The sequence below is a fragment of the Clarias gariepinus genome, chromosome 15, assembly GCF_024256425.1.
Source record: "Clarias gariepinus isolate MV-2021 ecotype Netherlands chromosome 15, CGAR_prim_01v2, whole genome shotgun sequence".
Lineage (NCBI taxonomy): Eukaryota > Metazoa > Chordata > Actinopteri > Siluriformes > Clariidae > Clarias > Clarias gariepinus.
In genome coordinates this window covers 14,036,922-14,181,100 of record NC_071114.1, presented here as the reverse complement: position 1 = coordinate 14,181,100, position 144,179 = coordinate 14,036,922, and the positions used below count along the sequence as shown (strand labels likewise).

General features: G+C 37.9%; 4 protein-coding genes across 4 annotated transcripts in view; 3 read left to right on the top strand and 1 right to left on the bottom strand.

Moving 5' to 3' along the window:
• Positions 1-1,704, top strand: part of bsg (basigin) — an 8,569-nt gene extending 6,865 nt beyond the window's left edge. The window contains exons 7-9 of the mRNA XM_053513110.1: positions 116-140; positions 233-304; positions 443-1,704. Coding sequence (XP_053369085.1) covers positions 116-140; positions 233-293 — 86 coding nt within the window. The 3' untranslated portion in view covers positions 294-304; positions 443-1,704. The remainder of the gene's footprint in view (positions 1-115; positions 141-232; positions 305-442) is intronic.
• Positions 1,705-3,919: 2,215 nt separating this feature from the next.
• On the top strand, positions 3,920-43,325 carry hcn2b (hyperpolarization activated cyclic nucleotide-gated potassium channel 2b). The gene is made up of 8 exons (XM_053512472.1): positions 3,920-4,783; positions 7,306-7,729; positions 11,457-11,618; positions 21,900-22,118; positions 31,094-31,240; positions 31,342-31,582; positions 36,741-36,905; positions 40,468-43,325. The coding sequence occupies exons 1-8, from the start codon at positions 3,993-3,995 to the stop codon at positions 41,355-41,357; spliced, it is 3,039 nt and encodes a 1,012-aa protein (XP_053368447.1). The 5' UTR covers positions 3,920-3,992; the 3' UTR covers positions 41,358-43,325.
• A 3,056-nt stretch (positions 43,326-46,381) lies between these two features.
• On the bottom strand, positions 46,382-97,958 carry polrmt (polymerase (RNA) mitochondrial (DNA directed)). Its single transcript, XM_053513478.1, has 21 exons — positions 97,775-97,958; positions 95,945-96,043; positions 91,822-92,579; positions 91,504-91,637; positions 84,372-84,558; positions 81,061-81,210; positions 79,817-79,984; positions 78,754-78,924; positions 77,459-77,698; positions 71,869-72,660; positions 71,281-71,403; positions 70,186-70,308; positions 69,108-69,287; positions 66,717-66,803; positions 62,949-63,062; positions 54,950-55,002; positions 50,970-51,068; positions 50,283-50,355; positions 49,270-49,361; positions 48,970-49,043; positions 46,382-47,071 (listed from the first exon to the last, which is right to left on the bottom strand). The coding sequence occupies exons 1-21, from the start codon at positions 97,914-97,916 to the stop codon at positions 47,022-47,024; spliced, it is 3,909 nt and encodes a 1,302-aa protein (XP_053369453.1). The 5' UTR covers positions 97,917-97,958; the 3' UTR covers positions 46,382-47,021.
• A 10,243-nt stretch (positions 97,959-108,201) lies between these two features.
• Positions 108,202-133,725, top strand: fgf22 (fibroblast growth factor 22). The gene is made up of 3 exons (XM_053513462.1): positions 108,202-109,320; positions 131,275-131,378; positions 133,126-133,725. The coding sequence occupies exons 1-3, from the start codon at positions 108,960-108,962 to the stop codon at positions 133,318-133,320; spliced, it is 660 nt and encodes a 219-aa protein (XP_053369437.1). The 5' UTR covers positions 108,202-108,959; the 3' UTR covers positions 133,321-133,725.
• Positions 133,726-144,179: the final 10,454 nt, after the last annotated feature.

The window sequence follows — 144,179 nt, the reverse complement described above, 5'->3', positions numbered from 1 at the left end:
ACAAGTGCAGTCGTATGATAACTTGACAGTTTTAAATTCTGATTATATATTTCATGTTACTTGTTGAAATCTAATCTGTGTTATGTCCATTCATGTTCTTTCTTGCTGACTCTAGATGATGACTCTGGTTCAGCCCCTCTGTAAGTCTCTTTATTTCCCACCTTGTTTGCATCCTTGGTTTTTGAGTGATTAATAAAGGGAAATTAAGGAAATATAATGTTCTATGTTTCAGGAAGAGCAACTCTGCTACAAACCACAAGGACAAAAATGTGCGTCAAAGGAACTCCAACTAGGAGGATTTGATGTAAGTCAAAATATACTCAAAATAGCACTCCCCCCCTTCCCCCCCCCCCCCCCCCTTTCTCCCCTTTGGATCAAGGAAGCATATTTCAAAGCATGTCACATACAAAGACTTCTTGTTTTCTTTTCACTCCACTTGTAGGTATCCTGATGACTACTAATCAAGATGAAAAGCATGTGTGGCTCCAAGATCGTGCTCTGCAATATCTGAATAATCGTTTTTGCCTGAGTGTAAATGTCTTGGGATATTGATCTTTTCATTTTTCATTCTTTTTTCAGTATTCCTCTCTGTATTGTACTGCCAGCGAACTTGTTCTTAAAAAGTGTGCTTTAGGGGGGGGGGGCTGTTGGTCCATGCATGATTTGTATTCTTGCTGTAGAAGTGTGTTTTAGTGAACCCCTTTTCATGTGGAAATGAACAATAGATGGTTTTTCCTGTTGACTTTCTCTACTGTGCCGCACAATTTAGCTTAGATACCAAATTGTTTTCAGTTACAGCTCCAACCTGCCTGTACAATCAGCTAGCATTTTCGGGGGAGGGGGGGTGTTTAAATGCAAATGGCTGATTTTTATACAATCTCCTGCAGGTAATTTAAACCATGATTAAAAATTTGGTATCCAGGTTATAGTTCTGCATCTATTCTAAAAGCGTATTTATAAGCTCCATTTGGCATTTTTGAATTTACAGAGGCTTTGTGTGTTGAGCTTTATTACTACTGCAATGAGATGGTTTATTAAGTGATTCTCCTACTTGCTTCTCTTTTATGGCAGTTTTTTTTCCCCTGTAAGCCTTAATGTTTTTCATTGTACATGCTTAATTTTAGTCATAGACATATTGACATTGCAGCACACAACCAACCACATGCTGTTATTGCCGTATATTGAATTGCACTGTTATAATTAACTACAAAATGCCACTTTTTTCTTTAGATCTTGTCCCAGATTAATGTTTTAGTCTACAACACAAGATTTTTTTTGTGATGCTTTTTAATTAAGGGCAGTGTTGGTGTTTTTGTAATAGTAACAGTAAACATGATTTGAAAAGGACCAAGCATACAATTTGTGCCATTAACTACTTTGATGATGCAGAATACACAGTCCAGTACTACAACTACACATTCAAGTACTAATCCATAATAAAGCTATTATAGATGTATAATTAAAGGAAATGTGCTGTTTAGTTGAAGTATTTACCTGAGTATTCATTCTCCCTGTGTGCAATTCGGAAGCCATCCTATTTACAAAATGATGGCTGAATTTGTGCCATGTCGTTAAACAGGTATGTTGAATACTAAACTTTATTGAGCTAGTGTAAATTATTTTGCCTTAGAGAAATAGGAAATCTTAAATTGTCACCTTTACTGACTTGCACAGTCTGAATAAAGTTATTTGGTTTGATTTTAACATTATGCTGGTCTGTTTGATCCGGATATGAGTTAAGCCTATGAAATATTTTAACCTTTACACCCTTGCTTCTAGCACCTGTTGAGACCAAGTATCTTAATTAAAACTTTAACATAATTAGGAATAACACATTTAAGGATGTGCTGTTATTGAATCACAAGTGACTTCACCTAGGGTCAGGCCTCATAACCACCCACTTGGTGAAACTTTTTTTTTAAATAGCAGCATGCCCTGTCCTGTTTAACCCTGTGTTCACAGATATACATATGCATGGATTTCCTGGTACTTAAACGTTGTACAAAATTTACAGTGTTTCAGGAGAAAATCATGCACAATAAAATTAGTCTTACCTGCACAAGTAAAAAAAAAAAAAAAAAGTACTTCTAAAACTTGGCATGCAGGCAAATAGTCTTTGAATTTACAGACACACCCACCTGCGAAGACTTTTTTTTTTTTTTCTTGTAATTGAAATAAACAAATTTAAAAACTAAAATAATTAAAAATGACCCTCATTCCAAAGGATTTAAAAAAAATGTAATCTGATAAACATCTAGCAAGTTTCTGTAACTTACTGTTCCACTGATAAGAATAGTGAAACAAGTTAATCTTTCAAAACAAAATGTACTTTGTTAGGAACATATGCCTGTGATAATACTATTGGCAAGCAGTACGATCATGGCATGGTTGTTGGTGCCAGGTGGAATTTTTCACGCACAACAGAAGTTTATGCACAAAATGGTGCACAAAAAAAACAAAACAGTTTTGCAGGCAGTAACCTGCAGTTGTTGATAGTTGAGAGGAAAATGAGTGGACTGGTTGATGGTTAGCAGAAGCCTCCATATAGATTTTACTTCAATCTGCCATGAACAGCATCTAAGGCTGGTGGTCATTTTCCAATCTTTAACTAACCAATTTTGTTTTTGCTTATGACTTAAGTAAGTGTTACTTAAGTGTGTTTCTGAACAATGGATTCTTATACCACCAACAGTATATCTGGAAATAAAGACTGAGAATCTTCACAAACCTACATTTGGAAAGTAGTGGCTAAATGCCATCCGTTTAACACTGATCTTTTGGCACAACAATGATGTTTACCACAGTGTGTACTAAGATAAGATAAAACTTTATTTCCCGGAGGAAATTCTTGTGCTAGAGACTGCTCCAAGAGCAAAGAGTCAAACCTATACAAAAAAGAAGTGAAATAATAATGTATAATTTTATTTATTTATTATGATTATTTATTTATTTTTTTTTTTTTTAGAAAATCCGCAAACTAGCCATGAGATAAACTAGGAGAAGACAGCAACCGGTAGCACCAGAGGAGCAAAAAGCAGATTTTGGTGCAGAATTTACATAGCAACAATAACGAGTAATATTGCACATGATATTGATAACTAATTTTTACATTTGATATTGCTAAGAGATATTGCACATGATATTGACGTACACAGGCACACAAATTGCAGAAGTAAAAAGCGCAACTTTTGTTACTATACTAATAAAGATAGCATTCGCCTGCTCAAAACAAGAAAATGATTTGTAATAAAATAAGGCGAATGTTTAACTGTGATACACACAGTACTTAACTGCATATATACAGTAACTAGGTCATGTTTTCAGTAGGACGCAATAAGAACAATTAGGCCATATCGTGCGCCACAGAAAAAGTTACAGCGCTAATTAAACATGCAGTGATGTTACCCACCACCAGGTGGCGGCATCGATTCACAAACGAGCCCCTACTGCCTGTATGAATAAATGAGTGAGTATGCCTTAGCGTATCAGATCATCACCTTCAAAACCAAACAAAATAACGATCACGTGAAATGCTGCAGCCACACCTGATCAATACAGCATTAACTTCATTTGGATACAGTATTTGATTTTATTATTTCAAGTATTGGCTAAACAGCAGATACTCTCAATTTTATATAAATAAAAAAAATAACTAGATGTAAGTTCTATAGGCCTATATTATTAGACCTATGAATATATCCATTGATGATAAAGATGGTTATTATTATTATTATTATTGTCACCAGTTGCTCTTACTTTTCAACCTTTATTCCTACTGTAAAATAAATATATTTAGATGGGCATCACGGTTTCGGTTTAAAGGCGCTCCAGGCTGTGCAAGGAGCGCACGGATGCCCCTGTAGCCATAGCAACGCGCCGCGCGCGCGTTCTCTCCGCCACAGTCCGTGTCGTCGGGAAGAAGTAAATCCGCGCCGCCGCGTCTCCGCCTTCACACTCTGATACCCGCCTGGTGAAAAAGCCGTTTCACCGCCATGGACGAAGCGGAGGATGGCGACGAGGACCGCGGCCGCGAGCGGCGTTCGAGGCTCGACAGCGGGGGCTTATCTGACCCTTCCAGGACCAGGTATTTCACTCCAGGAGGGGGAGCAGCACCGAGCCAGACCCCCAACAGCAGCGCCAGCGGACCAAACGAGCTCCGTGCGTCGCGCGACACAGACCGTGCGCCTGTCTCTCTGTGCCAGGGCGATGCGTGCGGCTTCGGGTTTGGATTCAGTTTCACGAGCAACGACGATGACACGAGGACCTCGGCCACTAGTGTTGATGTGGAGCAAGTAGACGAAGGCGAGGAAGAGGAGGAGGAGGAGGACGTCGGCATGAGACGCGCTGTGAACGGAGACTGCAGGAAAGACACGAGCTCGCCTTCACTCCTCTCCAAACAGGAGAAGCAGACAGGTGGCTCGGTCACACCTGAGGAAAGAAGTGCGGGTAGCGCATGCCCTTCCGCCACCATGGATGGTTCGAACACGCCCGTTGGTACCGGAGCCCCTGAGACGGAGAAGAAGGACTCTCGGGTGGCTTTTTCTGACCCGAATCCCGCGCAACCAGCCGCGCTTTCCAAGGCCGAGGACGGACAGATGACAGCGGAGGATGGAGAGGCCAGGGACAGTCAGACCTACATGCAACGGCAGTTCAGCTCCATGCTGCAGCCCGGAGTCAACAAATTCTCCCTGCGCATGTTTGGCAGCCAGAAAGCAGTCGAGAAAGAACAGGAGCGAGTAAAATCTGCCGGCAACTGGATCATCCACCCGTACAGTGATTTCAGGTATTGTGAGCATACAGATCTTGAATGCATGCATGTTTATTTACAAAAGAAAAATTTAGTTACATTGGTTATGTGCATCTGTTCCCTCTAAAAATTACTTTAAAATTACTTTGCAAATAATTTATTGGTAAACTATTTATTGTCAGGTTTTATTATTGTTAATTAACTATTTATTGTTAACTCAGGCAAAACATGTTTATATGGACTTGTTTACATGGGCTAAACTTTCTAGTCTGGTACTAATCAAGTTGGAAAAAGAATAAAGGATGCAAGTAAGTAAATGACACCGTGGGGGGAAAAAAACTCACGATTGCAAGCAGTAAAATGTGCTCATGTACGTTTATCATTTGGATATGTGTCCATTAAAGCGTTTAATTTTTAGCTGGCTTTGTTTGAACTACAAATGCCTCCATGCTCTCTTTCTGCACAAATAATATAAAAAAGAATCCGACAGGGGTGTCACTGGTATTCACTCGCATACTAAATAGCCTCTCAAAAATAGTACGCCACCTACGGTAACTATGGAAACGTGGTGTGGTGGTGTATTTTGACATAGTATTTAGTATGCGGTTTGAGATGCAGCCCATGCCGTTAATTAAAACGCGATCACGATGCGTGTAAAGGTAGAATTTCAGCACCCGGGACAGCACCACCTCACCACTGCTCATCAATATAAAAAACTCCAACTGAAAAAGGATGACCCTGGGTTGCTGTCTTCATCTCCTCACCTTTGCTGTGGATGTCCTTGTGATGACCTTGCTCAGGGAGAAGATTTGTAAAGATCATATGCAACATATATGCAGGCGAAATAACGTTAAAATGGGATACCTCATTCAACATGTGTATGTTTATTTGTACTATGTGGCGATAAGATTTCTATTGTAATATATATTAGTGAAATATTGCAGAATAATAGTAAAGCTTTAGTTTGATTGTTTGTAACATGGTAAGCTTAATTTCAGAGCTACTTCAGACAAATTATTTATTCACCATGCAATTCTCATGGTTTATTTACATTTTCTGGGACCTGAAATTACCTCAACAACCAGCTGAACAGTATTTACATCTGACTCTTTTCTTTTACTCCTTGAAATCTTCTTACTAGCATTGTAGCACGTAAAAACCATCTTAACTCTTTTGCATTATTCAGTACCTTCATTAAAAATATAATAAAAGGTAAATATATGTGTGTATGTCTGAAACCAATGAGAGGTTTTACAGGGATGAAAGCAATTCATAAGTCATAGAGTCATATAGTCTGAAAAAAGGTGTATATGGTTGGATGGGAGAAGGGGGGAGTCTTAACAGTGTTTCTGTGAAACCACAAACCACTGCTTTAGGTAGCAGTCTGGATATGAAAACTTTGACTCCTACAAACTCACAAATCTAAAGTGTTTAATACTGGCTGGGATACTCACAGCATCCAGTAAAGCAATAAGAGTTTGATTGGAGGGTTACTATGAATTTTGAAAAACCTCTTGACACAGTACCAGTCAAAGGTTTAGACACACCTTCTAATTACATGGTCTTTCTTGATTTGTTTTACTTTCTACATTATAAAACAATGCTGCAGGCATCCAAAATATGCAGTAATCTCCTTTGAACGGTTAATATTGAGATGTGTCTGCTACGTGCGCACTGTACAGTATTCATATTGACTCTAATCTGAGGTGCTGTTAAATAATAATTTTTTAGGATGGTAACTCTAAAAGAAGTTACCACCCTGTGATGGTATAATGTTCAGCTTTAAGCATGCTCTCTGCATAAAAAAAGAATGAAGCAGGTTATGGCTTTTAACAGTTTGTCTCATTTTACGGAGTGTAAATCATAATTCCCTTCTGTGGACATTAGACCAGAAATGTAACTGACATTTAATGTTAAGTATGTGGCGATTGCTAACATTTGATTGCAAATCATTTAAATGCAAAGTATGCAACCATTATGCCTTCAGTGTCCTAGTGGTGCTATTAATAGAAGAAGGGTTTCTATATATATGCACTCGTTGCAGCCATTCAATTCACATATTTAAGTTTCACATGCCCTTATCATGTGTCATGTACACAGTGAACAGGGATTCAGCCAAATCATTGACACAGGATGTAGAACATGGATGCACTGTATGAGTAATAAGGATGTATTAAATAACTGATAAGGTCTGTGTCCTAAGCATCAGTGTGGACCTTCCTGGAATACTGTTATAAATAAACCTGTAATTTAAGCTACTTATTGAGTCATCATTTCATTGAGTCTGTTCAGTGAAATTGGCCTTTGCGGCATCTTTCTGAGTCAGCGTTTTTCATATTTGAATCATTTTGTCATAATTTGTTTTACTTGACATGTTTTTTGCTGTTTCTATTATTTAGCACACCTGTGAGTTCTGAATGCAAAATCCATTTTTATTCAATGCACAGCCACCTTTTAAGCACATATTGTATTTGATTTCTCCCGGTAGTTTTTAGATAATTACAAAACGACTTGTTTCTGTTCCACATAAGTCTGTGTTTGTTCTCTCTGCCCCATAGGTTCTACTGGGACTTCACAATGCTGATGTTTATGGTGGGCAACCTAATCATCATTCCAGTTGGCATCACCTTCTTCAAAGATGAGACCACCACACCCTGGATTATCTTCAATGTGGTCTCAGACACTTTCTTCCTCATGGACCTGGTGCTCAACTTCCGCACAGGCATCGTCTTTGAGGACAACACAGAGATCATTCTAGACCCTAAAAAGATCAAGCAAAAGTATTTACGGACTTGGTTTGTAGTGGACTTTATCTCATCTATCCCTGTGGATTATATTTTTCTCATTGTGGAGAAAGGCATTGACTCTGAGGTTTATAAGACAGCAAGGGCATTGCGGATCGTGCGCTTCACCAAAATCCTTAGCCTGTTGAGGCTTCTGAGACTTTCCAGACTTATTCGCTACATCCATCAGTGGGAGGAGGTAAGAGAAATTGTAATAGAACTGAAACTGTCTAAAGCAGCAATAAGATTAAAAATGAGATTTTAACATTTCATTTGTCACGAGTGTGGACCCATTTCAATCTTGATCTTGGATAACTGCCCATCTGGAATTTTGTATGTACATTACTTGTCTTTGTGGCTCCTTCAGTTTCCTCTCTTTTCTCAAAAACATGCCAGTAGCATCCGGTTCTGAAAAAACAGAACTTTTAAACCTTTCTTAAAATTACATTAAGGAATACAATTATTAGGGGTCAATCAGGTATGCACAACTATAGCCAATCAGCTAACTGAAAATGTAGTTTAACTTACTACAATAAATGTAGAGTATGGATGAAAAGAGTTCAATTAAATGCAAAACAACATTAAAATATAGATTAATTCACCTTACTGTTTTAGTTAAACTAAACCTAAGCTAGCTAGATTGGTTCCGCCCCTTTGCCCGTTTATGGATTAACAAAGGTTTAGGCGGCGTCAGCTCCTACAAAGATGGCGATGACCAAAGCTCCCACAGTTGAGCTTCAAATACACTCCTGAGAACACCTATGGGTGATGTCACAGAGGGTTTGCTTGTTTTGACACACTTGAACGGCTTGGCTGCTCTACATTGATCCTGTGTGTGAATAAACTAAAATCCAAAATATGCAGTATTAAATTATTATTGCTTTTTTAAGGGGTTTAATTTTATGCAGATAGAAAGAAATAAGTTCAATACAAAGTGCAGAAAATAAGGATATCCCCATAATTTTAGTAGTTATTATAATGCTTGATAAAAGTGCATAGTACTTGTATAAAATGTATCAATACCAATGGTAGTGTCTGTATTCTTTACATTAGGCATATATTTATATAGAGAACATTAGTGCCAAATTAAATTCACTTCTGTAGTGTCCTTTCTGGGACAGAGAATGTCCTGCTGTTTCTGTCCTTGAACTGCACAGATTTAGGCTACCCCACTTAAATACAGTTCATCCACTTTACAGTAATATTCATCCAAAGTGACCAGAGTGAACAAAACGGCTGAATGACCAGCTCGATAGCCCTTTCTTTAGCTATAAAATAAATCTAAATGTGTCAATCATTCAGGTGCTAACATCAAGAGGGGAGAGAAAGGGATTTATCGCATTCATGAGCTTCCGCCTCCTGCTGCCGCATAACCTTCCACAGAGCTGTTGTAATGGAAAATTTTGCCTATTGTACCACCTTTGCTTTACATATGAAGAGAAACCCCGATGCTCGTCTTAAATGAGCAGAAAAGGTCTTCAGTTAATGCTTCCAGAGGCTTTTGTGATAGGCTGTCCAGGCATGTCAGCTTTAGAAGCAGACTTTCACATTTCTTGCTGTTATGACAGAAACTTTAATAAGCTCTAAAATAGAAGGTGCTTTGGGGAAAAATGCATATGGAATGCATATCTTTGCAAAAGAAATAGTTTAACCCATTATGCCTAATTATTTTGATACCTAGGATTTATAAGTCTATACGATTTTTTTTCCAAAATAGATATTAGGTGTTTGTATTTGTTTGTGATGCACACAAACCTGTTGTTGAATTACTTTTTTAAAGTTGTTGTTTGAAACCTGTTTTATGTCACAGCAGAAACAGTGTTGTATAGACCTAAAACTGTAAAAGTTAGTGTTCATTTTATTTCTTTAACCTTCGAAATCCTTAAAAGTTAAAGAAATAAAAATAAAACAGAAGATAATAAAACTGAACTGTTTCCCCCATGATGACCATCTCAGCCTCCAGCCTGAAACTGCTCAATTATGATTTGAAGCTCTGTACGGCTGCAGTAACACAAATTGCCTGGCAACATATTTCCTGGGGCTTTTCTGGTCAAATAATAATAGCATTCTGCTACCTACCTAGACTTTCCTCTTAGGAAAGGACATTTAATCAGCAATGCTATTTAGCAGTTTCACATCTGCACTATTTGTAGTATTGGAAATTCAAGCAGGTTTTCAGGCTTTATGGATCAGTTAACAAAATGATAACTCAGCAATTAAAACATAATTCCGCAAAATGTCTCAAAATAATTGTATGTGTGTTATTTTGTTTTAATGCCGTGAAGCACCATGGTTCAACTTAGGTGCTATACAAATAAATGTTGATTGGTTAATTGACAAACCCATAACTAGATTTGGTAGAAGTGGATAACTAAATAATAATAATATAGTTCTGAAGAGGATCTGTTTTTGCTGACTCAGCTGTGAGTGTTTTATTAGGGCCCAAGCACTATGACATCAGCCCTATGTCATCATAGAGTGTTAACGGCCCTATTGTTAGAAAAACAATAGGGCCCTTCACACTCTATGACGACATAGGGCAGATGTCATAGTGCCGATTAAAAGGATTTTTTCGTCAACATTTTGGTCTTTTTGGAGGTCTTAACATGCTCAAAAACTCATGAAAATAGGAAGACAGGTTGCTGCCATTAGGATGCCTGAGAGTCTGGGCCCCGGGCGGGGTTTTGCTGCACAGCTCATACACACATTCCCATACGCACACGAAACCCAGTACCAATTGAAGCTCATTGAGCTGAAAAACTTTCACATTGCATGTCATGGGACCAACTCAACAGAAAGTCAGTTATTGTGTGTTGTTTGCCCAAACGCACCCCAATGATTTTGATACACGCTTCCTCTGGAAATACTTTTCTGTGGAACATCATATTGAGTGTCATCACTTTCAGTGACGTCACATTGAGTGACGTCACATTGAGTGACATCATAGTGTGATGCGTTTTTTCCAGCATCTGTGGCTTTTTGGAGGTCTAACCAATTAATTTTTTCCCCTTTTCTAAATTAATGTCCTAATGGTATTGGGATATCATAATGGTATTGGAATACAAGCCTGACATGTGCGTGGCAGGTTGCTAGGATTTTGGCCAGACAGAGATTTACTTCCAATCCAGAATCAATATGCAGGGATTGTGGTCTGCAGGTATCATGTTTGACACCGAGCTTAAATTCTCAATCAGTGTTACTATGGCTCATTAGTCCTAAGGGCAGTTTAGATTGCTATTCAGAGGGTCAGAAAGGTTTTACAGAGTTGTCCGAGTGACAACCTCTTAGGGCATCTTGGCAGAAATTAGACCACTTATATCATGTAACACACATCCCTTATAAAAGCCACTAATTATGGGTAGTAAATGTTCTGTAGGAGGAGTGTCCTTATAAGAACAGAGAATATATCTTCACTACACTATCCTACTGAGAAAATACAATACTAAAGGCTATTTGTTAGCTGGAGTCATAAAAAGGATCTGCTTACCTTTTAACATCAGATTTTTATTATTTTTGACTCCTTGTCTGGTATAAAAGGCAAATGTGGGAAATCTATGAATGTTTGAGGCAAAACTGTGTCCACATTTATATAGACAATATATCTTTAATTGAAATTACTCTGATCATATATATATATATATATTATGATTTGATGCTATATATTACCGCTCTAGCATTTTCCTGTTTAATAGATAATCAAATGTTTACACCAACCCTCTCATCCCAAATTAAAACTCATTCCGACTGGTCTGAATCTGGTCAGTCTTCTCTTGGGCGATTTTAAATAAAACACATTGTCTTCACACATCTTCTACTGACTACTTCAGAACTTAAACTGTAATAGGGGAATTATTCACAAAGTATATAATATAATATAATGCATGATTTATATATCATTGATGTCGCTCACTCCTGGTTCCCATCAGATCTTTCACATGACCTATGACCTGGCGAGTGCTGTCATGCGGATCTTTAACCTGATTGGGATGATGCTGCTGCTGTGCCACTGGGATGGCTGCCTGCAGTTTCTCGTGCCCATGCTGCAGGACTTTCCCTCTGACTGCTGGGTTTCCCTTAACAAGATGGTGGTAAGTCTGGTTTCTAAATTGGTTCTTCCATGTGCGTAATTTGTGTCCTATTTGCTTGGAGGAGATGACCTGAGAATAAGGTGTGAATAACATATGATGATGGGTTTTCCCACTGGCTCTATAAAAGTATTTGCACTTAAAGCGTGTGTAAAAACAGCTATTTCAATTCAGTTTGACTGTCATTGTAGAAATACGGACTGTCATTTTATGAAATTTGTACTTTTGATTTGGACTATGTTTAGCTACTTTGCAAAACACCGTTTTGTGAAAAGAAGTGTTCTAGATTAACAGTTGCTGTGATTCAATTCATCATTTCTCATGTCCCCTGGAATTAATTCCTGCCTCTGTCTTTGGTCCAACTGGAGATCAAATTTAGGGGAGATTGACTCTGATAAGCTGCATGAATCAAGTCTAGCCTTGAAAAAAAATAAGCCCCTGCTTCATGTGTTCATCCCATTCTATGTATTCTTTATGGGTTTTGGTGGCACTAATGCACTTGTTTTAACAGAAGTTCAAAATAATACATTTTAAATCCCAGTAAATTCAAGCAGGTACAAAAAAAGCCACATCTTAGAACACCTTTTGACCCGAGGATCTAGTTGAATAAGCAGTGTTTTTATTGATAAGCAATATCTAATATAGATATTCATTTCCGGAAAATCGCTTCTCTTTTGATACTGCACTTTCATTACTTGTCCATCATCTCTCACTGTCACACATGATGAGCTTTACCATTTCAGAAATAGCAACTATCGACACTGATACAGTTGAATGAGCAGTGGAGTTCCACTTAAGTTCTGTTAATGGATCATTTCTCCCCTTTACTCTAGTTATTGTTGATAGAAAATGCACACACTTCTGTTTGAGTAGCATCACAGACACTCAAGGATACGTAGTGTACGATTGATCTCCACACCTACGCTTAGATTAGTCACTATCTTCTGATGGATGAAAATAAGTTAAGACTCAGTTAGAGAAAACTCAGAGTAAAATTTATCTCAAAGCCACTGTCACCATGTGAGACGTTGACAGGAAGAGGTGTATGCGTATGCTTTTTAAGCTTTCCCGTGTGTATTCGGTTTGTTTGGCTTCCGTGCTAAATTTTACAACAGCTGCTGATACCCACCTGCTGATGTGAGGATGCTAGAGGATAGGTTTTATGGAGCGCATCAAATAAAAAAAGAATCATGTCATTTCCATAATAACTGGAAAAAACATGTCTATCCATCTCAATTTGAAAAACAGCCTATTTTAAGAGGAGCTCAGAATCTGTGTATGTGTAATAGAGTTGTGATAGTATCCTGTATCAGGGGTTGTCAGTTGACAAGCATGAGTCTCAAAATAGACTGTAGGGGAACCAATCAGTGTGTAAAATAAACTGGATGTACCATTGTGTAGTGATTCCAGTTTTCTAAATATGATCCATAGTGACTTCTGCAGCGGATCTTCTCTGTTGCCTCTTCATGGACTCTTTTTAACCTCTATGGACTCATTAGTGAAGTGACAACAGAGGTTGTTGTTTAAAAAAAATTAAAGATGAAGGTGAAATCATCTACCCCATGTTACATAACAGAGTAATGTAAGACACTCAAAAGAAAGCACTATTTCACATTAGGTTTTTAAGAAGGCCTGACTTGCCTCAATCCATCTGTGAAAAGTGTATCATGACTTCTAGTTATAATGCATGTTGAAGTTACTGTGACCAGCCATACGGATAGCATGTTTGAACTAGCAGACTAACAGGGGCTGATAGGTAGCCAGCACCTTTTTCTTCTTCAGTGATTTTGTTGCCCAGAAGTTAACTCAACTCTCAACTCAACTCAACTCATCTTTATTTGTATAGTACTTTTAACAACAAGAATGCCCCAAAGTGCTTCACATAAATAATAAAATAATATCGTAATCTACAAAAATAAATAAAATTAAATAAAAAAAAATAATTATAATAAAAAAAATTATAAAATAATATAAAAAGGAACATAATTAAAATCTCAGCACACACATATTTAATCAAAACAATATGTAAAATCAACATTTCATGTGGGTTTATCCACCAGAGAAAACATGTGAGTTTTAAGATTGGACTTAAACGTCCAAATGGACTTCAATGCGAGTGGTGATGAAGGCGTGGATGGCTATTTCGAAAAGCCTAAAGGACAAAACAGGTTTAAGTTTAGCCAATTGCCTCAACTGAAAGAAAGTGGACCGAACCACAGCACTAATCTGTTTATCAAATTAAAGGCCATGGTCAAAAATAAGCCCTAAATTCGACGCTGTGGGTTTAACATACTGCTCCAAATCTCCTAAATCCAGAGGTGGAACTCTGCCCCTGGCATCAGGACCAAATACCAACACCTCTGTCTTTTTATCATTAAAATTCATAAAAAAAGCCTTTATGTCATGTTAACAGCGCCTTTACAGAGTAGCCTTCCTTCTGTTTTAACGGGAGATAAATTTGACTGTGATCTGCATAGCAGTGAAAGGAGATGCCATGATTTCTCAGGATATAACCGAGCGGCAACAAATACAACAAGAAAAGAAGGGGTCCAAGGATAGACCCATGTGGGACCCCATATGTAAGATGAGCTGATGATGACTCAAGATCCCCAAGGCTAACAGAAAAAGTTCTCTCAGTAAGATAGGACCTAAACCAATCTAGAGCTGTTCCTCTAATTCCCACCCAGTGTTCTAAGCGTGAAAGAAGGATGTCATGGTCTACTGTACTGAGCTGAATGATCTGTTTGATGAACCTTGTCTCCATGCATCTTAACTTTAAATGCTTGATTGCTTTTAGAATTGCACATGTTCATTCACAATAACATAAGAAATCGTTATGGACATGTGGCCTGGGTGGTGTTCTGGCTTAAGATGTTAGAAGCTAGAGATGTACAGTACCTGTCCCTATATACTGTATTCCCAACAAATTGGTTCAACCTTGACTTATGACTTTCAAAACATTTAATAGCTTTTATAAATGTATTGGACCAAACGCTTCAGAATCACAAACATTCTCCCTGGCTAGTCACACTTCCAGGTGTAAAAACTACTTCCACTATGGTTTTCATTAGGGAAACGTTTAATACTGCCACGCAGCATCTTTCATAGCAAAATTAAAAGTTAATTGTCTGGAAAATCGGTGGGTTGGCATGGTTAACCTTTGCAATGAGTTTCTTAGCCATGTTTACTGATGTAATAAAAATAATGAATCAATTTCAAATTAGAAGATATCTTTTTAGCCTTATCTGCTGCCTATCATGGTAAACAACAAAAGAAGACACAACTTAGCAGAAAAACACAGTTATATGCACAAAGGTCCATACTTACCTCTTTTTCTCCCCTGATTGTCGTCCATACAATATGTTCCTGATGATAAACATGGAAAGCAGATGTTTTGCTCATTAATTAAGTACAAGTATGTGTGATTACCTTGTTAATATTGGCAAAAATCCTTATTAGGTGACACTATAGCTGTATATAGCTATATAATATATATATACAGGCACAATAAATACATCTTAAAACAAAAATCGGATATTAAAACAGATATTCAACATTTCCAAACTTACAGAAAGACGAGAATGAAAGATGAGAATGTTCATCTCGAGGTTAATACTGCAATAAGAACTGTTGTTGTACAGTAATCGTCTTTTCCCATCTAATGGAGTGACCATGAAAAACAATCAGGAAACATGGAGGAATTTGACATTGGACAAATAACAAAGGTCAGAGCCCTACTACCCAGCCAATCATATTAGGATTTCATTTAGTCAGATATAAATAATTTCCAGATGGTTTGGATGTAATTCCCACAGGACCTTATTTACAGCCTGATGGGTCAATGCGACCATTTCATCATCTTTGTTCCATCTGTACTATTTGATCTGTGACCCGGCTTTCTCTAATCCCTGCACAGAACCCACGCTAAAGCATCTTGTACCAGGAAGAGCCCTGTGATTTAAATGTATCATGACATATTGATTAAATCCTTACCACACAAGAACAAAATCTACCATTCATTTATTCATTCATTGTCAAGGTTTCTCTGTTTGAGTTCGCAGGGGACCTAAAGTCTACCCCAGGAAACACAGGGCACAAGGCAGGCCACACCCTGGATTCCAGCCAATCATATGGCTCAAGCAAACATTCCCACACCCAATCACACAATCTAGCAAACTGTAAATGGCAATCAACCTAAAGCAAATGTCATTATACCGTAGGAGGAAACCAGAGAACCAAGAGAAAGCCCACCAAGCACAAGGAGAAAATAAAATATTCTGGAGGTTGAGGCGACCTTGATAACAGCTAAGCCTCCATGCTGTTGAAATCTCACTTGAACCATGAAAAAAAAATACATATAAAAAAGATTTTGGCCACCATATTTTAAACTTTAATATGCCTTGGCAAGGTGTCTCTGGAACTGTACTTGATAGCAGAAGCAGATTTAAAAAAGGGCGACGTGGACAGCTGCCCAATAAAGGGTCTAACATGTTATTTTATTTAGGTTGACATCTGGTGATTATGAAGGCCATAAGATATTATTTACATACTTTTCAAACCTTTTAGTCTGTACTTTGGACAGCCTTTTGAATGGGGAGAGAATCATCGTGGAGGAGACTACACCTATCAGATCAAAATCTTTTATTCAATTCAATTCAATTTTATTTGTATAGCGCTTTTAGCAATTTTCATTGCCGCAAAGCAGCTTTACACAATCAAAAGAATTATTTAAGTTTGTATGAAATGTGAATTTGTATGAATCAAAATGGTCAGTTTGTCCCTGGTGAGCAAGCCTAGGGCGACAGTAGCAAGGAAAAACTCCCTGAGATGGTAATAGGAAGAAACCTTGATCATTGGATAAAGACGATTAGTCAGAAGTACTATGCACGGTAGGCTAATATAAATAGGACATAATATGTGCAGATATGACAAGGATGTGACAGACACATACCCTAAAAATTTCACAGAGCTTCTAGTTAAGACTAGCAGCAGGTATGGGATCATGGACGCACATGGGACGCACCAAAAATCATGTGAGTGAAAGGTGTTACTTCATCCTCAAGATGAAGTTTTGAAGCCAGTGTAGCAATAATAAGGCCCAATTTTTTTACATGAACATACAGTTTTTTATTCATTCATCCTTAGTAAGTGCTTGGTTTGGGTCGCAATTAAATTAGGTTAATCCTCCTTAAAGTTTAGGGCACACTTAGTTCATATCCAAGTTTAAACTCAAATTTAAATCCAGATATAGATATAAATATGTGGAGCATTAAACAGATAAACATAGCCAAACTCTATTATACAACTAATGTACAGTGTATTAATTAATATTTTGCTACCCTATACTCACTCACTCACCATCCATACCACTTTATCCTGTATTCAGGGTCACTTGGGGCCAGGAGACTTAGGGCACAAAGTGGGGTACACCGTAGACAAGGTGCCAATCCATCGCAGGGAACATACACACTCTATGGGCAAATTTGGGAACGCCAATTAGCCTTATCTGCAGGTGCAGGATTTTAAGTACTTGGGGTCAACGGTCCAGAGCAACGGGGAGTGTGGAAAGGAGGTGAAGAGGCGGGTACAGGCAGGTTGGAATGGGTGGAGAAAAGTGTCAGGTGTGTTGTGCGATAAAAGAGTATCAGCGAGAATGAAAGGAAAGGTGTACAGGATGGTGATGAGACCAGCGATGCTCTACGGCTTAGAGACAGTGGCGCTGAAGAAAAGACAGGAGGCAGAGTTAGAGGTAGCAGAGCTAAAGATGTTGAGGTTCTCTTTGGGAGTGACAAGGATGGATAGGATTAAGAATGAGTTTATCAGAGGGACAACCCACGTTAGATGTTTTGGAGATAAAGTCAGAGAGGCCAGATTGAGGTGGTTTGGGCATGTTCAGAGGAGAGATTGTGAATATATTGGTAGAAGGATGCTGAGGTTGGAACTGCCAGGCAGGAGGTCTAGAGGAAGACCAAAGAGGAGATTTATGGATGCAGTGAGAGAGGACATGAAGTTAGTTGGTGTGAGAGAAGAGGATGCAGAGGATAGGGTTAGATGGAGGCAGATGATTCGCTGTGGCGACCCCTGAAAGGGAACAGCCGAAAGACAAAGAAGAAGAATTAGCCTTATCTGCAGGTCTTTGGACTGTGGGAGAAAACCCACCCAGCAAAGAGAGAACATGCAAAATACACACAGAGATGGGAATCAAACCTGGGCCCTGAAGGTGCAAATCAACAGTGGTAATCACTATACCCCCGTGCCACCTACATTATGCTCATAAATTCCAAAAAACAGTTCTTTCCTCGGCTCCCACCCTAACAGTCCAGTAGGAAAAAAACAAGAAGAATCCTCGTCCATTACACCTAATTAGGCCTCTTTATTTATTCAATTACTACTGCAGTGTCTCACTGAGCTGCTGAAACATGGACATTGCTTGTTTTTTTCAGTATTTTAGTCCTGTGCAGAGGCTTTCAATTTTGACAGACCTATATGGATGCATATTATTCTATTGCTGATCCTAGCTAACAGCTACATCAGTAATGAGGGATGATGCATTAGTTGTGTAAATGACATATTAAGTTTTTGGCATAAGTTCATACAGCCTGATAGCTGTTCTAGGAAGCATCTAGAAAGCATCTTTTTAAATCAGTTATGTGGTTATTATTCTGTTTATATATAAGCATTATATTATATACTTATAAATGTATCAATCAAATTCATCTGGTCTAAAAGTGATATGAATGGATCTCAACTGTGTGTGCTTGATCGGTTACAGAACATGAACAAACAAAGGCCTAATGTCAGTTAGTTCGGGTTTGTTTGCACATGCCTGGTGGACCTCACAGAAACTTCACTGCTCAGTATTTAGCTTTCGATGTTCTGTTTATTCTTCCATCTCCAGTGGGAAAAAAAATGCATTGGGAAAGATAGCAGCAGTTCTCTCCAGCGCTGTGAATTGTCATAAACATGCTAGCACTTGAAAGGAGATATCGAGCGCTACACATGCATTGCTGACACTGTTTGTCTTTTTCACACATATCAGTCGATCTGCTCAGTCTCACTTTGAATGAAATTAGATTTCTTTCGGGTTTTACACTCAAGCAAAAACATATAAACAGACAAAAAACTGGCTGAGGGGAGTATAGGGCTAAGAAGCAGGCTATTTAAGTACATTCATTAATTGGTGCTGGAAGATGGTGATGAAAACATTACTAAGTGTAGAATTTATAGGGAGAAAAAAGGGTATTGATAACATGGAGCCACACAGTAAAATCCCCAGTGTCCGTTTAACACTTTTAGAGTTCATTTGAGACCAGCTGGACATATATAAACACTATTGATGGGACGATCATTGATTATAGATGATGATCAGTCGATTTCCTGTGCATTTCAAGTGGTCTTTTACGAAAAAAGGCATTTCTGCACATCCAGGCAACTGCTGTGTAACGGTAACATGAAAAAAGTGTAAAATTTTGTGTAAAGAAAGTTGTGTAAAATAGCAGAGGATAAACTTCTGCTTTGACAGCTGCATGATGTAACATTATTATATTTGTTAATAAGTATAATCCTAGTTGATATGCACATGTGTAATCTACTCTGAGTGTAGCAATAGTAAATGGTGGGATTGACTTTCAGGAAAATGCAGGAAGCATTGTACTGCAATGTGGACTATTAATTGATCATTGATTCTTTTATTCAAACTGATGATCGAGTATGGAATGGCTAATAAATACTATAAAGAGTTAATCCAACATCATGGGTGTTAATTTAGCATTGGGAATTTTGCTGTGCAGCATGAAATAAATTATTATATTATGAAATTTTAAACTAATTTAAAAACATTTTGTGCGTCGCTTCAAGGTTTTCTCTCCTTCTGTCAAAAAAACAGAATGTATCACATTTCTATAGCACTACAGCTCTGTCATTTGGCTCAAATACAGTAGCAATTTGTGGCTCGATTAAATCTACAGGAAAATGCTGCATCTTGCGTATTTAACGTGTCATGTATGGTTCATTCATTGTAGTTGTGCCAATTGAGAGTCAGTTCAATTTCTTGCTGTAGTTGAATTTCACTAGTGTTTGATTACTAGCAGAATGGTAATACCATGGGTAATTGTTTATACCGATGATATTGCTAGGTTCTGACCTGCCTAAGGAAGTGCATTGAGTCAGAAAACATATTAGAAATCAATTCAAAAGGAAAAAATGCTGCAAATGTGAAATCACCTTCCATCCAGACTACATGGATAGGACTGGATTCTCTGTCTTTGATGGCTTCATGTGCCCAGTCCACGTGCCCAGTAGGCTTTCTACAATTATGACAATGGACATCTTTCCTTGGATGGAGATTTGTTAGACTCACATTGTCAACCCTGGTTCTTATTCCATTGTAAGTGTTTTGGTGAATGAACTGGAACAAATTAATGAAAGTCTGGACTGCTCAGCATTTTTCATAGCAGTAAGAGGATCGTAGCTATTTCCCGGCTGCCCATCAAACAAGAGGATGGAATAGTAAACAAACAGTGGAGTGCAAACCGTAGCCCCACATTTCAGATGTCACCTCATTTAAGGACGATTTATTAGTTACAGCTTTTCAATAGTGTGAGGACAAGACGGGATGCAGCTCAGGTTAGCCAACAAAGCCGCTAGGCCAACGACGAGAATATACATACCTGCATAACTTTACATATTAAAAATATACATCTTCTAAGAGAATGCAATATTTATTCATGCTACACTACTACTCAGAAAAATACTTTTATCTCAGTTATGATGTTATTAGCTGAATAGTGTATCTAGTGTTTTTGGACATTGACAGCTTTATTTGCAATCTGTTCATCCTGCAAATCCATGTGATTTTATGCTGTTGTTTAGCCAAAAGAAAATCTTACTTTGTCCTTTACTGGGTTCGATTCTTACCTCAGGCCTGTGTGCATGTTCTACCCATGCTTGCTGGGTTTCCTCCCATGGTCCAAAGATATGTAGATTAGGCTAATTGGTCTTCCCCAATTGCCCATAGTATGTAAACGTGAGTATGTGTGCATGTGATCCATTGTAATGGTCCAGGGTGTACCTTGCCTCATGCTCTAAGTCTCCTGAGATGTTCTGTATGCAGAATAAAGCGATACAGATGATGAGTAAGTGAGTGTTTTATAAGCGAGTGTTTTATCTAACTTTTACACAAAGAAGTCTCTGGTGTCAGGGCTTTGTACTGTAACAGTCAGCCTTGGGTCCACCACGGCGAAGTCTTCAGGACAGTAGACAATGATTTTCAGTCTCTTGGAAACATTGGTCTAATGAGGCAACAACATTCTGGCTTAATTTGTCTTATAGACTTTTCATAACATTAAATACAAAGGGGTTCAAGACAAAACGGGACTTGTCGCAGAGCAGACAATAAATGAGCAAAAAAAAAATCTGATTGCACCCTGTTGGTTGTGCTGGTGAGTGAAAGGTGTGGTACTACCATGTCAGGCTACATGAATCGCAACAGAGTCTGACAGTGTTATTGCAGTTAATGAAATGAAATTTCTTGTGAATGAAGGCATAAAACTGATTGACATTTACAGAAGACTTTAAGCACAGTGCAATGATTATTTGCTTTGTGACTGCTTTCCTCATTTTTTGTTATTTCTTATTTATCTGGTCAATCATTTTGATGATGTTTAGTTCTTTTGATTAAGTTTCCCAGGCCCACCTAAACCTTTTTCAAATGATTATTTGAAATATATAATTTATCAGAATTCTAAATATCTCATCACCATCAACCCAGCTCCTCTGAGTGTCTGCCCTCTCCCTCCAACTCAGTATCTCTTCTTATTTAAAGTCAATTCTATTCACTACTGTGTTCTCGTCCCCTCGACTAATGCTGCACTCAGGTAAATTAAATACAAATGGTGAAGTGTGTAGAATGCATCAGGTCAGTCGACAGAAATTACAGACGGATTAGGATGGGGTGGGGGATACGGGGGCACAACGGATACAAGAAGCAGAAAGTCATATGCAAATAAAAGATAAAGAGAGTTGGAGGAAGGTGTAGGCCAGAACATAAGTCTGGTTGAAGAGATAAACACTGCTATGCTGCTTGGCTGCCTTTTGGCTGAAACAGAGAATAGGGATAATGAATCTATCACAGTGGAGCTGCACAAAGATAACAGACTTTAAGACTTCTAGTCACAGGAGCTGTTTTAAAGCAAACAAGCTGCTCAGAGGTACAGGATCAGTGATAAATGTCTAATGAGAACTAACAGCCACTTGTGCTTTTATTCATTTTTTCCCTCTGTGCAGAATGACTCATGGAGCGAGCTGTATTCCTTTGCCCTGTTCAAGGCCATGAGCCATATGCTGTGTATCGGGTACGGACGCCAGGCCCCAGAGAGCATGTCTGATATCTGGCTCACCATGCTGAGCATGATTGTGGGAGCCACCTGTTACGCCATGTTTATTGGCCATGCTACCGCTCTCATCCAGTCGCTGGACTCGTCACGCCGCCAGTACCAGGAAAAGGTAGGTAACGTAACTGTTTTTCTTGTGCAACACACACCTGCGCGGGACTGTTTTATGTGCCTTTTATTGTTTGATCTCGCAGATGAAAGTCAGCAGCTATCACCTGTTTAGCGAGAATGGGTCCACTCTGATTGACCATTGATGCAGCACAGGACTCTGGGTATTCTCGATCTGGCAATCCTCCTGTCTGAACCACCCGCCGCACTAATGGGTAGCGCTTTGATTCTTATAGTGGCATCTGGTGGTTTGTTTACTGCAGTGTCCCCGCTTTGCAGCTCATCTCCTCATGTCACCAACCATTTGGCATCCTATCAGATCTCAGTGTGGTTTGTTTTGATCCTGCTCTTTTCCAGCCCTTTTTCTGCTCTTCTTGCCTAAACAGAGAATCAATGCTTTCTGGATCACAGTGTGATCTATAGAGAAACAAGTATTAGCACACTGTGTTTTCCAGTGAGTCAAAAAACTGGAGTGTTTTGATATTAATGGAAAGTTATTAATACCAGCAATCAATTTATATCGTGAATAGTGACCGTGATGAACACAAGCTATGCATACTGTATATGTCGAAAAGTAGACATAGATTATCCTATTGCATCACTACATAAGGAAATAGGGCACTACATTCCAAAAATTATTCCGAGAACGTTGGGGTAGTTCCATTAGTCTCTGCATTACTTTGAACCCAGAATTTAACCTAGAAAAATACAGAAGATTAGCTCTGTGGTTAGTGATGACCTGCCAGGTTGTGCAGCTGCTTGAGGGATTAATCTGGATGTGCTGTTTACACAGATTATACCGATTAAGTAGTATTGACTTATTTAAAATGAAAGGGATAATACAAGCCTTCAATATGTCTCTGAAGTAGAAAAGTATAGTGTTCTTTTGGAGAAAGCCCAAGGGTAACAGACCAGGTTGCCAATGAGGAAAAGTCTGATCGAGTTCAGATATGAAAAGAGCTATTCAGACAGTAAGAGGTTTTTGGACATACAGTATGTATGTTATGTAATATTACTGGAAGAATTCGGTAATGTTAATTTATATATACGATTTACATAGAAAAAGTGATGTGTGTTTAACATGAGTAGAGGCTCTGCTTAGGGTGCCTAAGACTTTTGCACAGGCACTAACCTGAGTTCAGAATAATTGAAGCTGCCTCTGTAATTGACATCCATTTTTATTATTAGATTGAGCTTTATCTGCATTATCAGATCTTTTCTAAACATAATATTATGAGAGTACGTTTCTCCGAAATACCACTCGACTGTGTTCAGATAACATCGGAAATAACAATGTGACATAGAACAGTAAAGGGGCCATCATGAGCGCTCATCAGATCTCCCCGCAGGCGGCAGACTTTCCTCTGTATTAATCATCATTCTGCAAGGCTGATGATCAGCAAACAGCAAAAGAGCTGTCTAATGCATGAACAGTTATGGCAAAAGTGCCATGGAACACATTTAAGGACCTGAGAAATGCTTTTCTATGAACAAGATAACGTGTGTTACTGCGTATTAGCATGTAAACATGTAAGTTATTAACTTGTACACCCTTATACGTGCTTAATATGACTGCAAATCAATCTCGGCTACAGTATTTGATATCACCCAAAAGAGGATGTGTTCGCTGTTTAGTCTGGTTCCTCTCAACGTTAATTCCACATTATATCTCAGGGAGTTTTTCCTTGCCACCATCACCCACGACTTGTTGATATTTCCTTATACTTCTGACTCGATTCTGTAAAGCCTATTTGCAATAATAACCACTGTTAAAAATGGTATATGAATAAAAAAAAAAAATTTGAATTGTATGTAGGAGAAAGTTAGTGCTTTTGTGACACAGAACAAACAGACATTGAGGACTTGTGTGTTTGGCTCGACGGCCATTGGTGCTGGAATTATTTTCAGATTTGATGGTTATGAAAGCTATGGCATAAACTAGGATCAATAATAACCATGCTCCTGGATATCAATGAAGCACAAATAGGAAATAAGTTATTATACAGTGTAATGAGTTATTATACAGTGTAATGAGTTATTATACAATTCAAAATTATTGAGCCAAATGTGAAATTCAGTGTTTTAAGGGCATTCTCAGAATTTTAAAATAACGACACTAAAGATAATAAGATTAATTTGTGATTTTGGTAATGAAATCGTTTTACAACAACCAATATTTAGTATGAAGCCCTTTATATTTCAAAACCCGCCGGATCCGACTGGACATAGGTTAGAAAAGATGTCTGCAGTACTCTGGGGTCAGTTGCTCAATCCATGCATGCTTGATTGCTTTCTGAAAGTCATGTTCACTTGAGAATTCCCTAGCTTTAGCCGCATATTTATTCCATTCATTAACTAAGCCAGCTGATTCTAATTAGCACAACTCTTCAGGCTAGAACTAATTAGTGACATCACCTAGTTTGTGCACAGGGAGGACAATAATACATGACATATGTTGTATTAATACTTTTGGCCATCACTAGATATGGCAAATCGATAGACCCAATAACAAAAAAAGCATGACATCTTACTTGACATCACATGTTTGTTTCTGGTTACTGTATGTGGTGATAAACAGTCAGGCTTGGTGAGTGCACGTCAAAGCTGGGTTTGTGAGAATATCAGTACGTTCTACACACTTTTACACTCTTGCATGTATGCATGTCTTTATATCTACTCACATATACAAACAGACATAAATAGCTACGGCCTCCTATCTATAACCTGGAATGGCCTGAAGGTGCAAGTTTCCACTTCACTTACATGTGTGTGTGGGGGTGGGGGTTGATTATGAGAGTTCCTGTGTGGTCCCAGTTTTCACACTTGTGATCAGAATGTCCCTCGTTGCTTAATCAGTCCTCCACTGTTTTGTACAGTGCTTTCCTGATTCCCCGGTACAGATATAGCACACAACGTTATGTAACAGCATTACTCTCTCCTCAGACTGCTCCTTAATAATTATTCTGTTCATAATGCTCCCAGAAAATGTGTCTAGAAGGTATACCACCCTGAAAAAAACAACTCTTGGTTTTCATGCTTTGAAATGCATGCTCTATATGCATGCATGCTTTAAAATGCATGCTTTGAAATGCATGCTCTATATCTTTAACAGAAGTCTATAGATCTGCAATATGATACTATAGAACTGCCGCTATGACACGCATGTTAACCAGAATTATGATTAAGTTCTATAGAATGTCATAGACATGCATGTTTTATACATCTTTTACTTGGTTTATAAAATGTTTTTTCTTTTAAAGTAGAACCGGTTCCACTAAATTTGCATTAATTTACTGAACTTTGCGGACTTTATCAGTTCTACTGAAACATGCTATACTTGCTAAATATTTTGTGTTTATATACTGCTTGCTATATAATTTGGCGACTAAAATAGGATTTCTATTCAATTCGTGTACAACATCTATGGAATATTCTTCTTTAAGAATTATATAAAAATTTTTAGCAGGGTAGTCCACCTTGATATACCTTCTGATATACTCCACCTTTATCAGAAATAAAGTAGGTCAAAAAATTACATACACAAATTTGACTGGAAGAAATAGGCAGTGAAATAGCCTATGGTGAGAGAGTGTGTCTTTGTGCTTTATAACTGCCAAGTCTTTTTTGGGGGGATGATTAATCGTCAGACTGTACAAGATGAGTAAAATATAAATAAGATCTTGGCAGACTTGTATAAAGTAAAGCGAGCCAGCTCATGTTTCTAGTTCAAATGCAAAGCATGAAATACTTTCACATTGACAATGGCAGTAAATACACAATAAAAAAGAGCTAATTAGCCAGTTATACACCTAAAATCTGTAATTCATCCTCTATTTCTTTTCACACTGCATTCACTTGGTCCTGCATAAAAGACTTGTGATGAAACATTATAAAGACATTGTCTCTCCTGCCACAATTTAATGTGTAACTTTAAATCTTGCATGTGTTATATACATTTTGCTGTTGCCTACTGTACTTGTAGTTACCTTATAAGTTTATTTCTCCAATTAGTGGCTTTAAGACATGAGTTGTAACAGATTTAAATTTTCAAGCACTGCCAGACTCTTGTCTTTCACTGTCCTTGATCATGGTGGCACAGATTGCACTGAAGCCAAGTACTCCAAGTACTCTGAAGAGCAACATCCCATTTGTGAAGCATGGTGCAGGTAGCATTATATTGTTGGGTTATTTGGCTGATAAAGGGACTTTACACTTTGGGTAATAGATAACATGATGGGAATTGAATTAGAAATACCAAAGTAAAAACTCATGACATAATGCAGAAAATTAAATTGGTTTGCAACTGGGACTTCCAGCAGAACAGTGATCAACAGAGTGTCGGAGTCTTATTAACTTAAGGAAAAAAGAACTGAATGTTTATAGCTGCTGCAGTGTAAACAGTAACAGGAAATAACCTACACATTCTACAATGTTAAATTCATCAATAAACTAATGAATATTTATACATTAATAAATTAATAAATTGCCATATTAAAATAATAATAATAATAAAACTCTTTGGGTTTGGGTTTACTGTTTCAGCACTGCTGAAGTGTTTCATTCGTTTCATTATAACAGTTTAACATCTAGGACTTAATAAAACAATGCTCTCAGATGTTAATAGTACTCCGAGTGTAAACCAGTTACATCTATAGACCAGGAGGTCAAAAGTGTTGTGTGCTATGATATGTTTAATTGAAGGATCATGGGCAGTATTTTTTAATGGATTTAGATAATTTCCAATAAAAATAAAGAAAAACTTCCTTAAAAAAAAAAGCGTGCTTCAAATGGGTCCAGTGTTAAAGGTTAAAACAACTGGTAACTGTACATTTTCTTTCCTGCATGGCTGTAACAGTCAATGTGTCTACAGTTCAACTGATCTTCCAGGCAAGATATTCATTGAAATGTAAGTTGAAATTAGGCATCATTATATTAACACCAATGGCGTAAAAGGACATCGAAGACATAGAATCAAGTGCACCCTGTTACACCTGCAGAATAATGAAGACAGCACCAGCTGGCCCTGAGCACCAGGTGTGAAAGACTTTTTTTTTTTTTTTTAATTTAGCCAGGTATTTCATATAAGTGACATAAAATGATGAGATACATGTCTCATCATTTTATGAGATCTCATTGATTGCATGTCATTTCTTGAGACAGATGGTTTTGACATCCATCAGGCCATCAATCATGCCAAAGGTCAGCTGTACATCTCATAAACAAGAGATGTAAAATTCATTTGGATCATAATACCATAGGTTCTGATATGTGGGCAGTTCCACTGCTATGATATGGATGTTGCCAGGAGTGGGTTGCCAGATGGGTTTCATGTAAATATGTAATACTGGGAGGATAAAGAAGGTAATCATAATTGCAGCAAGTAAGCTTAACCTATTGTATAAGAAGTGTTAGATGGTGACAGCGCAGCACTGTCAGGCTGGTCTGAAAACATTCATATCCTCAGTAAGTGTGGTCAGGGCTAAAAAGCAAATTACATGGTACACAACACAAGCTGATATTTGCTACGGACAAGAAAAATACTCCTTTCTGAGTCACTGGCAGGTGTGTATTAATTCTTTACATTTCTAAATAAAATCTGACGCTACATTATGGAAACCTGTTGGATTGTAACCATGGCAACAAGCATAAGTAATGTTATTATTAAGCCTAAATTCAGTAGTGATGTATCACGCAGTTAACTGGCATTAAAAATAACTAAATAACTGTGACAAACAGAAAAGAAATATTTAAGTTCGTAAAATTAATAGGAATTTGAAATCGAAATGCAGATCATAATCAAATAGGCAAAAAGTTTAGAGAATGTGTAATAAACTAAAACAGGATTCAGGTTTCTTTCTTTCTTTCTTTCTTTCTTTCTTTCCTTGTTTGTTTGTTCTTTCAGCAATTATTTGGCAATAATATTAAAACCCAGATAAAAGTGTGGTAAGAATTCACTATATCGCTAAAGAGAGAGAGAGAGAGAGAAGAAAAAAGAGGAGAAGAAAGGATGAGATGTAATTGCATTAAGGCCTGATTGAATCTATCACACAAGAGGGAAACATATGTTGATCTGATTACGAGCGACAAACAGTAAATTACAGAGACTTTGTCCAGCTTGATGAAAAACTCAGCTGTGCTTGAATAAAGATGCCTGTTAGTGCAGCAGTGTGTCTCCTTTCATTAGCTACTGATTATTTTAGACACTTCTCTCTCATCGGACACATTTGTTTGTTGTAAAAAAAAAAACGAACTTCTAACTTTTTGTGTTTTCTGAGCTCGGCGGAGGGATTAGCAGGCGTACAGAGCTAAAGGGCAAGTGGATAAAGAGGAAGGGCGTTTGGAAGCCTCTTAGCTTATTTCAGTCTTATCCCACTGTAATGAATTGAGATTTAATTAGATTAGGATTGGATGTGGATTACAGAAACAAAAGGCTTTGTGAAATTGTTTTGTAAAATTGTTTAGGAGATTTCCCGCATTTCACCTCCTGACATCAGCTCTCCCTGATCTAGAGGAGATGATAAGAAATGTGTGTGTGTGTGTGTGTGTGTGTTATGCACCCTTTGTGAGCCCACATATATTTGTTTAATGCAAATGAGTATTTAAACCAAGAATGTGTCATTAGCTTTCCTAGAAATGTGCTCCTTAGGAAACAAGCTATTAGGAAACATTAAGTATCCTCATCTATAACATGCAGTTATGTCGTGAAGAAGCCGGTTAAAAAACATAAAATACAACAAATGAAAAGTTTCATCAATACATGTTCTCTGTTGAGTTGTACTGCATGCCACTTTGGTCACTTGTGCCACACTGAAATGCAAACACTCAGGTCTATCCTGTAAGTGGAGGTGAAGTAGCACTTCAAGTTTGACATATTTTAAGTTAAATTAATGGTTTGGTTTCTCTTTTTAACTGTGTACTGATTTTTTTTTTTTTTGGTTTTGTGTTTCTGTTTATTTTTTCGTTTTTTTTCTTCCTTTCCCTGCATTCAAAACTTATTTTTTTCTCGTTTTTTGTTCCTTTCTCCTACTTTTTTTCTATTCTAAATATGCCTGGTGTCCAGCATTGTACATATAAATAGATGCACACCTACTTTTCATTAGTTGAAGACCATTTCTTATAGACGTAAGGCCGGCTTGTAGTTGGGGAAAGGTTGTCATTTGGTCTGTGAGCGGTTAGCAAATTATTAAAAGATTGTACAAGCATGCCGCTTCTTCACTGATATGTCATGTGAATCTGATAGACAGTGGTACCTCGCCATACAAATTTATTCCATTCTAGAGGCGAGTTCTTAAGGCTAAGTTTTGTATTGTAAAACACATCTTCCCATAGGTAATAATGTAAACACATAAAATACTACCAATATTACCAATTTGCAACACTATAATCATACTTTTGCTTGTAAAAAACAATCAAAACATTAAGAAAAGACATGTAAATGGAATAAAATACTAAATAAATAGACAGTAAACATCACTTAACCTTAATTTATGATTCCCCTTGGCTTCAAAAACAAAGGGGAAAGTGGCTTTGCTTTATTCCTGCCATTCTTGCTTTATTCGTCCTTGTGAACATTCTGGGACACATTGTGCTATGTTTTCACTAAATCTTGCACAAAATAAAATAAACACAAAAAGCTTTTGGCTACCGGAGGTAAGCGCTACCCGAAGTATGCATGACCGCCTGGGTCGCTCATACGCCGTAAATGCTTCTCATGCAGGGGTAGATTTCAGTTCTCAAGGTCGAATATTCACAAGGTGGGGCTTCCATATGCCAAGGTAACACTGTTGTTGAAGCATTTTGCATTCATGTGCATTTTGTATGTTATGTTTCTGATTAAAAAACAATAAAAATATTGTGGAAAAGAAGTGAAATATCACCTAAAACCATACCTTGCCAGTATGCAGAGCCTTTTCTTACTTAAATTCTTTGTTACATAATTTCATTAATTTTTTTACCTCTCTCCTTTTGGCCTTCTTTCCTATGCCCCCTTTCTTTGCTTCCTTTTTTTCCTTCCATTCTTTACTTTTTCCCTCTTTGGTCTTTGGTTTTTCCATTTTCTTCTTCTTTCCTTCCCTGCTTCCTTCCTTTTTAATTTCTCCTTTAATTTTCCCTTTGTTCCTTCCTTCCTTTCGTCTCCCCTTCCTTTCTTCCATCTTTCTTACTACTTTTGCTCCATCACTCTGTTCACACCTTCTTCCTTCCAATCAATAATTGGTTTTCATATTTACTTATTTTCAGCCATTAAAAACAGTCGTGTTTCTGTTTTGCTTAAAAAAGAAGTTACACCTCACGAAAGGAAACAGATTAGGGCTCGAGGGCCTGACCTTTCACCTCTGTGTGTGTGATTGCCGCAGTTTTGCGTGACAGAACAAAGCTTAGTAATGTTCTTACTCACACCATAACGCCAGCTGTAGAAAGAGGGGATTTACTGAGTCAAGTAGTATACCTGTTCACTAAATCAGACGTCAAGTGCAGATTTTTGGAAAATTTGTAAGGATGTTTAATTTGAAATGTTAAATGCTTTGCCAACTCAGGGTTCACACACTGAGATTGTTCATGACCTTCTCTAATTGTAAACTGATTACTATAAATGCAATTTTAATTTAATATTTTCCTGTGTACAACATTAAGATTTATTGCATCTTAAAATATTCCAGCAGTTTTATCAGGCTAGCAACAGGAGAATGCTGTTTCACTTGTGCCTCACTACCATCACAATCTCACATGCTCCTCGGTCTATCACATCTACCATAAATAACCCAGTCTGATGTCTCCTAACATAGTAACAAAGCCCAAGCAGGAAAGCCATGTTGTCCTTCTAATTTTTCAGCCTTATCTGTATGTAAGGATCTTCACCAGGATGGTTCTCGCTCAAGTAAATAAAAGAGATGGATGGAAATTGGAAAATGAAAATGAACAAGCTGCTGCTCTGACACACATAACCAAATATGTCTGTCTTTATTGTTCTCTTCTCTCCAGTACAAACAAGTGGAGCAATACATGTCCTTCCACAAACTTCCCGCTGATTTCCGACAGAAGATCCACGATTACTATGAACACAGATACCAAGGCAAGATGTTTGACGAGGAGAGTATTTTAGAGGAGTTAAATGAGCCACTGAGAGAGGTAAGTCCTGCATGAATCAAAATAAACTGACAATTTACATTTTAATCTAATGCGTTCCTCAAAACAAAAAGATTTTGCTCAGCAATAACTTTCATTACCAGGAAATTGTCAACTTTAACTGCCGCAAGCTGGTTGCCTCTATGCCACTTTTCGCAAATGCTGATCCCAACTTTGTGACGGCCATGCTGACCAAACTACGATTCGAGGTCTTCCAACCAGGAGATTACATCATCCGTGAGGGGACCATTGGAAAGAAGATGTATTTCATCCAGCACGGAGTTGTGAGCGTCCTTACGAAAGGCAACATAGGCATGAAGCTTTCTGATGGCTCTTATTTTGGAGGTAAACAACATACACTGTAGGCCAAAACACCACTTTCTATGATGTTTATAAGTAATGATCTTTCCCATAAAGTGAAATTAAAACTAAAATACAGTTTGGGTGTCAAATTAAAGAAAATCTTTTCCCTGCCTTGGTGCGGGTCCACATCACCTCTTGACTGATCATCTTTATCACATGGTGAAACATTTACATCCTTTACATTTACACTTAAAAATGCATGCAATTTATAATTTTTTTTAAATATGCCTGGGATTTTGCAGTTAGTCAGCTGTATTTGTTGTGGTCTAGAAAAAGGAAAAATACCCAAATGCCTCACTTTAGCTGTTTTAACAGCTTTTCCTAGCACTGCTATCAAATCCCCATGCTGCCAGTATTGACTGATGTCAGCACCCTATGCCTGCACAGACGCAAAAAGCCACATGAATTCCTATCCTCATTCAAGTCACATGACCATGTATCAGCTATACAGTATATTCATTCTATGACCGTATACGAAAGTGACTCAGATCTAATCTGAGCAACATAAGGTTTGTGCGTTCAAACAGGCTTTAAAAATCAGGAAGGATCGTATTTGAGTCACTTCAGGCTGGTAATGTGAACGTAGCATCAGTTGAAATAATGTAATATTTTAAGTTAATCATGTAAATTATATACTATGTAATTGTAATAATGTAATTTTTGTGAATTTCCTTCTGTCTATAGCCAGTCTATATTATTCATTCTAACAAAATAATTTAGCTAAATGATTTTGCTGTCACATTTAGATACTTCTTAATTATAACATAATATAACATAAACATTTACAAAAAGGATTTTCATGGTATCTTGTATCCATGAGCAATTTTGACGAAAACATAGGTTTGTACAGGATTTGGTTTTCTAAGCAATTTTGCTGTCAAAGGCAAAACAAATTGCATATAATAATAAAATAATTCTGTATTTTCTTAGAATGCATGTGCTTACTGGCAGGTAATTTATTGTCACTGTCAAGCTGGTTGTGGATAGCTCTGTAGGTTAAGGCTCTGGATTACTGATCAGAAGGATGGCAGGTCAAGTCCCACCAAGCCCCTCCCTGGCTCCACCAAGCTGTCACTGTTGGGCCATTGAGCAACCCTGTCTGGGCTCTTTTCATATTGTGTGTAGAAAATAATTCTTAAAGGCTGCTATACCCACACAGTGTAGTCTTTAAAACTGTTGCTTTAGGTTCCAAATGACTGCACATATTTCAGTGTTAATTATCTGCTTGGTAGCCATCTACATTTTTTTTTATAACGCTCAAATCAGTATACTCAGATACTATCAGTATCATTATATGAGATATATGTACGTATGGCCATTAATGCTGACATTTGCATACAATCACTTTGACCCAATTTAAATAACCAGTCAGGTCAACTGGATGATACTTAAATTGTTAATCCATTAAATAATGCATCCTCTTTACCACATCTTTGGCTCATAGCCCTAGAAGTTCAGTTTAACTGGGAATGTGCCCAGAAACAGTTAGTATAAAAGGAAGGCCAAGGTTTCAAAACACACAGCCAATTAATTACACCTAATTATCAGATCCAGACAATAACGACAGTCATTTGTAATGTCAATTTTATAGATTCCTTAAAAAAAGTCATTAGGTAGTAAAGATAAGGAAACTGATTTTTTTTTTTTTTTTTTTTTTTTTTTTTACAATATGCTCATTCTGTTATAATACTGCACTGTTGTGTGTGCAACCTGTTTTATTGAAATAACCCATTAGTTCATTTTTAAGGCTAAAACAGTAAGAAAATTACTTTGCAGTGGGTAAACCATGAATTTAAAAAGCACTGTTCCTTCTCAAGTGAAACATGTCTTATTTTTTTCCATAAGTTTAGCACTTTTTAATGTTTGCATTATTTAAAGGGAAATTTGAGGCAATCTTGAGTTGGGATGCTTAATAATAGTCAGTCATACACACTGGGTCTCATTTCCTGTGCAACAAAGACCATTAATCTCCTCTGAGCTGTGGATATCACGTCTGACAGACTGACACACACACACACACACACACACACACACACACACACACACACACACACACACACACACACTCTTACGTACTCATGTATGCATGTCTCATGCAGATGGTCAAGGTCATATGCTAATGTTCCCCTTTCACTTCCTAAAGAATGAAAGAATCATGAAGCAATATAAAGCACTTTCTCTGCCTCTCCGCTTATCTATGCATGAACAATACACTATGTACTTCGATGTAACCTGTGTAACAAGTTAGTTTTAACTCTGTTTGATATACTACCAGGAAAATGTTTTTATTAACATTCTCTAGCATCTTGGTTTGTATTAGGCCTATAATCAATATTATACAACAGTTAGATTGGACCGAGTAATTTGATTGAACTTATATGTGTCACTATACATCACAGGTGTCATTTGCCAGCATGGGTGAAAGTAGGTTGGTACGGCCTGCAATACTGAGGATTGAAAAGCAGCTGCATGACAAAACCTACATCCAAAATCCGTAAATGAACATAGCTGATATTCTTAAGCAGAATAAGTAAAAATATAAAGTGAAACTATTGAAAATTTACTGTTCACCACCACCAGCTCCTTTCGATCGCCAGCTCTGTCAGTCACAGTTAGTTCGTTTTGGCAGTTGTGAAAGGATATTCAGCAATTTTGCAGAGCAAAATACCTCGTTAAATAAATAAATACGTAAATCATAATCTGTTGTTAATAAAAAGTGTTGTGGAACTGTTTTATAAAAGCAGTGTCACACTCAAAGTCGTGCTACCGTGCTGGATATTAGCACAACTGTGATGCCTTTCCACACTTAGTCTGCAATTTCGTGCTTACAACCGCACCACGGCTGTGCCGATATCCCGCACGACACTATTATGTGATATTGCTTAATTATTATTTATTTGCAAAAATCTCCAGATGATCACTCGGATGAGTGATGCATATTATCTTTTACAAAAAACAAACTGTAAAGTCAGTGTTTTAGATTTAACAAACAAATGTGTCTGCATGTTTATTAATCTAAAGCTAATACAGTACTTATATTTATAAGGTGTATAAATATACATGTTAAGTAAAGTTTTACTTTTACTTTGTTTATTTCTAATGCTGTGAGCAGCCACGTTGATTTGACGTCACCCAGCAAGCGGGGAAAAAGCTTTGACTTTTGTTGCTGCTGCATTTTATGGAATGAAAAACACATTCCCCATTTACTCTGTTGAGAAAGAAGCGTTCACTTAGTTGTGCAGGAATAGTAACACCAACACCATCAGCACCATCAGCTGTAGCAAAACAAACTAACAAAAATGGTTTCATTCACGTTTTACTAATCTAGTTATTATTAGTCTTATTGATCATGCACTGTGGCCATCATTCAAGCCTTTGTGAATGAACTGTTACTATAGAAACAAAAGTGTATTATTATTATTAGCCTGAGTGCATTAAAATAAACCCTTTAATTGATTTTTACAGGCAGAACTACTGTCGAAGCTTTGCTGTTACAGAAAATTAATATATGAGGTATAAGCAGCTCTAATTAAGAATTCATTGAGAATCATGCATAATATAAGCTGCAGTGAAAGTGTGCGCTGCTTTCACTCACTCTGAAGCAAGGCCACTCCAGCTGTATTATTCCCACTTATAAAGTGTCTTGACTGAGTGATAATTGGGCTGGTGCCTTCCAGCCCTGCAGTGTTGGCTCTTTGACCTTGAGAAAGAACAGCATGCCCAGAAGCACAAGGGCTCCAGTTTTTAACCCCTTCAGAGACCAGCTAATGTGGTGCTAAATAAAATTATATGTATTAATTAATGTGCAGGCTGTTAAATGCCAATCGGGGGACATTTTCAGAATGCTCTGGAGCCTATTTCTGAACAAGAGCATAACATTAAGAACATCATAATTACCAGAGACATACCAGAATTGGCTGCCTGGTTTACAACATGCAGGAAACATTATATATTATTTCCAAACCCATGTGCGTATGTGCAATTTTTTTAAATATATATTGCTAATTAATATATATTGTTATTGATATAACTGTGATGAAGACCAAATTGTGATGTCTAGATGACTGGGTTAGAACTCAAAAACTGCAGTTCTTGTGGGATGTTCCTGGTCTGCAGTCATCAGCACGTACCAAAAGTGGTCCAAGAAAGGAAAAACTGTGAACTAGTGACCGGGTTATGGGCAGCCAAGGCTTACTGATGCACGTGAGGAGCGAAGACTTGCCTGTGTAGTCTGATCCAATAGAAAAGCTACTGTAGCTTAGATCGATGAAGATACTGGATTTGAAAGATGGCAGACAGGTCTCAGACAGGTCATTATTGTTTTGGAGGCAAAAGAGATGAGGTGGTTGATCGGTGTGTGAGCTATATTTTTCAATTAGTTTATGTTTGTTTCATCAGACCAGAGAATTTTGTTTCTCATGGTCTGAGAGTCCTTCAGGGGCTTTTTGGCAAACTCCCAGCTGGCTGTCATGTGACCTTTAGTGAGAAATGGCTTCTGTCTGGCCACTCTCTTATAGAAGCCTGATTGGTGGAGTGCTGCAGTCATGGTTATGCTTCTGTAAGTCTCCCATCTTTACAAGGGAACTCAGGATCTCATTTATAGTGACCCTTGGGTTCTTGGTTACCTGTCTGTCAAGGCACTTTCACCTCCGATTACTTCAAATCTCTTCAATTTGAGAATGATGGAGGCTGTTGTGTTCTCATGCACTTTCAATGCTGAAAATATTTTCTCATATCCTTATAATCCTTTCTTACAGGTCTATGACCTCATAGCTTGGTTTTTACTCTGACATACAGTACACCACTTACAGTAAAATCTTATATAGATAGGTATGTGCCATTCCTAATATTTGAAATTCATTAATTTAGGCGCAGATGGACACCAGTCAAGTTGTAGAAGCATCCTAATGGCCAGTAATAGGAGTAGGATGCACCAGAGGGCTTAGCATAAGGAACAAATTATTATGTACAGTACATTAGATATTTCCCATGAGTTTTTTTTTATTATTATTTTATTTATTTATTTATTTTTATAAAGTAACAAAACACTACAATTTGTCCAGCCTAATGTCAACATATGTACAGTAGCTATGACAAAGGTTCTATAATATGATGCTGACTCAGTGTCTTTGAATCTCAGAGATTTGCCTGCTGACTCGGGGAAGACGCACAGCCAGCGTTCGAGCTGACACCTATTGCCGTCTGTACTCACTTTCTGTGGACAACTTTAATGAAGTTTTAGAGGAATATCCAATGATGAGGAGAGCCTTTGAGACCGTGGCCATTGACAGATTAAATCGGATAGGTAAGCATGTGTTTATTTGGTGATCTAATCATCCATCTATCAATACATGGGTTGTTTATTTTACTTAGCAATTTACTGTAAAAGCATTTTATTGCCATACATGTAGTCTTATTGCACCATTTAAAAAACCACTGGAAAATAAAAAATAATAATTATAATTTCATGTTTGTCAAAAAAATGCTAATCTTTTTTAAAGTATTTATTATAGTTATGGTTCGATAGCACTTTCACACTGTCTGGTTTAATATTGAATTCATTATTTAAATGCAGTCTAACTCAAGTGCACTCAAGTTCTTTCACTTCAACCCTGTCAAATTGGTCTTATTGACCTCACTTTGTGCACAGGGACATTGAAATGCAGGAACAGGTTTGAGCCTTGGACCTGAACAGAAATCTCAATGCTACAAGATATGATGGACAATGATGTGTTTCCCTCAAGTCTAGGAGAAGACTTATATATAGCTGTGATGTTTAGGTGTCCACAAAATTTTGCCCACATAGGTGTACATGACCTCAAAACTACTTATAAGGCTGATTAATATTAAAATAGGAATTGCAAAAACAGTAGAACCACCACCACCAACAATATTCAATCTAAATTGCAACCTGTTCAATTGCACTGCTGTCTAGTTAGCTATTTTAAACAGTTTAGCTAATGAACAACAGAACAATCGCACATGAATAATTAGTACATTTAAATACATAGTATGTATTTAAATACCTGTTTGTTTTTGAAAGCCTGCTTTCTGTCATTTCCTTCCATTGGACAGATATACTTAATAGTTAGCATTCATATTAAATTGTTTACCCAAAGCACTATTCAGTATTGTAGAAGAATTTTTATTCCGATAAAAAACAAAACAAAACAAGTCTTTCTAGAGTTCCAGTATCCATTATCCAACTATGAGTACTTTATCTGTGTGTATTTGCCTTGTGGCAATTGCACAATGTTGAGTTGAGCTTATTTTGCCTTCTTTTAAAAAAAATGGAAATCTAGCAACAGTATGCAAATATGAAATCTGTTAAGTGTCACCCCTCCTCCCTACATCTCATGCTTGTCTCCCAAGGTTGGTTTTGCTGATGTCACTGTGTCACATGACCACCTCAGCTGTTTACAAAGCATCTACATGGCTGCTTCCCGCCCTGCTGTTGCCATGGCATCCACATTCCATGCAAAATCTGTTCTGCTAGCAGATGAGTTCTGGACTCTCCTGTGTTTGAACATTTGGCCATTTGGCATTAGGGATGCTGGGTTAAAATTAGCCAAATTAATAGTTATGTGGTTTTGGGAAATGTTTGGTTTAAAATAAAAGATTGGTGCCATTTGTGCTTCAGAGATAGCTTTATTTCAGATATAAAAATAATATTTCTCCAAAATATGTTCATTACACAACCATTTAAAACGCTCTAGAATGTATCTGCTCACACATATGAGAACATGCCCCTGGCTGTTACGATGTTTAGGGTAGAAAGGTGGATATGGAGGGAGTAGACACCCTGGGGAGTCAGCACTGCAGGTTATAGTGAAATGGAAGCGGGATGGGGACTGAGCATAAATAGGAAGTGATGGTTAGGCTCTTGTCTGGGGAGGGTGGGGGGGGGGGTCTTTTAGGTCATTCCACCTGGAGGATTGCTTTCTCTCAGCAGTAGGGGTGATGGGATAGAGCTAGGGCAAAATGCTCCATCTTATGTTAGTACAAGTGGCACAGTGACTCAGCGGAAATCCAGGAAAAAGATCCTGACTGTCCCTAGTGCACTGGGTGGAGCCACCACTGTTACGAAGCTTCCTGTATCGTATTGGATAAAAGCTGAAGAGAGGTTCTTATTTGCATCAGTAAAACAAATGCTACCATTCCTATAGTTACTGGACATGTTACCCATGAAAATCACTGAATTTCAGTGTAATTATTGTTCAGACTGCACTACAGTTTTATATTATATTTTATTTTTTTACTTAAGGTGCTGTGTGCTGTGTTGTGGATTAAAAACAATCTGTTCTAAGCACTGCAATGGAACAGTCCTTATAAAATGTAATAATGGTGGTGTAAAAAAAATGAAATAAAAAAAAAATTTAATAGGGCGCTTCACACACTATGACGACATAGTGCTGATGTTATAGTGCTTTGGCCCTAACAAGATACATATGTATATGAAAAGTTTTTTTTTTATTGGATCCAACTGTTTGTGGCAGCCAGATCAAAGCAACATGGGATGGTGCGGACAGTCCATTTCCTTGTGCGGCTTGACATTGAATAGATGCTGATCACGTGGTCCACTCCACACAAGTTTTTATTAAACTCTGTTAGAACAACTGGTATAGATGCAGTAACATGACGCTTGTCTTTTGTTGACCATCTTGGGTAGATATCCTGAGGCTTTATTCCATGGATGGAAGATGCTAAAGGACTTTTCTTGTTGTCCAGCCATTTTGTTATAGCAATCTCTGAGGATTTCCTGACTATCATCTCTGATGCGCCTCTCTCTTCTGTTGCTGAAGCTCATTGTAACTGGACATTTAAGACTTACAGATCTAAAAAAGATAAAGATTTGATTCTGCATAATAGTCCCTGTTGCCAGGAGAGCATTTTCCTTTAAGCAATTGAGCACTTTGACAGAGGTGAAATACCGGTGTAGGTATAGGTGGAACCCTCCTGGTAGTGACCCTGCCATGTAAACAACAGCATTTCTTCCAATCCTCACCTGCTTGTCTGAAATGTGTTTTGACCCCTGTAGACTTTAAAATTAAGCACCAAACCACTGGTACTGGCAAACACAAAGGACCTGCGACCTGTGAGATTTGGTTTCCCAGGCTCTGTAAAAGGAATCATTTGCTCATCTTTGCCAGCTTTGAGGGATCTTGATCAATTGAGGGAGCCTTGTTTACTGTTGGTCTCTGTTTAAAAGAGATCTGACCCTCCACTGAGCATCCTCTTTTTTTCTGGTCATCCAGGATGGCAAGGTCATTTGATGGACTGGCAAAGTTTTAAAAAATCTGTCCCTGGTTATCGCATTGGCAGTAATGGGCACCATTGTCTTTCCTGCCCAATACATACAGTATAAAGCTTGGGATATTTAAGACAGGGTCAGCAACCCACTGCAACCCACTGTCCCCTACAAAGCACATAAAGTAAAATGTGTATTTTAAAATTAACACGCCCTTATAAAATTGTAATATAATGTAGTTAAAACCTCCAGAAATAAAAAAACAATATCATAAGAAAAAATAACCACATGCTGTATTTAAAGATTTGATCACTTAAACCCTTTACTTCCATAAAATTTGCTTGCTGCAATCGCTGCCGGACAGAACATGTGATCTGTTGGCCACAGCCCCACTTGTGTGACATCAACACAAAGCCCAGTATGTACTCTTTCCAGTACATTAGGACACAAACACACTGCATGTATGGGGTTTGAAATAAAGACCACAGTATCATGTCTCTCACAGAGGACAAAAATGAATTGCTGGGTCTCAGGAGGATATGTAGTTGTATATTTACCACATAACCTGATATATTGCAACTGAGAATGTTAATTAAAAATTGTTTCTCTTTATTTCCAGGCAAAAAGAACTCCATCCTGATGCACAAAGTTCAACATGACCTGAACTCTGGAGTTTTCAACAATCGTGAGAATGAGCTAATTCAGGAGATTGTGAAGTATGACCGGGAAATGGTGAAATTAGTGGACCTGCAAAGACCCAGAGCCATGTCGGCCACTCAATCTACTCATAGCACCATGTTTCCTTCTTCCAATCAACCTCCAACAGGCTCTGCCATTGCCACCCTGCAGCAGGCTGTAGCCATGAGTTTCTGTCCACAGATGGCCAACCCACTGGCAGCCCATGGAGCTCTTCAGTCTCCCCGCATGGTGCGCCGTTTCCAGGTAGTCCAAAGCCTCTCCAGCCCTGGGACCCAGCAGACCCCTCCAGGCTCACAGTTCTCCATCACTGCTCTGCCCTCTGCGTTTTGCAGCACACCGGTTCAGAGCCCATTGGCTACTGGAGGCCGAACATGTCAATACAGTTCCAGCCCTATGGGTGCTCCAACAGGCTCCCAGCTCTCTCTGGCACAGCAGCATATCTCCAGCCCCACACACCGTGCAACTGTTCCTAGGAGTGCGATGACCCAGGATGCTAGGGCCCTCTCTGCCTCCCAACCATCTTTGCCCCACGATGCCATGCAACCGGCTGCCCCAAGTCCACCCCAGTCAACGAGAGTTTCCTCCAGCTCTATTGGACCACCTCACAACCTCCCGGGACCTACAGGCTTAAGAGCTGCCATTCCTCCCAGGATGACACTTCAGCACCAGATGTCTGTGGGAGCTTTCCCACCTGCCTCATTACCACAAATGAGACCAAGCCAGGACTCGGGACTGCCCAAGAAAGATTCTGTAGTCAGCCTTCCAGACACGGACCATCACGTTAGATCTAGATTATCTTCCAATTTGTGACCTAGATGGAGCTGGGTGTATAGGTATCTTTTCCTTCTGCAAGGACATTTCTCAACTCTGTGTCATGCCCTGGACCTTACTTTAAGAATGTACATGGTTCAAATTGTGACAAGGGGTGGGATAGGGAGGTGACTAGAACTGCCAGACTTGACAGCATACTATTAACCATACAAAGTCTGTAAAGCTGAAGATTTTAATATCACTGAGAGGTTTCTGTTTTACCCACCAACATAAATATCAATGTAGCTTCTTTCCACACAGTTTGCCTCTTCATAATTGCTTACTTTTATTGTGGTTGTATTCAAACATTGCGAGAATCAGTTCCCTATTGTGCACGGTAGTTAATAATACAGTGTAGAGTGGAATGCAACATGGGAAAAGGTGACGTGTCTAATTACGACGTCTGATCTCCTCCTCCCAACTTTGAGTGGGTAGTTAATAGTGTTTTTACTTACGACTGAGCAATATTAAAACTGCTACAGAAAATGCAAGAACGGTTTCTTTGACCAAGAGCGTAATTAGTACAGAAATGGATTCGATTTCTTCCCCTTTTGACTGAAGTTTGCCAGAAAAAAAGAGCTGCAGATTTAAACAACTAAAATGAAAAAAGGGAAACATTTTCATTGCCTTGATTTTCACTTAGAAGCCATATTTTTGTGCAAGCCTGTGTGTGTCTGTGAGTGTGTTTTAAATATAAAAACAGTTATTTGTTCATATTTATAGCCCATGAAAAATTTCTACATTAAATTATTATTATTAACTATAAAAAGAAAGAAAACAAAAAAAAATTGATGGGTGTTATTTCCAGAGGAAACAAGAAATGTAGGTAGAAGGTTACACTGCAGATTTGAAACCAACAATGCTGTAAATACTTTTTCCCCCATATTGATGGCTTTTGCACTTCTGGCTCCAGATGAGTTTGCAGATGTTACATCACATGTGGATATCAGAGGGAACTAATATGCTAAGCCAGAAAATATTAGACTGGGTTTTATATTTAAAATTAACGTATAAAGGATGTAGCAGCATACCACATGTGCACTCACTCTGTATTAACTCTAAAGAAAAGTCATATGGGCTACTATTTGCAAAATGCTCCTTAGTATTGCAAGGGGAGAGGCAAGGTTATGTGAATCGATTGGGAGATATCTGCTGCTAATGATTTAGTAATTATATCCAGTGAAACATGTAAGCACGTATTATGCAACAATGAGTCTTTCTATGCTCATGCGATACCTTCTATCTTTGTGGCTTCATGGAATAACCAACTCTCTGTACTCCTTAAGTTGACTTCCACTCTGTTCGAATGTGTTTCTTTTCATCACTGCACTGTTTAAAAATGGCTGGCTGTAATCGCCCTTGTAGATCTCCCCTTCCTCTTGCTTTAGTACTGTCGCTGGTCAAGGCCTGTTACATGTAATACTCACAATGTGTCGTGTAGAGGCTTCCTTTGTGAGGGTAATAAAAGCCAGCATTGTCTTGTTCATGACCTTTGGGAGCAGCTAATGTCTGGATACATGGATAAATTTTTTTTAAATCCCGTAAATCTATTTTTACAGCTTGATTTTTTTTTATTTTATATTTTAGCCCTGTAAGACAGGTCTGTTAAAACATCCCCATTTTACCCTTATGTATGATGTTTAAAGTGTAAAACTGTTAAATCTGCTGGTTGGTTTGTTACCACCTAAAAATACATATGACCCAATAACACTGCAAGATAACTTTTTTTTTCTCCAGATATTCGACAATCTCCCTAGTCTTGTATCCTGTTTGCCAAATTGAAGCAAATCTTCAAAGCAATAAAAATCTTCCACATTTTCTCCAATAGAAGCAATCCTACTCAACTACTCAATGGTCAACTGAATTGCTGTTCAATATTGTAAAGAAAACAGGCCACAGGTTTTGCTATGCATTCAGGCTGAGGATGACTTCTGTTCTGTGGTTCATCTTTCAATAAAGCGAGGAAGAGTTTGGTTGGACCCTAATGTTTCTTTCATTTGTTTCAATCAGCAACATTAAATACAAGAATTAAATAAAAAGTATGTTATTGAGGAATGCAGAGCATTTACATCTCAGAGAGAAGTATTTTTATTTTTTTTTGGTGGCCATCAGGTTCAAGTCTTGACTCAATATAGTTGTTTAACATCACTTTTTCTAATTCCACATATATACCCCTGTTCGGCACTTATCCTAACCTAGGAAGAATTGTAACCATATTTTGCCTCTGTACAAAGGTTAAGGTACTTTGGGTCACCTGGCACTAAAATTAATAACAAAATGTCAGCGCACAGAATTGTGACCGCAACAATTAGCAAGACTGCAGCTTTTATAATTCTGGCATGTCTGAGTGAAGGTCAGGCTCATATTCCAATCCTTATTGCAGTAAATTATTCAGTTTCAAAAACAACCTCTGAATTCTTAATCCCAGAACATTATAGTAGAGAACATGACCAGCATTACAAAGCTACATTGCTGCTTACAACCCATGAGTGATCACTCTGAATAGATTTTTTAAAAACCTTCTCGTCGTCTGTTTTGGTGAACTTGTGACCTGTTGAGTCTAGTCAGGGGACAGACATAGAGGAGTGACTGAGATTCGGATCATTCTGGTGCAGTAGGTGGAGAGCAGTGCATTCATAAGTATCATTTTATTATGGCTCTCTAAAGGACCCAAAGTGCATACATAAACAGGGTTGAGCAGACTGCCGCCCTTCTGTGTTAGTTAAGAAGGGCGTTGGTGGCTCAGTGGTAGGTTTCTTGGCCACCATGCGGAAGGCCCGGGTTCAATTCACAAATACCCAAACCCCAGCCACTGGATGCAGTGCTGGTTCCAAGCCCGGATACAGGTGTCAGGAAGGGCAGCTGGCATAAAACCTGTGCCAAGTTATGTGTGGGTTGGATGGTCCGCTGTGGTGACCCTTTGATGGGAGCAGCTGAAAGATGACCACCTTCCTATTCTATAAAAAATGCCTTCTGTACAAGCAATTAATAAAATGTGCCATTAGGCCCAATGTTTGCTGGGTTACTGTACAGTACAACTCTGTATACATGAGTACTCCAGTTTCTACAGTTTTGAAAACATCTGCACTAATTTTCTGCTTTCATATTCTAAATATAATAATAATTAAAATCATTCATAATGTTATATCTAGCACTACATTATAGACCAATTCTTAAGCACTTCTCTCTCTCTCTTATCTTCCATACCGCTTTATCCTGTATTCAGGGTCGTGGGGACCTGGAGCCTATCCCAGGAGGCTTAGGGCACAAGGCAGGGTACACCCTGGGCAGGGTGCCAATCTGTCGCAGGGCACACACACACACACACACACTACGGGCAATTTGGGAACGCCAATTAGCCTAATCTACATGTCTTTGGACTGTGGGAGAAAACCGAAGTACCCGGAGGAAACCCACCAAACACAGGGAGAACATGCAAACTCCATGCACACAGAGCCAGGAATAGAGCCTGGCCGGGAATCGAACTCGGACCCTGGAGGTGCAAGGCGACAGTGCTAACCACTACACCACCGTGCCGCCTTAAGCACTTCTCATTTTCCTTAATTTTTGGGCCAAAAAATTCTGATGACATGCCTAATACGTTTTGTTCGTAAGAACAGTTTGTTCTGAGATAGTAATCTGATTCATAATCTGTTGACGATAAATGATGTTTGTGGAACTGTTGTACGAAAACAATATCACACTCAGGATCATGCTGTTGTACTGGATATCAGCAGATAGCTTTGGTACAGGGGCTGCACCCTTTTGTCTACAACCACATGAAAAACATGCTGACAGTCAGCAAAGCAGCACACCTTCCATGTGATATTCCTTAATTACTCTTAAATCTAAAAAAAGGGGTAGGGAGTTTTCATATTAGCTCCAAAGCTTTGGAATAGCCGTCCAGACAATGTTCAGGGCTCAGACCCATTTTTCCCAGTTTAAAAGTAGACTCAAGACACATCTCTTTAATCTGGCATACACATAGAGTAATTTATCCCATAACCTCATACTCCGGTACATCTATCCTGAATGGCAACTACGCTAATTCTTTTCACCTGCTCTTTATTTTTTTACCCATCCCGAGGCATCTGGAGATTGTGCCAGCTTCAGTAGACAAAGGCCAACCCTGCGAGGATCCTGAGGCATCCAGAGAAGGACCAGCTCCAGCTGGATTCTGCTTCATGATGGTTTGGAGCTACACATGCTGCTCCTGAACTCTTAGTGATCCAGACTCTATCTGCCCTCTTCTGACTTATCCCTATGCTGAACTGGACTTTGTTATTTTAAATAACTTCTATTATATTAAACTTTCAGCTGCAGAACACACATGATTATATATTTTATATAATTTCCATCCATCATCACCCAAATGAGGATGGGTTCCCTGTTGAGTCTGGTTCCCCTCAAGGTTTCTTCCTATTGCCATTTAAGGGAGTTTTTCCTTGCCACTGTCGCCTTTACCCTTGGCTTGCTTATCAGACACAATCTCCTTATTTAGAAACATTTTTTTCACACAAGCACACTTCCATAAATTTTATTTTTATTTTTGTGAAGCTGCTTTAAGATAATGACCATTGTTAAAATCGCTATATAAATATATAAATGAATATTATAATTGAAAATGAAATGTTGACTATCTACTTGTCTAATGTTAGCCAATTGAACACAATTGATTTCGCTTGTTTGACATAAACCGTCTCAAAACATTCTTAACTTCTTGGACAGCAAAGATGCATCTTTCAGAAAGGGGTTAAGATGAGGGATTGTTAAGGTGAGGCTGGGAAGATGACGGGGCTTGTAGATTTGTCTGGTAATACTGATGAGTTCATAACACCTATGCAAGCTACCATTTTTTACTGGTGGGGGGGGGTGTTCTTGCATATGTTTAAGTAATAACTCATGGCAATGTATGTTAACATGCAGATGTCCTACATAAAATGCATAAAGTTTAGATACTGTAGGTTTTCAAACTTAGAAAAAAAAAAAATTTAAAAGCAGTGCTGCAATATAATTAAAGTTTACAAAAACATATCATAAAAATATATATATTTTTATTAGACACTGGTCAATAAGTATACATTACAGCTTTTACATAAACTATTTTACACCACTCCAAAATGAAAAGATTTATAAAATTCCTTTAACAGCCTGTTTAATCTGGAACCGTGTTCACAGTATTTGAAAGGAGACATCCATCCTCCATTTTTGCTCTTCATGACATTGAGTCGAGCAGCTTGATGGGAAATGAAACAGTGTGGAAATGGCACAGTGGTCTGTTAACTGTATGAGCTCTGATATCGATGACAGCTTGGGCTGTGTCTTTAATCAGCGTAGAGGAGTGGAGGAAAGTGATCAGCCCTGCTGAGGCCAGAAAAACACCATATCTCCATACATGACGTTTACCAGAACAGAGCATGGCTGTGTTGTCTTTCTAAACAGAAGACACACACTAACCACCTGCACTTACACACATGGACACTAAAAGACAAAATCTCTGGCATTCCAACTTCTTAAAATTATCACAGCGTGTGTAGATGTTGTGATAGCAGCAGCAGTTTGCAGCAGCCGATTAAGTACGTTAGTCGCCGTGCACAGCACGGAGACACTAAGATAAGCCATCATTTCCTCTCTGGTTCAACCTGTGAGGGTTCTGCATCGACATCAACTGAAGAAATAAGTGGATTCCTTCACTCTCTGAAGATCAAAATCACCTGGCAGAAAAGTACACAAATATTCTAAGGGACTAATAAAACATACACAGGACATGTTGTGTTCATATAAACATACACTGCAAGGCAAAAAAAAAAAAAGTCACCACTTTAGGAAAATCTAATTATTGGCCTGCATCAAATACCGAAAACAGTTAGCGAGATTTTTAACTTACTGGAACTGGGCCATCAGGGTAAAAGGGAAGGCAGATGGTGTGATGCACCCACCATGCATAGTGCCCACTGTACAAGCCTCTGGAAGCAGTGTTATGATCCAAAGTTGTTTTAGTTGGTCAAGTTTTGGCTCAGCAACATTATGTGGCAACAAAAAGAAGTCAGCTGATGATCTGAATGTACTGAATGGCCAGGTTATAACATTTATGGACTTTTTAACTAGAACAGGCATATTCCAGGATTCGAACTATGAAAGCGTGGTTCTGGAAGCATGAAGAATCATTTTCACACAGGAATTCACTACCACACTGTGCACCATCATCAAAGCTAAAGGCGGTCAATGAAATATTGGGGTGGGTGACTTTTTTTTTTTTTTTGGCAAGGCAGTGTAAACACACACATTAGCAGCAACATCTGCCCCCATTTACACTTTATTTCATCTTGATTTAGTAGACTACATCTGGGTTGAAATCATCAATTTAATTAAATTAAATGCACTGGTTTCACTAAGCCACATCTAAAAACCTAAATCCCCCTTGACGAGTGACATACATGCCACTGAAAGATGAAAGATGTAAGATAATAATGATTATGATGATTACGGTCAATGATGTTTAAGTATCGTGCAGACCGAAATGAAGCTAAATGACAGAGAACAAGAAAAACATATCTATATAAATATAATAATATATTACAATATAATACGCAATATATTATGTATAATAATAAAAGAGAATAAGACCAGACTGTTATAACAAATAATCCAAGTTCGGATGTACTTCTATTACAGCAATCTGTCAACAATTTTCAATAAAAAATAGATTGTTATTGAATCAGTTATCATTCTAATCATTTCTAAACGATTTATACTGTAGTTACATTAATGCTACAGAATTTCAATGAGACAATGTAGTCCTTATAATTTTTTACATTATAGCAGGATTACACTATAGCTTTTAAACCAAGTCAAACCAGGACACAAGAAAGTAAAAACTAATCTTTATTAATCTATATACACTAATCCCCTGCTACAATAATGCACTTTTCCCAGTGCTTGGATACCATCAACAAAAAAAAAAAAAAAAGATTTCTCAGAAGCCATAATCAGCCTGCTTGCTTCACGACTGAAACAGAACTGAAACTGTCCACCCAGGAAATCCTTTAACTTATTAAACATGTGGAAATAGCTTGGAGTGGAGCCAGGATTTCTACGGGGATGTGACTCCCGACCAAGTTCTTGCTATGTGTGAGTAGTGTTCGTGAATGATTGTGCGTACAGTTTCCACAGACAGATACTGTGGGATCTGTTGGCGACATGTTGTCTGTCAATTTTTAAGGAACAGGCGTTCCACTCACTAAATGTTGATTGGAACGACTGCGGTGCGCCGAGGTTCATCAATTCATGTATGGCTTACTTTAAAACATTTTCACCATTTGAATGTTTTACATCAGCTTTGGTGCTGTGGTTAAAGCATTCTGTAAATGTCAATCACCTTTATGTTGACATTCATCACAAGTCTAAGTTTCATTTAAATTTAACTTGGCCAAACAGTTACCAATATAGAAAAGAGGATGTTGGCAATTAAATGCACCAAAGTTAACAATAAACATTACCCAATTAACACAATTCAACACAATCTGCCTCTCTGTTAAAATCAACATCCTCCGACAGATCTCATCATGACATTGTGGTTTGACTGCACGACTGTCAATCAAAGCGCACTCACCTGTTTCTGGAACTTTTCCCAGCAATTGCGACATTTTCCAGTATTCCAGGAATTTCTTGCTCTTGGTGTTGCCCCTGGAAGTAATCATAGGGAATTGTGCAGTTGTTCAGGTGAAGAGAAAAATTTGTCAATAAACTTAAATATAACAGGATAAATGAAACATTGCATGTCTGTGCAGGTATGTGCTTCTCTACCTTTGTTTATGTGTCTATGTCAATGTCTGTAGGCCTACATATGTCAATGTGTTTATCTGCATACATGGGATTTTTCGTGTGTATGCACGTGTATTTTATAACGTACGGTGGTCCTGAGCAATATTTTTGCAGCAGGAATGTGGAGAGGTCCTGAAGAATAGGCTGACTGTGCAAAGCCACAAACTGCTCTCGACACACCTGAGAAAAAAAACAGCAAATCATTTCTTACTGACTACACCCACATCTGGCCATATAACTAACAGTTTTTGCAAATTTTGATTTTAATCTGTCTCCTTCATGTAATCATGAAGGAAGTCAGCTACATTTGGAGGCAAAGGAGAAAAGCTGCGACAGGGTGAAAGTGTTAACTCAGGCTGCACACACACGCGCACACACCGAGCATCTCTCTTCCGCTGAACCAATTTTATGCCTGCCTGGGGACATATAAATAACTCTGCAAAGTGTGTCCATGTGTTCGACTAAACAAACAATCTTTCTGTTACATTCAGGTCAACCACCTGATTAATGAGGAATGAACACATAGGGTCTGCTTTAAATCACACAATGGAATGTAATGCATATTGGGAAATAATACTTTTTTTTATAATGCTGTTGAATTTTTCATTCTTTCATTCAGTTGTAAAAAGGGGTTGACTTACTTTTTACAGCAGCTCAACAAATTGTCATTGTGTTTTGTACAAAATATAATCAGATTTGTTTGCAGTACTACAAGAACTTTTCATTTTAGGTAAAATTCCATATTCAGATTTAACAGAACTAAAACTCCAGGCTAGATGATATTAATGATTCAACCCAAGGTCCTGTGGAGAGACATTTCCAAAGGATGTTTTATTGAATAAGCCATTTTTAATGGTTTATACATCAATGTCTCAACTGGTGTAAAGGGTGTAATACTCAAGGCCAGCGGAAGCCTATTACAAGTGTGTTGAGCTGCTGCACAGCAGATGGTGCAGTCAGCAATTTAACAGATGCTAAGTAAGACTAAAGCGGCAGACTGAGGTGGAAGGTTTACATTAGGGTCAGGAGAAGCTCAGGATCCTAACAAATACAGGTTTCACATAGAGTGACCAGAAATGAGAAGACTTGTTTGGAACATACCTTGTTCATGATGTCTACTGTAAGAGCGTGAGTCCAGTAGCAGTCATGCACCGATACAAAGGTCAAACCAGCACTAAAAATGCAGAACATCAGAAACTTTAATATACACATACAATGCTGTCCAAAAGTCTTGAGTTAGTCCTTATTTGTTGCATGCAAATTAAATTAAACAAATAGGAACAAATATTTAACTGTAGCAGGACGCAAAGTGCCAAAACATACAATTAAAAAATTGGTTGTTTATATATCAACCTAAGCAGCAACCTCTTTTCCCCTCTCGTCTGTTCCAACCACTCAGCATCATAATAATGTGTCATAATCTGCATCTGTTTCTCACTGGTTTATGCCTTTAGTAAAGATTTTTTATGCTTAAATGATTCATAGATCAACAAACAAAACACATTCTTCTGAAACTGATCAGGTAAAAAGATTTGACTGAAAATGAGAGCCAAAAACTTGCTAAAACAAAAGCCAAAACAGTACTTCAAGAAGCATGGAGAACTATTTTGAAGGCTACATTAAATAATATACAAAAAAGTCTGGCTCTTTGAAAGCAAAATATGAAGAAATGACAGGTGGTTCAGGACTGTATACTGCATGTTTAAATAAATTAGACACGTGAACAACATTTCAAGAAGAGCTACAAAGTTTTAAAAAGAATACAAACGAATCTGATCAGTATAATACCTGTAACAGTTGAGTGCAGTTAGCATCATATGTGTGGAGTCCAGAGAATGGATAAAGTTTGGGGGGAATGCATTCTTTTGCTTTACTGTGTCCGGCCTCCTAGAATGGGTTAATTAGAACAACAGTGACACATGTAAGGGCCAGATGCAACAGTTGTTCAACATGTTTAGACTGTTGGTTTCATGCTTCACCACATTCACTGGCTTAAAAATATGGGATACAAATGAATATAATAGCTGACAGAAATAGTACTCTTTAAATAATTGAGTGTGTTCATTATCACTGGATATATGCTCACTGGATGGCTTGCACTGTAAATAAATGGTCAATCAGAGCAAATATTATTTCCACATTTATTTAAATTATGTATCCATTTCATATTTAACTACAAGTTCATGAACAATGTTTGTGCTGGATGAATCTCTAAAGCCCTTCAATTAAGCAAACAGTGCACTCTGTAGGTTAAAAAAAGCCATTATGTTAAACGCTATATTGCGAGCATACACAGTAAAAAAAATAAAATAATAAAAGATTGGAACTGGGTGCTGGCTTGGATAAAATTACTTTACTTGTTTAAAGATAAGCTGAGGACAGGTTTTACCGAGCTTTGCATAACTACTGTAACAAACTAGAATAGAAGTGGAGCATGGTGGTGGTAGCATACTGTAGAAAATTACCCTTGGTCTCAAGATTTAGAGACATATAATGCCAATGAGGAAAAGTTTAAAAATGTTTTAATAATCATATTTGGCTGCATAAGGAATCTCTGGTAGCAAAAACTCTGCAGGTTCTGAATCAAAAGGTGAGACTTTAGGTCAGTTTTCTTGACATGGATTATTTTCACAAAACAAATCTTTAAATGTAACATAACTATGTAAATAACTGTTTTTAAGTTTGTAATTTTTAGTAAAATGTAGTACTAGCATACTGCATTGTCACTCCAGAGTCCTAGTACATTGTTGTTGTACAATTCTAAATAATATTCTGTAGCTACAAATATATCGTTGTATAGCAGGGCTACCTGAGACGTTAACTAAAATATAAAAAGATCACTTTCATTTATAGGCTGCCATTAATGTGGCAAATTTTACTCATGTCGATGCACACTGGTAATATGTACAGAGCCATGGAAAAAGGCCTCTTTCTATGCTCACAATGTATTTCCTCTGACAGAGTAGTGTATCCACTTTGGGTCCTCAGTCACCAGAGATCTGCTGCCTACCAGCTTTCTAAACCCATCATTAATTCAGGTCGTAGCACTAATGAAGCTCTTTTCAGACCATAATCGTCACACTTAAGAGATCATTGAGTCTTTCAAACATCTATTCATGGTTTTAGTGTTGTCAGATCAGGTATGCAAGATGTTTTTTTTTTCTTGTTGAAGATACATCACTATTACAATTAGCATTAGAAGTGGAATTAGAAGTGGAAAAGCTCATTAAGTACTTTCGGGGCACTTTCACACTTAAATAATAAAAGGTAATACAAATGATGAAATAATGCGACCAATAAAAATTTATTAAAGATAGTTATAGACCATAATATTAGGTACTAATGGGTACAAATGAAATATTTGGAAAAAATGCATTTGAATTCAATATACAGTATACAATATATATTACAATATACAAAACTTGTTTACTTTCATTTTACTTAGATTTTAGGATTTGAATAACTGCTTATAGAAAAATTTAAGACAAGACAACTGTAGAGCAAACCAACTTAAATTATATTCACAAGGCTGTCCTGAAATGTCTAAATGAGTTGCTCATTCATGTAGTACATGGTTGTGTAAAGACTGAACTGCTAATCTAGGGCAGTGAACACACTGATAGTGACACTAATAGTGGCAAGATGATGCACTCCGTGAACTGTTTAATAGTGGAATGTGAGATGAACTGCTATTACAGTAGCAGTTCATCTTACATAGCGTACAGTATGCTATAGCGTTATAGATAATGTGATAGCAGCCTGAGCTGCCTCAGCAAAAGCAGCTGTCTATTAAAGGTGGGGTAGATGGCGATCAGTGAACGCAGAGCCCCTCTGAGACACAAAATTTTTTTAATCAAAGCAGGTGATCAGGTCACAGAGCTTGGCATGTCACTTGAGCAACAACATGGTAATAAATAACAGCAGGGTTTGAATTGGATGTCAACTGTAAAACTGTCTTAAAACAGTTTCAAATCAGTTTCAGACATTAGCACTATGGATGCATTATTACCAACATTAGTGTTGGCTCAATACAATGCTTATTTATTTATATTCACAAGGAAAGAAAGACAGAATTCCCCACCAGCAGCTGATGATACACAGCTGATTAAAAATTTCCATGACACCCCTGATTACTTAAAAAAAAGTGGTTTTTAATCTAACTTTAATCTTGTAATCTCCTCAAACACTGGCATGAAGGAGTGAAACTTCACCTAAGATATTCAATGGCAAGACACATGGCCACTTCTAAGTAGGTTCTGTTAACTTTGATAAACTACTTTTTAATGGACACGGCAGCATAATTTTCCACACTGACATGTTTAACAGTTCTTATTGAAATCAAAAGCAAGAGATTGAGACACAAGCCGGTTGCATTAGAATGAGTCTATATTAAGCATTGATATTTTAGTGAGTAGCTTTGGTATTGATTCCTCTGTCATTTTATCTCATGCTTCATCTCATCTTGCATCCTTTCCTTCTATCTCTGTCTGTCCCAGATGCACAGAAAGAAAACAATGTAGGCAATGAAGCACCTAGAGAAATTATTAGTACCCTAGATTCATTATGCTGAATGAAAAGTCTTTATGTACACACATTTCCATCTCAGCTGAACTACTTGATTTCTCACAGTGAGGGAAGGTTTGACTTTGTTTCAGAGTACTCTATTTACACTTCCCGTCATGACAAAGCAGAGAGTACTGTCACCAAGATTGTAGTGGCTGTCAGTTGAGGTTGTTTCTGAGACGTGCCTCTCTGTCTCCACTCCATTAGTTCTATACAATGCTTATTTATTCATACTCAAAGAAAGTAAGACAGAATTCCCCACCTGCAGCTGATGATACACAGCTGATTAAAATTTTCCATGACACCCCTGATCACTTAACAAAACAAGGTTATTAATTCCAGTATCACTAGACATAATAATCAAACGTGCACTTGAAAAAAAGCATTACTGCATTCCTAATAGGAACAACTGCTAAACCTCACAAGAAGAATGGTGTACACGATCATATCACACTTAATGAGTTAGCAAGGTATTGCCCATTCGGGGTGATGCTGCATTGGGTAAATGGTATGCATGATATTCAGCAGTGACATTTCAGGATAAAATGCTATTCTCCTTCTCTAAGGGGCCTTGTGCTTCTTTTACTTCCACTGCTGTGCTAACAAGCTGCAATTCTCCCTTAGTGTTCACTAATTTCTTTCCCTCCAGTTAATTTGTTCACATTCCAACACAATGCATTATAAGTACACATTAGTATTTTATACAATTTAACAACATCATGTATATATTTACTGTAAGGATTTATGGACTGGAGTGGGAGTGTGGGAAGTTTTAATCATTTTAAATGTCACAAATCGCTCTGTTACAATTAAGTTACGTGTTACTTTTATGTACCCACCACTGTGGCTGGTAGGTTGTGCTTACAAACTGATTTTGGATTAGAGCAGCAGCAGCCTCTCCCAGGTCCTGGTGCCCCACCTCCCAGATAGCATTTTGAGTTTGGAAACAGTATGGGACAATTTGATCGATTTCATTTAACAAAATAAAAATAATAATAATAAAAAAATGATTACTGCTTTATTTTAAGGTGGCTAAAGGACATTTTAATGAAGGCTCAAGTTACCCTAAAATAGGCCTAACAATGCCCATTGTCAACTTTTAAGGTATTGAAATAAGAACTTCAATTGCAGGCCAGTGAAAAGAAAAAAATAGTATGCAACAAAAGCTGAAAAGGTGTAGGTCGAATCTGTGGTACAGTACTTACTCATAGACGTCATGGCTTATCTGGAGACTCAGAAACTGGATGTTGCTCTTGAGCTGTAGAACAAAATAGGAAACAGAATAAAAAATGAGTCAATTTGCTCACATGCACAAAGTCATGTTTCTAAATGCACCCAATTATTCATTAATGAGCTTTATTCTGGTTAGGGTTGAGGAAGATCTGGAGCCTGTCCCAGAATCACATAGCGCTGAGCAGGAATAAACCCTGGGTGCTACACCAGGTTTTAAATAACTGAATAAGCGCTGACTGTTGCATGGTATTTTGCAAAATTCCACTGGAGAAAATGAACATGAGCAGAAATCTGCCTGAGGATACAGTATGTTTTTGACTCATGTCCCATGTGAGCCTTAGAATTTCATAACAAGTCATATATGTTAGAAAATCTCATAATCTTATGCAGCACTCAGGTGAGGAAAAGCAATGTTCTCATCATCTTCTTACTTAACCTTGTCTTCTTTTAAGCTGTCAATAACATGCTTAGCCTTAATGGCTCAGACTGCACTTAAAGTGCTTCAATATTGATCTCCGAACTCCTCAAAGACATAGCAGTAGACTTCAGAAGCACATGTTTATACCATGTTTCACCGGCGATATGAGATATGTTAATATCTGATGTGTGTAAAATGTAACCAGCAAAACCAGGATAATGTTCTCTAAATAAATTCCCTCTGAACAGCTTCCATGGTAATCTTTATAATTAACATGTGATCTCCAGTTGGTATCCATAATATATTTTGCAATGAAAGTTGACTACTTCTTTATTTTATTTTTTTACTTTAACACGCTGATATATATTCTCTTTGGTTAATGTTTTATAGAATACCAGAAAACCATTCAACTGCCTGCCCATAGTGGTTCTAGTGAGATTTAGATCTTGCTCTATCTCTATTTAATACAGCAGTGCTTTAGTCCTTTAGCATATCATGGTTCCTCACCTTCTCATTCACCATGTAAACTTTAACTCTTAAAAAAAAAAATTAAAAGACCTTGAAAATGTATGCTTAAAGTGTTTTAGCTTGTAATTTAATTTCATTTAACAAGGGCCCAATGAAAACACTATTCAACCTAGCAGTTTTAGAAAAACTGAAATTTTGCATGTGGCTTACCATATTTAAGGAAAACAATATGTAAAGATGGCTCTCTCAAACTGAATACAAGTGCAGAGGGTTTTGAGTGTATGGGAGAGTAACTCCATAGGTGGAGTAGTGGTAATCAATCACCATGATGCATGACTCTCTTAACCATGTTAATTGGGGAACAATTTAATGCATGGAAGAGTGTTAAATAGCAAATGGGAGACGACTTGACTGCTGGACAGCTAGGTTTTCCACCTCTAAAACCACCCTCTCTTGTATCCTGTTTTATCCTTTCCATAATACAAAAAAATTAAATGAATAAAAATAAATAAATGTCAATTTTGAGACATTGGGTTCAATGTCACGTATTTGTCCTACATCCTGTATTTAAAAAATAATAATAAACCAGATTTAAATGAAACATGAGCAGTCACATTAGAGTAACAAGATCTTTCAGGATGTAATGGTGGCATAATGCCTGCTCAGTGAATAGAGCTCAACTCATAAAAGTTGATAAGCTATGGATTGGACAGCAGCTTCACTTTCTGCTGCTTATTATCAGACAGATATAACCTGAGCACTGCAGCAGTTTTACTACCTGGCTCTGCAGATCTTGTTTTATTTACTAAAATATGGATTAAGAAGCCAGTTTCTATTGTTTAGATAAAAAACTGTATCATTATTTGGTATGATACATGAATTACAATCCTACTAAAATGGTAGTTTCTCTGGGTGTAACTAAAAATCTCTGGTCATAAGGCTAACATCAATTTGCACTTTCCTTCTCAGAAATTTGTGTCATGCATGTGCGTCGCAGCAAGACAATCAAATTAGAGGCCATAAATTGATTCCCACATAAATAAATTAATTCCCCATGAATTGATTCTATGTTTCTCATGGCATCATTAACCTCATAAACTCTCAAGATTTGTCAAGACTTACTTCACCAAGGTAACAATACAGTATGTAATTCGCTATTAGTGTTATTGTAGCTGTTAAGTAATTCTCAAGAACCAAAGAATATGCTTCTATGTAGTTAAATGTCCTTCAACTGCTAAAGGTTCTCAACATGAGAGGGAAAAGGTGACAGCTTCTTTAGGATCATTACATATTTTTAAGTTCAAAACACCTTAAAAACACCTTAACAATCAGATCATCCTGATATTTTTACTGGGTGCATTTTTGCCATATTTTGGAGAGATAACTTTTGGCAGAAGGATATTGTAGATATGGGAGTAGACAATGCATCACTCTGATGAAAATGTGTAGAAATTAACAAATATAGCCTAAATACATTCTTAAATAAAAGCTTTCCCAAAGGGTTCTGTACCAGTCCGAACTTTCTTCATGAAAAGTTATCTAAAGGCTTTACAGCCGAAAAGTTGACAAATCAAAAGTTCATTTAGAGTCAATAAAAAATATATATATAACCTTTTCCCCCCTCTAATAATTTCTGAAAAACAATGCAAGTATAATTAGCACAGAATATAACACATTTTCTGCTTCAAGAAATGTCTATGACAGGACCTTTTTAAAAATGTGCTGTCTCAGGAAAAACAGAAAAGCTGTAATTAGTGTCATGGTGATGTGGGTATCGAAGGCGCACTACTGTGAATGTGTCATGCTGAAGGTCACAATAATTGTTATAGAAAATCACAAAAGAGGCTTAAAATAGAAACATAAAACTATAAATCCCAAGCTGCTGCCACATACACAATACACACAAGTAGATCAATCAACATGGCGTATGACTGCAGTAGCTCATCTAGGACATAAAGACAAAAAGCAAAGCTCTAAGGCCAATAGTGGACAAACGCACAGTCAGGTGAAATCCATATCTATGATAATACATCACACTGTAAATTGATATAGCAGCTAACCATTACACAATATAAGTTTTCTGGTTTTCCTGAGTAGTCGTTTTCTCCACTTGATTTGTCTGTGTCCTGATTTTACAGATACCTAATTCAATAGCACATTTCCGATAGATGAAAATAGTCATAATTAATGGTCTTTGGCTAATGTGATTCATAAACTTGGAAACGCTTTTTTTTATTGGAGAAATATCTGTCTATGGAAATCAAATACTGAGAACGACAGCCTTCATTACAAATGCAAACATTACAGTAAAAGTTCTTTTTCTTCGTCCCATTTTGCATTTCATTATATGAATTTGGGATCAGAACATATGGTCAGCCATGATACGTTACACCCCCCCCCCACCACACACACACATACACTCTACTCGAAGAGAGTGGGTTAAATTTGGATCCCAACATTATGATGGTGCTGGGGCTTGAATCTATGGCTTGCAGTATCCCAGAGCTTTAACATAAGAGCCATCAAAAGTGATGCATTCCTTTATAACTCTACAATCAGCTCGCCACCTGATTGGTCACTTGACATATTAAAACAATGACTATTGGTGCCACATCCTCAAGGGATTAGGCGCAATGTTGCTTAATGAGTCAGCACCCCAAAAGGAGACAAATACTGACTTCTTCTGTGGATTATTCCCAGTTCTTTGAAAATCACTCTACTCTTAATCAAGTCAGCTGTTTAAAAATTGACTCGGAGACAAAGCAATATTGGCACTAGCATGAACGCTGACAAGACAGCACAAATCAGCCAGTTAATTTGGCTGTAGAAGCCAAAGAACAGCCTGGCTCTTAAAAACATTGGTAAGTTGTTCATTCTTGCTTTGTGGCCTGAAGATGCAACATGGCCTTCTGGTGTAATCATTTACTTTTGCCAAGGATATGTTTGGGGGCACAAAAACAAAAGGGCAAATTAATTTTGTAACACCTTCTTGCAAGTAGGCCAGCTTTGCAGTGTAATTATCCAAAAATAAATAAATCCACATAAAACCATGATAAAAAGTGACCTGCAAACTGATTACCGATGCATAATTACATCAGTTAGCTCTATTGATGTATAGCCATTGGGTGGAACATCCCCTGAGCAGTTTCCTCTCCCTTACCAGCAGGGACATGAAAACCCGGACGCGATTAAGCGTTGTTGAATTCATCCCAGCTTAATTTGTTTACAAACAATAGTGACATTAAGTTTTTATCATCCCATCCTTCCCATCATCTAATTAATGCTGCATTTCCTATGGAAAGAACAGTCAAGGATAAATGGGATAAGAGAGGAGAAATTAAACTGAGGTGACCTTGTTTCTAGTGTAGCATGTTGTTGCTATATGGTGATCCATTTTAATAATTACATTTAAATTCTCCCTACTGTTTACCCTGCCATCATTTTGTACATTACTATAATAATGCACATTTTGCGGTTCACATCAGGGTTTGATGTTTTGCAATTTTCTTTTTGGAGAAATTAGAGCTGTATCCTGGTGTGTAACATCCATCCATGTGGCAGAGAGTTCAGAGGCCACCACTGTGCATCTGCTACTACAAAGCACTGTAGACATAACATCATTTAACACAAACACTGTTACTGCTAATGTTTCTATAATTTTGCATCTTATTTGTTGTGAGATGCTTTAACACTCTGGGATTGTGGGGGCACACTGATAGAGGCAGAGAGGGAGGCAGACAAGGAATTGGGATCCTGTGGTGATTAATGAGAGTCCCAGAGTTGCTACATTAATCTAGTTAGTGTGACACTCCGCAGAACCCCAATGAGCCCAGGAAAGGACCCTCCACCACCATGGAATTAAAAACAAGGTGACGGGTAGAGCAAAGCTGACACCTGAAATTAAGGAGAGATGTTTTACAATGTCAGCCTTCACCTTTAACCCCACAGACTACCTTCAGAGAATAAACGGGTAAGAATGATGGTGCTCTGTATGGTTAACTGGATGGCATGTAATCCAATATATGGCAACCGTTACTGGGCAGCATATATTGACAATGGGTTACAATCTTTCATAACAGAGACCTGACTCGGACTTAATTAATCTTCCCAAAAAGGAAGCAGCAGGTTGGATTAAAGATGTTTTGCAGTTAAAAGCTAACCAGGTTTTCATTTTAGGTTATAATCTCAAAGACACATTTTCAGACCCAAATGTGACTGAGGGCCTGCTATTTAAATACACAATTCCAAATGTCACAGTACCATAAAACTGACCCACACTAGCATTTTAAGTAAAACCTAAGGTCTGGTGGCTGCTCTGTGGTTCAGTGCTGGTTTTAACTGGCTGAGTGCATAATTAAAGCCAATTAGATGGTGAATAATTTGTGAAGGCGCTCTGCTCAATGGTTAATCATGGTCTTCATCAGAAATTCCATAAAAGTCCAATAAAAAGTAATGATCTGAAATCACGGAGCCAAGTTATGATGTCTGGCCAGGGGCAGAATATTGTGTGAAACGAGGCCTGCAATTGCCTTTGCCATCACTCTTAGACTATTTGATAAAAGTCAGTACTCAGAAAAAAGGCACAGGTGCTCCTCACATAAACAGATACAGTACTGTAAGTTGCTAGACAAGGATGACATCCAGACATATTGCCTGTTTTTACACAAGAGGCAAGTCTCACCTCCTTTCACACTGCCAAAGAGCTTAACAGGGGCCATTAGGGAGCAGTTCCACATCACATTCACTGCTAGCCTAAGAAAAGCTGAAAGGTAGGAAGCTGTGAAAATGCTTGTGGCACAGCAATAAATGAAATTCGGGGAGCAGGTGTAAGAAATGACAGGAAGAATCACATTGCAGACTCGCACAATATGACAAGATGCGCTAGAATGATCTCTACACATGTCGGTGCTTTTAAATTATCAGAAAGTCTCTGCTGACCTTATCTGCAGTTCACCTCAGATAAGTCACATAAAAGTCCAATCCACACTGTTCAGCTGTGTTCTTTATGCAATAGAAAAAGATCACATAGCTTATATCAAACAGTTTAAATGCCCATAAAATTACTTAATGAAGCATACGCTGGAGGACAATCTGATTGGTAAGCTAAGCATACAACACTTTAAAAATGTTAGACAACACAGTTGGAGAGGGAACAAACTGCATTTTTATGTGGCATAATGCACACCAGTGCAATACTAGGCAACTACATACTAGAAATATAAATCACAACTAAGATCCCGTGGAACCTAACTAAAGAGAAGAAGAAATGTCAACTCCTATGGATGTTAAACAATCCATCCCCAGTATCTCCATCTCGCCCTCTCTCTGCATCCATCCATCCATAGCAGATGTGTCAAATAGGTTGAGGTGTGTGCAGCCAAGAACAATTAATTTAACAGGTGGAATCAGGTGTGGCTTTTGTTTGGAATGAAATCCCTGTGGTGTACAATATGTATGTATCTATCCATCTATAGTATCTGTTTCTCCTGTTTATTTGTTTTGACTGGTTTATTATGCAATCAAAGTTTAACCAGAATCCAAAGCCTATCCCAAAAACACTTGGTGAATAGCGGGAATTTACAGATGATTTTTCATCGTACAGTAGCATGCTTGGTCCCTCTCCCTCACAAACTCCCTCACACAAACACAGTAAGAAACAGAATCGCTTCCACTTGGCTAATTTTAAGAATTCAGGCATCAGCCCTGCTTCTGCATTATTAACAAATTTAAACACACATCCACACTTTTATTCCACACTGAAAATACAAAGAAAAATCATCCAGCAGCAAACCAACTCTAAACATTATTTTCCATTATGACTTCCAGTGACTGTAAAATGCTCACGCTTTTTTACTCACTCCACTGAAACAGGGCAGAAAAACAAAATCAATTAGCTAAAGGGTTAGATTTAATTCAACAAATTTTTAAAACCCAAAACCAAAGGCTTTGCTGGCATCCTTCCTTCCAGCACTGGCTGTTACAGCAACCAGCACACTAGTGAGGCTCAAACAGTGAGGTAACAAGATGCTCTTTGCATGAGAGGAAGTTGGTGTATTGGATCTGCCCCACGCTCTACAAACCACTGCTGTGCTGCTGTTGCCAGTCTGATAGCATTGCTAACACTCTTTGACAGAACTGCAGGGAAGGTCTTGTGCAAAACTGGCAAATCCACAGCTTCTTCTTTACTTCCAGCTGTGAAAAGGCCTTTAAGAGGCATTAGATAAGCTGGGTGGGTTACAGAAAGCTGTGTAGGCCTGTTCTCTGTTGTTATGAGTAACAAGATATAGCCATTGAAGGCATCAGTTTGACTTGCATGACCTGAACCTGTACTCTTATTAGAGGCTCTCATTAACATCATGGAAATCAACATCTTCAAATTCCTTAAAGAAGTTTAAAACCTATTTAGTTCTTCAGTTATTATAAGCATTTTACAGATTTTATAGAAAAAATTAAAATCAGTAACATACAGGACAAGAAGATTTTGTATATGGGATTTTTTTAGTCATAGTCTTGAAACAAAGAACAAAGAAGGGGGCAACTTTAGAAAGTAGTGTTACAGTACATATTGGTAACACGGTCAGGTGCCACATACTTCTGGTCATATATTGTCTATACTTCAGTGCCACTGCACTTCAAATGCATCTTCATAAAACATCTTTAAGGAGCATTCTTATTTCTAACTATTTCTTTAATTATCTTTTGTGTTTTGGTTTTGTTTTCTTCTTAATTTTTGTTGTATTCTGTAATGTCTTGATATATGAATATCAAAAAAAAAAAAAAAAAATCAAATACTTGAAGTAAATAATGTTGGATTAGAAACTCCATTTCCCCAGACTCTTTTACCCAGAACTGCAAATATCTATAGTGTCATAACAAAAACAAGCAATATCTTTTAGCAGTACTTTAAGACTTTTGGAGAAACAGACAAATCACTTAAATTTATTAGTCTCTGGGGAAATGGGGGATGGGGTTGGTATCAGACCCTTTGACCTTTAGCCTTAAAAGGTGCAGAAGGTTACATTTAAACAAAAAGGGACAAATCAATAATCAATGGGACTGTGGTGAGGAACATGTTTTTCACTTACCACGTGGTTCCTGGTCCGGTGGTAGGGCTGGACAATGGGCAGTCCCAACGGAGTCACCCATTCCACTGTGCTGCCGGACTTAGCGATTAGCCTTGCACTCTCAGTTAGCCAGTCCTGTTAACAGACACATGAACAGATGTCACCTTAGACACAGTCAGAATACCAGACACAGTCAGAATACCAGACACAGTCAGAATACACACTCAAAAGAAGCAGAGTAAATAGCATTAGCAAAATAAAAAAAATATGCCAAATCAAAAGAATTACATGACCACCACCATCACTTTCACAGCTGTTAAATCATCCAAGCATAATTTGTGATAATTAAAATTATAAGTGATGATAAAAATTATTTTATTTAAAAACATTAGAATATTTTATTTTAAAATGGAAATATTTCTAATTTATTGGAAATTTAAGCAATTTTCCTTTGGGATTAATAAAGTTCTTTGAATCTGGAATCTTTGAATAATAAGAACATTTTGCGACTGCAGTAGTTCATAAGGTGTTTTGGTTGATGAAAATAACTGAAATTTTGTTCAGAACAATAGGCACCCCAAGTTTTTTAAATAATATTAAATGAATAAATAAACATTTCAGCAGTATGTATAAAAAAAATCTTTCCAGCACCGCAAATTATCTTTAAGGCAGTCCCCAAATATACTCAGCAAAAAAAGAAACGTCCTCTGACTTTCAACTGTTGTTACTTTCAGTATACTTAATGTGTAAATATTTGTATAAACACTAAAAGAGTCAACACCATAAGACATAAACTAAAAATGTTTCACAATGTGTCCCTGAATGAAGGGAGGCACAAAATCAAAAGTACCAGTCAGTATCTGGTGTGGCCACCAGCTGCTTGAAGTACTGCAGTGCATCTCCTCCTCATGGACTGCCTATTGCGGACAGTCTGAGCACTGATGGAGGGATTGTGTGTTCCTGGTGTGACTCGGGCAGTTGTTGTGGCCATCCTGTACCTGTCACGCAGGTGTGATATTCGGATGTACCGATCCTGTGCAGGTGTTGTTACACATGGTCTTCCACTGCGAGGATGATCAGCTGTCCTTCCTGTCTCCCTGTAGCGCCGTCTTAGGCGTCTCACAGTGCGGACATGGCAATTTATTGCCCTAGCCACATCAGCAGTCCTCATGCCTCCCTGCAGCATGCCTAATGCACGTTCACGCAGATAAGCAGGGACCCTGGGCATCTTTCTTTGGGTGTTTTTCACAGTCGGTAGACAAGTCTCTTTGGTGTCCTGCGTTTTTAGAACTGTGACCTTAAATGCCTACCTTCTGTAAGCTGTTAAGGTCTTAATGACCATTCCACAGGTGCATGGTAATTAATTAATTATGGTTAATTGAACATGCATGGAAAACATTGTTTAAACCCTTTACAATGAAGATCTGTAAAGTTATTTGGATTTTTACAACATTATTGTTGAAATTCACAATCCAGAAAAAGGGACGTTTCTTTTTTTGCTGAGTATAGAAAACAGACAACTTCTATGGCCTTGGATTACCACCCCTAACTAAAGGTCTTCTCTTTGTACAACTGTGTTTCTAACTAGGGCCAGGAAATAGTGATAAAACAGGTGGCCAGCTGTTGCTGAGCCCCATTTAACAAACCTGCTGATTCAGAGCATGAGTGCTTCCCTGCATGTCTGACAAGCTGTATGGCTCCCAAAAGGCTTTTCTCCAGAGTACTCGGAAGATATAAATTCCTCCTTTCTCCATGCAAAAAAAGCAGTTCAGGCCCATCCATCAGACGCCTCCCCACCTTCCTGCCCCAGTTATATTCCCTCCTTTCCCCAACCTAACCAGGTGTGGGATATTAGTGGGAAGATGAACTACCTTCCCCATCCCCACTACTGCATCTTTTCCCCCTCACTTTTTTCAGGGCCTGACCCACTTAGAGAAGACAGAAGCGTCTGAACGTGAGATGCAGTCTTTTTCTGAGCGTCTGGGCCTGTCTGGGTTTCTCCCACAGGTTTTCCCAAAGAATCCATTCCCCTCGTCACTTATCCCTGAACAGCATGCAGGTGCACAACCTGAACAGTGCTTTTGCATTACCAGGCTAAACATATGAATAAATCTAGCTTATCCTTACGAAATAAAGAAGTTAATCGTGACTTAATGTTCTAGATTATTTTGCAGCCAAAAGGTAGAGCTAAGAGTTTAATTCTGTTTTCACACCACCATGAGACAACATGAGAGCAGAACGTTCATAAAATATGCACTCATAATTTCAGTAGAAAAGTGACAAGTAAGGGTGCTTTGATCGATCGGCTGCTGATTGAAATTGGCCGATAATCACTTGATTTTTACAGATCAGTTCATCAGGCCCAACACATAAACCGATACTATTGTGTTGACGCAATACAATACCGAATACATCAGTCGACATCCACATCAGCATCTGGGAATATTACCAAGTCTCTTTAAAAAATGTCGAATTTGCAATTTGCTATTTTTTTTCCCTAAAGCAAAACTATGTGGGGGAACATTTGCCAAATCTTTAACACAACAAACCTTATTTGCTGGTTAAGAACACAACGTGAAGAATTCGAGCATGAAAAGGTATCCGCAAAGGCGGATCTTAAAAGTCGGCCCTCACTCAACCACTTCTAGCAGAAGTCCTCATAAAGCTTGAACAAAAAAATTAATAATTAAGAGAGTAATAAAGAGCGGTTCCCAGCTCTGACCAAGAAATCCCGGGTTTACCGCTCCATGGATGTGGGCTGACAGTGAGCGACTATTCAGCACAGCTGAACACATCCTGCATGATAAGAGGAACAGACTGACTCTTAAAAATGCAAAAATTCTAATATTTATGATGAAATGTCTGCCCTCGCTGCTTACTAATGAGTAGCCATGACTGGCCTCAGCAAATACAAAGTGACTACTGTGTGTGTTTATTTAAAAACTTTCAGTGCACAGTTCTGATTTGTTATTTGTTGACACAGCATTGTTTCATGTGGCACACGTTATAAAAAGTCCGTATAGTAGAGCAGTTGCATTTCAGATAAGCATTTCGAATTTGTGAGAGCCCCTTGATGGTAGTTAGGAAATGGAAAATGTTTGTTTTTAAGTCGAGCATAGGCTGTCCTATTAGTTTCAGTTTCTTTATAATCTGCATGAAATAATAAAAGGACGGAATATGTCGCCATCTAATTTAATAAAAGTTTTATAATCCCTTTTCAGATCTTAACTGTATTTGTGCACTGCTGTTTAGAATAGTTATAAACAAACAAACAAAACTACACAATAAATAGAACACTTTAAATGGCAGACCAGCAATCAGTATCGGTTGATTCTGATTTCTGTGATCGGCCCCAAAAACCGTGATCGGAGCACCCCTAACAAAAATTGACATGGGAATTGATATTTTCCTAAATAATTTGAAAAATCTTTTATAAACCAGACCTTTTTGATATAACCTCTGTCGCTCAATTTCCCTTTCCAGTGGCTACCAACAATTTACCAAAAATTATTGTGATGTCTAACTATCTAATAACTTAGTTTTCATATTATCCTATTATACACAACCGCTCACTTAATGTCTATACAGATGTTACAAATAAAAAATATTGATGTTTTGAGAATATGTAGCTAATGGAGTTAGCTTGCTTTGTAAATTTGATAATCCACTAAACAGTTTACCACCACAAGTAATAGTCAGTGGCTTCATGTCTCATACATGACGAGCTGCACGTTTCACAAGTAACTGCATCCTTGTTACTATGAAGTGTGTTGAGTAATCATGGTGTACCTGGATCTCTCTTGTCCCGGTGAACATTTCCTTCAAGCTGCTGAAGACCTGTTGCACTAGGTAATGTGAGGCATCCCAAATATACTCCTGCAGAAATAAAGCGCATGAATGTACAGACAAAACAATTGAGATAGATGAACTTAGACATTTTAAAGAGCTGGGATTTGGATTAGAGCTTCAGGTGAACTCTCTCTCCCAGGAGGACACATTAATACAGAGAGGAGCCACGGCTACTCAGCACCTGCTGTCAACCCACAAAGCTGCTGATCCAGTAAGTCTGGTTCCTTTCATACAAACACCTGCATGCGTAATCACACACTCTAATCACCATACACACACACCTTGACTCTCTCAAGGTGATAATTATATGCTATTTTGCTGCTGATCTCAAGTCACTGGCTTGTTTGCCCATAGAAGAAAACTATTTTCCCAATAAGGCTTAGGCAAACAAAAACCAATTTAATAATTTCTCTTACTTACATACATGCACAGCTTGCAATTTGTGAATTAACGAGACCACTGATTTAATAGAAAAACAAAGAAAAAACAGGCCCTTCAAGGCTCCCTAGTGCACACCAGTGAGGGTATATTACACACTACTACTGATGTATTGAGAAAAATTCTGACCTGCAACTGGCCTTTGTATTCTTTACTACAAAGATATCCCATGTCACAAAGCAGACGAGGTCTAATCGCTAACTCGGGCACACAGGACAACAATATGACATGTCTTTTATTTATAGTCCCCTGGTTGACAAGTAGGCTCAGCAGACTAGTAGGCTTTGGTGAGGTTTAAGTGGTTTCTGCTTTATTTGTGTTTTTTTGATTTCTCAAAACAAAAAGTAAAAAAAAAAAAAAGCAAAATTTAAAAGAAGTTTTTATTTTGTTTCACACTTACACTAAGCTTATTCTACACATGAACAGTGTTTACACAAAGCCAGTGAAAAGATAAATAGATACAAGGCCAGATTTGACAAGAAGCCAAAAGGTATGGGTACAAGGTTATCAGAGGTGGAAGGTAAATAAGGCTACGTTTACACGGCAGGTCTCGATGCCCAATTCTGATTTGTTGCCTATATCTGATTTTTATGACCGTCTGTTTACACGTTCTTTCAACTATGACTCATATCCGATACACGTGTTTACACTTGCCATGTCATCTGAAACATCACGCATACTTAAAGGGAGGTTCTTGCGCTACACACTAGCCAAGATAGACGAAGGTGAAGTATGCTTAACGCTCTGCGATATATGCAAAGTTCGTGAAACGTCACCATGGTTTTAAAACGGAGGAGAAGAAAAAAAAAACGGCATAATTGCAGCCTGTGCATATGCTTCATTCACCAAATACTGATTTCTTAATGCCATTTAGCCCAAATAAGCATTAAAAAGGGGTGTGGGTGTGGGGGGTGTGGGGGGCTGGGTGCTTTTCCTTTTCCATGTCACCTGTGTGTTATAATTTCACACACGCTTCCACCAGAGAATAACATTACGTCATTAAACCGCGAAGAAGTCGCAGTTTTAATGATGTACAGAACGCAATGACTCAGGAAATCTGTTTACACGACAATTACATTAGCATATATATCTGATTTATATCTGATTTATTTCCACATATGAAGGAGGCCTGAAACCGATCTCGAAATATCGGAATGCATGCGTTTTTTTCCTGTTTACACAGACATAGAACATATCCGATATGCGTCACATATGAGCAAAAAATCTGAATTAGGTCACACTTACCTAACAGTGTAAACGTAGCCTATGTACAGATGCATATTTCATGCACCTGTACTTTACTTGAGTAGTTTTACTAGAGGATACTTTTTACCTATACACCACTACATCCTACAACAAATATCCGTACTTTTTACTTAATTACATTTGTGCATGGCATCGTTTTACATAACCGCAGTGCTGTGTACTATTTAAACTGGAATATTTCCAACTGCTTACTAGTATGCATGACTGCATAAATCAGAAGTGGAGCTTATTGCATACAGCAAAAAACTCAGTAAAAAACTGAAAAAGGGAGAGAGATTTTTTACTACAGTATGAGAGATTTACTAAGCACATTTAAAGGGAAGTACATTTATACTTTTACTCTAATATAAAAGTAAGTGAAGGTTTTCTACTTTTACTCAAGTAATATTTTACATAGGGTGTATATACTGTACTTTTACAGTATTTGTGTACTTTGTTCACCACTTTGCCTAGCTATGAAAGAAAAAAAGGGAGAGGAAACGAATATGCTTTGACTAACATGGCTCATGGTTGTGGAAGGGTTTTAACAAGTTCTAAATCAACAAGTCTAAACTCGCCTTTTAACTAACTACTGCTCATACAGTTGATTAGTTTTCTGACAATCATACTCCAACACACCCATCCTACCTTGGGGAAGTCATCGATCTCCTTGAGGCGTTTTTCGATTTGCAGCCGTCCACCATAGCGCGTGACCCCATAGACCACAGTCATCACAGTTTGCTTCACCACCTTCCTGCTGATGAAACCTTCCAGCACCTGTGCTATCTTCATGCCCTTTTCTGCGTCTCGGGCCCGGAACTCCTCCACCTGGAACACGCAGCAGGGGAACAGACTTGGGTATCTGCCTTATCTGATCTTCATGATAGACAATCAATTAGATGACAGAGAACACCATCTCCTGCCACCTTCATGCTCCACAGCCAGTGCTTTCATCCTTAGTAAAAATCAATGACGAACATCAAAAAGCTCAATGCGTTTATTTCATTAATTGTAAAGCTAGTCACTGAATACTTTTAAACCAACCAAAAAGAATCTGAAAAGAATGCAGAAATTTTAGAAATATGTCAAAAATACCTTTGAGAAACTTATTTAAAATAAAACATTTATGGCTTCCCAATTTGAACAAAGCTTCTTGTTTTTTCCTTAAAAGCAAATTACAGGGAATGCATAGTTTTAACAGCAGAGGAGAGGTCAGGTTCATTAAAAGGAAGGCTTGTTAGTGTTTTCTTCCAGCTGCGGGTAGAAGAAATTTCTAATTTCTAATGAAGCAGGTTGTAGAATTACAACCTGCTTCAATAAGGTTGTGTTCTAAACCCTTACTTGAGACTTTCTTTGTGATGGCCAGGCATCATGTTTAAATCTGCTGTGTAGTGTGGTGTTTCTGGCAGGACTGGATGAGGCTTTACTTAGTGTTCACACTGGCTATCCCAGTGGAGATGAAATCAATAAGGAAGGCCATTAAAACTTTGCAGTCTTGTTGGAACATGAGCCCTTTGTTTAGTCCCTCACGCTTTTGCTGCTTTCTGAACCTCGGGCCTCAGCAAAACTTAAAACATTGAAAGCATGAGCTTAAAGATGGTGTAAATGCACACACAAAGGCTCTTAGCACTGTGATTTTATGATAGGAGTACAGGAAGAAAAAGCCTAGCCTCGATCTGGGTCTGGAAGTTTGTAGGAAGCTTTCTGGTTGATTATTCTCACTAACCTGCTGAGCCACTCCACTGTAGACATCCTGCGGTTCTTCACAGGGCATTAAGTTTACTGATGTTGCACCAATCACATCACGACCCAGTGCAGCATAGTGCTGAAGGCCGTTACAGGAGCCGTCCTGTGTAAAATATAAAAAGATAGGAAGGATGACCCTCTATCATACAATAACCATCAATAAAATAGGTTACAACAGCTGCATTACCAGTTTATTAATCTTTTTTTATTCCAACTGATCATTCTACTTTAATAAAAAACAAAGACCTGAAAGCAAATAAGCTGTCTGACCCTTTTGACCACCTGCTCGATGTTTTACTGGGGAGTCTTGAAAAAAAAATAATGTTATCACAAGCTCTTAGGGCTGTGCTGCCCCAGTCTCCATTGCACAGATCACATTAATACACATTCAGAGAGAATTCATTGCTGCATTCCAAGCCACACAATGCACACTATGTAGGATGCCTAAACAGTATTCAAATGCTGTTTAGTATGGTAATATACTGTTGGGATATAACCTTTGATTGGTTAGTGTCTTATGCTTGTAAATAAAAGAGGTCAGATTCTTCTTTACTGCCCAAATACAGAGTGGTGACATTTGCTGGCATATGACATACGTGCACAAATTCCCAGCCAACCTCAAAGCAATATTTATAATACTTTGAGTTAATGCAAACACTTCTATTAACATGTTCAATTGGAATGAATTAATAAGATTGGACTACATTGTCTGACAATGTTCTATTACTGCAAGAAGGAAATTGGACATATTATCTGTAATGATTTTTTACAATTTCCCAAGCATTTTTGCTTAAATAAGCAACTGCGATATGAATAAAAAGCAAAGCACTATTAATTTTCAATGCGAATGAACAATTAATTTCAAAAGAACAATTCCTTTCACTGGGCTGTACATTAGCTGGACACTCTGTAATGAAATTCAAGGGAGCAACAACAGTAACATTTAATGGGGTGTCAAACTGAGACAAGCTGTGTTGGTATGGCAGAGATGAGGTCAAGAAAACAAAAGCAGTTTCCAGTTCCTCCCTCTTTCTATTACACACAAACAATTAAAAATGGACAATATTTTTTTTACCTGATGCACAGGGAAATGGGAGATGAACTGTGTGGGGTCATGTGATCTGGAGGCATTTGCTATTTCCATGCAGCATGCCAGAGTCTGCCAAGGCTCATCAGCATTCATCCACCACTTCCTTCCCTGAAAAAAAGGGCAAAGCAGCTCTGTCACTCAAGGGACAAGACACACATGAGCATAATATTAACATCCCAAAAGAGGAAAAATGCATAACACAAGTAATGGTTATGCTCTCAGAACTTCTTCACTGTATCTTATTTTGACCAGATTTTTTAATTTTTTCTTTTTTTAACTAAACATACATCACAAGAAAGGTATGTAGAAAGTATAAAAGGAAAGTTTACACTTCCACTGGTAAATGACATACTCTATTGGACAGTTAAAAAAATAATAACATTAGTCTGAAATAATGTAATGTTTAATACATTTTTTCTTTCCATGATAAAAATAACCAGTGGACAGCTCTGAGACCTGTGTTATCGTCAAGAAATGGTCAAATATGGGACATTTAAAACTATGTAAAGTGCATGGTCCCTTTAGGATTAAAAATTTTTTAGCATAAGACAAAAACATTAAGTTACCACCCACCGTTAAAGGGTTGTCCGCAGAGTCCAGAACGTCATCCATGATGGTGTTTGCATATTCCAGTCTCCCAGCTAACGAACTTCGCTTCTTCAGGCCCGTGAGGTTGACCAGATGGATCTTTAACCAGTCCAGGCCTTTAGGACCCAATGGCTTTCCCTCAGCAAACAGCAAGACGGCTCTGGTTACATCGCTTCCTAGGTGGTTAAAGTAGGGTGGGCATGGATAAGTACGTCCTCGGAAATCCATATTATGAGGAAACCAGAAGATCTCATCCCTCATGTGGTTGGCTATGGAAAGCTTGTAGAGGGCATCCATTCGCAGACTGTGCATCTCAGCAACCTTCTTCTTGGCTCTTGTGGCCTCACGCTTTAGATGGGCTTTCTCAGCAGGTGTGTATTCTGGGTCATTAGGGTTGAAGCGTGGGATTTCTGGTGCCTCTGAAATAGGTGGAGGCACATCCAGCTTCTCACTACCCTTATCGTTAAAGATGGAGATGATTATGTCCAACAAGGGTTTGTTGATTCTCCAGGCACAGTTGCCCAGCTGGCTAAGGGAGTCCAGCACAGCATGGAGCTCCTCATCCTGGCACCTCTCCAGCAGCAGCTGGTGCTGAATGGCACCTTCAACTGAGCGCATCAGCTTGGTGGGAGTCAGCAGGTAAGCCCCACTCTTGGCTGATATCCAGGGCACTGGTGGGCACAGCATGGGTATCACATACGAGTCAAAGGTCAGCTTGGTCTCCATGGCTTCTGATTGTATTTGAGTCAGGATTGGGTGTGGCTTGATGAAACCAATCTAGGGTATCAATGAGAAGAAAAAACACTTTTCACATAGTTGGTTCAATGCCAAAAATGTAATTAGATCCTAATACAGATCAAGTTTGCCCCTACTGTGGTTTCTTGCTACAGTAAATGGTTTAATCTGCATGCTCCACAGAACACCCTGCTCAAGAAGACTGACTGTATTATATAGTCTGATGTGTAAGAATTTATGATGTTTAAATAATACCATTAAAAGACAGCATTGGTGGGAAAAGCAGTATTAGCAAGTGTGGTCACTAAATAAGACCACAAATTGCAATTGTGTTGTAAATTGCATCATGACCTGCAAGCAAAGTGGAGTATCTTGCAAAAGATGTGAATATCTTACTTCCAGTACTGATGTACTCTCAAATATGATAACTTTCTGCTTCTTACAGAACATACTCAGTTTTAATGACGCTCATGTACCTAGTCTGATCACTTAGGTCAACCACCTTTATGCTCCTTATTAAATACACTATTTAAATGCCATTAACTATTGGATGGTAGCATTGTGGAAATCTTCATATTGTCACAAACCAAAGTTTGATGTTTGCTTTGCTTTATCATTAATGATTTGCTGTATCATTAATGATTTGCTGTATCATTAACCATAAACATTCTACCAGACTCCTGTCATTTTCTGTTGCTGTATTTGTGCAACTAGGCTTACATTGCATCAGATGGTAGTAAGTATTGGTAGCGGCGTTTGAGTGAATGTACAAGTCATTAATTACAACATGGCTTGCTTCATGGTAGAAAACGTGACATCATGGAGAATGGTCTGTAATTTACTGTGCCAATCTGCTCCCTCTAGTTGAAAAGCACCATTACATGATGATTTGAGGATATCCAAGTTCAGAGTTTTGAGAAATTGTGTGCATTTTGAATGCAGCACGAGGACCATCGCATCTTGCATTTAATAAGGGATCTCAGTGTCCAATCATGTGTAATTCCAATTATGATAATATTAAGTGATGTTCAAGTGGAAGACAAACTTACTTTTCAGGATTCAGCAATGTTCAAAATAAGTGCTTTAAAGTACTTTCTAGATCCACTGTTATCATTAAGGGCACCAGCTTCTGATTTGTGGATATAAAACAAGAAAAATTTAAATACTTTTACAAGAAATACAAGTCTTCATAAGGGCTGTCAAAAATCAGTTGAAAGTACTCGACAAGGCAGCATGACATGCACTCCAGCTAAATATAGAAGCATCACCATACAACTAGTCATTAGTTCTCATTTAATAAAATGCACCAAAAGTAGAGAGGCCCTGATTTATGATCCGATGACCTACATTGTATTAGTGCTACACAGATCTTCCTGCTGCTCAGACTAGCACAGGGAAAATTCCAACCACTCACTTAAGTATTTGTATGATGACTGCAATCTTCTAAGTCTGTTTAGTTTTGAGGACCTGAGACACCAGGATCCCACGACCTGCGTCAGGGAATACTCTGGAATCTTGTTTAACTGCCTTGGGCCTCAGGTCTGTGTCTCAATATGTCCCATACCTGAGTGGATCACAACAGATCCAAACCTGGATGATATCTGCTGCTAACATATGCATTAAAATCACTGCAGGGAAAAACATGTCAAGGTGAGAGGAAAGTGAATGGAGGTTTCTCTTGATAAAAACCAACTGGCACATGAAGTGTCTGTCCTGTTTTATGACAGATAGCACAAGTTTTATTGGATACATGCACCATACGTGCCCAATGTGATGTTAAGATTCGCTTTCCCTCTGGTATGACTATCACACCAAGTTAAGAAAAAGTATGACAGCCACTGGGAGAGCTCCTGCCAACTGTCATGAAACCCACCTCTCATGGAAATAGAGGAAGACTAGGCTGCAAACATGCAAGTTACTCTCACCGAGTGAACACCCCATCAGTGTGGAGAACATGTTTTAATAACACTGCAGAAGCATACATTCTGGAAGCCAATAGGGGATTATGGTGATGAAGGTAATGAGTCTGTTTTGATCAGTTCAAGTCCCTGACCTTTCTTTTTGTAAGTAATTTGGATTTTTTCATATGAAACAAGGTGAAACAATAAGCTATATACTGTATGCTCAACTCCATTTTTGGAAATTTGAGGATGTGCAGTCCATTTAGCTAAAACAAGAAGAGAGCCATTAAATGAATGACATTATTAAAGACCAGCTACGGATGTGTGTCCAATTCCTGAATCTTTTCAAGAAGACAGCTGATGAGCTCTGTGACTCAAAATACACAATGTTAAACTTGGTGGACCTCTAAAAGAATGTGTAAATAGAGATAAATCAACTTTAATTCTAACAGCTGCAACTAATAGGTTGATGACATTACAGCAGGAATAAACTTACTGTAATAATCAAATAACTAGCCTAATATGATACCCTGAAATGAATCATTCTTGATAAGTGGGTTATTGTCAATAAATGTTCTTTTACTTTGATAAATATATTTTTAAAAATATTTAGATCCAAGTCTTTTTTTATTAATAGTAGAGTATTTGGTATTAAAACTTTAAACACAAAAATAGCTGGGTTCATCCTGCTACTCTTGGCTCACAGGGTAATTTAAGCACACAAGGAAAAGCTAGAAATATGAATATTGCTTTGGAAAGCAAATGAAGCTGTTCATGTGAATGGAAAGGCTAATTCCGCCCCCATGTGAAAGAAAGGAGGTCAATGCACAACACCAACAAGGGGAGCTGAGCAACAGCATCGATAGTGCAGTCGCTTTTAAGCCTGTGAGCAGATGCCAGTTATGCCTCAAAGCCAGACGAAATGGACACACATCTGAGGCGCAAAGCCAAAAAGCCTGATGACAGACATTCTGTCTGTCTGAAAAAAACAAAAATCTGTTGTCATAATAAATGACAAGACTGGCTTTTATTTTTGTCTAGCTTTATTTTATACAACAGAAAATGTACTGTATATAACATCAATTTTAAAGAAACCAATCAGACGAGGATGCAAATGAAGCTGAGCTTATTTTAGGAAAATCAGAAGACTATTTAGTGGATTCATGCTGCTAAATGACACTTTTTGAGGTTAACAGATATTAAACAAGTTAGAACACTGTCTTGCACCCTGTTAACTATGGAATGTTTTATAGATGAAGGTGTCTTTGAATAATATAAATGATTTTCAGTCCTACAATGTTATGTTCTTTCTTAGTGCATTATTATGATCAACCTGCTTTTTTCCCCACCTGTCAGCACTTGTTAATTAATCAAATTAATTGATTGAGCATTATGTTGCTGCTGCTGTTTGTATTATCTCTCTGTTCTGGTTAACTGCATGAGTTGGTTGTCACTGTGCTTGGTACAATGTGATTTTCATAGTTGAGGTATACCTATGATAAAAATTACAGGCCTCTCTCATCTTTGTAAGTGGGAGAACTTGCACAATTGGTGGCTGACTAAATACTTTTTTGCCCCACTGTAGCTTTGATATCTACTGTTGATTCTTAAAGCAAAAAAAAAATCAAGGTCTTTTGTGATTTTTGTTTGACCACATTTCTTCCACAAAGTTGATGTGGTTTTAATAATGTTCTTAATTTAATTCCATTAGTTTCACCAATTTCCTCAGTTGTTTTCTTTGTTTGATGAAGGCCAATAATTTGTCCCTTCTGAAAAACAGTAAAAAAAATTCCACAACTACGAAGTACACCTTCTGACATGTGGTTTTAAAAAACAAAACAAACAAACCAAAAAAAAAGGAATACATATCTCATGAAACTGCCAGCTAAAAATAGAACAACACCAGACATTGGCACACACATGATCAAACACTGACATAGGATCGGCTCCACAGAAATCTCTTAAACATACATAAACACAAAGAAAAACCCGAGGCAGAACCCAAACAAATGATAAAAAAGGCTCCTGATTATTCTGAGTGCTCCCAGCTGGCATTTATACCAGAGGAGCAGGAAAATGCATCGCTGACTCACTCTCGGGTGGCTCATGATCCAGACTGGCTTAAAGATGCAAATCTTTTACTCCTATCTCTTGAGGGCAGTTCAGATCACTTCACCTTTCCTTTTTATCTCTCATTACCCCATGCTGAGTAATAAAGCTTAAAGCACTTTATTAGACAGAGTGCTGATTGCATCACAAAATATAACAACTCTATTAAAGCATTTGGTTTGTCCAATTACATGTGGTCTCCTGAAATTGGAAGGGGCTATGATGGAGCCTCTAGGGTGCATCCAAGTTGAAGTGTAACATCCTATTCTTTTAATGCTTAATCATTATTCCATTTAAAATATAACACGCTGGAGTACAGAGCCAAAAGATCATGTAATGCGTCGCGCTACCAACTTTAAAATTCTCTCTTGTTCTTTCCAGGTGAGTTTGAGAACATTAAAGTATTTAAAGAATTGAAGATTCAGTCTATAAAGTACCAGTTTAACCAAATGAGAATTAAACTTCCCTGGCAGAATGTCAATTCTTTTTAATAACAACAGTTGCAGAAGGCAAAAAAAAAAGAAATTCTATTCTTATAGAGGTTAAATTTTCGTAAAAGGTTTTTTATTACTTGAATGCTTTATAAGCACACCATGAGTTGGCACCATGGTTTTAAGAGGTGGAAGAAAACTAAAGACCACAAACCCACAGATCTGTAGGGAACAAGAAACTCCACACAGACCAAAAAGCCTAACCACCTCATCATTAATTCTGCCTGCTGTGCTTCTTTATTCATCTGATTACTTTGATTTCTTTATGCTAGTTGTTACTGCTATTTATACCACTTCTGGACGTTTATTTATTTTTTTAGCATTTAGAGTGTGTCTCACCTGTCGATTGCTGCGGAATGTGTACATGTGATAGAGCACAGGGATGAGCTTGTTGTCCTGGGCCGGGTTCAGAGTGTTGTTTGGAATTTTGAGCTCGCGCACCATCAGATCCACTAGGAAACTGCCCAGCTGAATAACCAGCATGTGTGGCCAGGGTGTGTCATCACTCAGGAGGGAGGGACCAGTGGTTTGCTTCTCCTCTAGAGTGCTCCATCGTTCCCGTGGCAACACAGTGCTGGGCTGGGATGGCACAAAAGATAATATGAATACACACAGTTTAGTATAAAGACACTAAAAATAATAATGACACTTTTTATGGGTTATTAAGAGTTCAAGAGTTTGTTTCAGAGGTTCTTACAGTGTCACGATGCATGAATGGCCGGTTAAATTACCACTGAAAAGTCTATCGATTACAATAAATTGATTTTATCCAAAAACAGGTTTCTTTCTTCATTAATTCTAATCTATTTTGTGTCCACCCATGTAAAAGTAATGAGAATAAATAAATATTATATACACCGTGTATATACAAAATGTGGACACATACAGACACACATACACTAAAACCTTGGATTGTGAGTAACTTGGTCTTCAAGTTATTTGCAAAACGAGTAAAAATGGGGGTGACATTAAAGATGTTAATTGTTAAAGTCGTACAAAAAAAAAAAAGATTCCAGTGAGACGACAGAGACTTTCTGCCGTAGAGCAGTGACTCTGTTAGGGTGTGTATGTGAGAACGTTGCCCTACACAATAACCCTCCTCCTCTTCTCTTTCTCACACCAGTTACGATTGTTTTCAAAGGTAAAGTACGCATAATTTTTTTTTAACTTTATATTTTGTATTCATTATATTTATTTATATATTTTTTTGGGTTGCACAAAACATCCAGTTTCCATTATTTCCTATCTTTGATATACGAGTGCTCTGTATTACAAGCATGTTTTCTGAACAATTACGCTCGCAGCCCAAGTTTTAACTGTATATATGACGCATAAAATTTACAGAAAATCCTAGTTCTGCTAATAAAACTAAATAAAAACACTATATTTTCCTGCTGATCAGGAACCATAATTCATGAATTTACTATTATAAACACAAAACTTTTCATTTTAGTTAATTTTCTTCAGCTTGTTTGTAAATGGTCAATTAAACCTTGAAATCTGTGATAATTTTAGACTAGGTTATCACACCATGAAAAGGATAACAAACCTTCCATGTTCAAAGGTCATTGTTTTAATAACTTTTAATTAAGTTTTAATGCTTATTTCCTTTGTGGAGAATGCAGGTTTGATACCTCTGTGTCTTTTCCGAGCAGTTCCACGTACGAATTGTAGATTTTGCCCAGTTTTTCCACTATCTGGCTGTGACTCTTTTGCTGGATGCAGTACACGTTGTGGACTCTGTTGCCCAGTTCCTTAGCCAAGAAGAGCAGAGAGTCTCCACTCGGGGGAAGGTTGGCCAAACCCTAAGTAACAGACAAGGTAAATTATTAAATGAACTATTAAATGAGGTTATTTTTATACCAATGATTACAATGTATATAGCAATCTTACGCAGACATCAGTTAAGAAATGCCATAACTTTAAAGCCACCTGCCTAACATTATGTAGCCACCTGCCTAACATTGTGTAGGTCCTGCTTGTGCTTCCAAAACAGCTTTGATCTGTCAAGGCATGGACTCCACAAAACCTCTGAAGGTGTGCTGAAGTGTCTGGCAATGGAACGTTACCAGCAAAACCTTTCAGTCTTTCAAATTTTGGCAGTGTGGCAGGGCACATTATTTTTGTTCAAAGAGATCACTGTCATTAGGGAATACAGCTGCCATGTGAACTTGGTCTGCAACAATTTTTAGATAGATGGTATAGGTCAAAGTAACATCAGCACGAATGCCCAGACCACTATCCGGCCTCTGCCAACTTGCTTGATGTCATCTCTTCCCCAATTAAGTAACAGAAATGCACCCAAATTTTAATAAAAGTTTTTAAAAAAGATTTTTTAAATGTTAATTGTGGCCAAGTTCTAAGGACATCGTAGGTCAGCGTAGGCACTCTCAAACCTCTTGTTGTCGTTTGCTCCACGTCTGCATCAGTGAGCCTTGCTCACCCATGACCCTGCTTGCCTTTTCAGCAGTCGTCCTTTCTTGTACCAGGTTATCAGTGTTATTCATTTCACTGATCAGTGGTTTAACATTACAGCTGATTGGTGTATATGAATACACATATGTACAAATAAATGAAATGCAAATCTTCTGCAAAGCGAGTTTTATGATTATTGTTGTTTCTATTAGTTTTGCTGGCAATATTACAGTCAAGGCAGCAGCAGAAGATCTCACAGAAATAAACAACAAAAGTGTGTACCTGCAGCATGATGTTGACGTAATCCTCATCATGAAGGATGCGCAGGAAAGGGTAGATGTCAATCTTCCAGTTTCTCCGGTTGTTGCTGCCTAAAACCACCCGGCTTTCCCTCAGAGCTTGTAGGAGAGCTTTGTGCCAGTGAGTGCGCTGCTCAGCTAAAAGCTTCCTCTAAAACACATCAGAGTTCAGAGTGAACATTCTGAGCAAAGGAAAGATTTGGCTTGACAAATATTTCAGAAGGTGCTGTAATGTTTAATTAAATAATTCTATTAATTACTATTACTACAATTGCTTTTTTAAATACTATTACCTTTATGGTTATGGTTACTGTTATTGATATTCGTCTTATACAATTCCCATGATTGTTGCTACTATTGTTCCAGATACTGTTGCTATTAGCGTTATTTTTGCTTCTATCATTGATGCAACTTTTGATACTGTTGCACCAACAGTACCAGAATCATATACCTGCAGAATGTGGAAAATACACCACAATGCTTGTTTAACATTTCTTCGATATGGAAGATATGGACTTGTGTTAACTACCGCAGGTCTCCAATGCACTCAGTGTGAAAGTGGGTTAGACTATCAGCAGTGAGGCTCTTTCCTTCAACAGAGTGAGCAGATGACACAGTGCTGATAGGCTGGCCTCTATGCCCAAACATGGGGGCAGATTATATGGCATTAGTATTCCATTCAGCACTGCAGCAAATGCTGCTAGACCACCAGGGAGCCCCTGACCTCTCGAATATGAGACCACAATCAGAAGAAGCTGAACAAGTAAATGCCACTACAGAAAATATCATTGAAAATCAGATAATACTTTCAAACTCTAAGGTATGACGTGATTCGCTTCTACAGTCATGTGTAAAATTTTGTGCTTTTCCTTAGTTAGATTACTTATTCTTTCAGATTAATTATAAACTTAATTTTTTTGTTATTTAGTGGTACTATAAAATATCACATATCCTAACTATACTTTTTAATAAACTCCATGCTGTTTTCTTTGCTCACAAAACTCTTTTTATTACGCTTACGAGTCTTTGAGTTATGGTAAAACATATTACCACTTTTATGTCACTCAGAGTTGACAAAACCCGGTCCTAAATGTCCACCTGTCCACTTATTTTATAACCTCAACCAGTCCAAGTCTGTTAGGAGAGAGGGCTGACATGCAGAAGCAGATTTACACTCCCCTGAACCTAGTTAGAGCGAATTTGAATGAACAAGAGAAAGTCACGCACCATCCTAGCCATGTGTTCAGTGACAGGTTTAATAGCCTCCACAGAGTCGATGGTGACAGTGTTGGCTTGCTCCATAGTCAGCTGACGCCTGAAGCGCTCCTGCAGCTCAGCCATGCTGAAATCTAACTTAGGATAGGTGGTTCCTTCCCTCTGAAAAAGGTGAAGAAAAAAGCATTTTTATTTTAGATCTCAAAATGTTCAAGTGGTGATTATGAAACTTGAAACAAATCATACTTAATAGAGGTTTAATGTCATACAACAAAACATGGAAATTGACCTGAGGTTCAAACAAGACTTAATTAATTTCACTAATGTAATCAGTGTATACAGTGACAATTAAATTCTGCCTAATAAGGCACTAATAATCTTAATGATGGATCAGATGGAATTAAAAACCTTTATTTGTACAATCAAAAGAGAATAAAAAGGTACGTTTAGATTGGTAAAAAGCTCTTACACATAAAAGTGGTTGCAAAATATTTAATGTTTTAATGATTTTTTTAAATAATGACAATCAGGATAATAATTATTATATGATATTTTATGCAATGAAACTGTTTTACAACAATCAACATTTAACATAAAGTCTTAGGCCATGGCTCTAAATGCTGCACACGATTGTCCCATAGCCAGTTTTCACTAATTTTCAGTTAATTCACAACTCTTTAGTCAGATAGGCAAGAACTAATTTAGGGAAATCACCTGCTTTGTGCACAGAGAGAACAAACACCACAACATATGTTGTATATGTTGCATACTTCTGTATATTCAGCCTGGTTCAGTTCATACAATATAAATAAATGATAACGCTGATTTTAAGCCATCAAACTAAAAAGTCTTAAGTCAATTTTAATCAATTTATATATTAAAACATCCAGGAGACACCCATAGTCTGAAAAAACACCAATTCAAAGCTGCAGAAGAACAAACTGGAAGAATGCTATACATCAGAGTAGTGGCCTGGTCAATGCTGCCAAGATAACATTTTCATATTAAAAAGGAGCATTACAGCCCACATGTTGTAAACTCTTATACAGATATATATTCTCAAAAAGTTGAAAACAGACCACCGTATAGGATGTGTTTGTACATTTACAGTTTCCCTACCCTGCAACTAAGAGGCCCAAACTCTTTCCAGCGTGACAACGCCCCTGTGTACACATTGAGCTCTATTAAGGAATGCTTTGAAAAAAATGGTTTGAGGTTAAAGTGGAAGACAGGAACGTCTGCAGAAAGCTCTGATCTCATTTCCACTGATTTTCTTTGAAAAGAACGAATGCTGACTGCACCCCAGGCTTCCTCACCCAACATATCTCTCTCTTGCTCTCCAATCAGGTCTATATGTATTTGGACATGGAAAAAAAAAATTGCCATTTTTAAACAAGTGACAGTGAAATCTGCAGTCGCTGTCTACAAAGTTTTTTACTTCCAACTATAAAAAATAATCTGAACATTTATGATTATTTTGTTACATTACTATTAAGATTGTGAAACATAATTGGACAAAAAAATCGTAAATACTTTTATATATAAACTTATATTAATAAAGGGTTGCCTCAGTGACTGCCTGAAATCTGAAACATATGGACATCATCAGGTACAGAGCTTCCTCCCTAAACTGCTTTGCTGGGCTTATACTTCAACTACCTTCAGCTGCTGCATGTTTGTGGGCATGCTAAATTGGGTTGAGGTCATTTGTTTACCTTGCTTTGCATTCATGCTATGTTTTGAATGATAATCCATTTGTACTGTGAAGTGCTGTCCTATTCTTTTTGCACCACTTGAATGAGTCTGAGTAGAAAGTATATAAATCCACTTTATATCTTTCAGAATCCATCCCCATGCAATAACACTGCTTCCACCATGTTTAATGAAGATTATGTGGTATATTTTGGAACGTAATCCCTTCATTTCTTTCTTCATATTCGTCTCTTTCCATAATTCTGGTAGATTTGTCTTCTGGGTATACTTTAGCAAATTGTAGTCTGGCCTTTTTACTGTTTGTAACTAATGGTTTGGATCTTGAAGTAAACTCTCTGCATTTACATTCATAACATTCATCTCCTGAACTGATTATATATCTCTGTACATTCTTCACTGGCGGAAACAGATGTTAGGCATGTATATATTTGTTTGGGTTCAACCCTGTAGGAAGTGTACAGCTGAGACCTTTGTCCAAGCCCTCTATTTTTAAATTTCCCATTTGAATTCAGAAAACAACCTGATTTTCTCCTTAATTTAGTTGTAACCAATTCCCACCAGTCACTGTATCACACATGCCAGAGAGAGTAAGCATTGAGCTGTGAGCCAGGCATGCTCCAGGTCTACACTTTTATAGTAACTCAATGTGCAAGTCATAACAACCTTTGCTCCTTTTTAACCTCCATGCTTGCGGATATTTCTTTGTGCCCTATTAAAGATACTTTTAAACACCATAAAATCTTAAACACAGAATTTAGCAGGAGGAGTTTATTACTAGCAGCACAGAGCAGAAACCAACATAAACAGCTAAATAAAATTTTCCATGACACACCTGATTGCATAATCCTGAGAAAGTTAGCCATTGTGATATTTGTTCCGGTAAAAACAAATCTGCACTTGTACCCATCCTTGGTTTTAGTAATTGCAAGCCTAGACTTTCTGGTTCAGCCACCAATTTAACTTAATCACATAAAACTGCCTTATGCTTTAGTTTCTGACTTTATCAGCACACAAAACATGTGTTTGCAGACGGTGCTCTCAGACATTCTTGTTACTAGTGACAGATTTGTTTCTGCTGTCTGCTACAGCAACAGGAATGCAGAGTGTCGCACGACGGACGATAAATGGGCTGTGGTGGACAACAGTAATGAATCACTGAGGAGGAAAAGCGGGGCACAGAGTCCTGATGGCAACCTCGCCTCTGGTTAAAAATAGCATGTGTTGCGAGTACTCATTCATAAAAGCCAAGGCTTGTTTATGCACTTTTAAACCAGGCCTGCCCTCCCAAGACTGTTGGTATAAAATAAACAGCAGCCAACTGACACATCTGCCTCCCACGGTCATACTGTATGTCAGAGAAGAGACTGTGTGGACTTTGCACTGACAAATCAGGGTTGTGCTCTGATGAGTGATTAAAAGTGCATTACTATCATATCTGGGGTGTCCTGGTGGCCCCAAGGGTAGCATTGCCACCTCACAATAAACATGTTAATTGGGCTACTCTTTGTGTTTGTGCACTGAGTGCAAGGCTGCATTGTAGCCTTGTGCAGTGTAATTCTGGAAAAGTCTCTAAATCCACCGGGACTTGGATAAGCTGAGCTGCTAAATACCTTTGTATAGAAGTTCTCCACCAGTGGTAATGAGCAATGCGGCCGGTCAGAAGGGGTGTGTGGCTCGAAGTCGGGTTGTACAGTGCGGATGGCTTTTAGCACCATGTCCCGCTCATCTTGTCTGAACACACACTGTCGAAACATGTCGTCCAAACACAAGCCGCCTTCAGCCATCTGCTGCACACACCTAGACACATGCACATCAAACGGGAAGGTGAGCACCTTCTAAATACACTGGTCAAAGTTTCATGCTCTTTTTTGCTTTAAAATTAGCAGATGTATACACAGTATATATATATATATATATATATATATATATATATATATATATATATTTATTTTTTTGCATATATATATATATATATATGAGAGAGAGATATCAAGGCTAGATTACTTGATGAAAATTTTCTCTTATTTCCTCTTTCTGGTTTTAAATATGCAAATAAATGAATACATACACACACACATAATGTATATATCTTTAAAAAAAAAATAAAAAAAATCGGTTAACATGAAGGAAATACTTAGGGAAACAGGAATCCTTTATAAAAACTTTGAACCTTGTTAAACATCACAGGAAGAAAATACATCCCAAAATATTCATTGTATATAGACCAATAATTTTAAGATCTCATCTATAAAAGACTCACAGGCTTGGACTGCTTGAGCAAGAAATTGAATAAAAAACAAACACACCTGTGATTTGTTATCATCTTTAATTTTACTACTTTAGCTTGTCATAAAAATTGTCATAAAAATACTAGTTTTTACCATATTATTTACCAACTATACCATTAAACTGGATGGTCTGTTAGAGCCACAGGAAGCCATGTGATTAAAATACAATAGTCATACTGTTTCATTAAACTCACAATCAGTGATGGCAAGCAGAATTTGAACAGCAGAGAAACACGGTATACGATGCTAACCTTTTTATGCAGATTTGAGTAGTATAAAGATGAAAAGTATGAAGCAGACAACTTGAATCTCTCTCGTGTTCTTTGTGACAGTCTGGAACTCTTGCTCACACGCTCTTGCAAAACCGCTGGGTCTTGAATTCCAAATCGTGCTTTAATGCAGCAATTCTGACGCCGACTCAGAGCTTCAGAATATCTTACGTTTGCTCTGACACCGAGTCTCAGGACAAAACGCTGTGTTCTCATCTGACAGGCCGCTGCCATATGGCCAAGAAAATGCATGGGTATCGTTGTTAAAATGAAAAGAACCCAGGGGCTTAATGTTTGATGAAAGGGGACTGCTTGATATGGCCATGGGAGGAATTCTTAATGATGCAGCTTGGCAGGGTGGATCTGGACTGAAGTTATTTGCAATTCAGTTCACAGGAAAATAAAGGGCAGAATGAAGCATTGGCCGGCTTATAGATTTGGATAACTTGCATAAGAAGACGACAGAGGCAAATTCTGAGACCTTTTACTTGATATTTCCTTTTACCAGTTATTTATGAAGTTTTGTGCTCATGCAAGACATGTTGAATTGACCAGTAGCGCAGATAACTAAAAAACCAACAAACATTTTTTTAAAGGTGTTTGAGATGTAATGTTGTAAAAATTAAATACCTAAATGCCCATGCTGCACCCTTTACATTATAAAGTTAGTTCAGTTACATATGTGATTCTTTAGTGTGGCAGTCCAAAACTCGATTTTAATAATAATAATAATAATAATTATTATTATTATTATTATTTAAAAATATATTATTATTATTATTATTATTATTATTATTATTACTAAAAAGTGCCTGCATGTAATTTATTAGGGCATTTTTTACGAACAAAACCACCTATTGAATTTTGAAGTTAACTATAATTCTGTTACCGTGAAGTACGCAGAAAGAAGGTGTAAGATTACATTTATTAAGTAGATTTTAACTGCACACTCACAAGCGTGTTTAAAAAAACGTACAGTGCCATCTGTTGAGTTTTGAGAACTAAGGTCGATTTCTTCTATGACATGAGGGCGTTTTCCATTTAAATTTCAAATTAGCATAATATTCTCTTCCGATGGGCCGATTGTGATGAAACAAAGCCTATATGGTACCTCAAGCTCAGCCAAAAACACCTGTGAAAACCCCACGTTTACGTGATGTGTGCAAAAAAACTGAAAAACACATCTTGATGTATAGAATTAGAACATTAAATGTATAGAAGATTATTATTAAGACTATTATGTTTTTTTATTTCTTTTTTTATTATTGTATGTGTGTATTTGCATTTGTGGTAAAATGTTGTCATTTCTATATAACCCAACAGGTGGTGCGCTCTAAACTATTCACGCACTGGTAAGCAGTACACCATCCTCTGTGGTAGGAGCAACGTGTTTGCAAAGTTTGTTTATAATCGTGAAAAAAAAATCTATAATAGAACTAAAGAATATAGATATAATCACAATACAGATTGAATCGCCACATAGGTATTCTGATATCATATCGGCTGGTAACTGGCGAGACCTCATGCCTATTATATAATGCAACATTTTAGTTTTACCCCAAGATTAGATTAGATTAAAGATTAGATTAAAGATTAAAGTAAAAAATATACAGTGTGTTTTTAAAATCTTAAAATGTACTGCCACAAAAAAGACCAAAAATATCATATTGTACAAAATACTCAAAATCCACTAGGCTGATGGCAAAAAAAAAAAATTGCAATGCTGATTTTAACATCCCATATTCCAAACTAACTCATCTAAAGTCACTCAAACTACCAACGACACTGATAAGTGCACTGTGAGATTATTGTAATTAATAATGCATTACCTGTTCTCCAGCCTTTAAAGATTTACACAGGTCTCAACTAGAATGTCCTGAAAAACCTTAAAGAACACTATACTGGGGACATATTCAGGGCAGAGAAGACAAAAGGGACACAGGAAAGCCATATGAGGCTGGATCAAGCATATCTACAATGACATCTTGATTCAGACAAAGGGAAATGCTGGGCCATGCAGAGGCACGTTTCACAATCCTACAGTGCAATTTCTGGCAGGTCTTGTTTCAGGGAAAACCGAGCATGCACTCCCTCTTGTGGAACTGAAGTGAAGGGCTGGAGCAGACACAGGGAGGGGCTGGCCATGAAAAGCTGATGGACCATCCTGTCTCCCTGTGACTCAGTAACAATCACATTCCTGGCTCCGTGGTCTTTCATACACAAGCTTTTGTTCATAGGAATCATCATTACTCCAAGGTTTGATCAACAAGATCTGCCTGATATATTGTATGACCATTTTAAACAAAAACAGAGATGACAAACCATGAATAGCTATTATAAGAGGCAGATCATATAATTTTTATTTGGTGAATGGCTGATACACACTGACATCTGTGGGAGGTGGTGTCTTTGTGTAGTGAGAAATCATGATGACACGAGGCAGGTAGCAGACTGACAGCACAGGGATGTCAGTTGAGAAAAGGTGTTACTTTTTTTAAAGGAGAACAAAAAGAAATGCATGGATAAGTGGAGCTGGTGAGAAGAACACAGAGACTGGAAGCTGGGAGGAATACTAAAGTAAAGGGAGCTGGGCTACAAGAGGACAATGTCATTACTATTGCCTTACAGAGATCGATGGGCTAAGCAGCACCACCTGCCCCATACACCCTCCCCCTGTCATTGGACTGAATGCTAACAGTCACCTTCACATCAATTGAGGAGAATGAGAAATGAAAGGAGTGCTGGTCTGGCTATCAAAACTCAGTTTTTGTTTATTTATTATTACTGTCACAAAAGTTCAGTTCGCCCATCGAATGACTTTGTCATTTGTTGTTTAATTCATTGCTGGGTTCTTATAATACCAAATTCCAACCCGGGAATTTTGACCGTGAAAAATAACGTAAAAGTTAAAATAATGTAAAATTATGTAAAAGTTACGAGAGTAAAAACTACCCTTATGTCTCTATATAATCCTCTGATAAAATAATGCACTTATCCCAGTGTTCAACTAATGCTTGGATACGATCAAGGTTGAAAGTTCTCTCAGTACTCCAGAGCCATGACCAGACTGCGTGCTTCATGTCTGAAACGCTGGCAGAAACTCCTTTAACGGCATTAAGTGAGGTCAGATCTGTGAAGCGGATGTGGCAATAACTCCCAGCCGAGTTCCTGTAATGTGCATTTAGTGTTGGTGAGTGACGTTAGATTGGGCAGGATCGGTCATGATCGTCTGCCACAGACGTACAGCCTTTTTAAACTCTTCTTTTGCACCATTCAAATGTGTTTTTGCAGCCAAGAGTCATATCACTGCACTGTGTATAAAGTCTTCTGTAAATTTCAATCAGGTTAACACCTACATTCATGCGGAATTTCACATAATTCCTGGTTTGACTTAAACGCCATTTGTAATTAGCGTACTGACTGCTGACCTTCAATACTACTAACACCAGACAAAGCAAACCAGGCCATAAATAATGTCACCAGATGATACATCAGTGGAAAGTTCAGGAATAACAGCTCAAATAAATAACCAAAATATTATTATACCTTTGAAAATGAGCTTAGCATTTTAGCTGAGTTAAGTTCATCAATCTTTACTGATATTTATTTTAAAGTTAGTGTGGCCAGGATGTAAAACATTTGTGAATCCCTGCCTGAGCGCATGTTTGATGTGTTCAAACAGCAGCATGGCAAATCCTCAGTGTGATGCTATATAAAAAGAAGCCTAAGCAACTCCATTTTTTTTTTTGTCCAGAGCACGTTATTTCTATTGGCTCATAAATTCACGTGAAAATTCAACTAGATAAGGATAAAGTGGAAGTAACAGCTACCGAACGCCTTGCATAATAAAGTGGCTTTTCTGTTGTGCAAATCTCACTTAGTCTGATAGCAAAAAGAGCAGAAAAGTAAAATGTTTAGGTGGTTATTATAATGCAGTAGGATGGTCATTTGACTACTGAGCAAGGACCAGTACAAAAAAATGCAACTTTGGTTAAAGGTAAACCTCTGACAAATTCATTCTGTTTAACAAAAATATTCAACCACCCACACCACAGCTTGGAAAGGAGAGCGCAGCATAAAACAAACCACAGACCAGAGAGAGAAACACACATCCCGAGCACATACTCTAACTACAACTGCCATTTCTATTTTTGGGCATTGTCAGGGTCTGCTCAAAATCATCTGTCTAACACCTTGACGTCTGGATCAACTCACTCCCACAGCTTGGTAGAATGTTGAAAAAAAAAAATGCTTACACACCCATGCAGTGAGGTTTCAGGAGAAACAGATCAAGGTGAAGTGGGAGAGTGATTTATATTTTATATGAAAGCAAACACTGACCCCTGGAGGGCATCACCATCACCACAGAAGTCATGAAATATATTTGTGTGATCTGACATTTAACACAGCATTTTTCCTAACTGGTGGGAAAGAAGGGGAAAAAAACTTAGCTCAACAATAGAGCTATTTCTTAATCTGTATCCAAAGGACATCATTTAAATATATTCACATCACTGATTAGTATACTAAACAAGCTATTATTATTATTGTTTACCTAAAGAACAAATAATTAAATAGTTATTGCAACTATTTAGTACAACTGCCCTGATAACTTGATTCTGATGGGACAAAAAATATGGATTTATTTTCCGTAATAGCAGCTATTAAAGGTGTTCCTTAATAGCCAGGAGTAATAACTGATACTGTAAAGCTTTCTGTGGAAAGACTTTTAATCACCGGCGTCAGTGCTTTTTAACACTCAGTGGGAAAGCTGTACGCTCCTGACAGAGGACTAACATGACAAACTTTGTTTGGTCGAACTACACATACATGCATGCCTAATGGCTGCCTTGCTTTTGGTGCATAGCTTGCGCACATTCTTATAAATTAATGTGATATACACATGAAACAAGATAAAATATGCAAATAAATGGTGGGGCATTGTAATCAGCAGGCAGTCCAAAAATGACAGAACCTTTCCAGGAGAAGTGAGACCAGGCCTGCAATTACCACCACCTGTAATCAGTTATTCACTAAGTCTGGACACAGCTTGGAATTTCATGGTCTTTCCTGATTTTTTTTTTTCTACATTGTAAAACAATGCTGAAGACATTCAAAATATGCAAGGATCTCCTTTTTAAAGTTGATATTGAGATGTGTCTGCTTCTTACATTATGCTCTGTAAATCTTTTATAACGGCTCTAATCTGAGTTGCTGTTAAATGGTGATTTTTTTTGAGGCTGGTAACTCTAAATGAACTTCTTCGCTGCAGCAGAGGTAAGTTTTAGTCTTGCTTTGATCTCATCATGGTGCTTGATGGGTTTTGCAAATGCACTTGACAATACTGTTCTTGCAATAACTATTCCAGAACTGGTGACCTCTGTTTATTGAATTAGCACTTGACTGTTTTTGTTGTTACTTAATTATTTAATGCCACATGTGTTATTTTATTGTTTAAAAAAAATAATCAGTATTGTTTCAAAATGTAGAAAATAAATCCAAACTTGTGCCCAAACTTCTGACTGGTACTGTATCATTATAGCTGCAGTGACAAATATGCATGGGGTGGAATATCTTACGGTAAGTATCCACATTGTCAACATGTTTCTTTACTTTAAGCGAAACTATCGAAACTATCAATTACTGGAATCCTCTGGAATATACAGTATATACATGTATACAGGCAAGTACGTAAACAAATACGCAGCAAGTACCGTCAAGCAAAGTGAGGCTAGTGAGGAAAACACTGTTCACAGAAGAATAACGTGATGTCAGAAATAACCTTGCTCTCAATATACTGGGATGGTTAAAGGATGCTGAGGTCAATCAGTAATAAACAATCAGTTACTAGTTGATGGCACATGGCTGTAGTACAAAAAAAAACATATACTCTAGGGGACATTCTGTTATTCGAAAATAATCAACTTTAAGGCAGGAACAGTTCATTTATTTTAGGCTGCATTATAACACCTTGTCACTGTTTATCTTCCTAACATGTCCAGTCTTGTGTCATTTCTTACGTAAAAAGTTAAAAATTTCATTTAGGTACATTTTAGAAAAATATCAACGAGTCTAACGAATATATAAACTGCCACTAGTTTAACTGTTAACGTTATTCCTGATCAAAACATGGCTTGACATAGTAGTTTAAAAAAAAGGTCTGATGTGGCCCTGAGAAAGTTTACCTCTTTATAGTGCGCGGAGAAGTCTCAGGATTGCGGCCCATGCACTCCAGAGCCGCAGAGTATGATGTCATGTTGGGCTTTAGTCCTGCCTCCTCGACCAGAGCGAATAATCGACCAATGTGATTCACAGATCCCTACAATACACCCAACAGAATATTTAATCACAAATGTGAGCATTTCTGATGAATCCTGACAAAACTACAAGCCTCCTTGCAGTAAAAAGCTATTGTATTTATTTTAAAATAGCAAGTATAACATAGCTCCTTTTAAATGCTCAAAACAATGAATTTGCATTAGTTGCCCTGGGTTTGTTCTTACCTTCTTGGCCCACATCCTCATCATGATGTTGTACGCGCTGATGGAGAGTATTTTGCGTTTGCTTAGGTGCCGATGGTGAAAATATAGACAGCGCTGTGCTCGCTCAACGTCCCCTATGAAGACACACGCCTCCAGGTAGCAGCGCAAGTTCAGCTGCGCGTCGCCATAACGGTTGCCATCTTTGTCTTCTAGGAGTTTCTCTGCATTTGTCGGACTCCACTCCCCGATCATCTCTTCAAGCTCTTCGACTTCAGTGAGCTCTGCAGCTCTGGAAAGTTCAATATCCTCTTTAACTGGGGGTGCACTTGTACGATGTTTTGACACCTTTGGATTTAAACTTGTTTGTTTGTTAAGTGCATCTTTTGTGGTCTCAGATTTGGGTTGTTTGCTACTTTTGGCAGTAGAGATTGTTTTTATAGACGTTCCAGGAGCCATCAAATTTCCTTTAGTGATTTTTGCTGCTGCTGCTGCTGTTGGTTTTGTTAGTTTCTGCTGCAGAGACCACTGTTTTTTAGTTTTGTTTGACTTCTCAAGCTTTAGCTTCTCAATCCAGCGGCTCGCATGTGTTTTGGCAGACAGTTTATCTGAAGTGGCACCTTTTTTAGTGGACTGGACAGCTTTAGGTTTTTCAGCCTCTGACTTTTGACTTTTCATCGGACTGCCTCTTTTTTCGCCCTGTGGCACTTTGATAAATTCAACCTTTGTATGTTTCACATGTAAAACATCAGACTGCAACTGTTGCATTCGAGCCTCGAGAACTGCAATTAAACAAACAACAACATTGATAAATAACTGCACCCATAGAGCTATGAACACATATATAAAGTAGGTGAATAACTCTTAGACAATGTGTGAGTGTAGCATACCCCTGCCAAAATATTCATAAATTAAAAAAGAAAAAAAATTATATTTCATTGGGCCTCCTTTTGTTTTATTACATCTTTTGGATGAGCTTATGCAATGTCACAAAATTCATTTCCAACCAGAGTTGCATTAATTTCTCTCCAAGATCTTGTATTGATGGTGGGAGTGTTAGTCCGCTGTGTAAAGCCTTCTCTAGCACATATCAAAGATTCTTAATGGGGTTAAAGTCCAGACTCTGTGGTGGCCAATCCATGTGTGAAAATGATGACTTATGCCCCTTATACCATACACAATTTTAGGCTGATGTATCCTGTCCTTGTTATGGCCATCTCTATGAATAAAAGAAAGGTTTTGTCTGTACATTGGTCAGAACACACTCTTTCAATGATGTGTGGAAGACACAGAAACAATGCTAATGCACCTACAAGCCAAAATCGACAAAAAGCAGAAACGAAAACATGATACAGCATGGATTATTTAAAAAAAAGAAACAAAATGTAAAGTAGACTATGAAAACTAAAACTTCAAATACAAATGGACAGATCAATGTACGTTTATTCTTTCTGCGGAAAGTGTAAAACCAGTTTGTCTCATATGTTCCGAAACTGTGGCATTAATAAAAAGCAGGACAGTGTTGCCTCGGATTACGAGTAATGCGGTTTACGAGTGTTCCGCAAGACAAGCAAAGATTTTTTTATAAATTTTGACTTGAAAAACGAGCAGTGTCTTGGTTATCATGAATTCAATTCAATTCAATTTTATTTATATAGCGCTTTTAACAATGGTCATTGTCTCAAAGCAGCTTCACAAAGATGAAAGAAATTCACAAAAAAAAAAAAAAAAACAAGCATGCGCTTCTTGTTTTGATGACAAGCGTCACGTGATCACAACTAAGCCAACGTTTCTCTCTCTTGCGCTGCGGAATTGTCAGGTAATCGTCTCCCCTGCTGGGTCTTAATGCTTGTCTCTTGCTGGTATAATCAACATCCACGTACGCATGTACTGTTTACTACAACACTGTGACCACGTGTGTGTGTGTGTGAAACATATTTTATTTTGTGTTTGTAAGCGTGTTTGGACAGCGTGCGTGCATTGTTTTAAAAATCCATTTTTTTATCTCTGTCTCTGTATCAGCCTGTCGTGTTTCACTTTACCTTTGAAAAGAATCGCGACAGAGGAGGAGGGGTGGGAGGGGCCCTGTTAACGCGAGAGAGTGTGTGTGTGTTTGTGTGTGTGTACGTAATTTGACACGCTCGCGCAAGTGTGACTAGCAATTTTTTCCGATAAAACTCTCTGTTAATATATGTGTTCTACACACATGCGCCTGCGCACATAAACAGAAACACTTATCTGTCGGGATTTATTTTTACATTTTTTAAAGGTAAAGTGCAGGTTAATTTGTTTTATGTTTACTTTATATTTTGCATGAATTATTTTTATGTATAAATTTTTTGGGGCTGTAGAACGAATAATTTAAGTTTTCATTATTTCTTATGGGAAAATTAAATTTGGTTTACGAGTGTTTTGAAATACGAGCCCGCTTCCGGAACGAATTATACTCGTAATCCGAGTTTCTACTGTAATGGGAAGCCACTATGAGATAAAACATGGCTCGTTAGAGCAATCATATCCGTAGCACTCCGAGGTGAGGGCGTGTAAAATACTCGAATTTAAAGCCTGATGTGATTGACCCCCCAACATAATCACTATAAAAATGTCATTATTATCTATATAAATAAAAAAGCCAGTCTTTTAAGGATATATTTAAATAATCTACTAATAAGATACTTGTTCAATGTAAACAAACACATGCATTAATAGATATTAACTAAAAAAATCTAAACTGGATATTTTTACTGGAATTACTTTATGTTTTCACCACTGTAATAACAGCACTGAAGTGGTGTTAGTGAATTTTAACATGCTGGAGCCATTTAAAGACAAATCTTAATGCTTATCCCATCTGCTTTATCAATTTTTCATCTGTGATTCACTCTCAGATTACCGAACAGGAAGTGTATTTGGCTGACGACGAAACAAGGCACAAGATAATCAACCTTACAATTTTTTTTTGTATTAATAAGTTAAGCAGAGAGTTCTCCTATACAGACAGACATGTATGTTACTGTATTTTTAACCTGAAATAATAATATCACTTATTATAACTTTTTATCTGCTTCTATGAACTCTTTTCCTGTCAACGACGAGTACTCCAAGTTCAGAATATTCAGGTAGTCAGCGGAACTAATTTTTTTAGTTACATAACATTGCTAAACGTAGTCCTGAAGCATCCCCAGATCATAACACAGCACCCTCAGGCTTGTACGTTTGGCACTAAGCATGATTGCTGCATCACTTCACCCGTCTCTTTCCTTATCCCGATGCACCATCATTCTAGATCAGGTTTTCAGGTTGACTTTCACTGTTGAACACAGCTATGAATTCTACTATTGTTGTTTTTTTATGATTTAATTACACTAAGCGCTCGAGTGATCTCCCAGAATGCTTATTTTGGATGTTCAAACACATTTCCTCCGCAAAGATGATGGTTAACAACTATCCTTCCAGGTCTTAATAATGCGTTGGACAGTTCTTAACTTTATAGTTTCAGAAATCTCCTTAGTTGTTTTCTTTGTTTGACGCAGGACAATAATTTGGCCTTTCTGAATCAGAGTAACTTTTTGCCATGACCACATGATATGTCTTCTGACATGGTTAAGAAATGAGAAGCTATTTACTGAATAAGTTAAGTTTAAATAAGTTTTAAATTGAACTATATCAATCACTGCAGTAATTATCCAGTGGGACAATTTTATTAGTTAAATTTAGTTAAATTGTTTCCAGGCAAAATATAAGAGTTTATGTGACCAGCATTAAGCTAGTACTATATAGATTTATGCAAAATCACAACTGATATAACTCATACTTTCCTGTACATAACCCTTCACAAACCTGTTTTAAATTAATTAAAACATCATAACACAATTACCTTACATGAATTAATCAATTTGTGACTTTACAGAAAGTGAAGCTTTAGGCATGTTTGTACCAAAAAAAAAGATTCTGATTCCAGTTACTTGGGTGCTAGATTATTTCTAGGTCATAACAATGCAAACTTTAGTTAGGACTTGTTTGCTGTCTGATCGACTACATTTACATTGGAATATATAGATTACATATTGTACTGTAGATCTTATGCCTGTAGACCTACACTTAACACATTTTAAGCTCACAAGGTCAGGAGAGAAAAGAATACTACCATCCAACAAATGTGATCGTTCCCACACTCTTTTTTTCCCATCCTCCTTCTTTGGAATAGCGGTGTAGTCCCTCTGGTGTAGTGTTGCCCATGGGTTATCTGAGAAAACAGTACAATTAAGAATTTTTTTATTTATTTAAAAGGGTAAAATAAAAAGAAACAAATAAAGAGTTATGAGGTATCCAAAGTACATTAGAAGGGATATTTCTGCCATAATGGTTTCTTGTGGTATTTATTAGTACTCAAACATAATGGAAACCATCAAGCAAGGTCTAATTAAGGCTGATCAAAACCATGAGGTTTTTCAAATGAACTGCAGTTTCTTTTTCTAGCATGTATGTTTCCATGTATGATTGATATCCAGATTGTACCCTGCCCAAAAAAGTTAAGAGACCACATGAGTACCACAACTAACCAGATTTTATTTGGGTAGCTCAGTGGTTAAGGTTGGACTGCTGATCTGACGTTTGCATGATCAAATCCCAGCACCACCATGTTGCCACTGTTGCTCCCTTGAGCAAGACCCTTAACCCTCAACTTCTCAAATGTAAAATTGGATAAAATTATAAAAGTCACTCTGAATAAGGGGGCTGGTAAATGCCATAAATGTTTAGTGTGGATTAATCTAAGACCACCAAAATGCTGACATGGTATTACTCTATCCAAGTAATATCTAGATAGTGGTGGTTCCAGTCTAATGATCGATGGAATAAAGGGGTGTAAAGAAACAGCTGGGCTAAAGACAATGAATGTTTAGCTACAACAAACATATAATGTTAATAATAATAATAATAAAAATAATAATGATTCAATTACTTGTCACATGTACCTTATAGCACAGTAAAATTTATTTGTTCAAATATCCCAGTGAGGAGGCTGGGGTCAGAGCATAGGGTCAGCCGTGGTTACAGCGCCCCTGGAGCAGACAGGGTTATGGGTCTTGTTTAAGGGCTTAACAGTGGTAATGTGGAGGGGCTGGGCCTCGAACTCCAGACCAGTAATCTACAATCATAACCGATCGAGCCACCACTACCCACATATGGCGGGGTACCTGAAAAATCTGCTAATGATTGTAACTACATGGCAGCTGTAGCCAATAAACAGACTCCGAGATCCAAACATCTCTGACACATTTATCACATACAGTACAGTGCCTTGCAAAAGTATTTGCACCCTTTGAACGTTTACACATTTTGATGGACTGAACAGTGCTCCGTGAGAGACAGTTGGTCTCACTGGATTTTGGTTAGGAGTCATGCACACCACACTTTTCAGATTTTTATTTGTAAAATATTTTGAAACCCATTTATCATTTTTCTTTCCACTTCACAATTATGTGACACCTTGTGTCGGTCCATCACATAAAAATCACAATAAAATACATTAAAGTTTGTGGTTGTAACGTGACAATGTGGAAAAGCTCAAGAGGGATGAATACTTTTGCAAGGGACTGTATAGCTTCAGTTTCCATAGATTAAGAAAATAAAACAGCCACAATGCAATCACAGTTAATAACTCGGCAGAACATTCTAGTGAATATAATAAATGGGTAACTGATCTTATGGCTGGGTAAATATTAGTTAAATTACAATTCGTCTACATTTTCACACACAGTGCCACTATTCCATGCTCTGTGTAACGCATTCATGAAGTGGCTGCGAAGCCTTTAGTGATTAAAGGACAGCCAGGCGAAATGTAATAAACCTAAGATGCGGTTATCATTTCTCCCCTGGATGAAGAATACAGAGTAATCAGCACACACCACGCTTCTGCCGTTAGCTACTGTTATGAAGCAGGCTAGTAGGTAATCCTAACGCTCATCTTTATTACCTTTAATTCCCTTCTCGAAGTTATTCCGGAGTCTTATGCAGAGTTGACAGTGGGTGACATTTAAGGTGAAACGAGCACTTCTTTCGAACACAAAGCTCCCGCTTAAGTATTTCGGAAAAGCACACAGTCTTAAAAGTGACATTTCGGCATGTCCAAGAGTTCATAACAACCGCATTACTCTCTCAGCGCGCGGCCATTTTAATTCAGTCTCGACCAGAAGACTGTCGATGGTTCGATCACAGGCGAGCTAGATGATCACCAACATCATCGCTTTCTATGCTCTTAGTACAAGCAGTGTAACCCGCTCTGTGGTGCTCTGTTGAAAACTGTAGCATGACCTCTGGCTGTTACACAGCATTGGCACTGAAGAATCCTTCTAAAGATATAAAAATTCACATTTAAAATATATATTATAAAATAAAGGGGGGGGGGGGAAGCAATTTTAATAGTTTTTTTGGTGTTTGTGTGTGACTAGACTAATCAATACAATATATAAATATATATTATATATATATATATATATATATATATATATATATATATATATATATTGCAATTGCATATCTTTCCGCAATTATGAATTATTACTTGCTATTCATGCTGAAAAGCAACCAATGAATTCATGCCTCCTGCTTGTCTCCGTCCTTCCTCATGAGAGAAATCTTGCCACAGGGTGAAGAAGTAATAACATTATGCATGAAAATTAAATACTAAATTAATATTTTGTTGTTCTTTGTTAAATCACTTGATATTGGATCTTGTGACAGGTATATTTAGGGGGAAACTAATGTAGCAAAAAATGCTAAAATAAATAAATAAAGTAGGGTGTCATCACAGCCTGTTTGGGGCTTTATAACTGTCAGAGTGCCCATGCTGACATCTTTTCTACAGCCTAAAGCACATACAATGGGTATGTAAGCATCAGAACTACATAAAGCATTGGATAGAGGTGGCCTGGTCGCATACCTACGAAATGGATGGTATCAGGATGCACTATGGGAAGAACGCAAGCCACAAGAGGCAGTGTGATGCTCTGGCAATAATCTGCTGGGAAACGATGGTTCACGGCATTTATGTCAATGTTACGTTGACATTGTACCCGTACCTAAACATTTTTGCAGACCTTGTGCACCCGTTCATGGAAACTGTGTTCTCTGATGGCAGTGGCCTCTTTCAGCAAGATAATGTGCTGTGCTACACTTAAGGAATTGTTTGGAAAGCTTGTTTGAGGTGTCGACTTGGCCATCAAATGATCTGATCCAGTATCTGTGGGACAAAAAAGTCCAATCCATGGAGGCCCTATTTTGTAACCAGGGGTAGCTCAGTGGTTAAGGCATTGGACTATGGTTCGGAAGATCCCAGGTTCAAACCCCACAACCACCAAGTTGCCACTGTTGGGCCCTTGAGCAAGGCCCTTAACCCTCAACTGCCAAATGTTGTTGATGTAACTAACAGGACACAAAGGATCTAACACCTAGTTGCCAGATCCCACAGCACACTTTCAGAGGTCTTGTGGAGCCCATATCTCAATGGGTGAGGGTTGTTTTGGTGGCACAAGGAAGACTTTCTAAATACCAAATCTCAAAATTGAAGAAAAAAAACATGATAGCAAGGTGTCAAAATGCCACAACCTGCCAAAAGTTTCAGTCACTTGGCAGAAAGTCTGTACAGTAGCAATAGATTACTGTGTTTATGTACCGTATGTATATGTACAGTATGTACTGTATGTGCCTAACTAACACCATTGACTAACCTAAAATTTGTTATTTGTGATCTAATCCTAAACAGAAACTACCAATTCAGCAGCCTTGGCTTGCCTCTCTAGTTTTGGAGAGTTTTTCTCATGTTGTCTTGCAGTAGGGAAGAATTGCCAATAACTGAATAACAAGAAATAAAATGTATAAAACTTTTACACAGATCATGTTAGCTAGGTAACTAGATAAGTGTAAATAAGACTGCTGTGCATAAAACCTTTCCCCCATTGTAATGGTGTGTTATGATTTCTCACCTGTGTGCATGTGCTGCTGGTGGTTTCTTAAGTTACTTCCCAGCAGGAATTTTTGGTTTTGAAAACATTGTGGTGAAGTTAATCTGGTCATGATGTTGGGACATTAATTAATTTTTGAGTTAGAATTCATTTAGTTACAATTACTTTTGAGGAAATTTAAACAACGTTGATTACATGACGATGGGAGAACTTTCCATGAAGGCCAGTAACACAATGTTGCAAAAACAACTTCAAAACAATATCAATACCAAACTAATGGTCTGAGCCACAATCGAACTCCAGGCCTATGCTACCACTAGACCAAGAACAACAGCAATGCCTCGAAATACGAGGGCTGAACCAAAAGTAATGCAAAAGTGGGCATAACTTTTTATCTTCTTGTTTTTCCACTGTACCGGTGGTTACTCACCCTTGGTCCTGGGGGAACCCTTGCCCTGCATTTTTTCTTTTTAATAATAATTAAAAAAAAATGTATGGGTAAGGAAAAGAACGAGCATGGACAGATATGGGAGTGAGGAATATGAAGCACCTGTCAGGGAATAGAGGAACACAAGAGAACACCAGGGCACATCTGGGAAAACTCAATCTTGCTGTTTGAAGTTCGAACATTGCTACACAGCTGGATGACAGACACAGGATTGTGGTGAAGAAGCTCAATGAGGAGGTTGATAAAAACAGGCACACTGGATCCAAAATAACAGATTGTGTTGATTTAGTACTTTTTTTTTTAGTTAAATAAAGATGTTTTGTGAAGATGTATATTACAATACTGTAAATCCCAAATAAAAATTGACTTGAATGCACTACCAAGTGTGGCACTGTGCCAAAAAAACTCTGGGCAATTCGTAAAAGAGGGCATTAAGTTTGGCATTCTTGTTGGTTTCTTTTTAATCTGCGTACATGTATTTTAACTAGAGCGCCTAGATAGTGTGCCGCCATTTTGGTCGTGTTCCAAATCGTTTGGGAAAGCTTTTTGAACAAAAGGTGATTAAACACTCTGCCCTCTTGTGGCTCAGAGGACTGTGATTTAAAAAATAAATACATAAAAGAAATGCACAACGTTTTCAAAAGATTTGTATTAGAAATAGACTTTATTACCAATTTTAAAGCCTGGTTATTAATTATTCACCCACCCTGTAGTGAGAATCAAAAATAAACACAACGGATTTTCTCTTCAGTTGACATTACAAGCACTTTTCAGCTGAACTTACCCAAGATACAATAAGCTTAAAGTTTTGTTTGTTATCAACCAGTTTCTGTGTATGTGCAATTAAATACATCACAGCGAAATTTGAGTTAAATTACTAAACCTAACTACTAGTAAGTGACGAGCGCGTGAGGGCAGCCTAAGACCGGAGGAAAAATACAAGCCTTTACTTTTTTCTTCAACTACGTTCTTTTTCTTTGTCCCCTTACAGCGCAATACCGCCACCCAGTGTTCATAGTTATAATTTTACTTCACACATATTTATATACTCACAATATATATTTTGTTCTTTATTTACATTTATTCTCATAGTAATCACCTGCCCATAAATTAAAAAGAACTGGTAAAATTAGGTAGGTAACTTTTTTGTTTGTTTGTTTGTTTGTTTGTTTTATGACTTATGAAGCCAAAAACCAAAGTTCCAGTGACTCATTAATTTTAAACCTTGCTTAGGGGAGCAGGACAGCTGGAGTCTCTGGAACATTGAGCACAAGGCAGGAATTCATTCCCAGGGACAGGTAAAGAACATGCTGAACTCCACGCAGACAGAGTCTCTTCCCCACCTCACCCCCATACAAACCATCCTCATCTTCCTCCTCCTGCATCACCATGTTCTTCATCTTTGGGTTCATGGTACCTTGTCCTTACAGCAAAATACTGAGACCACTGTATGACTCACCGTCTATACCACTTTACCCTGTATACATGGTTGTGGGGGCCTCAGAATACTAATCCACTGCAAGTCACATACACTCATACACCATGGGCAGTTTGGAAACTCCAATTAGCCTAATCTGCATATGTTTGGACCGTGTCAGGAGAAAACACAGTAAGCACATGGAAAACATGCAATCTCCATGCACGAGACAGGAATCTAACCCGGACCCTGAAGGTGCAAGTGCTAACCACTAAGCCATCATGTCATCAGCCTACTGTATACATTTCTAATTTGTCTAAATTCCCTAATAAAAACATCCATCGATCTATCCATCCATCATTTATATCGCTTATCCGGTGTATGGTTGCTGTGACCTACAGTAGAAGCCTATCCCAGGGAACTGAAAACATAAGGAAATACATACTTACACACCCAACAGGCAATTTGCAATTTGGAAAAGTCAATTTGCAATTTGGAAAAGTCAATCAATCTAGATCAGATAGAGAGAAAACTAAAGTATGCAGAGTAAACCCACCAAGCTGTGATCATCATTCAGCTTCTTTAAAATGTTAGCACCTATCAAATTGTATCACAATCCCAGTTAGATTTGAACGCTCCTTATGAAGCTCCTTTTATGAACGCATAAAAACAAATGCTATAAAGGATAAATATTTCTTTTCCAGACTGTATTTGGGGATAATCCTTAGGTTTTTATTAATGTCATTAGATCTCAAAGAATAGTTATACATTTGTAAAAATTCATAGGATTTTAATAACGGCTTGTCTCAGTGGAAGTTACAGCTCTTTTAACTCCATATTAGGTGCCATGTATAAGAAAATAGAGGATAAGGCTTGAGGATGGATCCCACCTTAGATTAACTGAAATGAAGAAATGTAGTTAAAACCTCTCCTGAACTTCATCCAATATAGAGTGCTATGATTTGATTGACGCACAATGAACATTGCATTCACTTCCACCCCAAAATAAAAATAAAATCGAATAAAAATGGTATCAAATAGTCACATGGGGGTTTGGGGGCACGGTTAGCACTGTTGCCTCTGCTTTATGTATGTGAAGTTTGCATATTCCCCTTGTGCTGTGTAGGTAACCCCTATAGTCTTAATTTCTCCTCCCAAATTGCCTGTAGTGTTTCTGTTTGTGCATCAGTGCCCTGCAGTGAGTTGGCACCCCATCCAGGGTCTCCTTTATCTTGTGCTCCTCTCCAGGATAAGCAGCATTTTGTCGCATTAAATGAATTATTTCCATGCATTTTCATACAGGCCATCTTATAACAGCTACTATTATAATGGTTAAACATTCTTGTGTAAATGATTGCACTTTATATTTTCTTTTACTGCTTTAGTAAATGTGCAAATATCATAAAATATTATCAAAATGAAACAAATATTATACAATTGCTATATACATATTACCTACTAATAGAAAATGTGTAAAGTCCTTAATGTAAGCACTGTTGAGAGTAAGATTATGGTTAATTATTGACACAAAAAGGTAGAGTCATAAGCTGATCAAGTTAGTCTTTACATAATAACCAAGTCACTTGATCCACATACAGTATGTCGTATATGTCACACAAGAACAGTGAGAAACATTTCACATTACAGTAACACCACACTGTGGCTCTATACACCATCTTGAATATTCCAAAACCTTAACTCCAAATAGCAAACTGACAGCATGCTGGGAAGTCTTCAAATCAGCAAATCTCTAATTTGACTCACTGACGGGTCTTACATGTAAGTTTGTGTAAGTATGTGTTTTGCCAAAACGCTTGGCATTTATACTGTACTTATGATATTTAGCTGAAAGGGAAATATGTAGACGTTTTTAATACTGGGATGGGAATCTGGATTAGTTTTTGGTCGGCAACTGAAACATGTTTCCGCCAAACATAAATCATTCGACTGATGGTTTTGATATACAAATGTGGTGTGTAGGCGATCAGATACGATTGGCTCTGGACTGCAATATAAAAAGAAATATTAATCTAAGTCTTTATAAATATATAAGAAATGTCTGATTCTGATTTCCTGTTTTTCTTTAAATATTAAGTAAGAAGTGTTTAGGACCTTTAAGGGTGTTGGGTTTCAACTTTGTCAAAACAGTATGATTTCTCATGGGTTCTCTGAGAGGGCTTTTCAACAAGATGTTACATTTGAAAAGTATGTGAAAACACTCTTTAACACGATTCTGACGTGGTGTCTCAACACAGCAGTTACCGCAAGTCACATTTAAGTGTTATTAGCACAGCTCACACTGTGACAGCTCAGACAGTCAGTACTGGTGGTCAGCAAGTGATGTGCATGTGTGTGTGTGCGTGTGTGTGTGTGTGTGTGTGTGTGTGTATGTGTGTGTAACATTGTAGGTGGCAGTCTGAGAGTGTTTGGTGTCACGGTTTCTGAGCTTGCCTCCTTTTCTACCGGGACTGTTTGATGTTTTCTGGCCCTTGTCGGCGGTTGCCACTTAGCGCTGGTGTGACAGTCATTGCCCGGGGAGAGACTGTCAACAAAAGAAGAGAAGACAGGCATTCAAGACTGTAATAATAGCTCAACCAAGGCAGGTCCACCATTCTCATAGACTTTGATCACAGGTCCTGCATGCACACCTATATAAGAACTATTTATTTGTTTTTCAGATTTGAAGACATTCAGCTGGACAGATGAGACTTTGTGCATTCTTGTTGTTAGATAATGCTTTTGACATCTGTGTGATCCTCAGGAAAGGTAAAAAGGAGGCTTGAAATTCTTTAATAGCTCTACAAACTTGAAGTCAGTTTGGACATGGCTAAAAGTGTTTTGAAAGTATACAAGTTATGTATAATTAAGCACACTATTACCTGCAACCAACCTTTTAGCCGTGTTTTTCTGTATAGATTTTTCATAAGCCAGATTGAACACATGAAACAAAAATCTTCTAGGTATTTAAATAATTGTACATTATTATTTAACTTCGAGTATTTTTTATTGTAATAGTTTATCATCTGCCATCTCATTCTATAAAGTGTTGTTAATTCTATAGCAAACCATGTGCAGATGAACACATACAAGCAATAAATTCATAATGGATCACTGTTTCTGAGTGAATTGAGGTTTAAGAGTTAATTTGATGCTGGCATGTTAAACACACAACTCTTATACAAGCAAACAATGGAAGGCATAAAACTCAGAATGCTCTGCAGTTGTTTCTGTGAACATTCACTGAGAGGAAGGCATGGGCCTGGGTTAGGGTTAGCTAACTTAAATGTTGCATGCTAAATTTCTCACAAATCAGTAGGGCAAAATCACAATTCAAAATGTACTGGTTAACCCAAACAGTTGACTTGTTGGGCTTATATATATATATATATTCTAATTGTTGGGCTTATATATATGCAATATACTGTATTATCTCCTAACTACAGTAATATTATCACCAGCTATGACCGCCTATCAGATGGGAACTCTTCTCTCTCCAAAAATGTCTCACTTTGAAATCTCAATTCATTGCAGGGAAGAAGTGTACTGTTGATCAGGCAGATTAGCCTTATCACTGATACCACAGACAACAGAGCACAGTCACGAATCAGGAAATGCAAATGTGCCCAGTAGTGGCGGTGGCATTCAGGTCCTGAATTAGAATCGGTTGTTTATACAAGAAATCCTGCAGTGTGAATTACACAAAGTTATCTTGGGCACCTGCTTTAAAGGATCACCAGAAAGTTGACAACGATCCCGAGGCATCTTGGATTACTCAGATATACCATGTTTCTTTATCATTAAGAAAATGCTATTATAAAAGGGGCTTTCAAATATACAGGTAGAAAAGAGAACAGGACATTTTGTTTAGACTAATGTACAGAAAAAAGAAATATGTCAAATATTTGCCTGTGACGGACAATAAAGCGGTAAAATAATGCCAAAATAAATAAAAACAAACCAGCAATAAAGGTGATAAATGGAAAGGAGGGTCAGAGTTGAAAAAAGCGAGTCATGGGAGTTCTAGGATTGAAACGGTGAGTTCACAGAAGAGAGAGAAAACAATAATGGAAGCTGTTTGAGGGATATTGTCGGTACTAACAGGGAGGTCGGGTTTCAGGCTCTTTTTGAGGACTTCGATGATACAAAACAGGCCTCATTACTGAGATATTATCTCCATTCATACACTTCCAGAGCCGCTCAGAGCCCTGCTGGGAAAGATTAGGTTGCTTTCGCTTGTGAACATCCTTCCCAGCTGCGGAGGTTTTCTAAACTTGGGGCACACCCAGACATTCTCAAACAGTGTTGTGCACACTGAGCTGTTTAAGACCTCATCCTGTAATATGTGTTTATTTAGGGCTCTAACATGGCTGTGAAATGGAGATCCTTAAACAGTTATTTAATAAAGCAAAATCTCTCTGGTGGAATTCTTTCTGAATTGAACACTAGTTCTACATTAATACAAGGTACAATCAATTTTATTTCAAAATGATATTATGCTAAAAGTTCTGATCCTTCAAGTAAATCTCAACATTGGATCTTACCATACAATAGTATGCTAAATAAAACAAAGTGTCCCTGTTTGCGCCGTTTTTCTCAGAGCAGTGACCAGAGCGTGCTGCTGAATATGGGGATATCTACAGCCACATCTGACGTTCAGATGGACGACAAGACTTTGTTCTTGACCCCAAGGGCACACAGGCTTTAAAGGGAAACATCTTACAGTGCCCAGAATGATTTTAATTACCATTAATTTCCAAAAGGAAAGGGGCACAGAGACTTCCGGGGTGGTTTAGTGTTCCGGAGGGGCAGAGATTGCCTGCATGAAAGGGTTTCCTGCTCATATGGGACGTCTGAAAACAGACATCTGCTCATAGGCTAGTGATAGTAGGACATTTCATTTGTTAACAGCACATAATAAAAAGGAATCACCAATATGTCTATGCAGGACTATTGCTTAGTCCAAAACATTTAGACTCATGGCACTAAACAAATATTTTGATGGTGTTGGTCTTGAGGGAATGCAGAGAAGTCTTTCCAACCCCAGGGCTTGATAACGAGACCTGAACATCCTTGAACAATTACACAGACAGCCTGTAATCACTCAGCTCTCCTGAACACAACTTCACATAATTAATTTTTAAAACAGATGGTAAATTTCGCTCTGGTGTAACCAAACCACAGTCAGTTCCCACGTAAATGCTGTCGTGTTCCTAGCGCAACAAGAAACTAGCGTGAAGCATGCCAATTAGGATCGCTCTGTCCTGCTGTTTTTTGTGAGGACAGAAGCTGCTTGTGGATGCCGAGAGCATTTAGGGAACACTGCGGTGAGGTTTAATTGGGGGTGAAGGACTGTGAATTTTTTATTTCGCTCCAAGCTGAGGAAAATGAGAGAACCTTTGATTCCCAACACCCAGAACCCCAAAGGCCAACCAACATGAGTGGACAGGAATAAGCTCAAACACTCCAGACTGCTGTCTCCACCAGGTTTTATGAGAAACGCATGAACCTCAATGTTTCTTCATAATATACATGTAAAGTGACTGTGGCTTGTCTCTTCCTGAAGCACACATCTTAAGTCCCTTTCCCTCTTCATCCTCAGGTCTTCACACGTCCTTGGAACCTTTTAAATAGATGAAAGCATAACCAATGAGCAGAGACTTCAGTGTAAATGAATGGTACATGAAAGATGAGCAATAAATATTTGTCACTGCATTTTTGTACATGATAAGAAATTGGGTTCTTTCTTTTGTTACATTTGAAAATATTATGAACTATTATGAATTATTATTATTATTATTATTATTATTATTATTATTATTATTATAAGTTAAAATGTAATGGAAAATATGGCATAAGTCATATTTTCCCCCAGGTGTGTATGTATGTGAGTGAACTGATGTTTCATCCCTGGTGTATTTCCACCTCACACGCCCATATTTCCCAGTTAGAATTGAAATCTATGGTGACCATAATCCCTCCTGAGGGCGATTACTGAAAATGAATAAATTAATGATTAAATGAAGGCACAAAGAAATGAAGGAAGAACATAAATAATACTGAAACAACAGAAGAGAATAAAATGAATTTACCAACCATATCCAGTCAATGCAGCATTGCAGCGATCTGCACTCTCACGTTTTTATCTAAAGTTTTCAGTATAAATGATGCATCTTTATTTCTTAAAATGAATTATTTTGTAATTAAATGCATATAAATCTGGAAAAGGCTAAGTAAGAGTAAATTTACAGTATATATATATATATATATATATATATATATATATATATATATATATATATATATATATATATATAAACTATCAAGACCAATAACTTTTTTTTATACTTAATATTGCAAATCCCTTTCATATTTTGAAACATGGTGGCAAGAATCAATTAAGCAAATGAGGATTATTTGGAGTACACCCATATTTATGATGATAAAACATATCTATTAAATATAAATGGCATGTGGTTAAGGCACTTCTGTGACTCAGAACAATTAATAAAATACAATAAACACACATTACCCTTACCAGAAGCTGATTATCTTTAAGATCATGGCAGTGGCAGAAAAATATGATAAATGATTAAGAGGGTTATACGTCTGCAATCATTTTGACAAAACCTGGACCCACCCATCTTCATTAGTCCCCCTGATACAAGCCCAACCCAGGTTAAAATGCAAGGGAAGAGTGAGCCTCCCCACCAAAGAGGAGACAGCAGGGCATAGAGAAAGAGCGTGGACACCCAGCTACGACTTCAGCTACAGCCTCCTTCATTCACACAGACGTGCTCTCACTACTTGTTCTCTCTCTCTCTCTCTCTCTCTCTCTTCTGCTCCACTCTCACTCCCTCTTTTTGACTTACACACACACACACATACACACACACACACACACAATTTGCTCAACTCATTCACAGACACGGGTCAGGCGGCCTCACGTTTCACCTTGCTCTGCCCCTGCCTAAAAGGAGAGGGAGCCTCTGCAAGGTGCAGTCATCCCACAGTTGTTTCACAGCCGGGTAAAGTTAAATGAAGAGACCTGAGCACTCCAGGGAAACTTGAGAAGAGCTAGAACCTTCCTTGGAGATGGAATTACGAAGCACTAAATCACCTCTGCAGTGAAGGAGCAGGACAACCAGGCAGACAGACTCAAGATCTTTGTACATCAAATTCTGGTCCACATCATTCCAGATTGTCATGTACTTTCTGAATGGTTCCTGGTAAAAGCAGCTGCTGCCCACAGGGACTGTACGGAGTGTGGTGGCGAATGGGGAGCAACATCATGCCAGCTGTTTGTGCAAGGTGCACCTTGGGAGTGTGACCCATCATGTGCAAATGGACGGGGGCCGTTGCTGCTCACTGCGCCGACCTCACCTCTATCGGCCCAGCCCATATCGGGCTTCCTCTTCTGCCCGGTGTTGCCCTTGTGCGCCTTGCATGTGTCTCCTTGCTCTTCTTTCTGGCCAGCGCGGCTCTTGCAGGATGCCCAGCCGGACTAGGTCATGACCCATTGCAGGTGCTGGCACGGAGCACAAACTGCTCATGGACTCTAGAACGCCACACACGCAGTTACAACCACCTGGAGGGCGACGTGCGGTTACGACGCCTGTATTCCGCCAACAAGTTCTTCCTCTGCATTGACAAGAACGGCAAGGTGGATGGCACACGGCGCAAAAACTATCCAGACAGTGAGTACGGAGCAATGTTCTTCCGTCTTAGTCTCATAGGAAGGGTGTGGAGCTTATTATGTATCAGCCCTTACTTTTATTACCATGCATGCACTTTTTATGGCTTTTTTTATTGCTCGGAATTCCTCTGCCTTTGCTGTGGTCAACAGATTTTACCCTTAGTTGGTGTCATGATCTGATGGTACAAGGTATTGCTAGATATCCCTTAGAATATCCATATGTGAGCCACGGCTCTCAGTGACAGCCGTGTGATGAACATGGATACGTGAGTAGGGTCAGAGAAGTGATCTCGAGGAAATTCATCAAAAAATAGGCTGCAAAATATTAAATTAACTTTATATTAAGAGTGAGATGATATACAAGCATTGTAAGAGTGCATGGTAAGAATAATATAATGCAGTATTTTCCATTAATCTAAATGTCACCATGGTTCTGAATTCCGGCTCTGAATTATCCATGGTCATAACTTTCCTATAACTTTTTCCTTGTTGAAACTGCAGGTGCAACTGCTTATTAATAATTCAGAACATTTACTGAGACAAATTGCCCATATTTTCCTGCTGTCAGTGGGCTTGTATACTTCTAGCACATCACAGCCATGCCTAACTTACCACATCTATTGCTCAGCAACTGGAGATTTGACAAGACAAGATTATATCAAGAGGTCAGTGGACTGGCTTTGGCTTTCAACGACCATGAGACTAACATATTGTAGTGGTTTGGGGTCTGACCTCAAGTTGACCAAAGCCTTACTTTGTGTGTTTATATGTGTTGCTGAGTGCCCTTTTTGCAAACAGTGTGAATCATCTCTTCCAGACCAGTCACTCCAGCTGGGAGCACAGCTTTAGTCTGTTGGTGTGCAGCTGTCCAGATTCAATAGAATTACACGGAATTGCAAGTGAATATCATTGCATGATACTAGGTGTGGAACAATGAGAAACTCAGACAAAAACATTACGAGCAATATAATAGAGCTTTGATTTTAGGATTAGTGTCAGGAAGACCACATGGACATACTGTACAGTACATGTGACATTAACTGTTGAATTAATATCATAAAACCCTAGGGTTTTGTATAGTTAAAGTGCATCTGTTCATTGTGTTGTTATTGACCCAGAAAATGTCTGTCACCAACAATTGGTTTGTGTAACTGTTGATTTTCCTAGTTTTGTGTTTCCAGGGTTCTGTCAGGTCTGCTTAAATGTTGAGCATGGGTTTGGTGAGGAGAAATAGTGCAGCCCTCCTATGCAATTTCCACATGCATTTAGCAAGTGTACTCTCATTTCCTGTGCCTAAATTTTATAAGTGCCCCTTGAGTACCAAGGTTTTCCTTTGCCATAGTATAATATGTCTTGGGTAATTAGCGAATTGTTCTTATTGGTGCAAATGACAAAAGCACTTTAGAATACTCTCTAGCATAATAGATCCCTTGGATTTATTGGCAGTTTTACTGAGAAGTTAAGGCAAGGCCAATGAATGCATGTTAAACATTAATCAAATCATATGAAACTACTGAACAGAATTCACCTAAACATAAAACTGGGTATATCTGATCCTTAATAATGAAACATAATATATTCCTAAAAAATACTTAATGTAATGCATCAGAATACCTTCATACAACAGCATTGAATGAGCTATTGTAGCTACATCATATCTTATGTCCTACATTTACACAACTGCTGTACAAATGGGTGGAGAGTGCTTGTAATAGTGCAATCCTCCATCAGCCCATCCACCCTCATCCTCAGCATAGACCCTGTGATCTGTCAACATGCCGCCATAGCCCAAACAGAGGATGTTCGTGCCCACCCCTGGCCCCACTCACTTTTTCCCTTTTCCAGCCTCCGCTCCCGACTGCTCAGGTGCAAAAACAGTCGGAATTAGTCAACCTGCCCTCTGCTAATTGAGGTTGGAAAATATTGTATCAATCCCAGTGGAGTGGAACAGCTGAGGGGAAGATTCAGAGCCATGAATTCAAAGAACAGGAACAGAGGAAAAAGAGAGAGCAAGAGATCACAGGAATAAAATATAGAAAAGGTGGAATTAAAAAAAAGATGGAAAAGAAGGAGTTTGGTGTGGAAATGGTAGTAAGCCAGAGCAGCTTTTGTGTCAAAGATCTGTTTTGATGAATGTAACAGTACCAGTCTTGACCATTGCTGGCAGTCTGAGCTGAATTAAAACCTGGCTATGAGTTGAAGCAAATTTTTTTTTTTTTAAATGTTCTGGTTTAAGCACATGTTTGTTGGTGTGCCTATTTTAGGACAGCTCTAGTTTAGCCAGTACGAAAGCAGAATGCTGATTTTGGGTGAGAAATCATTCCACTTACAGAAGGAAATTCAGTACTTTCAGTACACCATGTGCTGGTTATACTTTCTGTAGTATGCTTTGGGTTTGCAGTGAATGGGTGTGATAAGGCAATTACAAGGCTGACGGGCAATCTGCGCAAATTAGTGGGGTCTTTCAGCAGTTGATAAATGGTTATTGGTGGAACTTCACTCCACTAGTTCTCTACAGAAAATAAGAACTAACAAGACAAGATGGTTTCAGTAGTTTTTCAATAAAGGCTGTGAATAAAGAACCTCAAATAAAAACTCTACTTTTCTTCATTCCAATGATCATAAGATCAAACAGCTAAAAAGCGTTATCTATCCTCAAATTTTGTGTTACAGATGGTGTAGTTCCACTGTGGGGGGAAAAATACACCTTATCCACCTTTTTTTTAAATCAACAGCAAGCTATTTGGCAGATTTTGCTTAGCCAGAGTTGTTTACCTTTTCATTATTCATGTCACAGGTACTTATGAAATATTGGTAGCAAGCAGGTACAGCTTGTGCAATCTTTTTTTCCCTCTTAAATGGGACTTTAAAAGGACACACTGTTAAAGTCTTGGGTGTGTGTGCTCAAAGACATCAAATGTTTGATTCAGATCCAGGCAGTGACACTGCGCTCAGCCCTGTGGAAATAAAGTCATGTAACAGGCATAATCAGAAAAGTTGCTTGTGTTAAAATATGCTCACTTCACTGTGTGCCAGGTCCTGTGCCCCACCACACACACACATACACTTGCTCTCGCTCTTCCCATCCCTCTCTTGCCATGGTTCCAGCGTTATTTCTAAATGTTGGTGCCATGTTTACTATGGATCCTCATCGTAGTTCTGCATCTCCCTTTACACTCTACACTTTTCCTTTGCTGTGATTTTATAGGTGTGTTGCGCTTGGCCCCAGATCACGGGAAGAAAATCATCCACCCATTCTGAATATATTGTGGAGTTATTTAAAACATATTTCAAGAAGCAAAACTGTCAGTCTACTGAGGCATGGACAAGCCACAGAAGGGGGATTGTACCCTGCTAATACTGGGGTGTAGGACCTGAAGTGAGAAGGAATATATATGTAGAAGTTATGTTCATTATTTTGGCTCAAACATGTCAAATGAATATTATTTTCTGGAAGAATGTGTTTTAACATGCATTAAATTGCTCGTATCCAATAACAAAGTGTGTCTCAGATTCACAGACTCATGAATTCAAAACAAAAAAAATGACAGTAATTATGGGAAATACTTCACTAGTAATTTAATGGTCAAGTACTATATTCTGATGGACAAGACTGAGGCTACATACAGGCAAGTGTGAGGATTTTATACAGCTTCCCATTGATTCAATCAGACCAGTTTATATTGGTATTGTAACTTCATACTGCCATATAGTATCGCAAAATTATTTGTTGACATGTTGATTTTGGAACGGCTCTCTTCTAGCCAGGTTTTGCTATTTCACACCAATGCCAAGTTAAAAGAAAAAAAAAAAAGGATTTCTACTTTACACCATTATTACCTTTGTACCTTAATACAAAACTAATAATCAAGTAATAATCTTAACTTAGCAAAACAGGTAAATATTGTTCATGTGCCATTTTAACACGTCTGGAACATGTTAGTCAGTCTAATGCATGGACCTGTGTCCAATAAAGATGAGCTCAGACTGCAAATTAACACTTAAAAGCAGTACAAAAGCAGCACTACAAGATAAAAAATTTTGGAATTTGAGATTCAACTGATGTTACGGTCCAAAACTGGTAACCTTAAAAAGGTAATTTAGCATAGATTTTTTCAAGTCTACCATACATCAAAATTTAGGTGTATATAAGTACATTACAGTATGATAGGTCTTGGTCATTATAAATTTTTCTGTTCTGCACACACAATTATTATTATTTTTTTTTTACCCAGAATACAATTAAAAAGTAAGTAATCAGAGCCTAATTCCACAACTCTCACTCTGTGCAAAAAAAATGCATTAAAAACAAAAAAACTATTTTATTTTTCCTAGAAATAGCCATATGGCTAACTGGAACTAGAGAAAAGGAATGAGTTAAATTTTAACGAAATACACATTAAGTGCCAACTCGATTTAGCTCAGCGGCACTGCGGAAGCTTGATACAAGACTCAGCTTAACGTTCAACGTTCTAAAAAGTGGTTTGTGGAATTGGTGTGTTCCGCGCGACAAAATTCACGATCAGTGTGTAGAGTAGGAAAAGATCTATTGTAACACTTATATACAAATTTTGATTTAAGAGAGACTTTCGTTAAAAAACGTTCATTAGAGACAGTAACGGAAGGTAAAATCTTACCAGTTTTGCAGTCAGAACTGTTTTCTGAATAGGGGATTTTTGTTAATTCTGACGTTAATTTTAATCAGCATTATTATTTGTAAAGTTTTAGATATTACAAAGGAGAAAAATACAGCGTTTCTGTTGTGTGTTTTTTAGAGCTAAGTAGAATGGAAGCATACTTCAGTGGTGAATCGTGGATCTACTCTGCAAAATGTGTAAAGGTTGACAAATCTGGAAAATATATGTAACGTAGTATACCTGATTAGATATTTATGGCACAAACTAATGTACATTAAAACATAAAGCAGTATATTTCTGAAAATATTGCAGTCCCCATGAGTGTACAAGAGATTTAGGTTCTGATTAAGCATACATCCATGCCATGTGATTCCAGACACTTCTCTGAAATTTTAGAATGTTGCTTACTTTAAGCCCAAAGAGAGTTCATGGGGCATATGGTGCCAAAGAGATGGAGAAAACGACCCATTTAATCCTTTCAAACAGGGACCTTGGGTCCAACTATAGTGGGAAAATGTAGAAAGTTCATCTCTTGCCAGTTGTTCTTGGCACTGACTAGGGAAGGGAAAAACATGAAAGACACACACACACACACACACACACACACACACACACACACACACACACACACACACACACACACACCACTGAAAGGTTTAGGGGAAGTGTGGCAATAATATTTTAATTAGTACAATCACTGCTATCTAAGTGTCAGATTTAATACCAAGAATGGACACAAAATGTCTCAATTATTAGTTCCACTCTATTTACAATCTGCCTTTGGCCCCAAAGCCAGTTATAATGGGTTCATCAGGATATTTATTGAGGCTGACTTGAACTCTAGAAGCCTTTCTTTCTGCTTAATAAAAAGAGCTGTCTTTACCATTAAGTACTGAATCATCACATACCTGCAGGGGCTCATGGCAAGCTGAACATCACATATAGACACCAGAAAATTTTCCATATTTAAAAACCTGGGCAAGTCTATGTGAGATCTGATGTTATAATTAGTTAAAATTTATTATGTGTGTGATTGTGTTTTTGTAGTCCGAAATATCTGTCAAAGGTTGTAAGAATGACCTGGATACTTTCTTGTGCACGTGTGTGAAAGTCACAAAGTGACCTACAGCTACCCTCCAGGGAACATTTTACTGAGGTTTGGCCAAGTCTGTGATGTTTCTAAATGAAAAGAACCTCTGACACTTACATATGTGACTCAAATTGTGTTTCGCCCAGATTTCTGCCATGGCTAGTGAGAATCACCTGGATAGCACAGGACTTAGTCAGGAGACTTAGATTGTATTTCTACCAAAGAACAGAAACAGCTGTCCTTCTTTTGAATTAGAACGAATATTGAGTGGAAGTTTTTGTTTTAAACTATAAGGTCTATCTTCACACTTTTGATCAAAAGGGTACAAATTTCAAATTCCTTGGGTGAGAGCAACAATTTAGATGAGGTCTGATAATTCATGTGCTCTGACAACACTCCAGGGGCCAATCACACAACTGTAATTTGGATAAAAAAATAATTTCAATGATAAGTCAGTTAATAATTCTACTTGCCTATTGAAGCATTAAACCTATCAAATTAGCCTTAATAGAGGGCTAGTTGCAGCAATATAAAAGATTCGCTTAATTCTTCTTTATCCTGGGTCTGAAGATTAAAACAATAGAGAGTTTGTCAAACCTTCAACTTTGATTCAGTGAACAGAATTATGCAGTTTCTAACACTGAGATAGACCCTTGGATTGCTGCGGTCAAATTTGAAGATAAAGCACCTACCTAGGAAACTGCTTTCTGGATAGAGAAAGCCAAAAGTGGCAATGCACAAAATTAATTAACCTAAATAAATGTTTTATGTACATGTACAGAGGCATTAAAGCAGAAAGGGTATTGCAAGGGTATTATGCATGATGTCACACCCGCTCAACTATTAATTAAACTATTAATTAGATCAGTTGGGAATCTACAGCTAGGCTTACTCATACTCCACCATATGCTGACTAACATCTGCCAAAGGAAACATTGTCGTTCTTCCTGCCTGCTGAGGCTAAATGAGCGAGAGCAGACAGGCGCTGACAGTCTCAGCCTCGCTGTTTCAAGACTAAGGTACTGGCAGCATCTCTTTAAAATGCTCTGTGGGAATTTTAGTTGCTCTGAATTGACCTTTTGATTAAGACGCATGTTAACCCAGACAGTAAAGTATTTTTTGGAAGCTGATTTCTCAGGACTACTGGGGATTCCCTTATATTTACTTATGAGATTTCTGAGTTGCAGGTTCTCAGACCTACTGAACAAACTCAGCTTAACTGGAAGATTATGTGAACTAGAGATTTAATGTAAGCTTCCAGGAGAAGAGTGCTGAAAGTGCAGAGGTTTATTACACCCATTAATCATGCGCTATAACATGCATGAAATGGTACGCATGAGGCATGGTCATTACACTTTTCCTCGATATAGGAAGTAAAGCATTTTAGGGGTTGAGAGTCTTAAACCAGGCGCTGTAATTCGTGCTCTGTTTGATCACACAAAATGACTCCATTGAAACCAAGCCACTGTTCATTACAGACTAATACGACATTACAGATCTCAGAGGGCTAGATGATAATATAAGGGTGGCACACCTACAATTCATGAGTTCACAATTCACAGAGGATTGCACATACACACAGGTGAAAAAGGCACAAAAGGCAACTATAAAAAAAAGGATGAGTCATAGCAGGCATATATGAAAATATGTCCAAAGCCACATATTCCCAAAGCAACAAGGATCTCTTGTGTCAAAACAAGAACTGAGCAAGCAGTATATATTTTAGATAATAAATACTTGTGAAGCCCATGTCTGATGGATTTAACTGCCACATAGCCACTATGAGCATTAATCCATCCATTTACTGGCAAAAATTAACACCTAAAATGGAATACATTTAAGCATTTGATTCATTTGGAAAAAACAGCCCAGATGAACTTAGGTAACTACTAAGAAGGACTCTAAAACAGCACATTTTTTCCTTTCTAATAACAAAATAAAACTGTATCCAAGGAAGAGACTGGTCTGTTTACCGTCACAATTCCTAAGGATCTTTGCCCAGCTGTCTCACCCATTTATTCAGGTTCATAAATAGCATGTAGGGAGGTTATAAAATCTTCCAGAATATGCAATATAACTTCTTTATAGCTACATCAGGTGCTATTGTGCATAGAAACAATCTGTAGTTTGTATTAGAAGTAATCGTGACCAGTTGAGATTAATCTTGTGGCTGTATATTAGAACTAGATAAAATATAATCTCTTGATATTCCTACAAGGCTACATTTGCATGCAACAGTAACCAGGCACCTAACGAAGCTGCTACCTGACATAATGTGTGGTTACCGGAGAATCTTCCTTCAAGGAACCGATTAAGTCTCTTACATACCTGACTGAGACTAAAATAGAACAGCAATTAATTCTGAGAACTACCAACTTAACAGTCATAGGGATTGTTCAGTAAATGATACTCAGTACTGTGACACTTGATACTACAGTATGACTTTTCATGTTTGCAACTAAGGTTAAAGAATTATTCATCAGTGACAAAAGGTATATGTCAGTTCTGTATAATTTATTGAATGTTGCTCGCTTTTTAGAAATCGGTTGGCAGTGGTGTCAAAAGTATTCACATTCTTTACTTGAGTAGAAGTATAGATACTAGGGTTTAAAAAGACTTCTTTAGAAGTTGAAGTATAAACTCAAGCTTTTTTACTCAAGTAAAAGTGTAAAAGTACTGGTATTAAAACTACTTAAAGTATAAAAGTAAAGTGAGGGGGCGGAGCCTTAAGGATAAAAGCTTAGGCTGTGCCACGGGCCTATATACTGCACTAACACCTCATAAAAAAAAAAAGAAAAATGTGTTGTTGTTTTTTTGTTGTATTTTTTAACGGCCATAGTGATTTGGGATACTGTATATGGCAATTGAAAAAGAATGCATTTCAGTACAATGCAAAAACATTAAAGAACCATATATGTGTACTACTCCATGTTTCATGGAGAAGAAGATATGATAACTAGTTGCCTATAAGTATTTTAATGGTGCAAAAAGTCAAACTTTAGAGGCATGTCTTCAGTAACCTTTATTGGAATGTTAATCTACATCCAAGCTTAGCTGCAGGAATCTGTAAAAATTAGTGTACCCAGGGCAGGCTTAGTAACAATTACCCTTGTATTGTTGTCTACAATAAACATTAGTGCTGTTTATCAATAAAAAAATAAATAAAATAAAAATAATAATAAATATATCATTCCTGTTACCTTCCTGGTGCTGTTACCTTCCTCGCTGGTGCTTGGTTGTGACATTTCGCTCGAATCTTGAGTCTCTATCACGGACATCTTCGTCTACTTATCACAACCTTATCAACCAAAAATGCTATTTTATTCAAACGTCCTTGCTGGAGTGCGTGACGTGACGTCATGTGCAGGTGCGATGGATTGCGTACCAACCAATAGGGTGTCGGAATGGTATGTTTATACTTCTCATCCAACCACAATCAAATTCGCTCCATCAGGATGTTTTTTTTTGTTTGTTTTTTGAATGACAAGCTAAAATAAAATAGGAGTAACGAGGCAATTTTTAAAATGTAAGGAGTAGAAAGTACAGGTAATTGCGTAAAAATGTAAGGAGTAGAAGTAAAAAGTCGGCTAAAAAAAAGTTACTCCAGTAAAGTATAGATACCTAAAATTTCTACTTGAGTAAGGTAACGAAGTATTTGTACTTCGTTACTTGTCACCTCTGTCGGTTGGTAAATATATTTTCAATTGACACACCTAACTATCTTTTTCCAGTGTGAACAATTACCTAAACAGGTGTCCACACTGAGGACCAGTTAGTATGATCTATTACTCAAAATAATATTTTACTTAAAAAACAAATGTGCATATGGAATAACCCCACTCTCTCCACTGAGAAAATGACTACGATTAAATCTACTCGAACAATAGAGGGCTTTGAGTGCGTAAGATATACCAAAGATTATTCTTTCTTTTTCACACCAAAACGTAATATAGAGTAAAAGACAATCTGCAATTTTTTCTGCAGCAGATTTTCTTTCAAAAAAGGGTCCTTGATTTTACCGGTTGGGTGATCAGGTCTCAGTCACCCCCTGTGGAGGATAGGGTTAAGGTCAAGGCCTCTGTCACTGCTAAAGCTATTTGATGAGCCTGACAGGTGGCTGATGGCACTGTTGTGTCATCTGTCACCTCCCTGTCTAGTTTGTCTCATTTCAGTACAGCAGAATAGAGAATAGAGTCCTGTGTCTGATCAGCCAAGTGTAACATCCTAGACCTTGCTCTGCTGCCCTTCTCTTCTCGTATATCTGGAATTGTTTTCCAAGTTTTAAGGTTTTGGCATAATAAAGGATGTAAGAGTGATGTAATTTATGATAATCTCATTTGTAGCTTCAAACGTGACCAGATTGAAATTAGCACGTCATGCTATGCCATATGGGTAGTACAATGATGACAAAGGAGTAACAATGTGTTCCCCAAATCCGTTTGTGGACAGGCCAAGCAGCTGCAGAAGCAAATTGGTGCAATTAAGTGCTTCTAAGCAATGAGCTCCCTCTGAGCCTGGGTCTTTTAAGAGCTGCTGGAAACAAGAAAATCTCATCAAAAACTGTCCGTAACTGTCAGAGCAGACCTTTTGATGCAAGGCCACTCTCCCCTTGATTAAAGAAAAGTTCCTACTTGGGCCTGATTTCCGTCCCCCACAAATCATTCAGTGCCACACAGGAGCAGGCAAAGTAGATCACAGTCTCGTTCCTTAACCTCTTTCACCTCACTGGCAATCAAATGAGAACCCATCCTAGACCTCCAGTACTCCAAAGTTCAAATGGTTATTGGCAATTTATGTTCTCACAGACTTTTAAGTGATTAATGACCACATCCAGCACATATAGCACATTTGCTAGAGATGCATTTCAGAACTTTTTAAAAGCCGAGTGTAATAAAAACTCAAGAAAGGTTACACACATTGTTTGTGGATGCACACAGCTCTTCACCCTGCTCATGCATACTTATCGGCATTCACCCAAAGTTACATCAGCTGTCGTGAAAAGTTAAAAGGCATTTTCCACAAGACTGATAAGATTACCGCCCTTGTAATCAGTTTATGCATGGTGCAGATCAGATTCCCTTAAGATCACCTACAGAGCATTACAAATCCCCGTCTTTAATCTGTAGTTCAGGAAGTCCTTGGGTGAGTGCAGCCTGATTGTTACCACTAAGAGTGTATAAATCTGACAGACTGTGTTCATCTGAGGAAATGATGGCCTCTGACCCTTAGAACCACTGACTGTGGAAGTGGCCTATTTATCTGGCTCAGTAATTGACTAATGAATGACTTCTTCTGATGTCTGAGTATCCCCATATTCCACTGCCTTATATATATATATAGGGATAGGAGCTGTGCAAATTAATTCCATTATCTGTATGTATTTCTCGATCAGTACCTGTGAATTTAAACTAGAAGTAGGTGTGGACCAAACAAAAATGTATTTTCTTTATTTTTTTAACTACAGTTGGGTTGCTAATAGATTTGTTCCTGGCTGTTATATTTTCCGATAAATTTAACTTTCCCCAAAATACAAACAAACGCTTAGGCTGTTGATAAGGCTGCTTTGAAATGTTCATGTTAAGACCAGTGCACTCTAAATGATTTTAGCTCTGATTTCTTACTAATTTAGGAGTGAGTGTCTATCAATTTAAGCCCAATGACTGCTCAGGCATGTTTGTATATTCTTAGATGAAGGGACTTATATGCAGTGAATTTGCCAATATAATGACTTCATGCAACCACTAGTGCAAGTTCTGAACAACCAATTATTCTTCTTGACCTTTCTCGACACTCACGCTGTCATGTGGGTTTCTCCCTTACCAGATCAGTAAGATGCTTTGTTTCCTGTCCTTGTGTGTTTGTTTCCTACCTAGGTGCAGATGCAGATGCATGACCAAAGTCTCACACACTATATTATTTCAGTTTTTCCTGCAGTCAGATTTAATACAATGATGCAGGGTATTAAAAGGCAAAAATAGACTAGTGCCCATCTACCTTAGAAGCTTTAATGTGTCCAGTGCATGCTCTGAGCTTCTAGGATGGCTCTATTGAACCAAATATACAAGGAAAGCATGCATCATGCCTCTTCTCTGTCCTGCCACCAAGGCAGTGCAGTGAACTTCCCCTGGCTGTCTGAACAGCTGAGTAAGCTAATGGTCTTCCAAGCAAAGACTAAAAACTATCTTTTCATCATGGACTTATCCTATTTTTATTTATATCTATTTACCAAGAATAAACACATAAATCCATTGTCATGTCTTTTCGTTAATGTTGTACAAACTTTCTCTGACTGCTAACTTCATGGCATTCTTAGTCCCTAACCTAGTGAATTAGCATAATTATAATGTTTTTAACCGAGACCACAAAAAGACCTCTTAACTGCTAACTGTAAAGACCTTAGTGAGAAACAGTCAATAAGTGCAAAAGGAAATGAAAAGGACATGCAAGAGTGCAAGAGGAAGTCAGATTAATCTGCTGTCATGCACAGCAGCTCCCTGGATTCAGTTTATCATCCATTCATTTAGGCGAGGGGCAAAATGTAAGTATACAGTAATAATGCTTTAAGGAGAAATTATATGACATACTGAAATTATTATAGGAGAAGCAAATATTAAAAACAACTGAGACATAAAGCCTAATGGCTCACAATATAAAAATGGTTCATTTTATTAGCCCCCTGGTTCTCTTAGCAGAACATATAATCCTCACTGTGTGTATATTCCAAACCAATATATCCTAAATATTTTTCTTCTTTTTTCTTGTTTCCAAACAAAAGGTCATGATAGACAACTGTCTCCGGGTGAAATATAATACAGTTTGTGCATTTAGCCTGTGATTGACTTTGTAGTGTGCACCAGGCCTTAGTGAATGTCGTATTTGGTTGTCCCACAAGTTTTTTTTTTTATCTAACCACTCAGTACTGACTGCATGAAAGTCAAACCTTAGCCCTAAACTATGTGAGCTTTAACTATGTCCCACAGGATCCTAATCCTAAAGCACACCTCAAGAACAGTGCACCCCCTGTTTGTGATGTATTTGGATCATATTACTGTACTTGTTCATGCTGAATATCGTATTCTTTTATATTGTATTTGGGTATATCCATGACAGATGTTTACAACTTACCTTCCTAAATCCAAGTACTAAATGCTCACTTTATACACATTAGAGCCAATATTGGGAAACATTTGCCTCTTTGGGACTTGTCATGCAGTTATAGGTAATCAACTAGATTTATGTGCACGATCGTTACTAGATAAGGCAGGGGAAAAGGCAAAAAGAGTGGGGGATAAAAGTGATGGCGTCCTTGGCTTTGGGTTGGTTTGCCTCTTTGTCCTTGTCTGACCCCTGTCTCTGTGCCTCTCACCTGGCCTATCTGTGTGTGCGTGTATGTGTGCGTTTATGTGTGTGCAGGGGGTAACAGGATACCTGTCACTGCCACTAATGGCCTTTGAAGGACCTGGCTAATCCCCAGAGCCTGCATTCAGCGAGGCATAAAGGGGGAACGGGGATCAGGGCAGGCCCTGAAACCGTACAAGCAGCGGATTGTGTGAGCAGGAACGTCACCCAAGTGTGCAGCAGTGTGAGAAAAAAAGCACAAAGCATCCTGCTGCCAGCGGTGCCAGGTCACGCTGCCCTAATTACTCACCTAATTTATACAAAATGTCATTTGAAATGTACCATTTTATAAGCAAAACTGATGACCTCTATTAATCATTTGCTGAACAAGCAGCATAGAATCACAGTGATTTTTACCTTAGTGCAGTATGTAATAAGTTCATGGAAGGAACACAGTGATAGACATGGAGATGGAAAAATTGACAGAGTCAGCATTAAATGCAGTTTCCAAACCGGAACTTTTTGGTGCACTGACTATTCCTTGTACTCTCAGGACAACTTGAGTGAATGTGACATATGTTTTAATATATTGTAACATGATGAAGGACAAAAAAAGAAATAGAAACTGAGGCTCAGACAGGTGTTCCATATTAGAGCCTGAGGACATTTATTAGGTAGGACAGAATGCTCTGCAAAGCTGTTTAAATTTACTGACTGTGACATTGTCAAAAAAAATGTATTTTAATTAAATTATCATAGACGGTACACGCCACAAGATAAAACTTGGAACGTTACGTTTGGTTCTACCAGTGGATGGGATGCTGCACAAGTCTACATCATTATATGTGACATTGTCAAGCACTAAGCTTTGTTAAATAGCAAAATCTCATTAAAATGTCTTTAATTATCATTTTTGTTCTATTTAAATAAGGAATAAATGCATAATATGACTGGGCATGTTATAGAAAAGTAATCATCAAACAAGATGTGAAGATGCACATTTGCTGGAATCAGACCAAAATTATTTATTATTTAATAACAGCATGTCCAGCCCAAAAGTTATGTGTTAATGATTCAAACTGCTTAATTTCTTTAAAAAGAATTTTATGTACTAGTCTCCCCAAGAGCTATAATAATAATAATAATAATAATAATAATAATAATAATAATAATAATAATAATAATAATCAAAGAATGTGAATTAATTTAAACTATGCACATGGTACTACTTTCTGAACTGCTGTTATAGAAAATGATGAGAATTTTCCATTGAAGTTGTTTAAGTGCAGTTTAGCTCACTCCAGTCTCTTGTGCAGGTGACTGGGTTTACAGAGACAGGCTGTTATCAGTGTCAGCACTGTGTATTTCCCCCACGAGACAGCAAGAATTTGGGACAGAGAGGAGAAATCAGGCTACACAAACACAGAACTCCTTTCCTTTCTCCTTGCTTTTTGTCTTTTACCCTTTCTCTCTTTCCTTTTCTTAAGTCTGTTACAGAATCACACTGGTACAGTGTTTTTTGTGCAGTCGGATTTAAATGTCTACAAGCACTTTATTAATAAGTATATCAGTAAATATTATACAGTATACAACTTTTATTTAAAAATGAAGTTCTAATTATTCGGCACAGTAACAACAAACCTATTTTTTGGTAATACATTTTTTAAATTATATGTTTTAAATAAATTATATTTGAATTAATTTTATAAGAATAATTTATGAAAATAAATAGTCTGTATACTTTGGGCCCATGTTGTAAATCTTAATAGTAAAACTGGTAGGACATTACCAAATTAAAAGGGAAAAATCATGTCTTTTAGGAAGGAAAGGACCCTTAACTACCTTTAATAACCATTAAGAATCAAATTTTCTGAGACTCTAAACGCTTGGCTTCCCTTAAATTGCTTACATGCCCATTCACACCACACACTCAAATACAAGTTCACTTCCTCTCACTTTTCCTTCCACTAACATTATTTTTGGTTTGCTTTTGTAAACAGTACAAATTATAACATCATTAATTATGAGAAGTGTGTTTATTAGTGCTGTGGGGTGTCATAAGCCTTCATAGCAATCATTGTAAGTATTGAAGAATTACCTCATTTCAGAACTTGAATGTGAGACCAGCCCATGGCAACCGCAGTACAGTCAATTCTGTGTTTACGTAAACTAGGGTAGGTAAAAAGTTCATATCTAAAGTTTACAATCACAATTAATGTGTGTGGGAGGGTGTTATCTAAATACCTATGGGGTTGGACTTGAGGGGACATTTGGCTGCAGTTTTTATTGAAATTGAATGAATAAATGCATAAATAACTAAATGAATAAATAAATAAACAGGTAACATGGTTTGTATTTGGTTATTAAAATTTAGGTTTAGCTGCATTGATAAGGATGTCAGTTGAAAGTTCTTACAAGGATAGTAAATATGTGAGTGTGTGAATGTGTGTGTGTGTGTGTGTGTGTGTGTGCTGTGTGTGTGTGTGTGTGTGTGTGTGTGCATGCGCGCGCACTCAGTGAGACATGTCTCATGGGCTGCTGGGCAGGATAAATGAATCTCACTTCAGACTTCACCAAGTATGATGCACATTTAGAAATGCAGGTTTTTTCCTCTCAGCTCGCCCTGGTTAATGTCTTTCTGGAAAGCTACTCAGAAGCACCATTTCTTAAAAAGCTTGTACATTTTGTAATTCCAGCAAACCCCTTGATGGAAAAACCACATACTGTATAGGTGTGAAACCATGTCAAACCGTCGGCAAGTGTAGCACTAATTAAAATTTGTACACTGATATACAAAAAGACATTACAATGGAGCTTCCAATTTTTTTCTCATAATACTCCTAATTTTTGCATTTACAGATAACATAGGTTTTATGGAATAATATACACATATATATTTCTAATGTAGGCTGAAGATTTTTTTTAATTGCTTAGTCCTTGGAAAATAACATAAAAAAACAGAGTTTTACCAAAGTTTAGTAAACTTAAATAAGTGTATTATTATTAAATAAATAAGCAGTTTAAACTTAATCTTTATCTAAAATTGTGTACCTTGTAATGGATTTTCAGAAATACTACATTTATTGTGTTTAATAAATGATTAATAAAGGATTTATAAATAAATTTCAGTTCATATTCATTATCATTGTATTCAGCTTAATAAACGAGGCCCAATGTTCTTAAGTACCTGAGAAGCCTGAAACAGTAACTCTCATGAGTCGGCATCAAGCTGTTCACCGACCTGTAACTGGTGTGGCCTTTTTATGGTGTGAGATCTCACCGCACACAGGCCGAGACAGGAGCCGGCTCGAGAGCACATCCGCGAAGGCAGATCAGATCAAAGGTCTTGGTCATGGCCATTAGGGCCAGCAGAGAGGGACCCGACATGAAAAGCCGTGTTTTGAAAGGGAGGCAAAGAAGAGAAAGAGAAGGAGCAGAGAAAAAAACAACAGTGCCCACTCTTAGCAAACTGTGAAATAATTGAAAAGGTACGTCAATCAAGGGCAAGCATACCGTTGGAACCGAGAGATTCCCAGGCTTTTTTTAGAGGGGGCGACAGGCCAGGGAGAGATGCTGAAGGGGGCGACCTGCAAAATTAAAGACCTCCAGGCAAGTTGGGAAAAGCTAGAAAAACTTTGCCCAATCTTTCACCCGGTCTACCCCCTCCTTCCCTTTTAATTGAGGTGGGAGGAACCTTGCTCTTTGCAACAAAAGCCGGGTCATTAATAAGTCCTTGTCGGCTTCCAGATCTCAGGTAGGTAACAAAGGCCTATTCGGAGCAAAGGGCCAGTTGAAGGAAACATAATTTTATGACCCCCCTGACCCCTGTAACCACCCCACCACATCCAAGACCTTCTTACTACTATGTACAACTCCTAGCCCTCCCCTTCTCCTTATTCAACTATAATTTTGACAAAAGAAACCCAGTGAGAATTCTCTTTTCTCCCCGCTTCTCTTTCTACCTATTTTCAAGGTCAAAAAAGACCCAATGATCTGAAGATGGGCTCACTTCCAAAAAAACTCTACAGACTCGGGGCTGAAAGAGAAGACTGAATGTGGAGACAAAACGAATAAAGAAGACTAAGCACAAGACTTGTTCCACGCTTTGAGAAATCCCATGCAAGATCAGAAAACGTCTGGTCTACAGTTGACTAAGCAGAAGCAAGGATTTGCTTAATTGACAGTTTTGGCCAAAAGGTTAAGAGAGCACAGAAACACAAAATGACCTTTTTGAATGATTATTGGCATTGAAAACTTGCAGCAAGGGCTATGATACTTTTTTCTCTGCTTATAATCCAGTTTAGTTAGGATGGATTATGTGAGCCGAGGCAGAGATTAGACATGTAGGCGCTTAAGGAAAAAGGTTCCATCTGGCACCCTAAAGTTTTTTTTTTTACTAGTCCCTTTAAAGGAATCCTTTAGGTTCCACCTGTTTAGGGAGTAAAAAGCTCTTAACCTCCAAAGCAGCAAACTCCAAGCAGTCTGTTAAGCATTTTTATAAATTGCTGACTGTGGTGGAAATCATTATATAGTTATTTGTTGCGTTCACAGACATTTAAACTGAAGGGGTTTAATTTAAAGGCCAATTACTGAGAAAAGGTTACTAATGTTACTGTTTGAAAATGTATGAAATTAGTATTAATATTCTTAAACTATCAGCTAATTTTGCTTTCTCTTCAAAAATTCAAGAGTACAACTCATTTTTCTTAAAGCACCCTAAAGCTAATCCATAAAAGGTCAATTATATACCAGTGAGGAGAGGTTTTAACTCCTTGGGCCCATACTTAATTATAGAGATAAGGAGTAGCAGCACTTTTAGGCACCAGTACTTTTCACTTGACCGGCACAGTCCTCATAAACTCATTGTGAACCTCAGTCATCTGGGACTCTGTCAGAGAGTATTAGGAGCTGCGCACATGCTCTTACTACATGATGGTTGCAACACACTAAGGAAATATAAACAGGAAAAAACACACTGGTCTTCAAAGCATGGGCATTTCTAATGGTCATGATGAGTTGGCTCTGCAGCTGGTGGAAGCTACCTGCATGACCTGCCAGTCTGGCTTCAAGCTGTGACTGGGCCTCCTTCACCCGCATGTCAAAGAAGAAAGTCTCTCGATTTGTTTATTTGCTTTCTTTCTTCACCTGAAGAGGGTGATTTTGTTTACTGGCATGGATACACGGACACTTGGCTGATTTTCTTTTTTTCACCTAGGTTCCAAGTGATACAATATTCAATAATAAAACATAGAATAAAAATGACAGGTTTTGTCTTTATAAGAAAATAGTTTTAGAATGTTATACAGTTATATATACAGTAAACAATATACATAATAATAAAGTTATTTTACATAGTCCAAGTATTATTTTCCAATATTTCTAAATCTTTCAAGATTCAAAATTCAAGGAATGAGACAGCAGTTTGCAAATGGTTAACATTTTTATTTATTAAAGAATGACATATTGTGTAGTACTGTGTAAAAGTACCACCCCTCATTTCTTCATATTAAATTAAATTAAATGTAAATGGAATCATGCAGAATAAACTAAAGAAATGATTAAAGAAATGGCAACTGATGTTTTTTTCTGTAAAAGAGTGCAAATTGCCTCAAGATACAATAAAAAAAAGTGATTGCTTATGTAACAACCTCAGCAGCAACTTCATTTCCCCTCTTATCTGTACCATCCATTAAGCATTCAGCATCACCGTTATATTATTTACCGGCCTGAACATCTGTCATCATCAGCACCTGTTTTTCACTGGTTCATGCCTAAAGTTAGATGGGTTTTATTCTTAAATGATTCATAGGTCACAGTGTGGCTTATCACCTTATCACCATGTGGCTAATCGAACCAAACAATTTCTCTGAAACTGGCCAGGTACAAGGACTAAAATAACTGAGTCCAAAAAATCCTTCAGGACGCCTTGAGAACTATTCCTGAAGTCTACATTAAAATACAAGGAGGCACAATATGAAATGAGGAGTGGCTCAGATCTTTTGCACAGTACTGAATGTTTTATTTATTATGCTCAACTATATGCAACTTCAAAACAAAAGATCATTTTCTTTGCTTCTTAACCTTTAAAGCTTTAAGTTGATTTTTTTAAATCAAGGTTTGTTCACAGGACAGTTCTTTGTTTTTGCATCCCAAAGATTTTCACAGAGTGTTACTGTTATGCAGTTTATTTGATGGGTTTCCCCAAGAGGGTTATACCAAAGAATCCTGAATTGTTCTTATTTTTTCTTAAGAATGTTCCATTTAATTTGTTTTGACAATCAAAACAAACATTATTTGCTATAGAAAAAAAAAAAAACTGTTTATAGGAGTTTGATGTGATGTTCAAATATGACACTGGCAACCAGATGTTCAGAATATGAATATCAGAATAGTCAGACAAATGGACCAATTTCATACATGTGCCATATATTATCAATATATTTAAGTCATATATTTGAATTTAATTGTAAATGACTATATGTTACATTTCTGTATGGAGTTATACATGAAAATCGCTGGAGGACAGCAGTTTCTTAATTACATAACAAGCGGAATCAAAATCATGATTTTATGCAGTGTGTTTTATGCAGTTCACTCAATCATTGAATCACAACATAAGCCAAAGCAGAAATGTTTCTGAAGCTGTAAATAGTCTGATTTGTGTTTAATCTAGCAGAGGGATGTTTTAGAACTGTGGGATTCTATCCTACAATACTGTACAATGTGGGTCTGGTGCTAGTGAATGCCTTTGAATTCTGGTGCAAGGATTTTTTAATATTAATATTTTGTGTTAATATTAATATTATTATGTTAGTGAATAAAACTAGGCAGTGGGCAAGGGTTGTAGGCCCAATAGATTTAAATATAACACCTACTGTATGATCCAATGGTTTAATGTATTCAACTAGAGCTCAGACTCTAAAGTGGCCTCTGGGTTAGTTCCTGCATTTGCTGCCTGCATTTCCTAACTGGCACTGGGTCAACAACTCATTCAGCACCTTGATGTATTTCTGTGTTTACAGTCGAGTGCCAGCAGCTGATTTTTATGTGTCATTTCCTCTTACAACCCTCGGCCGAGACTGAATGTTTCTTAGGCTGTTTTCATTTTTGCTCTTTGAGCTAAGTAACACACCCTTTAGGTAACAGGGATTATCACAACAGATAACATGATGCATCAAAGTTCCTTTTGCAGGTTAAACCTGAAACAGTGTTTAGAATAGGACATCCCGTACAGCAATCAGATCCCATTCAGAAGTTGATGGGCCAGCACTGAGGTTTGTAGTGGACTATCTGCTTTATCTCTATGATCTGGGTTTCAGTTTTAAATAGAGTCAGATCACCAGCGATCACAGGCAAGGTCTCTAAAAAGCAATTACAGAAAAATTGCACTCTGTTACATGATAAAATAACATAGTTGAGTGATTACAAACCAAGCATGAGACATTGTTAGTTCTACGTGCATTAAGCCTAGTTCCTTTCATGATTTTTCCACATATAGTATCACAACAGATTAAAAATCTCAAATAGTCATAACTCAAACAAACTCTGATATCATTAGCTGTGGCATAGCAAAGAAGCACTAAACGTGAAACCAAGGCAAAATATGCTAATGCTGTGTAAAGGCATGGAAAGTATGATGATACAGTATAGTATGGTCAGGCCACAGGTAATGGAAATTACTTAAAAAAAGATCTATGGTGAGCAACAACAGTCCACAGATCCCTACGGAGACACCTGCAATAACTGACAAAGTGCTACTGGTAGCATTATGTACTGTATATCACTCATTCATCTTCTTTACCGCTTTATCCTGTATTCAGCATCACGGTGACCTGGAGCCTATCCCAGGAGGCTTAGGGCACGAGGCAGGGTACACCCTGGACAGGGTGCCAATCCATCGCAGGGCACACGCACACACTCACACACCCATTCACACACTATGGGCAATTTTGGAAATGCCAATTAGCCTAACTTGCATATCTTTATGCTTTATGATCATATTTAGACCAAAGACAGCAAGCAGCAGATCACTATAGGTCAACACAACACAACACAGATAAGCCATGATGGACATTTACAGAAGACTACAAACACAATAAAATGATGAGACTCTTAAAAACATCTGAATGGTGCACACATTTCAAGGAAGGCAGTGTGTCTGTGAATGATGATCCAAGAGATCTATATGTTTCTTATGTATGTGGGTTAACCATCCAAACCAACCAACCAAACAAACAAACAAACAAACAAACAAAATAAATCATTCTCACATTGTTTGACAGATGCTACTTCTAGCTGGGAAGCTAGTGAAATAGTGTCAGGATATATTTATGGATGGAAACTTTAAGGCACTTATGTAAGTTGCTCTGGATAAGGGCATCTGCCAAGTGGCATAAATTAAAATGGGAGCGACTCATCTGTCTGTGTTAACTGTACATGTACACACACTCATTCACAAACACCACTTGCACATTACAGAAACTCAAGACATTTTCAGATGTTTGAGCCAATTAAAGGAGTTCCTGGGAGGCCTTGATGGTAAACTTAATGGTGTCCAAGACCTTAGAGAATCGCTGGGATAAATGACTTAAAGGGAGATTATACTCTCATAACTGTGTTCTGTTATTCTGTGCGGTCAAAAGTCCCGGTTTGACATGAACGTCCCTCGTAGGAACTGGTCTGCAGGTACACAAGGAGACATGTGCCTAAAATATGCTGAACTTTAAATAAATATAAGGTTGATTGTCCTGTGTTTTTCTACTCCCGTTAAAAGAAATATTCCCAGCACACATGGATGGCTGTTTTTCTAATCGGTAATGATAGAGTAGTTTTTGATGGAGAAACTCCCCTTTCTCTAACCCAAGCCTCTGTTTTCTGTTTTCCTCTCCAGGTCTAATGGAAATCCGATCTGTTAGTGTGGGAGTTGTTGCCATCAAATCTGTCAGCACCGGCCTGTACTTAGCTATGTCCAAAAAAGGCACACTCTTTGGATCGGTAGGTACATCTTCAATCGTTTTACAAGACATTCTGTAAAGCCCACAGTCCAATAATCTCGTGCAAGCTAACAAAATATTTAGAGCAACAGTATATGGTTTACTTTGCAATATGGAACTTCCCATTGCTTGAAGTGAAAATAATATTTACCTTTATCCACTCCTGGATGTGGTTGATTTCTGTTTTAGCCACAAAGAAAGAATGAACCTAGCTGTCGGTGTTACTGAAATGCTGCTAAAATTGCCTGAAAAAGAGTGCACTGACCTAAATCCCATTTAACTGAGCTCACTGAGGTTTACAAGAACTGCTTAAGGGCTCCTGCTGGTCACAGTCCTGTTTCTGTGAACATTGTGCGTGCCATCAGACAGTTGTTTGTGACTTGTTTAATGAGTGTGTGGTGCCTGAGCACTTTAAGTGGTCTATGAAACACTCTCAACATGAAACTTAGTCACCCAAGAACAATTTTAAGACTGTTCAGACATCTCTAATCCAAATAAAAAAGAAATCACAAACAAACAAACAATCCACGAAGCATGAAAGCATCTGATTTAATCCCTGTTTAAATCTCACTCTAAGGACTATTAATCACGACACTCGCTCAGGAAAGGATCTTATCTAAATAGAGGCAGCAGGACAGCACTGATAACATCCTCTAAGCAGAAACCTGAGCCACATTGTCATTGTGCCATCTCTTCTTCTTGAGATAAGCATTCTATCCAGCCATAGCAAAATATCACTGTAGTAGGGATGTAACACTCTGTGTATGAATTAAATAACATCTAAATTAATTAATTAAATTAAGTTAAATTAAATTAGGCCTAAATATTTAACTGAATTAAATGTTAAAATGTAATGTATGCTGTTAACCCTAATTTAATACATTGTGACCATGACCAGCCAAATATAAAATTGAAAAAAATCAAACCATATTTGGCGTATTGTAAGGCACAATAGAAAATATTAGATGAAGTCAAAAATATTCTAAATGTTTTTAATTGCTTTTTGCAGTGTTTTTATGTTAATGAGGAAGTGTTGGGGGAAGTTACTTTTTAAAGTAACTAATTACATTACAAAATTACTGTCTTTAAAAAGTAATCAGTTACATTACAGCATTACTTTCTGATAAAAGTAACTAGTTCGAGTACTTTTCCATTGCAGAAAATGAAAACTCGTTTGATTCCTCATGCATGTTGTTTTAGTCAAGACCTTTATAATTATTCTACCATCATCACTGAGTTTGGCCCATAATCTGTTAACTTCTAATACCCCTATCTCATCAACGCGGTTTAGCGCAGCGGCTATAAGTACAGTTCATCATGATTCACCGCGAGTTTTGGCGCTGTGATTAGGTTCCCATCTTTCCGCGTGTCGAACCTTGCATAGTCAAACCGCATAGGTGAGATAGGGATATAACAGAAGGAATAACAGAGAGGGGCGGGTTATCGGGGGCGGGGCTTGTAGGACGACTTTCACACACACAATAATGGATTGGAAATGACTGCTGTGTCGCTAACGGATTACATTTTTTAAAAAGTAACTAAAAAACTGAGTACTTAAATGGCGGACATCAAAAAAGTAATCCGAATACTCTAACGTGTTACACCCAACACTGATGAGAAAAATGTTCCCTTTTAGATCGCAATTTCGAAATCTGATTCAGATGTATTTTGAACTTACCTTCAGTTTAGTCTGAAAAGTTTTTAGTCTTTAATCTGAAAATGATGTTCTTTTTGCCCTTTTTTTGTAGGTAAGATATAGCCCAAGCTGCAAGTTTAAGGAGCGTATTGAGGAAAATGGCTACAACACCTACGCGTCCCTTCGCTGGAAGCATAGCGGGAGACAGATGTTTGTAGCGTTGAATGGTCGAGGAAAGCCACGGAGGGGTCATAAAGCTCGACGGAGACACCCTTCGACTCACTTCCTCCCAATGCTCCCAACATAGCGACAATCGCTAATTAGCCTTTTTATTGTTATTAATATCATACACACATATAGCTGTATATGTTTGCAGATGATTCCTTCACCTTTTTTTGCATTGTCACATAGTATATTAACTTATTCCTTCATCTTTCTTAGCTTAAAGCCTAATAAAGCTTTTATAAAGTGTTTAATATTAAGCGATTGGCTGCCATATTTGTGGTCTTGCTGGAGAAACTACATATTTACAACATCTGTAACCAGCTGTTGTAAAATGCATAAGCTTGTAGTTAACATTTCAGAAACAAAACAACAGACAAACATTCCTAGTCACCTTTTTTCTCAGATGTAATGGACAGGTATTTGTGCTGTAACATTTCTTATTCAGTTGATGTGTAGTCCCAGTTCAGTTTTTTTTTGCGTGTGTGTGTGTGTGTGTGTGTGTGCATTTTTAAGCCAAGTGTAAATACAAGTGAAATTTCATTTAACATCTTTGCTTGAATCAAACTACATTTAGATTAAATAAAGTTACATAGAACCTTAAAGGGTTAGTAGATTTATCTCCTTGATTGAACCTTTAACGGTTTTATGCTAAACACTAAAACTGAGAGTTTCCTTTTCAGCTGACAGTAGGTATTTGAATATGAAAATTGAATATTTGAATTATATACATACATTTTATACATGAAGGGCTTTACCTTTTAAAACATATACTTTTTAAAAAAAACAAATACATTTTTTTTAATTATAAAAATTAAAACCAATCAGGGAAAAGTTATGTAAAGTATGTGAGTGTATAAAAATAGCTATAGAATATAGGAGAATATAAATCTTTGTTTAATGATTTGTATATTTTGGGGGTAATTTTTGGCATACTATGTAAACTCAGATTTTTAATATTAAAAATTTTAATAGCGGCAGAGTTCTCACCTGCTAAAGCCCGGTTTCAATTCCTAGCCACTATGTTGCATGGCATCCTTAGGGCTGATCCCAAGCCCAGATAAAAGCATCTAGTGATAAACCTGTGGCAGCCCCTTAATGGGAGCAGCTGAAAGGACCACAACATTAATGTTATGATTCTGTTCTGAACCGTTGTTTAATGGAATAAAAGCATAAAATTATGTTTTTAAAGGTGACAACATAAAAACACAATAATTTTATTAAACGGGACATTTATATTTTAAATATACAAAAATCATCTTCAAATACTTGTCAATTTTTAAGCTCCATATTTCCAAGAATAGTTTTAGAATGTTAGAACAGTAAAATGACAGTTCAGGAACCCTAGAGGAACATTATGTTTTTAAAAGACTATATAGTAATATCAGGACTAACCACAAAACACACACATACATTGTCTAGAACAGGAGTTTATAACATGTAATGTAAATTTTTGTCACCTGTAACACACTTCAGTCAGCTGTGATGAGATGGAATAGGTCTTTTAGGAGCAGAAAAAAACACTAATCAGTACTGCGTTATATTCCCTGTTAACCTTTCACAAGGGACTCTTGTTGGAATAATGGAGGCAGACACAAATACTGTTTTGAACCTTCAACAGAATGTATCGTCATCACCTTAGAACAACGGACGGGATTGCAGCTTGTTTCCTGGACTATGCCTCCAAATGACACTTTGTATTATTCATGTTTAAATGCACACTAAAATTTCACTCACAACCTGTTGCAAATACAGTATTTTATAAATTTTAGCCTTTTACATTCCTTTAATGTTTAGAAGAGGTGTTCCTGTCAATCGTTTGTCTTTCCAAACTGCCAATCTGTTCATGAACAACTTTTTTTATGCAGTAACCACACAGTGCTGATGTGACAGCTAACACTGAACATCTTGTACGTGACTGAAAGAGGAAATCTAAAGCCACTGGTCATTGGCTGAAATCATGCTGTGTTAATAAAGTATTTATAAGCTGGAGTGCAAACAAAACCCTGCTCACAGCTGTTATGTCACCCGTCTCTAACGAAAGGTTTTAGAGAGAAAAGATCTTGGTTAAAAGTTATACTAATACTCAACCAAACAAATGATACATGTTGTGAAAAAAGATATAATGCATAGTACAATGTAATATTGTTGAGTATTATTCTATTCACTGATAACTCTCCATGCTTTCTCTTAGTCCCTCTTAGTAAATGTCAGGTGAACAGGAATGTACAGTTTCCATCACTGGTAAATTATGCTGATTTTGAATTAAATAGCACAATGAAAACATATGGGCATGCTATTCAAAATGTTTACATTTGATCCATATGTTATGCTTAAGGAATAAAACATTTTGGCATGTGCTGATATAGAAAAATAAGTAAATAGGCAGGGGTAGCTCAGTGGTTAAGGCATTGGATTACGATTTAGAAGATCCCAGGTTCAAATCCCACAACCACCAAGTTGCCACTGTTGGGCCCTTGAGCAAGGCCCTTAACCCTCAACTGCTCAGATGTATAATGAGATAAAAATGTAAGTCGCTCTGGATAAGAGCTTCTGACAAATGTGTAAATGTAAATAAGTAGAAAATAAGTAGTAGGGTGGTGTAATGCACCTCAAAGATGCTAATTTTCCAATTACAGTACATCCTGATGTTTTATTCCTCTCATAATACAGACATTTGCCAATAATTATACTCTGATTCCAATTAAAGCAGAATGTGTTATCATTTAGCCATTTATAATGCATTTATTGTTGTTAAACATCCACAAATTAGTTCCTTCTATCACTTTTATTATAACTGCTACATAAATAGTAATTTCCTAACCAACCGTTCTTTTTTAATCTGCCTCTTGTTAAGTTAATGCTATAGGACAATTGGAAGGGTAAAGCTTTACCTCTGACTGTTACAAAGTGCTGACAATGGAGATTCTTCCAAAAACGCTAGATAAACATTACCTTATTTGAAAAAAAAAAAATACAAAAACTGTTTAAACAAAAAATAAACATTTTATATGATGTATATGCCATGCAAGTCCTTGTACAGTGCTGTTGTGGAAATAATAACATATGAGTATGATTGCATTAATTTAGGCTTTCCATAGTTGCTTTTGTACAAAATTAATCAACAACTTCTAATTAACCAAAATTGAAATTCAACAAATAAAGAATAATTTTAGCTAGTGTAGACCATATCAGTCAATATGTATAACAGGCGGGATTGTGGAAATGTAAAAAAGGATGGAATTTCTACCCAATTTTCCTTGATCTGTTTAAGGGACAAACCATTATGTAATCCGATGAAGGAGCTCCTTAAAATGGCTGCATGTGTCAAAGGAAAAAGCCGTCCCTTATATCTGTGATTACATGGTGGATTACATCACAGTAGCAGTTGGAGCCATTTAAGTCCAGGTTCTGGGTGTTTATTCACAATAATTTGAAGCAGCAAGCCAAATATGTTCAAAGAAAAATGTAATAAAACCACACTTTTTCTGTTATTAATTTACTAAATAAATCAACACCACCTGTTGCTGTTCTTTGTATGTTTGCTCTGTTTACAATGTTGCTAGGTCATTCTTACAACTGTAGGAATAAATAGGAGGAAAATGATGACGAATACTTATGACTTTGGTCTTATGAGATGGTCAAATCTAAGTTTACATACAAGAACCAGTCGAAACTGTCTTAAGGGGACAATAACAGTAATAATAATAATAGTAATTAAAATAATAATAGTAATAATATCGAAAAATATGCCAGGTTAATGTAGTTATAAGACATAATATGATAAAAAAGCAATAGCTATTTTATTTTTTATTTACTTTCATTTAACATGCTGCCATATTTATACTAGTCAAACATTAAAAATTCAGATCCTTTATCTACAGCTGTTTTTTCATGAGATTCTAAAATTGCCACCTGATCTCAGATAAATGTTCTTTGTCTTGTTCATATATGAACTCTCCGATCTACATTCTTAAAATTAAACAAAGGGCTTGACAAAAGACTGCTACTTCCAGTAGTAATTATCGTTTGACTGCTATATAACTAATGGCATAAAAGTATCTCCACTAATGCCAACCTATTAAGTCCACAAATACAAAGCAAACCAGAATAGAAACAATAGTAACAGTATGGTATTAATATGAACAAGTATAAGGTGTTTGATATAATAGACCTACCTGCTACTGGGAGCTGCTACTTCTGAGCTGAAAAAGCACCATGGGAGTCCTATTCAAACACCAGTTCTCGCAGCATGGGAGGGCATCAGCCCTTTAAGATTTTAGAGGAATCAGAAAGGAAGAAGTAAAAATCAAAAGGCTGCATGTAGAGGGTACATCCAAGACTGTCGCAAGATTATGCAGACTGGACTGAATTTATTTCAGTTTTAAAGACAGGGGCATAGGCAGATCTTTTACAACAAGGTGGTCAGTTTACACCCTGTATTGGGGTAACATGGCAAAATATTAATCCCAAATATATGGTACATACATCCGCCTCAAGGTTCTTCTTTGACCTCTAGAATCAACAAGGCATTTTGGCCCACAGGACTGCCGCATACTGGATGTTTTTCCCTTTTCACACCATTCTTTGTAAACCCTAGAAATGGTTGTGCGTGAAAATCCCAGTAACTGAGCAGATTGTGAAATACTTAGACCGGTCCGTTTGCCACCAACAACCAGGCCACGCTCAAAATTGCTTAAATCACCTTTCTTTCCCATTCTGACATTCAGTTTGGAGTTCAGGAGATTGTCTTGACCAGGACCACACCCCTAAATGCATTGAAGCAACTGCCATGTGATTGGTTGATTAGATAATTGCATTAATGAGAAATTTAACAGGTGTTCCTAATAATCCTTTAGGTGAGTGTATATATATAATTATAATTTTTAAAGCAATAATTTTATATTTGATAATCCAAGTCTGCTGTGATTTAATACAAATTGTTTAGATTTAGAACCCTCTGATAAACATGTGACCAACTTTGGAATGTGAGGTAAGCCCTGCCTTTAATTCGCTGACAATATTAAAGTGGAATGACCATTTTAAAAGAGATTTTAAAAAGATTTATATGTGTTCAAATAATGAATATCGTTAAAGTAAAAACATTTGACCAATGTTTGCTCACCTATTTGTTTGGTGGTGAGTGGGGCTAGTGATGAGTCCTGGCAGTCTCACCCAACACTTTACCATTTTCTGTCACACACACTCGCTCTGCGACCAGGACTAGGACCCAGAAGTAGTACGGTCGCGACACAGGAAGCATAAAAGGTGGCAAGATTGCGCTTCACATCGCTCAGTCATTGAGTTCGCCCATGTCATTCCTGACAGTTCGCCAGCCTTTCTGTGAGTACTTACTTTTCTTGGGTTTACTTTCTGATCGAGTGTGTGTCACTAGGACGTGGGTTAAATTTGTGTTTTTTCCTTGCTCCACTTCTGAGAGAGTCCTTAGAATAACTTGCATGGTTATCTACTCGCGTTGTTTCCACTTTTGGGTTAACCATCCACATTACAAAGGGCTAACCGCTAATCACTTCGTCTGGGTTAGTGCTTGACAGAATGACCGATCTATAAGCGGTAAACCCATCGTATTCTTTGCGATGTGGTGAACCAGCATGCCGAGCTAATCGACAAGCTAACCGGAGAGATTGTGACTCTTCACCGGAGCGTCCAAGACATCGCGGCCTTGTGCCACGAGGTGGCGGAGCTTCGGCAGGCGATAGACCTTTAGCCGGGCTCTGTTTCCCAACCCCACCAACCCCCCCCTTGTCCCGCGGCCGTCTCTCCTCCCTCTCACCCACCGAGACACAGGCGATAAAGGAGTACGTGTTGAGCGTCCTTCGCCAAGGTACCATCAGGCCCTCCTCCTCGCCCATCGTCGCGGGGTTCTTTTTTGAAAAGAAAAAAGGTTGGTGAGCCAAACAACATCACCAATTTCTATCGTCACTTCATCAGGGACTACAGTACACTAGCAGCACCCCTAACCGCGTGAGTTCGTCCAGGTGTGCCCAGTATCTGCCACGGCGAAGAACACTAACAAGCTGACGCCGGGAGAACTCCAACCGCTTCCGGTCCCCTGTCGGCCCGTTTACGCACATTGCCATCGTCTTTGTCACGGGCCTGCCGGCCTCAGAGGGAAAAACAACCATCATAACCATCGTGGAACGGTTCTTCAAAGTCGTGCACCTGGTGGCCCTCGCCAGACTCCCGTCAGTTAAGAACACAGCCGAGCTGATACTAGAGCACGTAGTCCGTCTGCATGGGTTCCCAAAAGACATCGTCTCGGACAAAGAGCCCCAGTTCACTGCCCGGTTCTGGAAGGCCTTCTGCCGTCTGATCAATTCCACCTGTAGGCCTTCTTCTGGGTATCATCCCCAGACCAACGGTCAGACGGAGCGGACCAACCAACAACTGGAGCGCTATCTGAGATGCTTCATCGCTGATCGTCAGCGCTCCTGAGTCCATTATCTTATATGGGCTGAGTTATCTCACAACCTCCATGTTTCATCCGCCACAAATCTTAGCCCATTTAAGGTATGCCACGGTTTCCAACTTTCGATGTTCGAACACCAAAAACCGGAGGTTGATGTACCGTCGGCCCAACAGTTGATCTGCAGGTGTCGGCGGCTATGGATCCAAGCCAATTGAGCCATCCAACGGGCTAACACCTGCTACGCCACTCAACATCGCCGTCGACACCCTCCGGGACGAATGTACAACGTAGATGACAAGGTATGGCTGTCCACAAAGAATCTACACCTCCACACCAAATCAAGGAAATTATCACCCAGGTTCATCGGTCCATATCACATCACCCTCCGCATGAATTTTGTCACCCACCGGCTCCAGCTGCCTGGGCGCTCCGAATCCATATTTCACACCTCACAACTGAAACTCTTCACCACTTCTCCCATGGTTACACCCTCCCCCCTTTGCTTCTCCTCCCCGAATCTTTGACGGTGGCCCTGCCTACACCGTACATCGGATCCTCGATTCGCGCCCTCGGGGCAGAGGCATCCAGTACCTGGTCAACTGGGAAGGCTACGGCCCAGAGGAACGATTTTGGATTCCGGCTTGGTTCATCCTCGATCCCGAGCTCATCAGGGACTACCGTCATCGGCTATCCTCCACCCCAGGACCGCCAGGAGCTGGCCGTGGACAGCGGGGTACCGTCACACACACTCGCTCCGCGACCGGCATTAGGACCCGGAAGTAGTACAGTCGCAACACAGGAAGCATAAAAGAGGACAAGAAGGCGCTTCACATCGCTTTTCTTGGGTTTACTTTCTGATCGAGTGTGTGTCACTAGGACATGGGTTAGATTTGTGTTTTTCCCTTGCTCCACTTTTGAGAAAGTCCTTAGAATAACTCGCATGGTTATCCTGCCTACTCACATCGCTTCCGCGTTTGGGTTTACCATCCAGGCTACAAAGGGCTAACCGCTAATCGCTTAATCTTCTGGTCCTCCTGGGATAGTGCTTGACATTTACCTGCAAATTATCGATAATTTAATATTTAATCAATAGATTACATTAATAAATCAATTTCAATCCATTGCGTTGCATTTTGTAACGAGTTCCACATGCATATGGTTTCATGACACGGTTATCTTTTCCGAGCTGCAATGTTGCCTGTTTGCGGTTACAAAACCGTAACCATAATAAATACTTGTTTTTCACTTGCATTTGTCAGATACAATGACACACCCCTGGAAGTGTCTGGCAAGCAAGCTTGATACAGAGAAAGCAAGAAATAAGCAGCTAAGCTAGGTTAAAAGACAAATACACTTAAGACAGATGCATTGAAAGGTAGCGCACATAACCTTACTCTTATTTTGGAGAAGAAAAAACACAACCTGACTTAAATACTATTACTGCAGTATTTTACTCTCATGGTGTTTTTTCTGAAAAATAGTTCCACTTAAACCTCTAACCAAAGTTCTCAACATTAACATGTGCTTTGACACACAAATACACTTACATAATTGGTGAGGCCCTGTGCAGCTTCTGTAGTGTAGACATACTGTAGGCTTACTGTCGTCTGTCTGTTATTATTTAAAGGTCCCGTATTTTAATATTGTTATATTATGTTATATAATATATACAAGTTAACATACATCTCAGAGGTCCATTAAAGTGTGTATATTAATGCTTCAGCTGAAATATGTGTATAATAATGCATGTTTTCATACTTAAACTCCCTCTATTTCACTCTTCTGCCAAGTACACTGTTTCAGTGTCTATAGATACAGTATATACCCACGTCCCACCACCAGAACAGAACAGAAGAGCTGAGCAACAAGTCAGGGCAGAGTATCTTCTTATATGAGCTCACTTTTTTCTATTTGTACACATACTTTGCACTGAAAATCTTGACATCTGCATATCTTAGAATATCTAAAAAGTGAATTTTACATAAAAGAAAAATAACAGAATATAAACGTAACCCAATGTTAAACATTTACCCAAACATAAAGAGCAGGATTTGCCAAATTGTCAGTTTTTTTCATGACATTGGTGGTTGTACTGAAAATAATAACAACAGTAATAATAATAATAATAATAATAATAAAGAGGGGGGTGAGGAGGAGGAGAAGACAGCTATGCTCATGAGCTGAGGGCAAAAAAAAAATACTTCTATTAGTGTCTAATGTAAAGGAATTCCCCTAGATGTTAAAACCTAACCACTGAGTAAATAAATACTGTAGAAAACAGATCAGGGTTACAGCATGCAATTCTTCATATTAATCCTGTTTTCCACATCTTTTGTATCTAGCGTAAACGATTTCTAACCTCTCTCTTCATCCCTTATGACAGTTAAGGAATTCAGGTCCTGTGTCGTTCTCCCTTTTTCTTGGCTTTAAGGTAAGGCCATCTGTTCATGCCAGTCCTTTGCTCCAGACACACAGAAACAAAACGAGGAGCCTGTAATTATCATTGTTGCACTACTGTCCTGTCAGTTCCCTCGCCAGATAGACCGGAGTGATCTCTTGGCAGCGCTGGGGCGAAAGATCAAAGCGGTGGACCTTTGATCATCAGATTCTGCATGGAAAATCAAGGTGGAATGCTTTAAAGAGAGCAGTGCAGAAGGGCACGGGCAGTTCTACGATATGTCCTCAACTACAGTTACAGTTGCGTGTCAGAACACACTACTCAGGTGTTGGGTTTGTCATTAAGGTCAACACTTGACAGGCACTTGAAATTCTTTTATTGTGTGAGTTATGATGCAATGTAGATCAGAGTTAGCAGATGGAAATGTTATTACCAGATGGTGGACTCCCTGAGGGGCTACAAATGATCTTAAATTTCATGTCTATTTAGCTGAGTTTTATTGCAAAACCAAACAAACAACCAGTGAATAGCTATTCCAGCAAGCTCTGTTGTTCTGTTCTATTCTGTTATGTTGTGATTCTCATTTTTTCCTTCTCATCTTCCCTCTTCTCACATTGTCTCTCCACTTTTTATTCTCTCCTTTATTCTCATCTTGCTCTCTTCTTTTCATCTCTCTTTTCTTTCTTCTCTTCTCTTAATGGGACCAGCACACATCAGGACAAAATAAAATGTTCTGATGTTCTTTTTTTATATCAAACTATAAAGTAAGTGCATTTATTTACATGATAGATTAGCCTAAATAAATGTAACACAATTAGAGTCATTTCGGTGCTTTGACAAGAACATGCTTATAAAAGAACACATATTGACTTAATTTGACCACACAATGTTTGGTTAAATATAGACCCCAGTGTGGTGCGTTGCTTTAATCAGCTAAAAATTGGTTTATTGTAACACAGTCATGGGTTATTTCTGGGTTGTTTAACATAATCAGGATTATTTAGAAGACATGTAAACATAAGTACATTGTTTTTTAAGTACAGTAAGCAGACAAATAAATGAACAGAGTATTATTTATAATAATATAATAATAATAATAATTAATTAAATAATAATATTCATGTTCGTTTCAGTACTGCAAAGTAGGCTTCGCATGATTAAAAAAAATTCTGGTCAATAATTATATAAAAGGTCATTAATAGTCAAATCTTCCCTAAATCAAAAGTTTTATTTCTGCAGCAGAGACTGGCTATAGGACGTTTTTTGTTTCTTATTTTTGGCAAGTTTTTCAGTCTAGTCTCTGGTTTCAGAGGCCTGTCACACAGTGAACCATCATTTAAGCATACAAAAACACATCTAACTTAAGACATCAACCAGTGAGAAACAAGTGTAGATGATGATAGTTGGTCAGGATGGCGATTAGTATAGCGGTGAAGCTAAATGCTGCGTGCTTGGAACAGACAAGAGGGGAAGTGGGATTGCTGCTGACATTGTTACATAAACAATCAAATTGCAGGATTTGCAAGACTTTTCACCTTGTCACAATGAAACACTCATTCTCATTTCTTTAATTTAATATGAAGAAATTAGGTGTACTTAAAAATTGTGGGAAGCACTGCAAATGCAACGTTTCTGCATTCATTTTTATTAGCACCACTGACTAGTGTTTATTTCAGCATTGTGAAGTCCTTATGCTTGTGTCCATAATTTCGATGCATGGACTTAACATGATAATGCTTTTTACCAGGACAGGCCAGTATTCAAATTCTACCTTATAATAAAAGAATTCCAGTTATAATGAGACATCACTAGTTCTCATGCTCCAGAATGTCCTGCTCTCTTGTCCATTTTGGCAGACACAAGCAAATCTGTCACAACAGCCCCTTTCATCGCATTGTGGATTAGTGTGTGTTGTCTGAAGCGACTGGAGTCAGATGAGAAGCAGCGGTCTTCGAGGCACACGCTCTCCGTGCCCATTTAAAACCTCGGCATGCCCCTGCTGAGGTATGTGCCGCCACTGTAAAGTCCCCTCAGCCTTCGGCCCCGAGCTGCCATTCTCTGCATGCCTGCGGCTGAGTCAAATGATGGCGGATGTGCTGAGTGTAGAGAGGAGCTG

Excerpts from the sequence above, each read along its gene's own strand:
- hcn2b (XM_053512472.1), top strand. The coding sequence starts at position 3,993 with ATGGACGAAGCGGAGGATGGCGACGAGGACCGCGGCCGCGAGCGGCGT. Across the intron at positions 7,730-11,456 it reads ACATCCATCAGTGGGAGGAG|ATCTTTCACATGACCTATGA; the intron begins GTAAGAGAAATT and ends GGTTCCCATCAG. Across the intron at positions 11,619-21,899 it reads TTTCCCTTAACAAGATGGTG|AATGACTCATGGAGCGAGCT; the intron begins GTAAGTCTGGTT and ends CCCTCTGTGCAG.
- polrmt (XM_053513478.1), bottom strand. The coding sequence starts at position 97,916 with ATGTCACTTTTAAGACTGTGTGCTTTTCCGAAATACTTAAGCGGGAGC. Across the intron at positions 72,661-77,458 it reads CATTCCGCAGCAATCGACAG|ATTGGTTTCATCAAGCCACA; the intron begins GTGAGACACACT and ends TTGATACCCTAG. Across the intron at positions 51,069-54,949 it reads ATAAGCCATGACGTCTATGA|GAGGCCGGACACAGTAAAGC; the intron begins GTAAGTACTGTA and ends AACCCATTCTAG.
- fgf22 (XM_053513462.1), top strand. The coding sequence starts at position 108,960 with ATGTGCAAATGGACGGGGGCCGTTGCTGCTCACTGCGCCGACCTCACC. Across the intron at positions 109,321-131,274 it reads GCGCAAAAACTATCCAGACA|GTCTAATGGAAATCCGATCT; the intron begins GTGAGTACGGAG and ends TTTCCTCTCCAG. Across the intron at positions 131,379-133,125 it reads AAGGCACACTCTTTGGATCG|GTAAGATATAGCCCAAGCTG; the intron begins GTAGGTACATCT and ends CTTTTTTTGTAG.